Source organism: Amphiura filiformis, chromosome 1 (genome assembly GCF_039555335.1).
Source record: "Amphiura filiformis chromosome 1, Afil_fr2py, whole genome shotgun sequence".
Taxonomy (NCBI): domain Eukaryota; kingdom Metazoa; phylum Echinodermata; class Ophiuroidea; order Amphilepidida; family Amphiuridae; genus Amphiura; species Amphiura filiformis.
This window is the reverse complement of record NC_092628.1, coordinates 20,759,124-20,880,170: the sequence shown is the minus strand read 5'-3', so window position 1 is coordinate 20,880,170 and position 121,047 is coordinate 20,759,124. Positions and strand designations below refer to the sequence as shown.

Genomic DNA, 121,047 nt, shown 5'->3' with positions numbered 1-121,047 from the left:
TCCACAAAATCATACTCTAACATAATAAACTTAATGAACAGCAAGTTTCTCTTTATAATCAGAGACAGAATTAAAAATACTAGGTTGTGTCTGACAATCAAACTCCCCACGAGCCATGATTGCTTAGTAGCAGGTAAAAAGGAAGGTTGATTCACCTGGTGCCTTCATCGAAGAAAAGCAATCGCAGAAAATTGTAAAAATTTATGGTACTTTTGCATTGCAAGGCAAAAACAACTTTCTAGCCATTGTTGATATTGTGCCTTCAGGAAAGAAAGTTTACCAAGACTTTTTGAGACAGTTTGTAATAATTGAAGGTGCAAAATTAGCCATAAGGCACATTGTTTTACCACCACATTCAATAACTCAATAGTCATGACACTTGTAAACAAACCATGCCTGCGTGCCCAAGTTTGATTGACAAATGACATCAGATGGCAACTAGTCTTTTAAATTCTGTCTTTGGTTATAGCAGTGCATCACAGGGGTTTAAAGACTAATTCCACACACTTGGAAAATGACTTTGAGGTAAGAAAATGTGATTTTTAGTAACATTTGTGTACATCTATATCAAAATGATGCACTTGTCGGCTGCTACATGTGTCTCATTTCAAATAATATCTAGGAATTAATACCAGACTCATCTCAAGTGGGGGTCAATTGAAATCATCCCCAAGTCACATGGTTAAAGAGGAAGCCCCGCCAGAGCATTTCTTCTGGGGTGAACCAAACCTGCCTGGTTATCAAATTAATCAGTGACAAGGTTATTTCTGAATTTGATAGATGCTAATTGATGTTTTAATGTTATTACATCAATTAGCATCTGTCAGATTCAGATAACCTTGTCACTGATTAATTTGATAACCAGACAGGTTTGGTTCACTCCAGAAGCGCTCTGGCGGGGCTTCCTCTTAAAGGAATGTTCTCTGTATTCCTTAACCATGTGACTTGGGATGATTTGAAGTGACCTCCACTTGTGTTGAGTCTGACATGTAGCAGCCGACAAGTGCATAGTTTTGATATGGATGTACACATTTTTGAAATTGAAGATGAGTGATTTGCTCATCAGGAGGATCATAAAAATCATTTTTAAATTAAAAAAATACCTTAGTTTTTAGGTAATTTATAAACAATTTTAATTTGTTTAAACCTTCACTGGGATCACTGGACAGGCAAGGTCATCATTAGCAAGGCATCCCTGTCAGCCATTAACTCTGATGGTTGTCTTTGTCTTAGACAGCCAAATTACTCTTGCCATGCTTACCAACAGAGACAAAAAAACAAACAAAAGGTTTGGTTTTTTTTGTATGCTCAACTCAAATAAAATAATAATAAAAGTCAGTATGCATTAGGCTATTCCAGTTGAAATCCATACACCCCCTATGGAAGACATGACCTTAATCTCCCATACAAGAAGTACATATTTAAAATTGAATTACCAGAAAATGGGTTACTCCATATGATGTCTATTGTACACCCTTGTGTGGGAGATTAAGGTCATGTCTACCATAGGGGGTGTATGGATTTCAAATGGGATAACCCATTGTGACGAATGTTGGTACATAAACCAAATCTACAACACTCAAGCTGCATAATTAATGCAAATTATCATTTCCTTTCAGGTCTTTGTCAAGAAATGTTCAAGATACACTATTTTGGCTACCATGCATGACATTCCAACAGCATATTTCATTACCGTAATGTTATGTACATGTAGGGCTACACTTTAAACGCTTTTTCTTACATCTAAATGATAAAATGTTTTAGGAAACAAAGCAAAATTGAATGATGTCCTATAAACGAAAGTGCTTTCGTTAGGAGGCCGACCCTGCACTCCCAGCCTCTCTGGAACATAAGTGTAAAATGTTGAAAATTTCAACCCGACAGGTCAACTTTGACCGAAATTTTAATTAGTTTTTTACAAAACTTTTTGACCTCCTCCTTCTCTAAACAAAAGAACTTTCATTCATAGGACATCATCAAACTTTTGGCCTGTTCCCTTGATTAGTGCACTTTTATAGGTGTCTCATGTTTGGGATTTCCAATTCATTTATCTCTGTGCTTCCTTTCACAATTGACTGGAGTTCTAAAATCACCATCACTTCAGTCTTTTGGGTCTTTGTTGAGAAAGACAAATGTATACCATTTTGGCCCCATCCATGACAATCAAATATGGTAGATTTCCTATAACACTTACATACAGGGTCAAAGCCGTCATAGTCTAATCCAACTAATTCAACTAAATGATGAAATGTTGTGTGCACTTTTAAAGGTGCCTCATGTTTGTGATTTGCAACCAATCACTGTATGTACTTCCACAGTTGACTGGCGTCCTAAAATCGCCATACTCTTTTTGTGATCTTTGTATCATAAGTCAAGCACGTCACACTATCTCTCAAGTTAGTGTCAACCTTGTCTACTCCAGTTGCGTCAATATTAACAAGCTTCCACGGTCCCAAGTCAACCTTTCCATCAGGGAAGCTGTTCACCTTCAAACCAGTTTTGTGGATGTAGCCACTCGCATTGACAAAGACGTCATCTGCAATGCGGAAAGCTCCTACCTTGTTTGGTGGAATGCCACTTTGGTCGATGGCTTTTCCCATCTTGGCAACGAATCGGCCCTCATCAATCTCTTGGATTAGTTCCTGGACTAGTGTGTCATTGCCGGGTACCTTTATCTTGTTATCTCCGCTACCGTTGTTCTTACCAGCACTACTCTGCGATGCTTTTTGAAAGATGACTCTGTAATACCGTCCTTCATGCTCCATGATGGCTGGTTTCACCTCCGTCCAAGAGCAATGTGCCTCTGTGAAACCTGCACCAAACCACTTCTTCATCTTTGTATCAAACACCTATTTTATGGAAAAAATAAATAAAATTTGGTTATATTTTTGTGATAAAAACCCCAAGTATTGTGCCATTTTAATAATTATTTGCCCAAGTAGCATGCAGATCTTTAAATTCATTGTGTATTTAAAGTGTGACAGTAGCCTATGTTCAGAAGATGAACCCCAACCGTTTGGACAGGGAAACTTTATTATTGTACTCAAATTGAAACCACAAGAACTCCTGATCCAGTTGCATTTAGCCAATGGTCTTGTATAAGATACATTTCAAGTGTGACCATATGTATGTTCAGACACATACATACACACTAGCGGTCACAGTGCCAAGTACCTAATTGGTCCCAGTCACATTCACACGAAGCACCTACTGGTTCCATCCATCACTTTGTGGCATTTGCAGTGGCTTAGTGGCTAAGAAGGAAGGCAGCAATTTCAAATGTATAATCATCTCCTTTCAGTTGGTTATTACAGTTGAAATACATACACTCTATGGAAGAGTGTATGACCTTAATCTCCCACACAGGGGGTGTAGATTTCAAATGGAGTTTCCAATTCAGGTATAACATCATTAGAAATTCACAATCCGTGAGTCGAAGATTAAGGTCATGTCTTCCATACATAAAGGGGGTGTATGGATTTCAACTGGAATAACCCATTTTGGAGCAGACGCCACTGAATGGGTGGCTCCATTTGAAATTCACACTCCCTGTGTAGAAGATTAAGGTCATGTCTTCCATAGGGGGTGATGGATTTCAAATGGAATAGCCCCTTGTTACCTGTATGGTGTACATCTCATCATCCTTTTCCCAAACTCGTGGCTTTACATGGCATCCATATACTATCAGCATGCTTTGCCAAACTACAACTGACATGTAATGGCATTTTTGCGGCAAAGGTGGCATAACCTCCCACCGGTAATCTGCGATGACAAACCTGCACATAAGAAAAACATTCACAGACATTCACAGACAAGGGGCACTGACGTTAGGAAGAAACACTAATACAGTTTGGTCTTTGCGGGTGAGGAGAGGGGGGATACCCCCATGAGTTGGTTTCCTACTCCCTCCCAAGTAAAAATGGCCCTGTAAACACAAAATAGTGAAAAATTAGAAATTGACCTGGTACAAAATTTCACCTTAATTTTGGGTCAATATACTGTACAATTGAACACATGGGAACAAGATTATGTAATGTTGTTGTCTTTGCCCCCTCAGACAACTGACTCTGATCCCCCCCCCCAAAAAAAGTTTTTATTTAACAAAGACCACACTGCACTGGTATATTATTTCTCTCTCCAAAAGCAACATACAAAAATGGCACAGCCATCAGCTTTCTCCAGTCCAATCATATGGGTTGATGCTTATCCGGTAAAATGTTTTTAAAATGACAGCATTTCCCTAAGGAAAAAACATGCACATAGCCAGCATTGTCAGTCCGGAAGAGCAAACGTCAGTATCGTCCCTATTTTTCCCCTCCCCTTCCTCTCCTTCCCCTTCTTTCTTTCTTTTCTCCACTTTTTCTTGTCCCCATTTTTCCGCTTCTCCGCCCCCATTTTAGGTGTCTGGAGGCAATCTGCCCCCTGCCTCCAAAAAAACATACATACCGTTCCACATTGTCGATCACTCCCTTATTGTTAAGCCCTCCGATGACATAGAGGTGTGGCTTGAGGTATGCCAACCCACACTTCCTTCTAGCCACAAGCATATTCGGTGGTAAGCGCCAACCAGCAATGTAAACATCAGGGTCCATGCTGAAAGTCCAGCACAATTCAGTGCACACACGTCTCACCTGAATGTCATGGGAAATAAATAGGGTATCATACATACATGCAACAAGGTAATTAACGATAGAGGGCCATGCTCACCAAACCGAAGTCGTCTGCTCGTTGCATGTTCCTAATTTAAATCAAACCCTGAATTGCGCATTATGAAATAAAACCTCGCTTGTATGAAACACAGCACCAAATATAACTAAACTTTAAAACATTCGGAAAAATTTTCCAAGAAATTGACTCTTTTGCAGAGGCGGATTTAGGGGCGGCAGCGCAAGCGCTCCTCTATTTTTTTATAGCAAAAGGCGCGGTAACTTAAAAATACAAAATTGTAAGAAATTTAAAAAAAAAGGAACAAATTCGGCCATGAACAGCAAACAATGGGCCAAAACCGTTGAGTTTTCGAGGGGGTAACCCCCTTTAACACATTTTTTTCGTCTTTGACCAAAAGGCGCCCCTTTATCAAAAATTCCTGGATCCGACCCTGTTTTGTGTTTAGAAAATACAATATTCCTTTATATAGTTGACTGCTCATTGATTTTCACAATATATGACGTGTCATGTCAAAAGGAGACACTTTTGGGCAGGATCGTAAATGGAGAAATAGCCACAAATCTGCCCGGGTGATTTTTCACAATTTGGGTTTGTTGCAAATTCGTGATGTTACTAATGTTTCAAATATTGTCTGATAGTTTCAGACCGGAATCTTGTATTTTTTGAGACATTTTTCTAGGTAATTCCTACTCTCAACATTGTCAATAATATTTTTAAAGGTCGATATCTCAATTTCCAATTTTATAATACCATAACTTAAGAACTCAATATTAGCCTACACTGGCTATCCAGGCTTGTGCATTTGTATGAGCTTGGAACGGTCCATGGTTTTCCATGGATTAGCATGTGTTCCTCACGGACCAACCTGGGTAAACAAATATCTTCGCTTAGGAATGTCCGATTTCATTGGGGAAAATGGCGTTGTGGAGCAAAATATCTCTATATTTAAGATATGTAAAAACCTCAAAATTGATAACCTGCCCAAAAGTGTCTCCTTTTGACATGACACGTCACATATGTGCATGATGATGTTACTCCTTGGATATACGTTAATGCTACATCTGTGCTTTTCAAATCTAAATAATTCATTTCTCGCATTTACGGCCATAGCTGCTATGGAATATTTGCAGGGAATAAATAAATATGGAGCAAGAGTGTCGTCCTACAGTACACCGGCCAGAATTTCGAAGAGGTTTGTTTCTCCATCAGGTGAAATCACTTTTGCCTTTGTCTTTGCATACATATTGCCAATGGCTTTAATATGCTCCTCATGATCTACTTATGTTCACCCAGACTAATTAAAGCCTGGGCTACCCATCATGCATGGAGGTGGGTTTTATCGGATGCTGACAGTTCCTGTTGGCTGCTAAATTTGATTGGTTTAATTACCTTCTCTACTACACTAGTACCTAACTAAACAAAGTTAACGACACCCTTGATTGTTGCCATGTACACCCCACAAGATTCTGTCACCCTAATCACACTTACTTTTGGCCAAGTTTTGATTGTTGTACCCCCAACAATGTATATCATCCCATTGACAACGATTGTAGTTTGGTCATGTACATTGTCTGGGTCATTCATTCGAGAGAACTTTGTGAACTCCTTCCAGCCTGGGTTCTTGCCATCCACAACAAAATAAGAAGCGCCACCTTTTTTGTTGGCCTTGCCTCCAGTAGATATCAATACCTGATTAAAAGAGTGGGGAAAAATGTGACATGATCAAGGGGGATGAGTCACATGTTGGCAATTTTCAATTAGAAGTTTATTACATCATTTTCTGGCAGTTTACGACTGCTACATTTTGATGCAATCCCCATCAAAATCGGACATCTGGTTAGAAGCAAGTTAGGAGCAGTTTATCAATGGCTGAAAACAATATAAAACAAAAGAATTTGAACACTATTTTTGCCAATATCTCAAAAACAATATTAGCGACATCCGACTCAATCCCCTCATCATGTCACAAATAGGAAAGTAATGTTGGAAACTTATAAACAATACAGAATGACTGACTATTTAATACCATATTATATTGTATGAAGGAACTGGCAGTGCAAATTCTCAAAATTTTCATGGGTTCTCTTCAAAATGCAAATTTTTTTTAATACCGCAAAAATATCATGCTTTACAGAAATTACAGTATTCCGCTGACTGGGCAGAGGTTTACCTCTGACTGGCAGACAAACAATGGGGTACATGGCTCCCCGCTCCTCCACCTTTGGAGACACATACTGCTTCTGTTGAACATACTTACAGTGATTGTAGTCCTTGAGGCACACATATCTGGGAATCTCTCCCGAAATGGTTGGTATAAACCAATCTGTCGGGCAAACCATGAACTTTTATGACTGTCTGGTACAGCATTGTAGTCGGTTTGTCGCTTTGCTTTCTCTTCATTGGCAAGTTCATCAATCCTGAAAGTAGTGATCAAGAGGTATAAAAGCAATTGGAGATTTAAAATTTAATGAATGAACTTCTGTAACTTTGTCAAGGACTTCACACAATTGACACTGAGGTTTAGTTTGTCATGTACTGGTACTTTCAAGTATTTGAGTGCACATTACTTCATGCATGTTGTCCCCACAGTACTTAACACAATTGAAACACAAATGTCCCCAATATTGGTGGGTTTTATGCTAGAACTGTGTGTCCCCAATGATATGTGTCAGGCATGTGTCCCCAATCGATACATAAAGAGGGTGCGCATTTCGTTTGTGGGTGTGGGGGTGTGTGGGTGGGGGTGTGTAACTGGATGTGTGTGTATCTGTGAAAAAGAAGATAATGGTGCCATTTTATTGAATGTTCCCATTTTTATAGTGTTGAACACATCCCCGTTTCCTACCATTTACAAGTTAAGGGGTGTGTGCATTGGTAAACGACTGCAACCAAGGATATTGACTAGAAAATATACTTCACATATAACAGCAACTGCAGATGTCCTCTGCTCCTTGGCCATCATATTATGAACAACGTAAAAATGCATGCAATACTATGTCTTGTTTGCTGATGTAGGGTCCGGGGGTGGGGTGGCACTCAACTTTGGAAGCGATGGTATGTGCCTGTCAATAGGCCCCTCTTTTGAAGTCGACTATACCCGATGACCCCCTTTTTTAAAAGTCATACCCGATGACCCCCCCCCTTTTTTTTAGTTGCAGCTACCCAATGACCCCTTTTTTTGGTTGGGGCTACCCAATGGTCCCTTTTTTTTCAAGATATTGTAGAATAGCATCATCAAAATGACAAAAATAATGCCAAAACTTTGAACTAAAATTTTTTCAAAATTATGCCGAAACTTTCAAAATTATGCTCTATTTTTTCAAAATTTTCTACCCGATGACCCTTTTTTTGAAATCTTATACTCAATGACACCCTTTTTTCAAAATATTATACCCAATGACCGACACCCTTTTTGATTTGGTTTGTACCCAATGACCCCTTTTAAAAATAATGCTTTAAGTACCGATAGGCCCCTACTCTCTGACGCCGGTAGGCACATACCCGTCACTTTTAAAGTTGAGTGTCCCCCGGTAGGGTCATGTATTGTAAAACTGTTTTCTGTAATGGTTGATTTGCATGTATACCTGAATAACAAAATAACTCATTTCTGTGTTAGATTCCTATGTCACAGCAAGTTTCAGCATTTTATATTAAGTCCCTACCTGAGAGCTTCCTTGAGCAGACAAAGACATTCTGGTATCTCCTTGATTTGGTCATCAATGATCAGTTGGTTCAAATCCTCGGCTTTCACAAGTCCAAGGCGGATTTTTTCAGAAGGTTGGCTGAGTAAACTTTACGTGACTCCCAATTGTGTTTGAGCCAAAGCACAACAGTCTTCAGCAGCTGTAGTGATAACATTAAAAGAATCTAGATTAGAACATGCAGGACATTAATTGTATAGTGCAAATTTTCTACATATTTACAGTTACACCAGGAACTGCAGACAGCACTTAAGACTGAATGAAATGGTAATCTTATGTTCTTTTCAAGCAAGCTAGCATGCAGTATTGTAAAAGTGGCAATTATAACACATGTTTGCAGATTTTGAACTACTTTTGCTTCATTTTTAAATTTGCTATTTTGAGTTTTGAGATATAAAAGAACATTCATTCACACATTATTGTATTTGTAGTAGTAGCTATGTTGTGTGTGAACATTAATGTTCCACAAAAAGGTCCACATTTATTCCGGTATTTTTTACAATCAAAAAGGCAAGCAAGCATCACTATGGACCACAATGGCCTCAACCAAATGGCATAGTCCAAAAACCTCAATTAAACAATCATAATGCAAAAAAGCTAGCATGCAGTATTGTAAAAGTGGCAATTATCACACATGTAATAGTTCATGGTTTGCAAATTTTGAACTACTTTTGTTTCATTTTTAAATTTGCTATTTTGAGTTTTCTTATATAATAGATATATGTAAAAGAACATTCATTCACACATTATTGTATTTTTTGTACTCAAGTTTTCAGAGGTCATTCAATGAATGTGCAAATGTATTGGGGTTAAAGAACTGTGCCCAGTTGAGCATGTTGTGGATCCTAGTGCATTGACAACTATAGAAGCTTTATTTATAACAGGATTTACCTTATCTTCTTTGTGCCTGGCAAAATTCCCAGAATCAAACACATCTTCAAGAAACTCTTCGGTCACATCCTGCAGGAAGCCATCCATCTTTGCAAACTTTATCCACCCCTTCCTGATCCTATCATTGCATAGTTCCTTAATGTCATTCAGACAATCATTCTTATAGCTCCCTCTCATCACTAGCATAGAAATCTGAAATGCCATGTCCAGCGGGAGACCCTTGCACACTGGATGTGTGAGAAATGAGTGAATCAGTGGGAATGTGTGGTTGAGCTGCATATAAAGAGCCATGTTGAAAGTCTCCAAGAGTGTGTTGAGACAAAGTGATAACTTTCCAGTATACACGGATGACAACAACTTTTCAAATATCTCACTCTTTCCATCAATTGTCACTTCATCCTGATCCTTTTCTCGGAATTCGGACGTAAACATGGTGCGAAAGTAACCACTGGTGGCTGCAAGGATTGCTTTGTGCGCTTCAAATGTCTTATCACCCACTTTGATTGTGATATCACAGAGTATGCTTTCATCTCGAAGGTTATTCAATGAAGACATGAGAGTGGTTGGATACTTTGTGTTGGTATCAATAATGACGGTTTCATCCCGTTCATCAGGTGTGTCACTGTCACTGTCATAGTCACAATTACTATCCGAATAAATCTCTTCTTCTTCTTCATCGTCCAGACAGTATCTTCTTCTTCTCCTACGTTCACGTTCATCTTCACTGTCTGAACTTACTTCATCACTGATATTGTTTGACGAGTATCTTTCTTCATCACTGTCATACTCATCACTGTATTCACCAAGTCGGAGTCCCCCGAGGTCTCCATATCTGAACATCGCAAGACTTGGATATTTGCCTATGATCTTTTGGACTCCTCACTCAAATTGAACAGCCTGACAGAAAGAAACAGAAAACAAAAAGAACAAAAAAACTGAAAATTAATTAAAAGAGCAGCTGCCTCAAATTTAAACAAATTGCAGGGTTCGGTTTTTGCCGACAAAAACCTGCAAAAATGGCTAAATCTGGCAAAAACTTACATATAGTCTCTCAAATATTAAAAAGCGACACAGAAAGCTCATAAAAAGTAACATACAACTTTTAATGAATTATTCAACATATTTTTGTCGCTTCAAGTCCTTCATATGAAAAAGTTTTGAATTTGATATGCTACATTTCGGTTAATGCACCCGAGCTGTGAAAATGCATGCCTTTAATTTCTTAATTGCTTATAATTACAAAATCTAGCCTTGTTACATTCAGGAAATTATTTTTGTAACTTAATAATTTGTTTTGAGATGAAAAAAACTAAAATCACTTTTTTAGTTTTTGCCATTTTTGCCGGCAAAAACTGTTTTTGCCAAGCGGTTAAAACCGCGGATAAAACCATGTTTTTTTCACCTGCTGCAAAAACCTGCGAAACCTGACAAATTGTAAAAAAACAGCCCAAGTTGGCAAAACCCGCACATTTAATTTTTATGTAATTTGCCGAAATCCCGAGGGGGGGGGGCACTGCCATCACAAGGTGGACACCATGCTCATGTATGGTCGAAGGTCAGTGACTTTACAGAATGCGTAGTCACGGTCAAGCTTAAATATTACATTATTTTATCAATAAAAAGTGAACAAGGAAAGCCAGAAAAGGTAGAGAGACGCCCGTAGGCCAGGGCATTTCAATATTCAACGCAGTTTGACTAGCGAAGTGCCGATGTGATGATGACAGCACAATTCAACTAGCCAATCAGAACCCCACAACCGTATACGCCATAAACTGCGCCAAATTGCAGACCGCTAAAGTACTGTGCTGAAACCTATACAGAAAGAAGAAGAATTATATACTTTTATTTAAGGTTATTAATTATTTTAAGGGGGGTACTACACCCATGTGGTAAATGTGTGACTATTTTTACATTTTTCTCAAAAAATAATTACACACTGGTAACAAAAGTTATGTATATTTTTGGGGCAAGGAATCCAATTAATACACTGAAATTTCAGTGACTCAAGCGGTTCAGTATTTATGATAGGAAACGAGGTACATCCTAGCGGTACCTTATTTCTGATCATAAATAACAAACCGCTTGTCTTGGGTCACTGAAATTCCAGTGTAGTAATTGGATTCCTTGCCCTATAATATACATAACTTTTGTTACCACTGTGTTATTAGTTTTGAGAAAATGCAAAAAATAGACACAAATTTATCGAGGGGTGTAGTACCCCTTAAACTGTTGTGATTTGGTAGTTAACAGCATCATACGAATGGTAGTGAGCTTTTTTAGCTTTGGCAAAAACTGCACAAGCTTATACTGGACTCACAATGTAAAGCTTACACATAGCTTTTCTTTTTTCAAAAATTTAAATTGGAATTTTGTAGTCCGGGATCCAAGAGCATGTGCAGGACCATTATTCTCTGCTTGGAATAGCTTTGCAGTCTGATAAATAGTAGTAAACTGACAAAACTGGAGTCTTACAAATTTCTCAAGTCTGACAGCAACTCGCGCCACGAGTTTTATACACAGCATGTAACCACTCATTTTTGCAGCCTGTAGTATTTACTTGAGAAGAGAAGGAGAAATTTGTGAAAACAACCATATTAAAACGATGTTTACCAACTATTGTTCAACAGAATTTTTATCATCTGAGAAGTATTTAATTGTTTCATCTTTGAAAACTAATTTTATTTTCAAATTTAAGACTAGAACTCATAATATTTGCATTGGCAGCAATTTCTTGGTTTGAATTGAGTATAAAATTCAAAGCAAAACCCGGGAAAAACTTTCAGAAAATAGAAAAGATTATTTTAGAAATGTTAATATTTACTGTTCACCTCACATACTCGCGAGTTTGTTGACAACGCAAAAACGCATAGAGTGAATGCAGGTATTTTTCTTGGTGATTTTGTGACTGTTTTAAACCAAAGATGGCTGGTGAATTTACCGTACAAACGCAGAGCATTGTTAATGTTCAGATTACGAGTTCAATCAGTGACTTTCCGTCAGAGAAGCGTTTTCAGAAGGATCTTACAATCGGGCAATTGAAAGTAAGTCTAAAATAATCAGAATCATGAGAATCTAATTTTAATTTTTAATCTTCTCATATTGATGATGTTCTTAACAACATGCTAAATCAGTAAGGGGCTGTGCAATAATTATGAGCCTTGGTGGGAGGGTGAAATTGGGGGGAAATTTTGTCGAGCTGGGGGTGGGGGTCAAGCGATTTTTGGCACACATTCATGTGATGGGGCGCCTTTTTAAATAAAACGCTCTATAAAGGCTTAGGAAAACAGTACGGAAACACTTAGCAAATTACCTGCTCAAGGTGCCGGTTCGCAAATTGGGATCCCAAAAATTTGGAACAAGGGGGGCACACCGACATCGCCTGGCTAATAATTATTTGGTGCAGCAGAGACACTAAAATGAATACACGGGATCGATACACATGAATTGCTATGCACGATTTTGATATCAGACGAAAATTTTCGGATACCGGGTTAGAAAATGATGAATATCTCCCGTAAATGATTTCGTATAAATTAACCAGATGTGGTTCCTTGCACATGGATATTCAGATTCAGATTCAGATTTTATTGACAATTATACCAAATATAAAGGTGTAGTCAATCACAAAGAACAAAAACATATACAATACATATCAAGATTAACTGTGTACACTATTTGAACAGATATGATAGTCGTTAGCTTGCGCTTTGAGACAGTAGCTTGCGTCTTGAGTCAAAAACTGACAATAATTCCGCAATAATTCTGATTTATATGTGCCGAATTATATAGCGCAGTGTATAGGCCAATCGTGAAGGTTGTCTAAAAGAATATGACCTATGGCATACCATGCTTGACTGACACACAGCGAGGTGAGTCACCGAGCTAATCGGGCTATTGTCAGTAGCCTTAGTCAGATGTCCTTCGCCTATTATATTTAACAGGTCGATATGTATAATGGCCATGTGTGGCGGTGGATTCAATCTACCATGGCGATTTCTGCCATGAAGATATCGGGGCGATGACACTGTGGGGGGGGGGCAAAGATTTTTTGGCGAGCTGTTTGGAAATTTTACCCTCGGGGGCTCATAATTATTGCACAGCCCCTAAATTGCAAATGCATGCCAGAGTGGCTATATTAAAGGCGTTACTCTGTCGGCTGGGAGAATACAGCATTAAATGTATAGGAAGAAGAAGAACTCAAGAAGCATGAATGATAATCAGGCTTGTAGCTGACAGTCAAGTCAAACCCCAGCTCAGCAAGTCTGATACTGATCATGGATTCTGAGACTGAGGGAAGTGTGGGTCGGGGGTGGGGGCTTGGGTACTCAAGTTTGATTTTGGTAGGGGTGTGCTGCTGAGAATTTGAAAGTGGACCCATAAATATGTACAATGTATGTACCAAATTTTCAAGAAATTTGGGCCCATTGATATACCGGCAATCTTTTCCTTTAGACCACTATATAGGGACTAAATTATTACTTTTGCATCAAGGTTTACTTTTGCATTAAGGTTAAACAGTTGTCAAACACTTTGAAGTCTGGAGGGCAGGGCTTCGATAAATGAGGGAAATTATGGGGTAATTTGAAAACAAGTGAAAACAGCTATTCTGCTAGGTAGTTTGTCTCAAAAAACAATTTTAAAATGATTGAAAAAGCAAAAAACACACCTTCGTAAAATCAGCACCACTTCGTCACATATTAAAAAGGATGATCAGATGAGTGGAAAGTGGCAAAGAATTTGTGAAATGAGGGAATTTTTAAAAGAAAAATACATCACATTTTTCGAGAAATTCGCCATCTTGAATAAATGCAGAATTGCGTCACGCAGTAAAAACCTGCCAAAAGTGCTTGAAAATACTTGTAACGTGAGTGTAAATCATTGTCAAAACGAGCGTACATCAAAAGCTTGTGCTACGCGAAGAGTTGGAGTTTGCATCACCGGTTTTGCATTCAGCTCTTATAATGTCAAAAATTGCAATAAAAACATGGATTTTGGAACAAAATAAAACTTGTTTGAAGAACCTTGATGCGAAAGTTTAATTTGATAAATTCGTAATTTTAACCTTATATAGCTCGGGTGGTCTAAAAGAAAAGATCATCGATATACCAAAGTTCAAATTTTTGGGCCAAATTTAACCCATATTGTCTTGGTTTTTGCAAATTTCCCAAATTTTTTCAGACAATTTCAAAATGTTTGCTAGATTGATGCAAAATTGGGCTATTTTTGAGAAAATTGAAAAAATTTTGAAAAAAGGACACAGTCATACCAAAATTGGCTTAGAAAAAGTGGTCATTGATATACCATACCAAAAGGCCGAAAATGCTACCCATATAATTTGCGGTACGTACCCCTATGGTCATTTGTACTAAGTACCGGAGTGGATGTACAACCTCTTACTTTCCTATTCGGCGAAAATTACAATTTTGACATCCTTGTCTGTTTACAAATAGAGAGGTAGACAAAAGACCTGTCAAAACTGTTCCAGTTGTCCAAACACTCTACTGGTATCAGAAGGATGATCCATTAAGCATGAATAGGGGATTAAAAAGCTTTTTCAACTTTCCTGGTAGAACCATGTGCTTCTATTCTATTGTCCAGTTTGCCATCAACAATTTTATTCATGAAATGAGGTTATGAATGTCTGACAGTGGATACAAAGATACATGTTGAGTTCAAATAGATGGAAATTGAGTACAAATCGATGATGTGTGACACTGTGCAATGATGGAAACAAGTGTTTATAAGGCCTACAAATACAATGTGATATATTTTCTTTCTCAATTTTCAGAGCAAACTAGAAGTAATAGTAGGATCTGCGGCACCAGCTATGGAGTTACAACTGTTTAGTCGAGATAACCAGCTGATCGTAGTGATGAGCGATGACTCTGCATTACTAGGTTCATATCCTGTAGAGGATGGAATGAGAATACATGTAAGTAGTTGGTCACTTTGTAGGGTTAATAGGCTATTCCAATTAAAATCCATACACCCCCATATGGAAGACATGACCTTGATCTTTTACACAGGGAGTGTCAATTTCAAATGGGGTTACCTGAATGGGTGACTCCATTTGAAATCAACACCCTTTGTGTGGGAGATTAAGGTCATGTCTTCCATAGGGGGTGTATGGGTTTCAACAGGAATAGCCCAATTAGGCGGGAATCTGATAATCCATTCTCGCAAAGATTTTCCACTGAACAAATGTTATCGTAACATTCTTTGGCTTGGATGGATTCTGGCAGTATGTAATGAAAATTCTGAACCTACCCTGATAATGTTACAATAATGGAAGTCATGTGATAATAATATTCTCTTCTGAGGACATAAAGTGTATTATTGAAAATGGCTTGCAATCTTGATGGGTAAGCTCCACAAGCCTGCCAGGGCATATAAAAAATGCTTTCTTAGAACTTGGACTGCCATATAAAAAAAGTGCCAAGCATGGGCCCTTACAATGTAGAAGTTTGGTCCATTGGCCTACCTTAGGGCCCATGATGGGGTCCAGGGGCAATGTTGTGGTTGGGGGCTGGGGGCAGTATAGACAGTGTCCGAAATAAGGAAAATATGGAGGTTGTCCCGAGGATAACTAAAGCATAAATTCTGCTTGTTGTCAAAACATTTTGGTTGTCCACAAAATGTGTCATATTTTTGAGTGCAAAAAAATCAAATTTGTTTGATGTCTTTTGTTTTGGAAATTCCGTAGCCACAAATTGCTAAACCTGTGCAAGCTTCAAAATTCATCATTCTGATCTCAAGCACTGCCACCATTGGGTAACTCACTGAAATGGTTAATTAAAAATATTCAGAACTGGACATGCTGAACAAGTGGACATCACATCATGTTATAATACTACATGTGGTGTATAGATCTCGCAAAGGATACAAATTACAATCAAACATGAAGTAAAAAGTCAAAATTTAATGTAAAGTTTTATATTTTATCAATCATGATTTTCGAGGTAAATATAGTGGTTGTCCAGGGGATAAGTACATAGCTCAATATGGTTGTCCCCAGTGATTTTTGGACAAGAGGATAAGTGCTTATTTCGAACACTGGCAGTAGATTATACATTAAATATTCTGGTATATGCAATACCAGCTAAATTAAGCTGTGATTGTAGCTGCATCAGAATCACTTTGATATTATTGGAGTTGAGACAGTGAAGAGTTCCATTAAATATTTTCAGTAATTGATACCTATTATTTTTTCAAATTTAAAACAGGTGATTGACAGAGACCCATCGGTGTCAGTAGGAGAATACACCGATGTATCCAAAGTAGAGAAATTTGAATTGTCCACAGATGATTATGCCAAAAGGGCAGGTAAGAGTACTTATAGGTGGTACTGCACCCTTGATAAATGTGTGACTATTTTTGAATTTTCTCAAAAATAATGACACACTGCTAACAAAGTTATGTATATTATAGGGGCAAGGAATCCAGTTACTACACTGGAATTTCAGTGACTCAAGACAAGCGATGCGTTATTTATGATAAGAAAAGAGGTATGGCTAGAATGTACCTCATTTCTTAACATATATAATGAACCACTTGTCTTGAATCACTGAAATTTCAGTGAAGTAATTGGATTCCTTGCCCCTATAATATACATAACTTTTGTTACCAGTGCTTAGATATTTGTGAGAAAAATGTAAAATTAGTCACAAAATTTATCAGGGGGTGTAATACCACCTTAAAACATCATAGATTGATGTAACTATCCAAAATATGTATGAAGCTCTATGTGCTCCTGTTACATTATGGGGGAGAAAGGGTCTTGCAGTCATATGAAATTAGCAATTGAAATTTTGATTGCATAAGAAGCTTCAATTGCATAGTCGAACTGAATGTAAGGTAAGAAAGAGTTGGTCAGTTTGGATTTTTATGGACCCTAAAATTTCACCAAAAGCATTAAAATCTGGCACAAATTTGATGATTTTTTGCAAATATATTTTTGAAACTGTTCTGAATTTGTTTAAAAAAAATTCAGTCCAGATCAATCAATTTTGGCCATAAAATGACTGATTTTACATGATTTTAGCAAAATATAAAAAGACTCCCAAAATGCACAATTTTTTTTGTTACCTAATGCACAATAATTTATTTTCGTATAAACACAGACACAGTAAGAGAATTCAAGAAGAAACACAAAATGGGACAGTTCCGTGAGATCACTCCAGAAGAACAAGAAAGAGAAGCGGCAGAAAAGAAACAAAAGGAAGAGGAGGAGGAGAAGAAAGCACAAAGTATCAAAGTTGGGGAAAGATGTGAGGTTAATAATCCTAAATTGCCTCCTGTCAAGAGAGGATTGGTTATGTATGTAGGTAAGTTCACTATTATTAGACCAAATTATATAGTATGTCTCGGAGCTTGCAAAGATGTTTAAATCTAATGCGGAATGCAGTTTTCTTTCCCTCTTTTTCCTTGACACAACTCGGTAAAATAAGCTCAAGATGCTTGTATTGTAATGTGTTCATTGATCTTACTTTTGATTGCTTCCACATAAACTCTTATTATCCTGTTATGGTAAGATAAGATAAGATGGCGCTGCACAAATTATGTCTTTTGAACTTGCCGGGTTATACCCACTTGAAATACTCCCCTCCTTTTTTCAAAATGTATGCCATACATCAAAAAGAGGCCCTGAAGCAAAGGTAAGATCACTGGTAAGTCTTTGTGAAATGGACCAGTGAAGGATCAACCACATCAGTGGACCAGCTGCCATCTCCTAAAGGATAGAGAATATCTTATCATAAGTATAATGTTGCAAGTGGTAATGATGACAGAACTATTATAAATGAATTGTAGAGTATTCATTCTGTGTTCTTCTCCTTTTTTCAGGTAAAACTGACTTCCAAGCAGGGTATTGGGTAGGAGTGAAATATGATGAACCAGTAGGCAAAAATGATGGCAGGTGAGTAAGATTGGGATGGTGAGATACTATTATATTCCAGTTGAAATCCATATACCCCCTATGGAAGACATGACCTTAATCACTAACACAGAGGGTGTAGATTGGCCATTAGGTAATCCCATTTGATATTCATACTCCCTGTGGGGTCAGGTCTTCCATAGGGGTGATAGATTTCAACTGGAATACCCCATTATCTGTTTGATTGATTGTTTGTTTGTTTGTTTGTTTGTTTAAACTGTCTTTTTTGCCTAATATCTTGCAAGCACATTTTAAGTGCACACTAGGGCAATGCATACAGACTGTATCAAAATGATTGATACTCATCAGTTTGAATCTTTATTAAAAAAGCTGCTTCTCCTGAATGTAACATTTTATATCTTGAAATGGCCACAATTTCTAGTTGTATAACCATTTATAACATTTACCTGCCAATTAGGTGGACCATATGTCGTATTTTGATATGGCAGTTTTGTTAAATAATCAGTGGAAAATCTTGGGTACCAATCATGTTGATACAGTCTGCATTTTTATACAGTCTGTATAATAAGCAGTGCATAAGCTTAGCCAAGTAAAATAAATAACAGGTATATCGTCCCCGCCCTCACCAATTTTTGGAGATTTTCAAATATTTTTGTTATTTTTCTGATTTGCTCCCTTCCTTTGTTTCTAAAATTGTTGTGATGAAAAGACATGTTAAGAAGTTCTTGGTTATCATTAATAAACACATTGCAAACACTTTATTCAAGCTAGAGGTAGGGCTTTGGGGAAATAACCAAATATATTTATGATGTGTTGACAAAGCCTTTGCCAAATTTTGAGAAAGTCCGGACGATATACATGGTATTTATTTTACTTGGCCTTACACAGCTTGATGGTCACATTTCAATGTCACCGGATGGAGAAATATATGCATATGAGTGACATGAATTGTATATTTTTTTTCACAGTGTTAAAGGAAAGAGATACTTTGAATGTGAACCCAAGTATGGCGGCTTTAACAAACCAGAATACATCACCACAGGAGACTTCCCTGAGGAAGATCTAGACATGGATTTGGACGAAATGTAATCAGACCAAATTATATCGTTGTGAACTCTACATAGTGACAAATCAGATATGGAATATAAAAGGAATGAAGCTTGAAATTGATTTAAAAACTTGAGCATCAGAGGGCAGCATTTCAGTTGAGAGCAAAATGTATTTCTTCAGTGTTGATAGTGAGCTGTAGAGGGCGGTATGCATTTTTGATGATGGTACTGCCTTCTTCTTTAATTTATGGCTCAACATTTCAGGTGGAGAAAGGCGAGTCTGGAACCCTGATCTGTAGGAAAATATTTGAATAATATTGATTTTCACATGCAGAAAAATATCTGTTTGTCACTATGTTCATGACAATATGTAAACAAGTCTCAAGTACTTACTGTAAGGCCAGGGATTGTGCTTTTAATTGATGTCTTTTATGAAATGCCTTACCATGCTTCCTCCTGTAGGGAAGGGATAGAATTTTTGTTTGATATGCCGCATTTTCCAGAAAGAGTATCACTCTTTGAGCCAGCCTCTTCAAGGCATATCATACTACAGTAGGAATTTCAATTGAATGAACACAGCTTTCAACTGCTGTACTCGATCCAACGGCGATTGTATTTCGCAATATAGTCACTACAAAGCGAACACATGACCTTGGATACAATACTAACCAATCAAAAGTGAGTTGGTGTGGGTAGATTCACTTCTACGTTATGCATCGCACCCGCTGGCGTACATCGCGCAGTGTACGCAAAAAATCGTCATGCTATGTCAGGCTGTGTTCATTCAGTTGAAATTTCTACTGTAGGCAATCACTAGGACATCGCATTTTTTCTGATATAACATCCGTCGCTTATCATGAAAGTACTTGCCTATATCTGATCAATAAATCGCTGGAATGCCCTAGCAGTTGACTAGAGGCAACTTTGTGGCTACTTTGCTAGCCACGACTGGACGCTGACCAGTAGCGATTGTGACACCGCTATACCAGTGTTTGATTACTATTCATTGCTGATATGCCCTTTAGAGCTAACAAATGGTTGGTGTAAAGACCCCTGGTACAGTCTGAACACTCTTTGAAAAGAGAAATTACAAATCTTATCGGATAAACAGGTACTGCTTGTCATCCTGTGGCACAGATGCAGGAGATAAAATCATAAAACTCTATGCATCACATAAATTCTAGCTGATTATAATCCTATCAAACACAAGATGTTTTCCACATTATTCACAAAATGTTATTCACAAAAGGTTAGAAAAGGTTGCTAGAAAATGTTTAAATGTCCGGTTATATGAAGGATATATAAAGGGTGTAAAACATTTTCATAACATTCAAAAACATTTTTGAAAACTTACTGCAAAATAATTCTAACATAATGTTATTTAAGTGTGTGCAAAAACTATTTAGAACAACATTTTGGCGACACTTTACAAATGTTGTTGTAGTATGTTTTCATACAAACATTCTAAAAATGTTTTCATGACCTTTATATAACCCCATATTTAATGTTATTAAAATGTTTTTACCAAAACCAAACCCAGAATATAAACAGTTTAAAACGTTTTGAAAATGTTTTGTGTTTGCTGGGTATATAATTAGTTGTAATAGATGAGGCTGGTGGAACTAATTTTTCCTTTGTGTAATTGTGAAATTACTCAAATCAATACTTTGCTTCCATCGTATACTATTACATTGAAGAATAACAAAGTGATATGTGTTATTACGTAGCATATATATATGATTTTTATACCTTTTGTAATGAAATTGAGTTGGTTTGCTTTTCATTGGCATGATAAATACACCACAACCAATCACAGTGGAGACAGCACTTTCGATGAGCATGTAGCATGGTAGGATTGTTCACACCAATCATGTATCATGTTATTTGACATAGCGTATCGAATATGGTATCCGCAGCATTGTCAAATACGCATTCAAATCGCCATACATTGATTGGTTGAATATGTGTTGGCGTGTGACATCTTTCTGAACTAATTTCCAAAGATATCTGATCAGCTACTGAACATCCAGTGTTTTGTATGGTGGTTATGTTTTTGTCACAATCATTACACAAATAATTTTAATTTAGTGGGTTATTAAATAACATTACTTTCTATGTCCTTGTTAATACAATGTACTTCTTTCATTATTGTATTGAAACATTCCATGTATGAATTAAAGGAACTTTCAAAGATCAATCAAGGATCCAAAATATCTGGAAAAAATTTGGATTCACTTAATAATGGTTGATAAATTGGGAGAATAAATACCCTCAAAGCAATAGTGTGCGATGTAATTTAAAAAAATTCCCAAACATTGTTGGTTTTCACCATCAGAAATATATGTCCTATTTTAATTTGGAGTTGAACAAATGAGGTAAAACAGAAAATTGCTAATTCATTCCAGCACACATATCGTCCACTGTGTGTATCAATGCATTGGCGAATAAAACCAGGGTCCCTGTGTTCTTATAAAAACTTAAAGCATCAAGCTTAGTCTTTCATATGGTATTTAAGTACATCATTGGGATTACAATTGTGTAAAGGTAGCAATTTCAAGAGAAAAACTGAGGGCATCATAGTGAACAAATCACATTATGGCTTAAAACCATATTTCTTTTCAGAAATATCGACAAAATATGAAGAAAACAGAAGTGTTATCCATCTTTGATAGCACATCCCCTATTATATTCCCATGGCATTGCTTATGCCTGGGCATATTAGAATTTAGATTTGCCTCACTTGGCATGAAATCGTAGTGTTTAGCACTCCCAAACCAAACTACACTGTTCCCCACACATGATTTATACTGAACTGAACTTCTTTTTTTTTTTAATTACTAATGTACTAACTAAGCCATACAGTGAATAATATTCACCATGCAGTGAATATGCCAAAGGTGAAAAAAAATTATGTGTGAGGAAGGGAGTGACGGATCTCTGAATAATCCCTATGGGCCGGTCTCTCGAAGCATGGCTAGTGATCAGGCTTCCTAAGCCAACAGGCTTATGCCCAATTAGTCCTATACACCAGTGCTTACAATTTCACTTCATACATCACCAAGAAAGATAAATTAGTAAAATAGATCCACTTTGGTAGGGCTAGCCTACTGGCTTAGGAAGCCTGACCACTAGCCAAGCTTCAGGAAATCGGACCTATAAGTCTCAAATAACACTAGCAGCAAAGAAAATAACAATTGTATGCAAACAAGTATAGGGCTATTCCAATTGAAATCTTCAATACCCATGTGAAAGATTTAAGAAACATCTTCTCTTTCACAAAGGGGGTATGTTTTTTCAAATGAAATTTGCTAGAGTTAATTGTTTTGAAACCCATACTCCCTCTGTATATGGTTTTACCTATATCTTCCACAACTGTAGTAGGTATTCTAATGGAAGTTGCCCAATTATCTATTCTATTTGATACCCATACTCCCTCTGTGGTAGATGTTAGCTATATCTTCCACAGGGGGAGTATGAATTTCAAATGGAATAGCCTCTAAACTTAAAGAGTTGTTATAAAAATGGATATGAACAATGCTGATTCACAATTCCACGGTTCCGCCATATGCAAGGAGAGCCTCAATAGGAAGAATTACGTAACTGTACACAATGTTATATGACTGGTTCAATTCCCATTCATGTACGAGGGGGTATCAAAAAGTTTTAGAAATCGCCCAGAAGTGAAAGAGCTATATCACTGAAATTTTGTCAGTGCAATCACTGGTCCTTATGTACACTATGGTGCAAAAATGGTCTCATAAGTATGTTTAGTTTTTTTTAAAGGAACTAAATGTCACTACCTGCCTATGTAACCGCATAACCAGCAAAATGGAGAAAATTGAGACATGCAGCATGATTAAGTTCAATTTAAGGGGTACAGTGCCCAGAAAATCTGTGATGAAATAAAATTCCTTTTCCAAAAGCGACAGTGACATATCACAATCACCACCGAAGATAACTTTCATTTCATCATCAATTTTCTAGGCACTGCAACCCTTCAAAAGCAGGATCTTAATAATGCAGCTTGCCTCAATTTTGTCAATCTTGCAGTTTATGTGTAGTAACTGGGGCAGCGGGGTATTGGCATCTAGTGCCACCTGTAAAAAAGTAAACATACTTATGAGACCATTTTTGCACCATAATGTACATAATGACCAGTGATAGCACTGACAAAATTTCTTTGATATAGCTCTTTCACTTCTGGGCGATTCCTAAAACTTTTTGATACCCCCTCGTATGCTGCCAGATTGAGGCTCTCCTCACATATATATGGTGGAGCCGTGCAATGGATGAATACAGACACCACCTGGGCGGATCCATATAGTAAAAAATCCCCTAAAATTCTGCAAAATATAGGAAATTCAGCTAAAACAAAAAAATCATGCCAAATCCAATTACAGCCATTTGTAGCCTCTGCACCCCCATGACAATCATGGATCCGCCCCTAGCTACTACACATAGTTAAGAGAAATAGAAATACACTCAACGCAGACAGAGAAAATTTAATTATGCTGCTTTGTTTATTATGTAATAAAAATATTGCAACTGAAAGTTAATAATGTAGTTGTTGTGATTTATTCTACAAAGAGTTTACTTTATTAAAAATGGTACAATCCAGACCAAAATGATGTTGTATTTGAAGATTTACTTTTTATTTTTTCACTGAAATTTAGAGAGAAAAGAAAGTAAACAAAATGAGATGCGGTATTTGGCCAAGAAATTTGAGTTGATGGGTCTTGTTGTCCAGTGGGGTGGTGTTGGTCAGATTGTAGATTGTTACATCATAAACACGGTATATGTATATTATATCCTATCAATAACACTGGATCCAAATATGCAACCGGGATTTTGTTCGTTAAGTTCCCTCCAGTAAAACCAGTTTAGAAACTTTCATTTTCCCCTCTCCCCCAACCAAGAACGCTGGCAACGCCCCACATCAAACCCAATTGAGAAATTTTTATTTCCCCCCTCCCCCATCTAAGAAAGCTGACTACGCCCCTGTGCTACGGGTTTTCGTAAATTGGCTCTATACAATTATTTTCGTAGAGTGTCAATCAAATTGCATTAAAAAAAAAAATTCTGTTTATTAAGGTTTAAGGTCAGTAACTTTCAATATCGTTGATTTAATTATGCAATTGTGTTTTTTGAACAAAGTGAGTTTCATTTATGTGGTTAGTTTGGCCTATATTTTCCCAATTTAATTTGACTTTCACGCACCATTGAATTCCAATATGTAACCCGTGAAAATTGGAACTCGGACATTTTGATTTTTCAAAAAGAAATAAAATAACACTAAGCATAATAGAATTGAATACATGAATACAAAAGCCACCTAAGTCCATGCGAAGTTATTTTGAGAGAAAAACCGGTGTATCATTTTAATTCCTTCAGTTAGATTTACCTGGTCAATATGGTAAGTTTTACGTGCAAATGAGTGGATTAACCTGTATTAGGTATGACGATTAGCATTTCGAGGACTTCGTGGGGTTCATTTTAAATTTTGGACTTAGGTGGTTTTTTATTTATATTCAAAGACAACAATGTTAGAATGAGATTACCACTAGTAAGATAATACAAAATAAAGCACATAGGTATGTATAATGTTGATAAGCATTCTGCCATGTAATATAAACCACACACTTTCCTTTATTAAACCCATTTTTTGTTCAAAAGTCATTCTCTAGCAATGAATGTGTTACAAGTGGACTTTTATACATACTGGATTTCAATCAATGTGTTACAAGACTCAAATCATGGAATTGGGTGATTCTTTCATACATGCTATTTTTCACATGCCCAATAGACACAGAGGATGAATTTGAGTTGTTCTTTCATGCATATGACAGGCCTATGTATAGCAACAATTTCCCATGCTTAACTCAATTTGGCCAAAGTATGGACTTAGGTGGCTTTTGTATTCATATATTCAATTGCATGTTTGTATTCTTATGAAGCTTTGTTAAAACGAAGAATTCAAATTTCAACATTTAAATGGGATTTGGATTTTATTTCGATTTATCCTTGAAAAGTTAAAAAATTCAGAGGATAGCACGCAAAGCGAAAAACATGCAAAATAATAATGTTCCAAAAAACATTGCCTAACACGCGTTCTAGATGAGGATTCAGTACGCAAAATCACGGGGCAAAACGAATGCAAAGCTGTAAAGTAATGTTGAAATGACAAAGCTGACCAAAATTTAAAACGGCACTTATATAGCAGAGATTATCATGAACATGATGAGAAAAAATAAGAAACAACTATGCAAAACATGGCTGGTATTTAAAAAAATGATGATGATTCACTACGGCAGAAATTACCTTTTTTCTTATATACACCCGCCGTAATTGCTATGTTCAGTGGATATTTAAAATAATAATCATTAAAAAACATTAAAAACAAAAAAAAAAAAATAGAGGTACTAATTATTTTCTTTGTAGGCCCTAAATGCTATCTTCAGCAGATAGCAAAGCAAAAACATGCAAAATAATAATGTTGCAGAAAAACATTGCCTAACACACGTTCTAGATGAGGATTCAGTACGCAAAATTACGGAGCAAATAGGCCGAATGCAAAGCTGTAAAGAAATGTTAAAATGACGAAGCTGACCGAAATTTAAAACGGCACTTTATAGCAGAGATTATTTAAAAAATTTATAAAAAAAAATGATGCAAAACATGGCTGGTATTTTTAAAAAAATGATGATGATTCAGTACGGCAGAAATTGCCATTTGTCTTATATAAACCCGCCGTAATTGCTATCTTCAGTAGATAGTCAAAATAATAATCATTCAAAAAACATTAAACATAAAGAAAAAATAGAGGTATTAATTATTTTCTTTGTAGGCCCTAAATGCTATCTTCAGTAGATGGCAAGCAAAGCAAAAAACATGCAAAATAATAATGTTGCAGAAAAACATTGCCTAACACACGTTCTTGATGAGGATTCAGTACGCAAAATCACGGAGCAAATAGGCAAAAATTGACCGCGCGCTTAGAAAAAATAGCCAATAGGCCGAATGCAAAGCTATAAAAAAATGTTAGAATGACGAAGCTAACTGAAATTTAAAACGGCACTTTAAAGCAGAGATTATCGTGAACATGAAAGAAAAAGATAAGAAACAAAAATGCAAAACATGGCTGGTATTTAAAAAAAAATGATGATGATTCAGTACGGTGGAAATTACCTTTTGTCTTATATAAACCCGCCGGTATTGCTATATTCAGTAATAATCTTTAAAAATAAAGAAAACATAAAGAAAACAATAGAGGTATTAATTATTTTCTTTGTAGGCCCTAAATGCTATCTTCAGAAGATAGCAAGCAAAAGCAAAAAACTAGATGAGGATTCAGTACGCAGAGATTATCATGAATATGAAATAGAAAAATAAGAAACAAAAATGCAAAACATGTCTGGTATTTAAAAAAAATGATGATGATTCAGTACGGCAGAAATTACCTTTTGTCTTATATAAACCCGCCGTAATTGTGCTATCTTCAGTGGATCTTTAAAATAATAATCATTAAAAATCATTAAATAAAAAAAATAGAGGTATTAATTATTTTCTTTGTAGGCCCCAAATGCTATCTTCAGAAGATAACAAGCAAAACAAAAAACAAGCAAAATAATAATGTTCCAAACAAACATTGCCTTCTAGATGAGGATTCCGTACGCAAAATCACGGGGCAAAACGGCTATAATTGACCACGCGCTTCTGTAGATATCAAGCAAAGCAAAAAACATGCAAAATAATAAAGTTGCAGAAAAACATTGCCTAACACACGTTCTAGATGAGGATTCAGTACGCAAAATCACGGGGCAAAACGGCAAAAATTGATCGCGCGCTTAGAAAAAAAATAGCCAATAGGCCGAATGCAAAGCTATAAAGAAATGTTAAAATGACGAAGCTGACCGAAATTTAAAACGACACTCATACAGCATGTAGAGCAAAGATTATCTTGAACATGAAGAGAAAATTAAAGAAAAAAAAATGCAAAACATGGCTGGTATTTTAAAAAAAAATGATGATTCAGTACGGCAGAAATTATACCTTTTGCCTTATATAAACCTGTCGTAATTGCTATCATCAGTGGTTATTTAAAATAATAATCATTACAAAATTCATTAAATAAATATAGAGAAAAATAGAGGTATTAATTATTTTCTTTGTAGTCCCTAGATGCTATCTTCAGAAGATTGCAAGCAAAGCAAAAAACATGCAAAATAATAATGTTCCAAACAAACATTGCCTAACACGCGTTGTAGATGAGGATTCAGTGCGCAAAATCACGGGGCAAAACGGCTATAATTGACGCGCGCTTCTGTAGATATCAAGCAAAGCAAAAAAACATGCAAAATAATAAAGTTGCAGAAAAACATTGCCTAACACACGTTCTAGATGAGGATTCAGGTGCGCAAAATCACTCGGCAAAACTGCTATAATTGACCGCGCGCTTCTGTAGATATCAAGCAAAGCAAAACAACATGCAAAATTATAATAAAGTTGCAGAAAAACATTGCCCTAACACACGTTCTAGATTAGGATTCAGTGCGCAAAATCACGGGACAAAACGGCTATAATTGACCGCGCGCTTAGAAAAAAAATTGCCAATAGGCCGATGCAAAGCTCTAAAGAAATGTTAAAATGACGAAGCTGACCGAAATTTAAAACGGTACTTTAAAGCAGAGATTATCATGAACATGAAGAGATAAAATAAGAAACAAAAATGCAAAACATGGCTGGTATTAAAAAAAAGAAATGATGATGATTCAGTACGGCAAAATTAGCTTTTGTCTCATATAAACCCACCGTAATTGCTCTCTTCCGTGGATATTTAAAGTAATAATCTTTAAAAAAAAACCATTAAACATAAAGAAAAATAGAGCTATTAATTATTTTCTTTGCAGGCCCTAAATGCTATCTTCAGTAGCTAGCAAGCAAAGCAAAAAACATGCAAAATAATAATGTTCCAAACAAACATTTAACACGCGTTGTAGATGAGGATTCAGTGCGTAAAATCACGGGGCAAAACGGCTATAATTGACCGCGCTTAGAACAAAAAATAGCAAATAGGTCGAATGCAAAGCAATAAAAAATATTAAAATGGCGAAGCTGACCAAAATTTAAAACAGCACTTATATAGCAGAGATTATCATGAGCATGAAGGAATAAAAAAAAAAAAAAAAATTAAAAACATAGCTGGCATTAAAAAAAAACAATGATTCAGTACGCAAGAAATTTATATAAACCCACCCGCCGCAATTGCTATCTTCAGTAGATAGTCAAAATAATAATCATTAAAAAAACATTAAACACAAAGAAAAGATAGAGGTATTAATTATTTTCTTTTTAGGCCTTAAATGCTATCTTCAGTAGATGTCAAGCAAAGCAAAAAACATGCAAAATAATAATGTTGCAAAAAACATTGTCTAACACACGTTCTAGATGAGGATTCAGTACGCAAAATCACGGTTTATATAAATTTCTTGCGTACTGAATCATTGTTTTTTTTAATGCCAGCTATGTTTTTAATTTTTGTTTCTTATTTTATCTCTTCATGTTCATGATAATCTCTGCTATATAAGTGCCGTTTTAAATTTTGATCAGCTTCGTCATTTTAACATTTCTTTATAGCTTTGCATTCGGCCTATTGGCTATATTTTTTCTAAGCGCGCGGTCAATTTTTGCCATTTTGCCCCGTGTTGCGTACTGAATCCTCATCTAGAACGCGTGTTAGGCAATGTTTGTTTGGAACATTATTATTTTGCATGTTTGTTGGTTTGCTTGCTGTCTTCTGTAGATAGCATTTAGTGCCTACAAAGAAAATAATTAATACCGCTATTTTTTTTAAAATTATTTTAAATATCTTCTGAACATAGCAATTACGGCGGGTTTATAAAAGACAAAAGGTAATTTCTGCCGTACTGAATCATCATCATTTTTTTAAATACCAGCCATGTTTTGCATAGTTGTTTCTCATTTTTTCTCTTCATGTTCATGATAATCTCTGCTCTATAAGTGCTGTTTTAAATTTCGGTCAGCTTCGTCATTTTAACATTTCTTTATAGCTTTGCATTCGACCTATTTGCTTTTTTTTTTTTTTTTCTAAGCGCGTGGTCAATTTTGCCGTTTTGTCCCGTGATTTTGCGCACTGAATCCTCATCTAGAACGTGTGTTAGGCAATGCTTTTTGCAACATTACTATTTTGCATGTGTTTTGCTTTGCTTGATATCTTCTGCAGATAGCATTTATATGACCTGCAAAGAAAATAATGCCTCTATTTTTTCTCTATTTTTAATGAATTTTTCAATGATTATTATTTCAAAATATCCACTGAAGATAGCAATTGGCAATAAACCTACAGCGGGTTTATATAAGAAAAAAGGTAATTTCTGCCGTATTGAATAATCATAATTTTTTTTTTAAATGCCAGCCATGTTTTGCATTTTTGTTTCTTATTTTTCTCTTTCATGTTCATTATAATCTCTGCTATATAAGTGCCGTTTTAAATTTTGGTCAGCTTCGTCATTTTAACATTTCTTTATAGCTTTGCATTCGGCCTATTGGCAATTTTTTTCTGAGCGTGCGGTTGCCGTTTTGCCCCGTGATTTTGCGTACTGAATCCCAACGCGTGTTAGGCAATGTTTTTTGCAACATTATTATTTGTTTTTTGCTTTGCTTGATATCTACTGAAGATAGCATTTAGGGCCTACAAATAAAATAATATTTTTTTTCTTTATGTTTAATGTTTTTTATGATTATTATTTTTACTATCTACTGAAGATAGCAATTACGGCGGGCGGAAATTACCTTTTGTCTTATATGAACCCACCGTAATTGCTATCTTCAGTGGATATTTAAAGTAATAATCTTTACAAAATTCATTAAACATACAGAAAAAAAATAAAGGTATTAATTATTTTCTTTGCAGGCCCTAAATGCTATCTTCAGAAGATAGCAAGCAAAGCAAAAAACTAGCCTGAGGATTCAGTACGCAGAATCACAAACAGCAACTAGAAGGCTATATATTTGTACACAAATACGGCTATACCCGCATGTTATCGGTGTACCCAAACTTACAGTCCTTATTTGCTGAGGACTTATAAAGAAAAATAAAGAAATTGTAAAAAGTCGCCCAATTGGGCAGAAAATGTGTAAAGAGTGAAAGTCCAAGTCACAAGCTTTAATTGAATGTAGTTTGCACTGTCATAGCACTTAAAATAAAGAAATTGTAAAAAGTCCCCTCCCAGGGGAGTCGTCTCTCTTACTCTACTCTCCATAGGTTGCTGTTGTCAGTATCTCTTACTCACAGTGAGGTTATGCAATATGATTAGGGAAACTATTCCAGAGGGAGTATGTAAATTAAATGGAACAGCCATTTCAGAGGGAGTATGTAAATTATACGGAACAGCCTTTTGGGGACATTTCAGAGGGAGTATGTAAATTAAATGGAACAGCCAATGGGTATGTAATTTAACTGGAACAGCCTTAACGCTTCACGCTGGTATTTCCAATTATGATATAATACGATCTGTCTGTTTAGTCCTACGTGTGTGGAGTGGGTGGGTGTTAGTAACAATATAATTCTCAGGTGCTATCTGTGTACAAATTCTGAGCCCGGAAGCTACTTTCTTTTATGAGAAACGGCCTGCCCTTTGTTTTAAAATTTGGGGCCCTGGGGCCCATAATATTTGACATATGAGGCCTATGTACATAATTATGTTGAAGTATAATTCTCTAGTGCTATCAGTAGACTCAAGCTTTTTTTTTTTTATCTTTCAATATTTATTGATTTTTATTCAGAAACAAGACGGAATTAACAACAAATCACATATAAAAAAAACAAAAGAAAAAAAAAGTAGCAAAAATGGTTAGTATTTGGTTACAGTAGACTCAAGCTGGCCACTGTAGCTACTTTATTTACTTAGTAACGGCCGGCCCTATGTTTTAGCGTTTGGGGCGCTGGGGCCAATATTATGTGATATATGGGGCTCATATGTACATATAACAATGTAATTCTCAGGTGCAATCTGTGTACAAATTCTGAGCCATATAGCTGCTTTATATGATGAGAAACGGTCGGCCCTTTGTTTTAACATTTGGGGCCCTGGGGCCCCAATATATAAGACTTATGGAGCTCATGTACATATGTTGAAATATGATTCTCAAGTGCTATCAGTAGACTCAAGCTAGGCATTGTAGCTGCTTTAATTACTGAGTAACGGCCGGCCCTATATTTTAGCGTTTGGGGCCCTGGGGCCCATATCATGTGACATATGGGAGTTATATATACATATGACAATATAATACTAAAGACATATCTGTGTACCAAATCTGAACCCTGTAGCTACTTTATTTGCTTAGAAATGGCCGGCCCTTTGTTTTAACATTTGGGCCCCTGGGGCCCCTAGCCTTGTAAATCTGGGGCCACAATGGGCAAAAGGCACATCTACAACTTAGGGCCCATACATGTGCCACATATGAGCCCTAGTGATCTTGTACTTTTAGAACTAGGCTTGTCAATCTGTTGCACCATATTTTGACATTTGGGCCCCTGGGGCCCATAATATATAACATATGGGGCTCTTGTATATTTGTAAATATAGAGTACCCCTATGGCTATCAGTGTACCAACTCTGGGCTCTGAGGCTCCTTCATTTGATGAGAAATGGCGTGCTTTGTATTTTCACATTTGGGCCCCAGGGCCCGTGACCTTGACCTCTGGGGCCAAGATGGGCAAAAGGCACTTCTACAGGGTAGGGCCCATAAGTGTACCAAATATGGGCCCAAGGGCCTTTGTAGTTTTAGTGCTAGCCTTGACAGAATGATGTGTTTGATGGAGAAGAAGGAGGAGGAGAAGAAACCACAGAATAAGAATATACCCGTCCATGCTTCGCATGCGGGTATAAAAATTGACCGTGCGCTTAGAAGAAAGTAGCCTAATAGGCCGACTGCTTAGCTAAAGTTAAAATGACGAAGCTGACCAAAATTTAAAACGACACTCATATATAGCAGAGATTATCTTGAACATGAAGAGAAAATCAAGAAACAAAAATGCAAAACATGGCTGTATATTTAAAAAACATGATGATAATTCAGTACGGCAGAAATTACCTTTTGTCTTATATAAACCCGCCGTAATTGCTATCTTCAGTTTATCTTTAAAATAATAATCATTAAAAAAATCATTAAATATAAAAAAAATAGAGGTATTAATTATTTTCTTTGTAGGCCCCAAAGCCTATCTTCAGAAGATAGCAAGCAAAGCAAAAATCAAACAAAATAATAATGTTCCAAACAAACATTGCCTTCTAGATGAGGATTCAGTACGCAAAATCACAGGGCAAAACGGCTATAATTGATCGCGAGCTTAGCAAAAAAAAAAAGCAAATAGGCCGAATGCAAAGCTATAAAGAAATATTAAAATGACGAAACTGACCAAAATTTAAAACGGCACTAGTAGAGATTATCATGAACACGAAGGGAAAATAATAAGAAACATAAATTCAAAACTTGGCTTGTATTCCGGGCTTGTATTAAAAGAAAAAAAAAGATTCAGTACGCAAGAAATTACCTTTTGTCTTATATAAAGAAAATGCATATTCAATACAACAACAGCTGCTAGCACCGCGTTAAGTCTTTGAAGCCGGTTGACCGTAAGATGTTGGGACTATTTTAACGTGTCTGGCACGTTTGTGCAGTGAGATAATATATCTGTGCAGTGAGAATCAAAAATCTGTGTTTAAAATAGTTCTGTATTTTTCAAGTGTCAACCCAACAATTACTAAGAAATTAGAAACAATTCACCCGCAGGTAAGACTGATCGAGTCGCAAATAATGTATAGTATGTGGTAATCAGTCTAATATTTATTTTACGATAAAAAAATCAATACTAGTATTTCTTTACAACGGCTCTGGCAACGCCCTTTTCCCCCAGTTGTACAGTCACTCATCAGGGAAGACCTCGGAACAAGCTGTTGCGTAAGAACGGGGTGGCCCAGACGGCTTTATCGAGCTAGCCACCTCCATATACCGGGCAAAACGTGTCAGAATTGCCCTGAAATAAACACTTTTATTTTAGGCAAAAATAGTGTAATATTTCAACTTGTTCATGTATTAACACACATTTACCTTGATTTTGGGCATATAAACTGGAAAGTTTTTTTTCGCGCGAAGTGCGCAATTGTTCCAGTAAAACGGGCCAAAAATTATGACCACCGGGACTATCGCTGCCCACCCGTTTTTTGTGAGGAGTTGTTTTGTTGTAGTATAGGTGTATTGAGGCGTGTGGGGCGCACCGCTAAGGTAAACCGTCTGTGCAGTGACAATAAACTGCTTTTATGTAATGATTTTGCATTTAGATAATATCACAATGTTTAAAAAATGTAATGTGCTAACCTAAAATCTCCAAAAGCTACAATAATCTGCTGCGTATGAAAAAGACATTATTTTAAGATTGTCAAGCTTTGCATGTGGGTGGGAATGGTGGCTGAGCAGTCTTATGTAATAAGATATAGAAAAGTCTTATACTAACCATGCTAACCATAAAACAATAATGTCCTTGATTGAATTCGTTTTGGCGAATCTGGATTGTTACTCATCTGAGTCATCTCAGTGGTTCAAAATATCGGATGGACATGAAATAAGGTCTGATTGGTCGGCTGCAATCCATGTAAGGCATATAACTAAGAGTATAACCAGTCATGATGCTTCACGTGACACACTCAAAATTGGACACTGACAATCGACATGCTCTATGATTGTTGGTTCTCCAAAATAAAATCATTTTGATTCCCGCGGGCAGCGATTGACACATGTATCGTATGCGAACGCTCTAATAAATGCAAAATCAGGCAGCCTGGTGTAAAGTAACGATTTTATTTTTGCGAGAAAGGTACTAGAATGCAGAGCGTTATTGTATAACGCATGTGACGACGGCAAATTATAACATTTGATTCAGTTCAGCTGTTGTCAAAGCAAAGATTTTCTTCAACGTTGAGATAGAAACTAAGATAGTAACCACATGAACTAGTAAATTTGTTTGGCAGAATCTTTATCAAAAACTGATTAACCTTAAATGTACGGGTAAAGGTTTTCGTGTCTCCTCAAAATCAGACGAAAAGATATCACTGCTTTGGGTGGGTGAAACATTGTATCAGTCATTATCATCATCCGCAAGAAAGTTAGTCAACATACGTTAGTAATCGTTTACCAAAAACCGGCATCGTGAGACAGATCGAAAGGTAGAACGGTGTCTGAAACAGTCATTATGGATGCAGTGGATATTTCGACACAGTGCCAGGCGTACTTGCCAATAAACATCTCCGTGTACTACGCAACTTCGCCAGGACAAGCTTTCTTTTTCTCAACCATATTTCCTATTGTTACCACCATCGGTGTTTTGGTAAATTTCTCGTTTTTCTTCGTCATCTATCGAATCAAAGAAATGCAAACTGTGACAAACTTTTATCTTGGTAACCTAGCCGCTGCTGATGTCGCTCTCTTAGTTACCGGAGGAGTCCAGTTTATCGTCACGGGTATAAACTCTCCGCGATTCACGATTAATTACTCATTTCGAGCCTCGGCTAGCTGTATTATTACGACCGTATTCGGGTATGGATCGTATTTCGCATCGGTGTTTTTCGTCACCACCGTAATGTTTGAGCGATATATGGCGATATGTCACCCCTTAAAGCATCGCATGATTCGGGGCAAGGGTAGAGCTCTTAAGACGACCGTATTGACTTGGTTGATGTCTTTAGCTATGGGATCATTTGGAGCTTTCAACTCCAATCTCACGACATACTGTGCAGAATGGCTCGACGATACGGGTAACATCCAAGTTGATGTCATCCCAGTTTGTGACGCGTATCCCATTGCTTATATCATGAATCGCGTCATTATTTTCATGGATTTTGTTCAATTCATCGTAGCTCTTGTGTTAGGCGGATACATGATGCTTCGTATCATACAGACTTTAAGCAACCGAAACGTCGCAGGGGAGATAGCAAAGATGCAGCCGCCGCTTCAATTGAAAAAGCTCGAAACCAAGTCGCAAGAATGCTCATTATCAACGCAGTAATATTTTTCATATGTTTAGTTCCATTTGAAGTCTATAACGTTGACTTCTTCTATCAATTATTCACGGCAGATCAAACCAATCTCATTCAAAACCCAACTGTGTATTTGATTATTGGATGGGGTGGTCGTACAACAATGCTGTTGAATTCGACCATCAACCCGATTCTGTATAATATGACGAATAGCCGATATAGAGAATCATCGAAGAGGGCTTTCGGTTGTGGGAGCGCGACGATTAAAAAAAGCAACATACAAACTGTAGCGACAATAAAAACTGATGTAAAATGAGCACCATTAAGATACACGATACCCTTTATATTTTTATCACTAGAATTAATAATTCTTGTAGTATATGGCAAAGAAACATTGAAGAAAAGCTAAGGAGCCAGAAAACGGATATGAATATTTTTATTTCGTGATATAGGCCCTAGGAGGTAGGTCTGAGATTGAAAGATTTAGTAGGTAACTACGTAGTAAGTCATACTGTTTTAAAAAAGTAAATCTGTTTGCAATTCCATTCAAAGTGCTTGGTAGCGAATGTAAGCGTTCGGCAAATAAATTGTCTTAATAACTTTATATTGTAGGCCTATATTAGAATTACCAAATTATTTGGACGTCTTTTTCGTTAATTGCGTAACACACACCCTCCATGTTATTGACTGCCCTTGAAGTGTACTCACGAATTGTTAATATACACACACACCCCACCCAGGCGACCCCACACAAACACCCCCCATGCACTCATCCCACACCCAGCTGCATCCCTGCTTGTCAAAATATCATAAATATCGACAAAACCAGGCGGCGGATGACATGATCGAGCCGGCAACTTGTGAAACCGCCCGGCCGTATGGCATTTTCCAATATACTCTGAGTTTTGTGGGGTTCATTATCGAACCATACACTTCTAGTGCCCGTTTCTATTCATCGTTATGTATTCTTCTCCCGTGCATTATTTTCGCGAACTACCCTTCCCAGCCCAAATTATATAAAACCTGCACGCTAAACAATGCATTATCTAAAACCTGCACGCTAAACAATAGATTCTAGATAATACGTGCACGCTCAAATACTAGAAATACTACTTTCACATAACCATATAGTAGAGTTAGGTGACGCTTTCGACACAGAGGTCACATAACTATATAATTGTCTGTTCGATATATATACCATCAAAAAAGTACGAATATACATTCTGTGGTGTTAAAATGGTATAGTTACAAACGTGTTCTATAATAGGGTACAATTACCGAATAGGGTGCAACTCGCTAGACTTGAGTCCAGTCCTCGTTTACGGAGTTTAGGGTTAGGGTTTATCATTGTCATAAATTATGATTAATGACCTCATATAAATCAAACATCAAATGAGAATAATCGAGCTTCTATTAATTAAAAAGGGCCAAAAACAGGTGGATCATAATTATACAAGATGACACCATTGCAAAATATTCAGCATTTTACAAATGAAATACATGTAGGCCTATATATTATCTAAAATAACATAGCCGGGCCCGGGAAACACACACTAGCGCATAATATCATGATCATGCTTTATAATACCATAGGCCTTCAAACACATGTGTTTGAAGGCCTATGATAATACTGAACAAATTGTTAAATCCCAATGTCGTGTGTTTAATATAAGTAGATTTTAAAGTTCAAATTATTAAAGAGCTATAAAGTCCAGTTGATATTCACCGTAGTACAAGTCGGACATCTAAATCGATCGTTTCCAGGTGAACGAACTGGTTCAGTGCTCTAAATGATCACAACATAAAAGTCAATTGGTTACAAACCGTGCGTGAATAAGTTACTAAAGTATGACGTATGGCGCAATCGATACCATTGATAGCAAACTTATACAGGGATTGATTTTCTTTACCAGTTAAATGCTACGTAGCTGGTCAATGTCCTGACGGTGTTTTTAAAATGTAAGATATTTTCCTAATATTAAAACTAATATAATGAATGCAGCAATTAATATTGCCTATTGTTTTAATAGGCCTACACTCAAAGTGTATGACGGATAATGTACTCGTGCAAATGCATTCGTCAAGATAATTGCACTTGCCATGGAGTTATTGCATTTAGCTCTTGAGCCTATCGGCTCTCGAGCTAAATGCAATAACTCCACGGCGCGTGCGATTATCTTGACGAATGCATTGCACTCAGTTCATTATCCTTATCCTAACGGTTTTAGCTTGTATTTATATTATTTATCAACATAGGCCTATTTGTTTGTGATATTTCAAGCGTTTTAAAATTTCAAAAAAATCCCATTCAATTACACGGTTGACGATGAAAATTTACTGAATTTAGAAAATGCAATGCGGCCACCACCTGGACAAAACATACACCCATCTCCAACACCCACGCAGCCCAGCCACTTCATAACACACACACAAAGAGTACGTAAGGTTGCAAGCAATGTTGCAAGTAATGAAGACTTTCCACGCTCCGGATCGCCTGCTTATCAAAATATCGTAGAAATCACCGAAGTACAGTTGCCCTAAAAGTCTCGCTACATTGTACCATTTCTTACGCTTAGAACGATTGCAGTTAACAATAAACAAGAAAGATAAAGATATTTGTATTTTGTTCAATTATTGACATATTAACCCTAGCTCTCGTTATTTTCTAAAATTAACATTTCTGTGGAAAGTAAATTATTAGTATCTTTTAGTATCTTAGTAATGTTTTTAATTTGTCAAAACCAAGCGTAGAAATTTATTGGTTTCTAACTTTCTTGCTGACAGTTTCGTCAAAGTGACTTACTTCATTCAAATCAATCTTAAAGCTTCTTACGTAATTTTACTTGTAACAGCAATCATTTCAAGTGGTCACTACATCCCTTGATAAATTTGTGACTATTTTTGAATTTTTCTCAAAAATAATAACACACTGGTAACAAAAGTTATGTATATTATAGGGGCAAGGAATCCAGTTTTAGAGACAAATGCAAAATTAGTCACAAAATTTATCAGGGATACAGTACCACCTTAATGTAGAGTATACCTTAAAATTATAACATTCTGTATGATGTTCTTGTTCAAAGTTGATAAGCATCATAAGCAACATTTTCTGGTATATAACTAAACACGCACAAAGTCAACATCACTTTCACTTCAGGAAAAGAGCAAAACACCCGAAGACGGGTAACATAATTCTGACCTTGGTGTTGTCTGTCTTTATGGTATTTTAAAAGTATTAAGGGTAGACGAGGTATTGTTGGTCGAAGCAACCTAAAAATCGATTTTCATTATCTAAATCAATATATTATTGAAAATTAACATCTTGATGTTTTGCAAAAGTTCATTCTACAAATCGTATGCTTTGCAAACTTGCTTAATTTATTGTTGTTAATGAGTTATGTACGTTTTACAAAAGTGTTGTTGTTTCAGCCCTCTTCACAACGTAACTCAAGAACCGCAGCACCTATATAAGTATATCTGTGATATTTTAATTCTTGTACACGCTCGCTATGAATTGAGCAATGCAGTTTTTGCCAAAGCTCACTACCATTCGTTAAATGCTGTGAACTACCAAATCACAACAGTTTAAAATAATTAATAACCTTAATAACATAAATTATACAGGACTCAACACTTAAAAAGCACATTTTATTCAATTGTTTTTTTTTCTTCTTCAAACAACACAAATGAGATGCAGTACGTGACGTATCAACGGTACGTTGGATTTGACAGAGCAGGATAAAAGCTCTTCCATTTGTCATAGAACGTGAAACTTAAACTTAATTAGTCTGAATTCAAAAACAGTTTTAACATGTTTGATCGATACAGATGTAATTCGCCTCTAGCCTAGACCGAAGATGGATGGTAGATAACGGAATTAAGTTTACGTGCAAAAAGAAATTAAGAACATTCGATGCAAAAATGAGATATAAACTTGGTGTCATAAAGTAATCTCTTTTACTTTTAAGTATATATCAAATTTAAAACAAATTTGGCTGCATGGTGCCCACAACTCAGTAAGGAATTATTATGATTATAATTTATATCATGTCCCGTTTTTAATTTCTCAGTTTTCAAAAGTTTCCAACATAAGAAAATTGTAAAAGTGTTTAAAAACTAGGTCAGTCAATTCAAATTACTTACATAACTTATAAAACAAGACTGATGTGGTCTCATATAGAAATGTAAACTAGAAATACTTTCAATATCAAAGGATTGTTTTTTTTAATTCTATGTGAAAGTCACCAACTATATTCATTAGAGAGTTTGCGGAATGAAGTTACTGGAACTTTAACGGCAACTTCAAAAATATTGATTGGATTTATTGCTCAAATTCACTTCAACGCGAACGTCAGATTGGTTTCTGTACCAACAGCGTCTTGTTGCTTAAACTCGGGACATGTGTATCAATGTGCGTTCAAAAGAAGGGCATGTGTAAGAGCTTGTTACCAACTACATCCAAATGTCTCTCTTTTGTTTAGTCAAATGGTTATTAGTCCCAACGCACTGAAGGGTCTATTGTTCTATTGTTTCCGATTTGAGCGCTGACATATTGGAAAATGTTGCCAATCAATATTCATGAAGTCGTGCGATCAACACCTACAGCTGTTCAATTGGGCGACTTTATTGACAGGTGCTTTTATTAATACATTGGGCGTATCGAGCTGCATCGGTTGATCCGCAATTATATTTAATATAGTATTATAGGCCTACAAGTATGATTTGCTTTGCTTTATTGATTCATTCAGAAATAGTATGGCTATATGCTTCAGCAAATGTATCACATTTGAGGTCCAGGGTAGACTCCTATATACGCGATGCTCATGTAAAATACTATGTTAGGCCTATACATAATAAAACACGAAGTGGACCGCGGCTAATGTCTTGAAAAATACTACAGTAGGAGTGATATCATAATTACTTCAAATCCTTATATGTAGACCTATTGGCAAACAATGTAGACAACTTACTTGTGTAGATTCTTATATCCGCCATACAGAGCGCACACTTTGCCTATGCTGCTGAACTGCCCGTAGCGAAATGGTAGAGCAAAGCGTGTTCACTGAGTATAATCAAATGAGCGCCCAAACCAATTTGGGCGCTGCAATAGGTTTTTATTGTAGGTGAACCTCTGTTTTGTGTGCATGCGACAACTCACGCACACCCTTGGGATGGGACTAGTACAAAAGGTACCTCTCATACGTATAGGCGCTTTTACGTGACTTTCGTTTCATCACTTATAGACAGTAGCCTGCCTATTATAGCGTTAATACGCTGGTCAGGTCAGTTACCGATTTAATGGCGGAAGCCCTTTATCTCGAACAAAAGGTACCTCTCGATGAATAGCGTGTCGGGAACTCCAATTGGCACAAAGGAACAATAAGCGTTACATAATCTATTTCTTCTCCTTCCTATATAAACTCCTTGATTAGTCCCACTTCAACACAAAAGACTCTACCTTAAGAGCTTCGTTTGAGTAAACATGAATGAACTCGCGATACCACTCAACATGGATTATGTCGGGACCCAGCGTTAATCTCCTTATCATATTATTTTGAAACTAGCTAGGCCCTATACGTTTCAATTAATATTCTTACGATAGTTATAGGCCTATATATATATAATATTATTTAATAAAGGCTCGTCAGCTTTGTCAATTCCATATTCCAATTTACTTCGCAAAGCCTAATGAAATACATATTCTTTATTTCTTTCCCCTCCTTCTGAATCTCTCTCCCCCTTCCCCTCCTGCTTCCCCTTCCCTACATTCTCCTTATTTTCCCCTCCTTCTCCCCTCTATCTGTACTCGCTCTCTCAAACTTGACCCTCCTATAATTACCCACTCGCACACCTGTTTCCCCCTCCCCAGTGATTTTGTCAGGGTTTTTCTGTTATGAGGGCGTGGGCCGATTCTCAAAGGGAAACGTTTTTACAAAAATGGGCTAATGGCAGAAAAAGGCCTAAAAGCGTAAAATATCACGGCGGCCAGCATCCAAAAGGGAAGGGTCAAGAAGGAAGAGAAGATGTCCCACGGGGAGCCCCCCCCCCCCCTTGGCTACCAGCAAAGCACCTCCCTGTCCACTTCCAATGCCCTCCCTCTCCTCCTCCCTACCCCCCTCTCTCTCTCTCTCTTACCAGGCACAACCTATGACATGTTATATAAATGTTATGCACCTGCTTTACTCTTCCAGAAGTATCGTACACTGCTGGCTCAAGTAAAACCAGACCATTTTACGGGAACTTAATCCCCTTGGCGTTGAAGTCAAGCCAAAAACTTGGTTCCGCAAGCTGATTTGGTGTACGTCATGAGCACACACAAAATTATATATCAAGTGTGACGGTTGGAACAAAATTTATTTTGATTTAATTCAATCAGTAATTTTCAGCAACATGTAGCATGTTTTTTACCCAAACCAAATTAAATTTCCAATAATTGGTCTTTTAACTAGATAATACATAAGTGGTAATTATGTAGTCTGTGAGGAAATAGGCAAACTATTGTTCTAAAGTATGACGTATTTCATCATAATTTACGGCACACTATAGATTCTCGCGTTAACTTTAACTTCAAGCGGCTTTAATGGCATAGTGGTTTTGAATACATAATCCTCTATAATCCTCTAGACGTTAAAGTTAAAGTTAAAGTAACTTCATTCCGCAAGGTCTCTATTGTTTAAAATTGCCAAACAGGTTGCAGTAGTGTTCATGAGGCTAATTCTGAAAAAATAAGTGAAGTTTTGATTTTTGATCATTTTAGTGGAAAAAATACCCCACGCCAAATGTAATCACTTTTGAATAAGGTTTAGAGGGTGCTACAAGTCTTTGTAACCGATTCAGTCAGGGTGCACCATTATGAACTTTATAAAGAAATTGACCCCAGAGATGGATTTTAGTTTTATATTGAGCTGCAGTAAGGTATCAAGAACCCTTTAAAGTCTCATTTAAATGTGTTTGGTATTCCTTTTCGGTACATCAGAACACATTTTCCCCGTTGCCAAGATAGAATTGCGATTTTTAATTTCTTGTATTTCACACATGGGGTCTGGGGGAAACAAAGCCGACGATGGAGTCTGAAGACACCTTTCGATAATTGTTTTGATTTGATTTGTTCGGGTTCTGACAACTCTGGATAACCCAAGAAAGCCTCTATTGAAGCTTATTTCCATTGGGGTCCATTTGAACACCGGGACGGGAACGGTCAGGGATTAACACCCTACTCTTTTCAAAACTGGCTGCGAAATACATGTACAGGTATGGCTCTCTGCACACGGTACCAACGGCTTAACGTCCCCTCCGAAGGACGGAGTACTTTCACGATTCATGTACCCAATTCTAAATGAACCATGGGGAGAACGGAAGTCTGAATTTAATCTACAGAAGTTGCCAATTAATTTCAGACTTTTTTTTCCAAGTCAATATCCCAGCAAATCGCCACCGCCGGGAATTGAACCCGGGACCTCATGCACTAAAGGCAAGTACCCTATTAACCATTGCGCCACGCTCTCCCTGCATACTTTAAAAGGTCATACATTTTCATTTTAGGGAACTTGGAACACAACTGGACTATGGCCGAAAGAAAATAAAACATTTGGTCAAATTTGACCCACACTATTGTATAGTAATAAAAACCCATTGAGGACACCCTGGGTTGGAAAAAAAGCACCATAGCCATGATAGCATCGTTCTTGTGTCATAGAAAACAAGTATCTTGTCGCCGAGTCAGGAAGGCATACACTTGTGTCATCCTCATAGTCATACCATTATTATTTACAAAATGGCGTGAGGCTGCGGATGCCCCGGGGGGGGGGGGGGCACTTCAATTTGAAATGGATATAGGTGTAGGGCTGGCGCTTTCGCACTAAGGGGCATTCGGTGAGAGCAACATGTAAAAAATATGGGGTCATTGGGTGAGAGCATGATTTTTGGCATTCGGTGAGAGCAAATGTAACAAATATGGGGTCATTGGGTGAGTATGACCTTTTTTTTTTTTTAATGGAATAGTGGGTGAGAACCAAAACAGTGCCACAAAAACCTCGAAAATCGCATTTCTAGTTCTAAATAGCTTCAAAATTCTTTATTTTTTCAAAATAAGTAACAAAATCAGTGATAAATGAAAGTTGCTGTCAAATTGAACTTGTAAGGGTCTTTGGGTGACAGATCAAATGGAAAAATAGGGGGTCTTCGGATGACAGAGCGCGGAGCGAGCATGTGTTCGTAAAAAAATGTGGGGTCTTTGGGTGACAGCGATGCTGAAAAAGGGGTCTTAACAGCCCTACATACGCGTCACCTCCAAAGTTGAGTGCCCCCAGGGCGGATGCATTACCCTCAACGTGAAGGCTATTATTATATCGCCTAATAATAATACAGCTCAAGGTTTTACGATTCAAGTTATTAAATATGGAACCATGATGGTACGTTTCTATAGTTCTTTCATCATTTGTCCCTAGTTCAATAGGGGCGTCACTGCATGATGCGCTCAAGAAGTATAATAAATGTATTATTATATTATTAAATTTTAATTTCAACAATGTTCTTATTATTATTAAATTTCAATTTCAATCTTTTTATTATTATTATGAAACTCTACAAATAGATGGAGTGAAGATTTATCGTTATCTTTAGTTTGTTCTAAGTTATAAATTAAGCCCGATTAGCCGTTAACGTTCATACTAAAGGGAGTCTCCGGCAATCACAACATTACGCCTTATATGAGAGAAAAATAATTATCAAGTACGAATCATGTGGTTTTATTTAAAACAAAATTATAGTGACCATAAAAACGAATAAAAACATCCATCTCTCAACAGGCGATATTCAAAATTCCCGGGCGCGGGAATTTTGAATATCGCGTGTTGAGAGCCGGCTGTTTTTATTCGTTTTTGTGATCAATATGAGTTTGTTTTAAATAAAACCATGTGATTCATGCTTGACAACTATTTGTCCGATGATAATAAATAACCTAAGGCATAATGTTATGACTGCCGGAGACTCCCTTTAAGGGGACAATGTTGAAGAATGGAGGTTGACGCTGAGCTGAGTCAGATTTTCATTATCTAAATCAATAAATTATTGAAAAATAACACTTTGATGTTTTTCAAAAGTTCTTTCTATAAATCATATAGGCCTACTTTGAAAACTTGCTTGATTTATTGTTGTACGTTAATGAGTTATACGTTTTACAAAAGTGTTATTGTTTCAGCCCTCTTTACAACATAACTCAAGAACCACAGGACCTACAAAAGTATATCTGTGATATTTGACCGAATCGCAACAGTTTAAAATAGACAATAGTGGCTAACCTTAAGGTGACACTGAAGAATGGAGGTTGGTGTTGAGTCAGCGTCACCTTAATTTCACGCCTGTATACACATCAGGTATGCTAAAACTCAATTCAAATGTCATTGCCACTGGGCCATAACCACTATTTTGTAGCGTTTTGAATAACGAGACCTTTCTATTTTACTTTTTGACCTTCATTCTTTTGACAATAAATGCTATTGCACGGGCCAATAGTCAGATTGAACAACAACTACATAGCAAAAGCAGTGTAACAACTACTACGTAAATAGTTCACAATACGTGCGGTCTCACCATGTACAAAGTTGAATAGAACTTTGAATTGTTTTAATGATAAAATATCAAGACTATTCAAGAACCGGTGAGACATTACAATGTATGTTTGTATTCGTCAAACGTGTTTTCATACAATTATGATGGTCATAATGTGAAGTTTAAATAGATAATCTAAGACTTTATACGTTCATTAATAGTGGACTAAGTAGTTGTGGTTGAAGTAGTCACGGACATTGAATCGCCATGGAACCATTTCAGAGTTGCATCTCCGCTGGCGTGGTATTTTGTCTACTCGGTGTCTTCTGGATTTTACAGAATTCTTTCAACACCGCAAGACAATTCTATGACAATCGTGGAATAGTCTGGACACCGCCAAGACTTGTCAGGACCTTTAATAAACTTCCCGTGGAAGGTGTTGTGATTATACTTTTTACATTATGTGCATTTTGCACCGAGCAGGTGTATCCAAATTGGAAATGGAAAATGTTTAATGAAGATTCAGAACTAGTGAACCAATCGGAATGGTTGCATTGCACTATCTATGTCGCCTTCTTGATCTATGGAATCTGTAAAGCACTCGCAACTAAATCAATCCAAGGAGTTTGGTATTATGTTCCACTGTACAGATGCTTCGCCTTTGCAATTGAAGCATTGCTGTTAATATTCCAGTTGGTAGATTCTGAAGATGATCGAACTTATTTGGATTATAGATTGCATCTTTTACATGTATTGACTGTGGTTCCTGTTGTACTAACTGGTATGATGGAAGGATGGTGGGATGATCCTCTTTTAGTTCGATTGAGATGTTTTTCGACCTTTCTACAGGTAAGAACATTATCAATATAAAGAACAGAGCAAATGTTCTTCGTGGATGATAATTTAAGGTGGCACTACACTCCGTGATAAATTTGTGACTATTTTTGCATTTTTCTCAAAAAATAATAACACACTGGTAACAAAAGTTATGTATATTATAGCGGCAAGGAATCCAGTCACTACACTGGAATTTCAGTGACTCAAGACAAGCGGTACGTTATTTATGATAAGTAAAGAGGTACCGCTAGAATGTACCTCATTTCACCGAAGTAATTGGATTCCTTGGCCCTATAATATACATAACTTTTGTTACCAGTGTGTAGTTATTTTTTGAGAAAAATGCAACATTAGTCACAAAATTTATCAGGGATGTAGTACCACCTTTAAAGTGTCCAAATTATTTTAATGTAAATACGATCTCATGATCAGTATAAAATTTCAATAAAGTTTAAACCGATGATGAAAGAAGTCCGTTAATGACCGTTACTTTGTGGACCTTCGGGTTTCAAGTCAGGTGTTCTTCCATTATAAGATAGATAGAAATCTTTCTTAACGCCCACTTTTCTGTACTTTTCTCTACAGGGCACCTGGTTATTTCAAATGGCATTTACCTTATACCAACCCGAGACTGCACCAAAACAGCCAGTGGCGTCAGAAACTTCCGACTTCGTTGTTGTCCAGTACACATTTGATGTCAACAACAATAATTATTCAACTCCAGGCGTCACCAGGGATGGTGATAACCAAGGGATGGCAAATTTTTACTCCATGGTATTTGCTTGGCATTGTATAGTTTCAGTGATAGTGATAACATTTTGCCATGCCATGATGAGGGCCGTTGCCGTGTGTATTTACAGGAGAGTGTTACATCAGAAAGTAACGAAAGGCGAGGATATTGGTATGCTTAGTCCAATAGCCAATGAAGTTTAAGCACAATTGTAGATGTACATTAAGGGATCTAAAATGAGCGTTTATTGCGTTTCGACAGTATTTTTGTGGGACATGAGAGCACCTCAGACCTATCGAATTGCATTCTGAATACGAAGCATGACTTTCTGATATCAAATAATTTACACTTTTGAAAATCACAATATAATACAAATTTTATGACAAATTATAAAAATTTGATATTTTTCAAATTTTTGATATATAACAGTCCTCGAAGTAAATTATTTAAATCTAATGACATATTCTTAAAGTGTATGTAGCAGGGAAGAAAAGCCGACGGTCAATTGAAAATGTTGACCTTTCATATTGAAGATATGGATTTTTTTCCCAAAAAGACCTAATTTTTTTTGGTGTTTTGGGAAAAAAAATCCATATCTTCAATACGAAAGGTCAAAATTTTCAATTGATCGTCGGCTTTTCATCCCACCTACATACACTTTAAGTATAAATCATCAGATTTATAAAGTTTACTTCAAGTACTGTTAAATATCAAAAATATCAATTTTAATGATTTGCCATAAAATGTGTATTAAATTGCGAATTTCAAAAATCAAAATTATTTGATATCAGAATGACATTCTTCGTATTATGCAATTCGATATGTCTGTTTTGCTCTAATGTCCCACAATAAATACTGTCCAAACGTTCATACCCCAGCCCTTAATGTCGCACTATCACAATACTATCTGAAATATATCTGTTACGGTACCGAGAGCTTAGAATAATTCCGAGAACAATTATAGCTATTTCCCTAATTGAGGTTTTAATAGAAATTACGAATTCAAACGATTGAAGAAAAAAACTTGGAAGGCTGTCAAAAAGCTCCATAACAAACACTCGACAATCTTTCCTTTTGACATAAATAAAGATCAATTTTGAAACAGGTTAATTAGGTTTGGTAATTGAAGACAATAAAGAGTTTAATTCGTCAAAACCAAGATAAAAGCTTTTCATGCTTTTTGTAACAGTTTAGTCAATAAACCAATAAACCACTATCAAAGCGGCATGTGTTGTTGTGATGACCCAATAGCTGATCTTAGCGTGGTTTTGACGAAATTGTTAGCAAGTTCAAAAGTCATTCTGATCATTCGCTGGTGTTCTCTGTAACTAATGCAAAGTAAATCATTACTCCCATAGAAATATCTCACAGAAGGAAGAGTCTTAAAGAGCAGAGGGTATCAATCCACAACCTTTGTTTTAGCGTGATTTTCAACTTTTTTTGACAGATATGCAGCAAATGAAATTATTGGAAAATCAACAAAAGAATCAACAATGGAATCTGTAGAGTAATGGTTTTGTAATTTTTCCATTTACCTTGCATGGAAAGCAACTATCAGTGACTATTGCTTATGCGTTGTAAAATATTAAAAACACTGAATCAAGTTGATCTAACTTGTTTGTTACTAATTTCAAGAATCATGATCGTAGTGTTGGTTGCATTTTCAAAACAATAAATTACCTCGAATTCAACTATTATGTCCTTGCAGTATGTAACATAGACTTGCAGTCATCTCTTCAAGCAGCTTCTATGTATATATTCATATTTATATATTATTTTGTTGATATAATGATTCATCAATAAGTGGAAGTAGTTTTAAGCAAAACCCGTTCTATTTTGTACTAGATAGATGGTCGTGAATAACAAAAAGTAATTAGGCTTGTTTGAAAAAACAAAAATTCCATTTGCTTCGATCGAAAGATATCAAAATTTAATAAAAGTAGCCATAAAAGGATCACATTAAGTTGTTTTCGTGAAAATATTTACATTCCTATTTTTATTGTTGTGAAGAGACCATTTTATATCACATTTATATTGTATGATGTGGGTCTGATCCTCGGGTCTGACCTCGGTTTTATATGAAATAAATGAAGCAGAATAAGAAAAGATGTTATTCATTCTTTTGATTGTACTCGTAATCATCCAGTCTTACGTTTTTGTAATATTTTATTAAGCCAAGCTTCAACATCGCTTTTCGCATTGATGTCAGAAATGGTAAGAGCACGATTTGGGTGGTTGATGTTTGATCTGATGTACGTATGATAAGAACCATTATCCTTGGCGTCTTCAAAAAAAGGTCAATAATTGAGATGACATAGAATTATGACAATTGCTCTAAGTATCAAGAATGATTTGTCATTGTATGTCAATCGCTAATGTTCACTATGTCGATGGGGAGGGTATTTCGTATACCATGATGAGTACCATAATTTCCCTGGACGAGCCCCCACAACCATAATCTGAATCAGATACACTATCCAGTTTTATATAACTCATTCAAAGATTGTTATCATTTGATTGGTCAATTACTATTGAATGTTTTTGCTATTTATCAGTCCCAGAACAACGCCAAATATGGATTAAAAGACCTTTGACCTTGGATGTACAACAGCATGTTATGATCTAATGGGAAACTGTGCACATCAACAAACACCATTTCTATCAAAAGGCAACGTCTGATATAATTTGAAACCACATAAATTACTAGAGTTGGTTCTTCTCTTGGATTTGGACCAAGCTTTAGAATATCGAATGTTGCGTTTTGAAATAAAACAAACCAGAAATTTATCACCCATTGTAAAAGATATGGCACATGTACCGAATACATGTACATACATTGGCTGACCTTGTGGATTTCCTGGCTCAGCCATGCTAACCACATAAGGAGATTATACGATTAACCTAGTGCAGCTATTGTCATAGCAGGGTATTATTATGTAATACTCCTGATCCATATTTGGCGTTCTCTTGGACTGTTTATAGAAACAGACTATTGCACTCCTTGTCTAGGTCCCAGCCGGTTTGTGTTCCTCCGTCACTAAACAAACCGTCTGGCGACAACCCCGAAATAACGATCCGCTGATTGGTTAATGCATTTCCAATTATTTCCAAATAAAACTGTTTTCAATTGGCTATAGGACGTGACTTGTGTAAGTGACACTAAACAGCGTAGGCCCCTCACTGTTTGTAGATACCGCAAACGCAAAATATACGCTAGCTCATTGGCCACTGAGGCGCCAATCGTCTGATATCGCCTTTCATGTCAGCGACTCACAGCGCGTATTCCCGCGCGTACTCTCGTACGTTGTGTGGATTTATGTAACCGCATAGCTGTCACTCAACCGTTGCATGCTTTGAAGCCCGGCACTGATTGACAGCAATTCTCAACCAGAAGATTTTCTTCTGATGATGATTGGCCAATCAGAAAAGACGTACTATGAGGTTGTCGCCAGACGGTTTGTTTAGTGACGAAGGAGCACAAACCGGCTGGGGTTTGTTTAGTGACGAAGGAGCACAAACCGGCTGGGACCGAGACTATTGCACTCCGCGCCAGTGCAATAGTCCATTTTTACATTGAACGGCGGCAGCTACCATGGCAACGCTGACAGACGCGGGTGTATATCGCGAACGGTGACCAACTCGAATCACCAATTATAGGTGATGGTGTCGCTTCTAAAATAAATACAGTTTGTAATAATTTTGTAATTTATTTAGTTTTCTTGGTGATTTATAAAATTAAGTGGAAGATAAAGAATTTTATATGAGTATAAAACAAATATTGAATGTTTTTATTCGTTCAATGGAAAGAATATTTTCATGAGGTGAAATATGGACTGTTCCTCGTTGAATGGAAATGTTCATATTTCAATGAAATTACCATTGTACTCATAACACGGTTGTTTGATGTGATCATTTATTTATTTTTCTAACAAAACATTATAATGTTTAATTCTAGACCTGAATAATACCAACAGCTATCACACTGATTATCTGTATATACATATCATATTTTATAGCAATTTTCAACATAAATTTTCATTACTATATCAAATTATTAATCTTTTTCTGTTTTTTTGTGCTAATTTTTATTCTATAAACTGTATATTTGTGGGCAAATTGAGGGCGCTATTTACATATATTTTAAATTTAAATTAAGCCAAATTAAATGAGTTATACCTTACATTTCATGATAAAACGTTTTTTAAAAATTCCCTTGTCATTTATTTGTCCTTTTGCTGATGTTCTAATACTATTATGCAAGTGTTTACCCCTTGTAAAGATGCAAACAAGATTTAAGATAAATAGCGCCATCATTGTTCAACTTTTCTTAAAAATGACTCCGTTTTAAGTGTGGTTTTACATGCCATCAAATTCAATCTTGAGAATAATTTAGGACGCGCATCGATATTGGGCTATTTCATTTGAAATCCTGTGAAAGATTTAGCTAGTCTTCCACAGAGGGAGTATCATGGGTTTCAAAATAGAATCGCCGACAATTGGGGTAACTTTCAATTTGAAAAACTCACTCCTCCAGTTGTGGAAAATATCGGAAAAGCCATACAGGGAGAGCATGGGTTTCAGATTAATTAGCCCTAGCCAATTACATTTGAAACAAAAATAACCTCTATGGAAGACTGTTAAATCTTCGACAGGTATCAGTGTAGATTTTAAATAGATTAGACCATTATGTTATAGGTATATCTGGCCGTAGATATAAAGATATAGATATAAAGAGCGCGTAGAATTTATGAAAAGTGTTCCCCCCCCCCCCGGGTTTTCCCCTTATCGATCCCGTACGCGTATTTATTTTCTGCAGCCATAATGGGCCGCAATATGCGCTAACCCTATAACCCTAAACCCTAACCCTAAAGGTTAGGGTATTACGGCCCATTATGGTTGCAGAAAGAAATTAAGCATCCCGTTATACTATAATGACCATTACCATTGGTCGACTTTCATGATACACATCCGCCCAGAACCCATTTGGGTAAATGAACATCCACATTACACAGATAATGACACGAGATTTGCTCTTACTAACTTACTATAGCCTTCTAGTTAGCGCATGGCTCCAAACATGGTTGGTAATCATGGTAATGTGAAGATACGGGCAGTCACTTGGCTGTTTTTGAGATAACAATTTTAATGGTACAATTTAATCTTAATTGTCGGACATTTAAAAATGTCATAAAGTTTTGTGATTTATGTTTTAATGGACCCTTGGTTGCTTTTTTCGGGTGGTTTTCCCGAACCACGACAGCTTTCCATATCCTCCTGTCCTGCATCGCTGATGATGCTTCCAGTCCTGTGTCTTGCTTGAGTACATCTACATCTGACATAATTATGTAAGGAGGGGTCTACCAGGGTTTCTTGTTACATGTTTGGGTGGCCAGTTTTATCAGGTTGGCGACAGGTTCACACTTGCTCCTGAAGCAGCCTGCCCAGCAAAGCGTGTTCTCCTTTCTCTGATCTTTTCTGAGAGTCTTGGAAGGTCTTCATACAGCTCTTTGTTGCTTATGTGCTGCTTCCAATGGATGTTGTACACTGTCCTAAGCATTCTCTTTAGATAGTTTGGGAGTTACGGGCCAGGCTTCACATCCATATGTTAGCATGGACTCCATTGTTGTACTCGAGACCCGCTGTTTGAATTTCTTTGGTAGAGCAGACTTCCAGATCTTGCTTAGGCTGTTACATGCTCCCCAAGCAGCTGCCTTACGTGTTTTGACATCATGCTCTGTGCTAGTCATCCACGCTCCGAGATATTTGAAGTCTTTCACTTCATCTAGCTTTGTGTCATTATTTGTGCTGATGTTAACCTGCTGATCTTGGTTAAAAGACATGAACTTTGTCTTGGTGGCATTCATCTTGAAGCCGACTCTCCCGACTGATGTTTCGACCCTTTGCAGCAGTTCCTGAGCTTGTTCAATTTCTTCTGACAGGAGGGCGATGTCATCCGCGAAGTCCACTTCTGGCCCAACTCGTCTGCTCTTTCTCCTTACAAGGTGAAATTCAAGTGCTTCTTCCTTGCCATCTATAGCCTAGACTTCTCCGTAGTCCACTTGCCCATTTTACTCTGGCTATTACATTTAAGCATAAAACGCTGATTTGTATTAATTTGTGTGCAATTGATAGATTTTCACATCTGATATTTTCAGTCACCGCACTCCCTCTGTTTGTTAGCTTCCCAAGTGGACTACTTACTTTGACTTGCGGTTAAATTTAACACGGAACTCTATGGAGAGTTCGGCCAATTTGTGGCCTAACTAAAATTGGCCATGATGTAATGCATCTTTAAATGGATCTGGCCTTTGATTGGTCGCCCAGATCTCGCTATGGTTTAAATCCTTCGTGCACGTGCTATTACCATTAACTACATCGTACACAGCAATCTATGGAATTTGCGGCACGTTTGATCTGGCGCGAAAGTTAAACTCTCAGTGGTGTGTATGGACGTACATTTAGGGCGTCTTACTACCATGCTTGGTACTTGCGGTAATTTGGATTGATTGGGGGTGTGGGGGTGTGTGTGTGTGACGTGTTTGGTGTGTGGTTGTGAGGTGAGGAAAGTCAATCTCTTTGCATATATTGTTTGTTGTAGTACTAATTTTGGTAGTTGTAGGTCAATTATTTATTGGTGATATTTGGTGAGTGTGATGGGTGTAAGTGGGTGGGGTGGGTGTGAATGTGTGTTGCAGTTGTGTAAATGTGAGTGGCAGTTTGTATGAGCGAGCAAGGAAGGTTATTTGCATTTTAAGTGTCTTTGTTTAAATTTGTCAATTTATATTTATATGCCATTTATTATTTAGCTTATGTATTTTTATATGTGCAACGTATAGGTAATTCAGCCTTTGGCTGCGAAGTGCATTTCTTCTAATAAACCTTGAATAAAAAAAAAAATAATAATAAACAAGTATGATTGCCAGTGTGTTTTAGAGACCAAAGTCCCGGGGTAAAGTTCTGCTTAAAAGTCAAAATACATAGTCGGATTTTTTACTCGGGCTTTTGCGATCAATAAACTGGTAGATTCCAAAATCAGAATTGTTCAATATTAAGTGAGCAATTAAAATTATGCAAGTTGCATTCAATATAACTTTTATTGTCACTAATCATCTAATTATATAAACTCTTTATGACCATTTTACTATTGAACACTTTAATTCAAATAAACATCAGTATAATTTTGAGTTCAACGGAATGCGTTCATCATTATTAATAATAACATATATTTTTATCAATATTCGACTATAGCATAGTCTATCTATAGCCATTCTCAAAGCATAGTCGAGCACTATCACAAACAGATAGGGGGCAAGGGTATCGCCCTGTAGAACTCCGGCTAGGATGTCAAACAGCTCAGTTTCTCCATCAGGGGAGCTCACTTTGGCTCTGGTTTTCTTTTATGTCCTTCCAATAGCATTCACAATCTGTTTTGGTATCCCATAGGCTATGACGATATGTAGCATCTTGCCTCGGTGAATAGTATCGAAGGCTTTGCTGAAGTCAATGAATGTTATTATAGCTGGTAGATTTTTGGCCTTTGCTCCTTCCATTATCCTTCTACTAGAGCCAGTATGTGGCTGACAGTTGTTCTTCCCACTCTGAAACCATTCTGGTTATTTCTCAAAAGTCTATCAACTTCGGGTCTTATCCTGTTGAGTATCTTCCTATTGAAGGTTTGGCTACTATTGAGGATAGGCTGATGCCACGGTAGTTACCTCCTTGACTTAGGTTTCCTGACTTCGGTATTTGGATTATATTTAGAATAGACCATTGATCAGACATTCCTTCTTTCAGCAATGCATCATTGCAAAATCCTAGCACCAGGTCATCCAGGTCACATCTCTTTAAGACTTTGGTGGGATGCCGTCTTCTCCACTACTCTTTCCTTCTGCTATTGCTGTCTTCGCCTTTGTATATTCTTCATGGCTAAAAGGACCAACCTCAATCGTGAAATCATCTGTGATGGGCTCTATTATATCATCTTCCCCCTCTATATCTGGGGAACTTCCTAGCAGATCTTTGAAATGATGATACCAGTTGTTAACCCTTTCCATCTGAGTAGGCCTATCTCCTTTCAGCTGGCCTCTCATTGACGATTTTCTTCCTGTTATGTCATTAATCAGTCTCCAATAGATCATCCTCTATTGCCTGATTATAGGCTCCTGCTAATTCAGACTTTGCCTGATTATAACTGAGCCTGTTGTCTTCGGTTGTGCTTATATATAGATAAATATAAATATATAGATATAAAGAACGCGTTATGTTTCCCTCGGGTTTTCCCTTATCGATGCCGTATGTGTATTTATATTCTGGGCCGCAAACGCTATCCCTATAACCATGATAACCCTAACCCTAAAGGTATTAGGGTATTGAGGCCCATTATGGTTGCAGAAAGAAATTAAGCATCCCGTTATACTATAATGACCATTGCCAGGCCCGTACGCAGGGGGGGGGGGTGCGACCGCACCTCCCCAAATTTGCAAAAGTATACAAAAAGTCCAAAAATTTAAGAATTTGCGAGCGTAGCGAGCAAAAAAATCAGGTTTTTTACGGTTTTTTGGTCAAAAAAGGTCCAAATTTTGGGGGAAAAGTCCACTTTTTACAAAATCGCCCCCCCTTTGGAAAAAAGTCCACTTTTTCAAAATCAGCACCCCCAAAAAAAAATCCTGCGCACGGGCCTGACCATTGCCCTTGGTCGACTTTCATGATACACATCCGCCCAGAACCCATTTGTGTTATTGAACACCTACATTACACAGATAAATGAGACAAGATTTCCTTTTACTAGGCATAGTTAGCGCACCACAATTCCAGTAATCATGGTTGGTAATGTAATGTGAAGATACAGGCAGTCACGATGGCCGTTTTTGAGACAACAATTTAATTTAAAATTTTAGACATTTAAAATGTTACAAATGTCATAAAGTTTTGTGATTTACTTTATTTATTTATTTATTTATTTATTTATTTATTTATTTATTTATTTATTTATTTATTTATTTATTTATTTATTTATTTATTTATTGACCCTTAAGGGATCTAAAATGAGCGTTTATTGCGTTTCGACAGTATTTTTGTGGGACATGAGAGCACCTCGGACCTATCGAATTGCATTCTGAATACGAAGCATGTCTTTCTGATATCAAATAATTTTCATTTTTGAAAATCACTATATAATACAAATTTTATGACAAATTATAAAAATTTGATATTTTTCAAATTTTGATATATAACAGTCCTCGAAGTAAATTATATAAATCTAATGATATATTCTTAAAGTGTATGTAGCAGGGAGGAAAAGCCGACGGTCAATTGAAAATTTTGACCTTTCATATTGAAGATATGGATTTTTTCCCCAAAAGACCTAATTTTTGTTGGTGTTCTGGGGAAAAAAATCCATATCTTCAATACGAAAGGTCAAAATTTTCAATTGATCGTCGGCTTTTCATCCCACCTATATACACTTTAAGTATAAATCATCAGATTTATAAAGTTTACTTCAAGTACTGTTAAATATCAAAAATATCAATTTTAATGATTTGCCATAAAATGTGTATTAAATTGCGAATTTCAAAAATCAAAATTATTTGATATCAGAATGACATTCTTCGTATTCAGAATGCAATTCGATATGTCTGATGTGCTCTGATGTCCCAAAATAAATACTGTCCAAACGTACCCCAGCCCTTAAGGGAGCAACAAGATGAGTCTTTATACATTTCAGGTCAAATGTCAGTCAGGGGTTATAATTTGAGCCCGGGATATCAGAGGTGCTGAAATTCTACCGAAACAGATGGGTATCGCACACCGGGGGGTCACTCCCATTGTGGCCTGTACACCATCCGCGATAATGAAAACGCGTAAAAGGGTAGTTTTTGTGGGTAGGCACGATACGCGCGTATCGTGTTTAGGGTGTCAAAAACATGAACAATTGGGGAAAAGGGTAGCAAAATTGCAATATTGCTGTTACGCGGAAATGAAATTTAGGGTATGAAATTCAAGTTGATGCAAGGAGTAAAATCCCTGTTTAGGGTGTGAAAACAGGCACGTGTTACCTGTTTAGGGTATCGTTTTAGCAAAGGGTTAAATGCTTGTTTAGGGTGCTTTTCAAAGGTTGATTATCGCGGATGGTGTGCAGGCCACAATGGGAGTGACCCCCCGGGATCGCACAACAGTTGCGCAGTATAAATGTTTAGAAGAGCCCCGAAGTCCTGGCTGACCATTCCAGTATCAAGGGTCAAAGGTCTATTACAGGAAAAGACCACTCCATCAAATAATAAAAATCCCTTTAAAAAGGGATGCGTCTGGTCCAGAGAAAAGATTGGATGCGTTGTGGTCATGGAAACAGACTTGACGAATCAGGATCCAAGTACTAGTATATTCTCATGACTTTTTATTAATCGACATAAATATAAAAATGAATATAGTTGGTGGTATTTAAATAATTTTTGAGAATTATTACTTTTTATTGTTGATGGTATTGGACATATGTACTCAAGTGATATGTACTCATGATAGCGACACTGTTTCATCTCGTTGACCCCATATAACCTGACCCCGAATGACCTCTGTTGATGACATTGATTAATTAATTATTTATTTAACTGACTACTCTTTCTTCTTTAAAAGGTTAATATTATAATGCAACCCTGGCACAAAATGGTATAATCCTAGTTGCGGCATGATAGTGGTACTGTAAATTCTGTTTCACCCCGTTGACCTCCATATGACCTTTGACCCCGGATGACTTATGATTGATAACCTTTGACCTCGGATGGAATTAATTAATTTATTAATTATTAATTAATTAATTAATTATTTAATTAATTTTTTAATTAATTAATTTTTGTAATATAATTAGAGAACAAAAATAGTTTCAAATTATACTATTTCATATCATTCCCGGGATATCATTAAGTTTGGAGGAACATTATTACAAAAATTACAGCAATATATTGTAATACATTAATATTATGGCAACACACGACTATGTTCATATAATCTTCTCATTTATTATATTGTACTTTCTAGCGTTGACCTATGAACCTATTATGGCCACAATTCTTCCTACTAAATTTATGACACCATAAGCCGCCTTACCCTAAAGAGTCATAAAAGGCTGGTCGGTCAAATCCCATCTCTGCCTCAGTCTCTGTCTTAGTATCAATGATCACATCTTCAGCTGAGTTATAACAGATAACTTCTAGAATGTGTCACTGGAACTCCTTGGGGATTTAATCCCGACACTAAATGCATCTGGCCCCTTGGGGCCAGACGCGAAAAGATGGCGAAAAAAACCGGGAGAAAACTATAAATGACACTACTTGGGAATCGGCGGATCGTTTTATATTATTTACATTATAAAGCTGTGTATACAAGTCGACCTGTTCTACATCTACCAGGATACTCAGTAAAGTTGCCAAAAGGCAATATCTGACTGAGAAAACAATACTGACACCGGTCATCAGACACGGATCAAAAACTGACAAATAATAAAATTACACTTAAGGCGATTTAATACCCTGATTTTCATCAGTACCCATCTTCTTTTTTTTGTTGCAAATTTATGAAGTATATAAATATGTTCATCATCTCATGTCCTGAACTTATAAAATATCTCTACATACAAAGTGGTTTTAAACCATTTTAGAAAATCATTTTAGCCCTATATATTTTTTTTGTTTACTGTATCCTGGTAACTGAGATGTGTGTTTCATAACAAACCATAATTTATTCTATTGAACATGTCCAAGTAGAATACATGAATAGAATACATTAAATCCTTTGTTATACTATCTATAGAAATGTACTCACTGATTATAACACTGAATAAATTAAATCCCCCCTAATCTCTTCCACATAGACAATTCAATACTACACTATGTATGTATCTTCTATAATATGTTGTTGTTAGGAAAAGAGATTAAAAAAGGCTATAAGGTCATCAAAGGTCATGTTATAGGTCAATTGGTTCAGGTCAAATTCAGGCATCCATTTTGAATACATGTGATAGTCTGTGGATATCATACATGTCATAATGAGGCATCAATTTTGATATTTTGTCTGTTACTGGATATATAATGGAAATGTGTGAGGTGGATATACTAAAATACCTTGGGATGTAAATGGTGACTACAATTTAGATTGCCTAGTTGAGTTGGATTGGGCAAATAAATATAAAATAGTTACCAAAATCACAAAAATGAAGCTTACGGAAAACTACCTAATATGGTGGTATAGGTGACAAAAAATACAATCTTTTCCAAGATTGCTGTAGTGTGGTTGTGGTAACCTGTTACCTATGGCTTAATTAAGTTTCAGTGACATAGTGTCGCAAGTTCAAAATACAAAATATAGCTCGACATTGAAAATAGAAGCATTTTAACCGGTTCGTTTTTTGATAGTTGTGGAGCACCAAGTTCATAAATTCATAAAAGAAATCAGGGACCACTTATTCCCATTTTACATATCAATATTATTTCCCTAATGTGTTAGCAACACATATCCAAAATTTTACGAAATCCGTTGATAGTAAGCTTTCCAAAATGAAGTGAATTTAAATCATCAGTGATGTACCTCCTTTTGGCTTCTATCTTCAAAAGCATGTAAGCTAAATTGATCCCGATGCCACCAATAAAACGAGAAGATTTGCCCCTTCATTTTGCATACCACTTTGTCCAATTTTTTTTTGTAATTTCTTCACAAAATGCAAAAAAATGCAAAAAAAAATAAATGGGTGTAGTACCCCCTTAAAGCTACTTAAACTTACAAAAAGAACCGCACTACTTAAGGGCTGGGGTATGAACGTTTGGACAGTATTTATTTTGGGACATTAGAGCACATCAGACATATCGAATTGCATTCTGAATATGAAGAATGTCATTCTGATATCAAATAATTTTGATTTTTGAAATTGCAATTAAATACACATTTTATGGCAAATCATTAAAAATTGATATTTTTGATATTTAACAGTACTTGAAGTAAACTTTATAAATCTGATGATTTATACTTAAAGTGTATGTAGGTGGGATGAAAAGCCGACGATCAATTGAAAATTTTGACCTTTCGTATTGAAGATATGGATTTTTTCCCAAAACACCACACAAAAAAAAGGTCTTTTGGGAAAAAATCCATATCTTCAATATGAAAGGTCAAAATTTTCAATTGACCGTCGGCTTTTCCTCCCTGCTACATACACTTTAAGAATATATCATTAGATGTATATATACTTCGAGGACTGTTATATATCAAAAATTTGAAAAATATCAATTTTTATAATTTGTCATAAAATTTGTATTATATTGTGATTTAAAAAAATGAAAATTATTTGATATCAGAAAGACATGCTTCGTATTCAGAATGCAATGCGATAGGTCTGAGGTGCTCTCATGTCCCACAAAAAATACTGTCGAAACGCAATAAACGCTCATTTTGGATCCCTTAATCAATACTTTTGATTTTAAGACCAGATGTAAACGATTCCAGTTTGTTACAATCGAGTAATGATGAGGGTAATGAATTCCAGTCCAGTGTGGTGCGCGGGAAGAAGCTGAACTTATATACGTCTGTTAAAATATGTTAGAAATGTAGATATAAACGGAATGAGATATGAAGTAAAAGGAAGCATTACGACAAGGAGATGCAACAATTCTGCCAAAAGCAACCATATAATTGAGCTAAGTAATATATAGCAATATATATACATCAAATTTGATGTATAAACTATTCTTTAACCCTAGAAATGTAGAGCTACTGAGCTATATTTTGTAACACGAACTACGAAGAGGGAGTTGTTGCGACCCCCCTTAATTTGAATTATAAACGTCATATACCATTATATTTGGTACTAATGTACGTATAGCTATGGGTCTCCTCTATCCAGTGATACCAAAATAAATACAAACATTCCCCACATAATGATAATGTCGCTATGACGTCATAATGTGAGTGCGCCCGTGCAATTTTGGAAAATTCTGGCAATGTACAAAAGTATAGGCAAAATTGATTTTCGGCTACAAATTCTACAAAAATGCTATTTTCATCGAATTTTCTCCAAATATAAAAGGAAACTAATATTTTCACTTAAACTAACAAGTAAAAAAGCTTAAAAAGTCAGTAGCTCATGAAATAATTTAACAAGAGCGAAATGAAAATCATTGGGGCCTCACCAACCCCTCTCTATGGTCATTTTGATGACCGGTCCTACCCCGGGTAAGGTGCTGGGATGAAAATATATCACCAAAATGAGCGCAAAGGTATCTAAGATTAGCTTAGGTCGTTTGGGCGTACACGGATAAAAACTCTTAGAGGGGTGGTACAACCATGCAATCTTCGTTTGGTAAAGAAATCGACATGTTGACTGGATTGGCATGCTCCAGGTGTATATTAATAATATAATACTAATAATAGATTGTCATACAACAGATACATATGTAATTAATAACGTGGGTGCACTACAGCTTCGAAGTGTTATCATATTTTCGATGTTAGTCACGGGAAAGTGTGCATCCTTGCCGCCTTGTGGCCTATTTTATGGTTCAATGACTATTGGTGTATCTCTTAGGCCAAAAAAAAAAAAAAAACAAGTTTGTTTCCTGTAGCGCGCATTTCGTTTTTGACGGCTTTTTGCGTGTTTTTTAAGATTTTTTTCACTTTTGAAAAAAAACCGGGAAAAAAAAATCGCAAAAAATAATATAAAACACTGGAGTAAACATCACACATTTTTTTAATACTTTTTTAATCTGCAGGTTGAAAGGGGATCATAAATATTCTTGAACATGAAGAAATATGATTTTTTTGTGTGTCGGAGAGACCCACTGTAAATTTCTATTCCCATTTTCAGCAAAAAAGGTTTTTTTTTTTTTCATTTGAAGACATGGATTATAAAAATAAAATAAAATACCGCATTTCGCATTTGACTTTTTTGACCTGCTACAGGAAACAAACATTTTTTTGGCCTTATCGGTAAAATAATTGTTCAATAAGTATCCGTTATTCAATCTATTTCAATTTATATTTAATTTTATAACGGCTGTTTGTTGACGGAAAATCAATTATATTTGATGTCGAATGTCTGGTGGAATATTGATTTTGCGTCATCAAACATTTATTAGAAATTATTACAAAAAATAATATGACTGGAAATAGAATGTGAATTAATTAAATAACGAAATAGACGGGGAGCCAACACCACTGCCTTCGGCTTCGCATCCCCCACAACTAACCAAAACCAAATTTCAAGATGCTCCCATTAACAGTGGCCTTAAGTTCATAGATGTCAATCAAAGGTCAACACAAGGGTCAAATGTCAAACTTATTCAAATTGTTCGCAATGTAAGATAAAGTCCCGGGGATAAGTCCAATAGGGAAGAAGATACTTCGTAATCGTTACTGACTAAATCCGATCATGTGAGGTCAACCCACATAATGAAGCCTATAGGCCTATTTAACCATAGACGTATTTTGCGGTGTTTCCTATAGGTAACGAAACATTAGGCCCTACTTGATTGTTTTTACATGCCGAACAATTTGAGGCCATTTCCCGGAGGCCATTTTCGTTGAAATCGGAGTAATTTTAGTTTCTAACCCCTGTGTGGAAAAAAAATTAAGCACCTTTTTGCTTAGTAACTCGAGAACGGTATGTCGCAGCTGTTCTGATGATCCTTTAGATCACAGAGGAATACTTTCAAACATTTGAGCAAGTTTGAAGTTTGCCCATGTGTTGAAGTTAGATTGACCCTATGCGCTTAGCGCACTTTTAATTTGGGATCATCTTGAAGGAACCAGATTGGAACCTGAAACAGTTGGTTTGGGTTACGGTCTTGGTCAGTGATGCTGGCTCCCTGACTAAGATGTTGCATCGAACTTGAACATCGAATAAAGTATGAAGCAGGCCTTATAGTCGTTTCATGATCACGGAGTGAGATTACTTATCAGTGAAATATGTATTGGTATTTGCAATTATTGGTTTTAGATTGGTTTTAGATAGACTGACTTGTTCACGTACGTGTGGAATATCATTGTTATATTTGTCTTATACACTTGATCATCATTACATAAGATTGTGCAATTTGTGCTTATATCAACATTGACGATTAATGCAAACAGTCGGACCCACAGTGTCTGTTTCGTTATTGTCTTACACTATGGGAAGAGACCACCATCATTTTGATTCAATTGGAACGATATTTCAGTGATGATTTCAGCCAATTTTTTCAATAAGTCGTGGCGCTACATTAAGCAAGACAAGTCAATACATTGGGGCAAAGATCTCTCGTAAATATCATGTAATCTTTTGGATGATATAATTACTATTGAATAAAGAACTAACAGCAGGAGTAAAAAAATGGCGAGCTGGCAAATGATCTTGTCTCTCTTTATAATATTTCAAATATACCTGACCATCGGCATGATTGGATTTCACTATCTGGAGAACGACAATGAAGGTGAAGTACGAAAAGACACTAAAAATTTGAAGGAGCAAATTCTAGCTAATTTTACTTGCTTGACAAGTGAGGATCTGGAGACACTTATTTCTTCTATTTCGAATGCACTTAGTAATGGAATAGACCCGTCCAATAATGTGAGTAGTCCGTCTAATTGGGGATACGAGAGTGCCTATTTTTTCTCCGGGACAGTTATTACGACAATAGGTGAGTTCATTTTCGGTACTCATTTCAGATTCATTAAAGGGGTACTACACCCCTGGCCAATTTTGTGCCTATGTTTTGCATTTTTCTCAAAAAATTATAGCGCATAGGTGAAAAATAAGATAGGCCTATATATCAGTATTATAGGGGCAAGTACTACAACTACTGCACTGAAAATTCAGCACCTCAAGGCAAGATGTTATAGATTAATTGTTCAAATATTGGTTTTCCCTCATTTTTGACTGTAACTCCACAACTGTTGTCTGTGCTGAAATAAAATATCCAGTGCAGTAGTTGTAGTCCTTGCCCCTATAATATACATATCTTACTTGCCACCAATGCACTATAATTTTCGAGAAAAATGCAAAATTAGGCACAAAATTGGACAGGGTGTAGTACCCCCTTAACTTAATACTAATGTTTTATCACACATCACAAATGATAATCATAAAATAAAACTCCGTCGATTTTATATAGGGTCTGTTTTCCCCTCTCATTATTAGTATCTATAAAAGTCTTATAAAATCACGTTAAGGGATATATGCCTTAAGGTGGTACTTCCCTTCCGAGTTTTCAAAATAATTTATATAAACTATAGCTGTTTCTATACATGTATTCCGTTCAATAGTGTGACCAGAGACTATACAAATCTAGAGCTCCACTGAACCTTAATGAATAAACCAACCATAGATAAACTATAGTCTGATCAGTACTTAAAGCCCGGAACAAGTTGTTCAGTTTATTTTCCAAAATTAAAAGAACCACTTTTTAGCGGGTAGTAGGCCTACATTACTATACTATACACCCCCTGAGAAAATGACCTATCGATGGCCCTGATTGTATGTTCCAAAGAGACAACTCCGATCTTGCAATATTTTGACATTGTTATGCAAATTAGGAATGGCACTGTTGATCATAATTCCTGCAGTAATTTTTCAAGCTTTAGAAGGATGGACGTACTCATGAAGCCTTAGTATTGCAGCTGAATTTGTTAAAGTATTGAAATACATTATGGCACAATCAAGAATAATGTTCTTTTGGTCATTGTCCGTACAGTAAGTAACCAGAAATTTCCATTTAACATGTTTCTTATTCCAGGATATGGTCACATATCACCGAACACAAAATATGGTCGTTCTTTCTGCATCGTATACGCCCTCATCGGTATCCCCATATGTGGAATCCTACTCTCAGCACTTGGTGAACAACTCAACAAATTGAAAAACAAAGTCATGGCCAAAATTTACAAACAATTTGAGAAGATATGGCAACGTAAGGCAGTCAGTATTTTGACACTGTTTTGTACAGGAATGGCACTATTTATCGTAATTCCTGCATTAATTTTCCAAGCTGTAGAAGGATGGACGTACCACGAAGCCTGGTATTACTGCTTTATAACGTTAACCACTATTGGATTTGGAGACTTCGTTCCAGGTAAGTTTAAATTAGTACGCACTCCACGCAGTGATCGTTACACTGTGTCGACACCAGGTAAATAATAATTTTGTACAGGCGTGAAACTAACCAATAGAAATACGCCCTGCAGCGAATCACGTGGAATTATAATCACACCGTCAATTGCCAATTAATAAAATAAGCTGAATTTATAGGCCCTACTCCGTCGCTGAGCGATGAGCGATTGGTATTTGACCAATAGGGTAGCTCGTTTTTTTACAACGCAACAAAAGGAGTTTTATCTCATTGGCCGACCAATCGATATCACTCGGCGAGGTAGTATAGAGTTGTCTTTCCTATTGCCAATATCATTTCATCATACCCGCATTGAGAAAGGTGCATAGAACCTACTACATGCCGTCAGCTAATATCGAACGAAATCTAACACTTACTACTAAAAACACGTTTTTTTTTCATTACGTCAACACATGACGCAATTCAAACAAAGATATCGATAATGACGTCAGTCAAGAGCCTAGGCAGGATGATAGGAAACCACGTGACCAAATCCAATACTAAATCGCAATATTTGAAACGACCGAATGTTAATATTTGGATATGGGTAGAAAACCATAAATATATCCTGTTATTTTTGATCTCTATAAAAAGCTTTTGTTAGGCTTGCACTTGAATATATGTGTTAAAAGAATATGTAAGCTTTAGTATGATGCAATGTAGCTGAATGTATCGATCAATAAAATAATACAAAGTAACAACCCCGGGGAACAAAAATCACAAGGCAAGGTTATTGTCCCATTTATTAATAGGATTTGACTATGTTAGTGCCAATTGGAACGACAAGTCTATACTACATCGCCGAGTGATATCGAGTGGTCGGCCAATGAGATGGATCTCCTTTTGTTGCGTTGTCAAAAGCGAGCTACCTTATTGTTCAAATACTAATCGCTCGTTGCTCAGCGACGGAGTAGGGCTTATACTAATTGGCAATTGACGGTGTGATTACAATTCCACGTGATTCGCTGCAGGGCGTATTTCTATTGGTTAGTTTCATGCCTGTACAAAATAATAATTTACCTGGTGTTGACACAGTGCACTGTATATACCAGAGCTGAGAATATAGACGAATCTAAATTCACGCATTCCTACACCTGACTAGCAGCCTTTAGTTGGGTAGCCGTCGGCTACAATGCACCCAAAATGTGAAATGATTCGGCCTTGGCGGAAATTTTAAACTGCATTTCATCACCCGTTTTACACTTTAATACATTATAATCGGATTAACTACACGCGGTATCTATGCATTGATGTACTTGCGAACAACAGGACTATGTATGAATAGATGCGATGGGATTACCTGCGGAATTATCTGTACTATATATATTATTCTATTAACCCTCCTCGTCCTTGCATCTTCTCTAGGTGTTAGGCGGCTTTTATTTGCATAATTGGACGCTCAAAACACCAGGTTGGTGCTAGCGGCTACCCAAAGATGTCCGACCAAATCCTGACCATGACTTGGCTCGTTGGATTCGTCTATACCTATCCCACATCAATATTATATCATTATTGATTGAGATGTATAATGCACCATTTTTGCCACCATTGGCAATTACTGTCACACTTGGTCACCATGGTCACAGCCTGAGTACAAAACAAACCTTGAACCAGTTGACACGATGGACAATACGTCACCAACGGCTTTTAGTTGTTAAAACTATGAATTCAGTACATGACTTGATTTTACTTCATTTTTTTTGCTATAAACAAAAAGTGAAGCGGCAAATAAAACCAAAGCCTCATTATACCCTATTTTCTTGACATTAAGTTTTTATCTCTTGTCTTTTTACTTCAGGTCAAAACCCAGACATAGTATATCCAGCTATTTACAAGATTATGACTTACTATTGGATTATCCTTGGGCTAGTATATCTTGCGATGATAATTCAAGACATATCAGACGCCCTGACGTCACAAGTTGAAAAGACGCAACCGAAAGGCGAGGATGAGACAAAGGTTAATGGGCACTCCAACGTAACTGTCCAGAACGAAGTGTTAACAGGATATGATGAGACTGTACTGGATGAGAAACCCATACTTTATGTAAAGAATGCAGACGCCAAATCATGACCACAGCCAGTATACTGAAAAGGATAGGAACTCTGTAGATAAATATCATCAAATTTAAGTATTAATTTAATTGCAAAATTATTACACATGTTGCAATTCCGAATTTGTAATATGTTATCAAAAACAACATTTTGAAAGACGACGGGAAAAAAATTCAACGACGGAAACGTTTATAATATAATCACAAAGTTGAACAAAATAGAAAATTGTGCTGCACAGCAGTCTCATGTTGTTCTGCCTTTGCATTGAAATGTATAGGAAGACCACTCGCTATGTAGAAGGTCACTTCGAGACTTACTGTCTATAAGCTGTTATGGCAGCGCGCGTATTTATAAAAGGGCATTTATAAATATAACCGAAGTACGCTGACAGCTATATGGCGACGACGAATGCCACGCGATTATGATGATGACGAATCACGAAGATGATGACGACGATGACAATGACAATGATGATGATCACTGTGAAAACGACGATAATGAAGACAACGAAGATGACGCTGACGATGACAATGACGATGATGATGATGATGATAAAATAATATCGAAAATTGTGTAAAGTGATAGAAACAGCTGCTTCACTCCAACAAAATATGTTGTTTTTTCGCAAAGAAACGATAAGAGCAGAGAAGAATTGTAATGAAATGCAGAAAACTTGAAGGGATAACTGGAAGCATTTTAGACCTGCTGTGACCGGTAACTGAACACCAAGAAAACTGATTGCAAATAGCAAGTGACAAAAAGTGGTTGGGTGTCTTTAATTTTCAGCTCTGAGACAGAACTTAAAAGTCATTTTATACAAACAGATTCTCATGCTCTGAAAGACCATCTGGATGCTGGTTTTAAATTTTTTTAAAGTTAAAATGCATTGGGTTGCTAAGTTTATAGGAGATGAGGTAGAACTTATTGAATGACCCTCGTATACGAAGAATATCCATTGAAGATAATACGCATACACTTTCATTACAGTAGAATAGGAATCTGAAAAGGTTTTTGTCAGAAAACTTGGTTTTGTTGTTAGCATGGTTACCAAGGCCATCTTTTGTTAGAATTAATTAAGTATAGGATGGAACTCCAATTGAAACTGATCGCTTTATGAAATTTCGAAATATTTGTAAAGATATGAAATGGAAAACTTAAGGGCTGGGGTATGAACGTTTGGACAGTATTTATTGTGGGACATTAGAGCACATCAGACATATCGAATTGCATTCTGAATACGAAGAATGTCATTCTGATATCAAATAATTTTGATTTTTGAAATTCGCAATTTAATACACATTTTATGGCAAATCATTAAAATTGATATTTTTGATATTTAACAGTACTTGAAGTAAACTTTATAAATCTGATGATTTATACTTAAAGTGTATGTAGGTGGGATGAAAAGCCGACGATCAATTGAAAATTTTGACATTTCGTATTGAAGATTTTTACCCAAAACACCAAAAAAAATTAGGTCTTTTTGGGAAAAAAATCCATATCTTCAATATGAAAGGTCAAAATTTTCAATTGACCGTCGGCTTTTCCTTCCTGCTACATACACTTTAAGAATATGTCATTAGATTTATATAATTTACTTCAAGGACTGTTATATATCAAAAAAATTTATAATTTGTCAAATTTTTATAATTTGTCATAAAATTTGTATTATATTGTGATTTTCAAAAAATGAAAATTATTTGATATCAGAAATACATGCTTTGTATTCAGAATGCAATTCGATAGGTCTGAGGTGCTCTCATATCCCACAAAAAAATACTGTCGAAACGCAATAAACGCTCATTTTGGAACCCTTAAAGCGAATATTAAAATGTTCATTGTTTATGTGGAATAGTAACACTATTATGTCTATAAACGATATCTCATTACTAGTATGATCTCGTTATTATTTCAGTTTGTCACATTGTGACCCTTTAAAGGGTATTTTAGCCCAAGTATATCTTCCTCTGCATTATATAATGCCGTGATATATAATTTCACTTGCTGAAATTTCTGTTAATACCAGTTGCACGACTAACCTTTTGAACTTTGCACACGCTTCCAGTTGTCCAAACATAAAACCCGGAAAATTAAAGTACCGTACTACTATACTGAAAAGTGAGAGTACATTATATTACAAACTGCATTGGTATAATGGTATGATAGTTCCGGGAAGCTCCTACATAGCAACATGGCGGGCTGGAAAACAATCCTTATTCTCTTCGTCGTCTTTCATATTTATCTAATCATCGGCATGCTCGCTTTTCATTCTTTGGAAACAACAAATGAGGACAACGTAAGGGAAGATACCAGGAATCTAAAGGAAGAAATTTTGACAAATTTTACGTGTTTGACAAGCGCAGATTTGGAGTTGATAGCCACTGTAACCAAAGCTATCGACAACGGCGTAGACCCGTCCTATAATGTGACAAGTCCGTCTAACTGGGAATATCATAGTGCCTATTTCTTTTCTGGAACCGTTATTACAACAATTGGTGAGTAGGCATGTTATTTTAAATATCTTGATTTGATAAAGGGTCATTTTTATTGATTCGGAAGTAATTTTTTTACTTATTCAAGCAGCCATGCTCAATCGGTAAGACGCTTTCCCGGGCGCGAGTTCGAGCCCCCGGTATTATAAAAATGTTAAATAAATGTTGGTATTTTATACAGTGCTCATACCTTTGGGCGGCGCTCAATGGACAGTATTCATAACAGCTCCCCATTTCACACTTGGGTGGAGAGGAGTAATCGAGATAAAGTGCCTTACTCATGGGCTCAACACGATGGCGTCGCCAGGGCTCGAACCCGCGCTCGGCCACCGTGCTCCCTGTTTTTTCTCGTAGACAAATTGAGCTGAATTGCAATTCTTTTGGGCAAGGACCGGAACTCAACTGCTATTATTCTCGGCGAGTACCCGCTAGTCCGAAGGTCCGCTAGTCCGAAGATTCGCTAGTCCGAAGGTTCGCTAGTCCGAACACGTATTTCAATGGAGGACGTGACGGTCGCTAATCCGAATTGGCAGAAAGGTTCGCTAGTCCGAAAAAAAGGTTCGCTAGTCCGAAGGTTCGCTAGTCCGAAGGTTCGCTAGTCCGAATTTATTAAAAGGTTCGCTAGTCCGAATTGTTAATCAGGTTCGCTAATCCGAATCAAAAAAGGTGCTCTAGTCCGAATTTTAAATAAGGTCCGCTAGTCCGAATTTTATATAAGGTTCGCTAGTCCGAATGATAAATAAGGCCCGCTAGTCCGAATTCTAAAAAAGGTCCGCTAGTCCGAATTTTCTTTAAAGAACCTGATCAGCGCCACCATACACCGGTCTCAAAATGTATTGGAGGTGTTTGATCAAATATAGCGTGTTACCTGATAGGTGCATACAGGTTCACAACATTGTTCATGTTTTGCATTGTTTCTTTAAAAGTAATGATGGCAAGTACATAAAGTATACATTTTCAGAAAGGAAACAATGCAAGTAACCCAATAAGTTTCTATATAAATCGATGAAAACTGTATATTTATGTTCTAAAGACACAAAAAATATACATGGTATAGATGTTGCCATTTTTCTAAAGTATTTGAATATTTATTCCTTTTAAAAATAACTGATGTAGGTTTTGCAGAATGAATGAAATTGCAATCAAATATACGGCGAGTACCCGCTAGTCCGAAGGACCGCTAGTCCGAAAGTTCGCTAGTCCGAAGGTTCGCTAATCCGAACACGTATTTCAATGGAGGACGTGACGGTCGCTAGTCCGAATTTGCAAAAAGGTTCGCTAGTCCGAAAAAAAGGTTCACTAGTCCGAAGGTTCGCTAGTCCGAAGGTTCGCTAGTCCGAATTTATTAAAAGGTTCGCTAGTCCGAATTGTTAATCAGGTTCGCTAATTCGAATAAAAAAAAAGGTGCTCTAGTCCGAATTTTAAATAAGGTCCGCTAGTCCGAATTTTATATAAGGTTCGCTAGTCCGAATGATAAATAAGGCCCGCTAGTCCTAATTCTAAATAAGGTCCGCTAGTCCGAATTTTCTTTAAAGAACCTGATCAGCGCCACCATACACCGGTCTCAAAATGTATTGGAGGTGTTTGATCAAATATAGCGTGTTACCTGAGTAGGTGCACACAGGTTCACAACATTGTTCATGTTTTGCATTGTTTCTTTAAAAGTAATGATGGCAAGTACATAAAAGTATACATTTTCAGAAAGGAAACAATGCAAGTAACCCAATAAGTTTCCAAATCGATGAAAACTGTATATTTAGGTTCTAAAGACACAAAAAGTATACATGGTATAGATGCTGTTTTTCTAAAGTATTTGAATATTTATTCCTTTTAAAAATTACTGATGTAGGTTTTGCAGAATGAATGAAATTGCAATCAAATATACACCATCGCCTCAATGGTAATGGAAATAATTCAAAACAACAACGAGAGCTAGGCCTATTATGAATGTCTAAAATACAAACTTTTCTATTTATTTTATTTCTTCATTGATTACTTTCTCTATAAATCCTTCTTCCTTTAATTATTTCTTTCTTTCTTTCCTTCTTTCTTTCTTTCTTTCTTTCTTTCTTTCTTTCTTCCTTCCTTCTTTCCTTCGTTTGTTTGTTTCTTTCTTTCTTTCTTTCTTAAATTCGGACTAGCGGACCTTATTTAAAATTCGGACTAGCGAACCTTATTTATAATTCGGACTAGCGAACCCTAAATCAAATTCGGAATAGCGGACATGATTTTAAATTCGGACTAGCGAACCTTATAATATAATTCGGACGAGCGAGCCTTATTTAAAATTCGGACTAGCGGACCTTATTTAGAATTCGGAATAGAGAACCTTCGGACTAGCGGACCTTCGGACTAGCGAACCTTCGGACTAGCGAACCTTCGGACTGGCGGGCCTTCGGACTAGCGGGCTGTAACCAAATATACACCATCGCCTCAATGGTAATGGAAATAATTCAAAACAACAACGAGAGCTAGGCCTATTATGAATGTGTAAAATACAAACTTTTCTATTTATTTTATTTCTTCATTGATTACTTTCTCTATAAATCCTTCTTCCTTTAATTCATTCATTCTTTCTTTCTTTCTTTCTTTCTTTATTTCTTTCTTTTTTCTTTCTTTCTTTCTTTCTTTCTTTCTTTCTTAAATTTGGACAAGCGGACCTTATTTAAAATTCGGACTAGCGAACCTTATTTATAATTCGGACTAGCGAACCCTAAATCAAATTCGAATTAGCGGACATGATTTTAAATTCGGACTAGCGAACCTTGTTAAAAATTCGGACTAGCGGACCTTATTTAGAATTCGGAATAAAGAGCCTTCGGACTAGCGGACCTTCGGACTAGCGAACCTTCGGACTAGCGAACCTTCGGACTAGCGAACCTTCGGACTGGCGGGCCTTCGGACTAGCGGGCTGTAACCTTATTCTCTTGGTTACCCGTACGAGAACCCGGGGTGCTGATACTGGTATGGTTTGTTGTGATATGAATAGCCCGTATGAATAGGGTCTGCGCTTCCAGTAGTGGCAATTCCCTGATTGCAGCTCAAATTTGGCAAGCAGTCAAGTTAGCTCAGTAGATACACAAAGAGTTATACACATAGTGCATTGGTGTATGACCCAGTCTCTGTTTGCAAAACATTTCTTTCCCTAACTTGACATACATTTTTGATTTGAAAAATTTAAAAGCCTGTGAATAGAGGAATCTTTCTCTTTTTTCTACCCTCCCTTCTCAAAAACATTTTTCTTTGGTCAAAAATAAACACATTTTCCAAAATATAATTTTTTTTGCACTTTTCAACATGTTAAGGGCGTACTACACCCATATACTGGTTTGATTGGTCTAAATAAATATTTTTTCATTTATAGCTAGGCGATATATGCACGGATCATGTGAAATAAAAAAAATATGAAAAAAAGAAGAAAAAAAGTGCTTTTAAACAATTGTAGTAAGTCATTTTAGCCCTATATATATTTTGTTTACTGTATCCTAGTTACTCAGATGCGTGTTTCATAACAAACCATGATTTATTCTATTCAGCATGTTCAAGTAGGGTACATGAATAGAATACATTAAATCCTTTGTTATACTCGAGTGGTGCATGCAAAATATATAAACACTTACACAATGGATGTATAGTCATTAGTCAATAATATTATAATGTGTTGTTAGGAGAAGAAAAGGCTATTAGGTCACCGTATGTCAGGTTATAGGTCAATTGGTTCAGGTCAAATTTAAGCATCAATTTTGAATACACATATGTGAGAGTTTGTGATATCATGAGGAATAATTTTGATATTCTGTCTTTAACTGGATATATATCGAGAAGTGCAAGGTGGATATACTAATATACCTTGGGATGTAAATGGTGAGTACAATTTAGAATGCCTAGTTGAGATGGATTTCACAAATAAATATAAAATAGTTACCAAAATCACAAACGTTAAGCTTACGGAAAACTACCCAATATGGTGGTATAGGTGACAAGAAATACAATTTTTTTCAACATTGCTGTAGTATGGTTGTGGTAACCTGTTACCTGTGGCTTAATTAAGTTTCAGGGAAATAATGTCGCAAGTTAAAAATACAAAATATAGCTCAACATTGAAAATAGAAGCATTTTAACCAGTGCCTTTTTTGATAGTTGTGGAGCACCAAGTTCATGAAGTCATAAAAGAAATCAGGAACCACTTATTCCCATTTTACATATCAACTTTATTTCCCTAACGTGTTAGCAACACATATCCAAAATTTTAACGAAATCCGTTGATAGTAAGCTTTCCAAAATGAAGTGAATTTAAATCATCAGTGATGTACCACCTTTTGGCTTCTACTTTTAAAAGCATGTAAGCTACGTTGATACCGATGCCACCAATAAAACGAGAAGATTTGCCCCTTCATTTTGCATACCACTTTGTCCAATTTTTATTTGTAATTTCTTCACAAAATGCAAAAAAAATCAATGGGTGTAGTACCCCCTTAAATACATACATTAATACAAAAACGTTCTCGATATGAGCGTGATCAATGTTTTTATTGATTAAATTGTTATGTAAATTTTATATGTCTTGTAACTCGGTCAGCCATGCAATCATCTTTCAATATAAAACAATGATTCATTGCCATGAATTTTGTCATGAATGGGGGTTTCTATATTAAACCGGTTACCGGTGTTTCAAAAATGGTAAAATCACTATGTGTGATGCTCTAGTAGTTCTTTAGTTGCCAAGAAGAGATATGGCCAGCATCAGAGATTGATTGATTGAATTACGGTCAGCATCCAGCCTCTTAATAATCTATTGTGGCCACATCAAATCATGATCAAATCAATCATACCAGACCGTTTTGTACATTACCTGTATGGGATGTTGATCATTTTTGGAATTTGTGATTATTTTTGACCAAGGAAATTGGTTTTGGCAATGGAACAACTTTGGGAGGGTAGAAAAACAACTCCTATATTCTCAGAATTTTGATTTTTTCAAATCAACAAAATAAATGTCAAGTTATGCAGAGAAATGTTTTGTAATTTTCTTTTGAACCCCGTATCATTATGCTGCATTATGTTTTTCAGTAGTGGCACCATCATTTCGTTTGGAAGGGGTGGAAAGAGGAGAGATTTTGAAGGGCGAAATTCGAAAGTTTTCCTAAAATGTGGTATTCTTTGCCACAAAAGTGGACATTCCCCGAATTTATATTTCACCAGGGGCACCCTCCCGTCAAAACGAACAGGGCCGGATTTACCATTGGGCCAGATGGGCCCGGGCCCCCAATATCACCCTCTGCATCCTTTTTAGCCCGAAAAACACCATGTTTTGGGCCAAAATAAGGTAAAATTGCACAATTCTGCGCGCTTCGCGCGTACCAGCACAGTATATAGCAAAATTCATCTTTATTGTGGCTAAAATAGTCTGATATTGATTTTTTTGCACGCTTCGCGCGAAAATGTCCTGGTAAAATCTATGCTCGTCTGCCTCTAAATTGTAATGCTCCCGCTGCCACTGTCGATCTTATACCTAAACCAAAACTTGGCCACTTGTGTGCACATGCCTTCCTCACAGTGAGTTTGGGGGCCTCCAAATTTTGGCCTGGCCCAGGGCCCCCAAAAAGGTAAATCCGGCCCTGAAAACGAAGATCTTTGTATCAATTTTTAGCTTCTTTTGTCTTCCCAGGTTATGGTCACATTTCTCCAAGCACAAGAACTGGACAATCATTTTGCATCGTCTATGCTCTCATCGGCATACCAATATGTGGCTTTCTGCTATCAGCTCTTGCAGTCCAATTCAATAAACTAAAGAAGAACGCCATGGATAAAGTTTATAGCCAATTTCACATAATTGAGAAGAATTCACAGCGGAAAGCAATCAGTGTTTTTGTCCTGATCGTGGTACAACTTGCATTATTCATTGTAATTCCTGCGATAATTTTCAAAGCTATTGAAGGATGGACGTATCATGAAGCCTGGTACTATTGTTTCATATCGCTGACGACTATTGGGTTCGGAGACTTCGTTGCAGGTAAAGTTGCGTCTAGGCATGGTCCTCTCTTCAAGAAGGTGTGAATATTATGGTACTCACCCGTGGTTCAATTCCTGGCGGCTGCAACTGCAGCTGGAGATTGGAAAAAAATCTGAATTTAATTGGCAGAATATGTAGATTAAATCCAAACTTGGTGCATATAGAAACATGATTCATGGTGCATAGCGTAACATGATTCAACAAATATGAAAGTAACCCGTCCTTCGGAGGGGACGTTATGCCGTCTGTTTCGTGCACAGAGAGCCATAAAAGCGCATGCAACAAGCTCACAATAAGCATGATAAGTATCGAGAGTAGGGTATTAGCCACTGACTGTCTCAATCAGGTAACTGTCACGAGAACTGTAGGTTGCTGTCATGACAATGCCGGAGCTCGAAGGCAGTTATCTGATTCTGTCAATTGCCATTAGCCTTTTAGAGAAATGGCGGACACAATAGGATGGCGCTGCACGAAGTGGGTCAAGTCTTTTTAATTTGCCTGGTTTTACCCAGATTGAAGACTGCCCTCCTTTTGTGTACGCCATACTAAAACCGAAAAGGCTAATGGTCCCCAATTGAAATAAGCCGCCCTTTGGAGGAATCGATGACTTATTTAGTGCAAGAAGGCTGCATTATTATTATTATGTTTGTTGCTGGAAATGTTGAATGGTAGTTTTGATATTAATATTGAAATTTGAAAGTATAGTAAGAATAATATCGATCATAATCATAGTTTCTTCTTTATTCCACTCTTTAAGATTAAAACCAATTTCAGCATTTCCTGACTTAATACGTCCATAATATCCTGCAGCCGTTTTTCATAGCGAGGCATTGAAAATATTAATTAGAAAAACGACTTACCTTGACTAATTAATAGTTAATGATAAATTGAAAATTCATCGTCCAAGAAAATAATTAAAAATGCTGTAAAATGACCGAAAAAATAATCATTGATTGATGTCTTATATGTCACGGATGTAGTGAACAATGGTCGTGACAATTCGAAAAAGGCGACTTTGTCATGTATTGTAACGCACATAACAAATTGTTGTTTCATCGTAAAAACAATTTGTTACACAACTAATTTGCATGACAAGCTCATCTGTGATAGTGAAAAAAGGTGTTATATTCCCGACAGCTAACAATATATTACTATGTTGCTTAGTTTTATTAACGTGGAAAATTACTTTTTTTCAGCATTTTATTAAATTAAGACACTTTTCATGACTAATTAATATTTTCTATGTATAGGATATAATATGATCAATTCTGATTTTATTTAAATGAAATTATCTGTCACCAATATTAATTGACCTTTGCGGTAAATCCCATTAGCCTTTGCGAGTACACCTGAGATGTCGTTATTTGACGTCATGCCGACTTGCAATGCGTAACGATGTTCGATAAACGATGTACGTATCGGCGCAGATCGGCGTGACGTCAAATGACGACCTCTTAGGTGTACTCGCAAAGGCTTATAGGATTTACCGAAAAGGTCAGTTACTAGATTTCAATACTTATGGACACATTTGTCAACAGCTTCTACTTACATCCAAGAACGCCTTGTGATTCTTGGATTAAGATATTTGTTATGCTTATCCAAACGACACAAGAGATACTTCCCAAATGCTGCTGCTAGTTTTGAAGTAATCTTTGCAACTGAAATGTTAGAAATTATTTATGACACAAATGATAAAATGATAACACCCGATTACCTTCACCGTTTCTTGTTCTTTTTTCTTCTTCTAAAACATTTTACAGGCCAAAATCCAGACATAAACTACCCAAAGATCTACAAGATCATAATATTTTATTGGATCATCCTAGGGCTAGTGTTTCTTGCCATTATTATTGAAGATATCTCAGACGCAATGTCTTCGCATGTAGAGAAAATACAAGGGAAACTCAGTAAAACAAAGCTTCAAGGAAAATATCTGATAATGTGCTCGGCCTCAAGAAACCAAAGCCACAAAAGCCTATCATTATTAATATCATTATTGTATTACATCTGTATCTTTCTAATTGATTGATGATTGACAAAATAAAATATGAATGAATGAATGAATGAATATGAATGAATGAATGAATGAATGAATGAATGAATGAATGAATGAAAAGCCTTGGCTTACAGATGGGCTTACAGATTGGCTTACAAATGTACTCAAATAAATTATGTGATGAAAAGAGAGAGATTAAGCAACAAAAGGTTACAGACAACTCCAAAAACAGATACAACTTCCTGCATAGAGAGATCGAAAGGCAGTCAAAACAGTGTAAGGACATCTGGATCAATAATTTATGCAAGGAAGTAGATGCTACCAAGCCTCCTAAACGGACGAAAAGTGTAAAAGACAAAGCAGGAAATGTTCTCACCGATGAGGAAATAATCAAGGATAGGTGGGGAGAAAATTATTCTGACTTATATAACATGCAAGGTCCAACTGACTCAAGTGTTCTTCAGACATTACCCAGCACTCAATCCAGCGATCCAAAATCCAGACATCAACTACCCAAAGATCTACAAGATCATAATATTTTGTTGGATCATCCTAGGACTAGTGTTTCTAGCCATTATTATTGAAGATATCTCAGACGCAATGTCTTCGCATGTAGAGAAAATACAAGGGAAACCGAAGATGGAGATCAAAGATCTTGAAGACAAAGAACGCTCGGAGGAGGCACATCATGTACATGGTGAAAAAACCAAATCTGCTAAAAATTACGGTACAATTGGTGACGAAACAAAGACAGAAGATATGGCGAATCTGACCAGTTAAACTGTGGTTTTTAAATTATTTATTCACAGGACAAGCAAGTCACTTGTCAGTATACATTCTTATTCTGATTAACTTAAAAGAACCAGCGTAGGCCGTCGATCTAAATATGGACTATTATAATATATCGCATTGTGAAAAGAAGTTGAGTTTTGGATATCCTTGGTTTTTTGTATATAATAAGAAAATGGTTTACTTACCCCAAACTTTCCACGTAGTCTTGACTCAATGTTCGTTGATATTACTCCAATTTGGCGATTTTAGGGAGTGTTCATAAATACTTTGGTGGGGGGGTGGAAAATATTGGGGGATCAAAAATATTTTGGGTCCTAAAAAGGGGGGGGATCAAAAAAAAATTCAGACCTTAATAGGGGGATCAAAAAAATTTGAGGGTAAAATTCCGGAGTAAAATGTACGAGATGGCATGTACATTCCACAATTTTTGCCCGCTTCGCGCGCATGAATGTTAAGTATTCAATTTTGTAATCTCAAGCTACAAATCAACAAAATGTGTGCACTTTATAATTAGGGTTATAACTCCAATAAGTAATAACTCCAAACGGTAATTTTAGCTAATGAGTTAATGACCATAGGGGTAGATCCCGGGGATGGGATAAATCCCCCAATATTTTGATAGGGGATGGTCCATACAATCATCCCCCAAAGTTGATGCCTGTATGGGTTTCTAACCAAAATTAACCCCATATTTGGTCATTTTAAAATAAAAAGTGCCAATTTTTTTGCGCTTCGTGCAAATTAATTCCAGTTTTGTACTATATTTCACCAGTTTAGCTTCAAAATAAATTTGTGCGGTTCGCGCGCATTTGTACCATAAACTTATTTTGTCGCCAAAAGGTGCTGGATTCACTGGACTTCAAGAAATTTTCTCCAACCCCAATGTCAAAAATAAATCTATGCTGGGGACTGTTAATAATGATGTATATTTTTGGTTTCTTTTTTAGGACATGAAAGGGGGGGGGGATCAAAAAAATTTTAGACCATAAAAAGGGGGGATCAAAAAAAATCCACCCTTTTTTAGGGGGGATCAAAATAATTTTGACGTCCGACGTTCAAACTTTTCCAACCACCCCCACCAAAGTATTTATGAACACTCCCTTAGTTCATTACTTACATTTGACCACAATGTTTGCCCACCGAATTGTGCATATATTCCAGAATATGGCGACCTGTTCACGTTAAACACAACATCACATCGTAGAGGGGTGACACTAAATTCACAGGTTTTCTTCTAGCAATTCAAACTTATATGACAAATTTGGTTTGCGAAATAGAATTTGAGGCAAGATATTAGATGACTATGAAACCTCGAACTCACCTCTCGATAAAGGTTGGCAAATAACAGTTACCATAGGGTATTAAATAAAAGGCACTAAATTCAATGCCAACGTGACCCATGGGTGCCGCCATACCAAGACCACCAAGTGATCAGTAGATGTGCTACAATGCTAAGAGGTAGGAATTTTTCAGACAAATATCATCAAAATTGCTGAAAATTTAATGTGCAACTTAATTAAAAATTGGGAGATTCTGTTTTTTAGTATGTTTTCAAGAACTAAATTTGGAAAGTTTTGGTCGACGGAAAAAAGTTATCGACGGAAACTCTTACAATACCGTATTCACTCGATAGTTAGCACATGTGCTTACTATCGAGGGCTTTTGAAAACGTGCAAAAACGAAAAAAAATGAACAGCGCCATCCACAAAAGTGACAAAAGTGTAAAGGGTTTTGAGCAAATCATCGATACACATAGCTATATACGAACAATTAAACCTACAAATTTGTGTGTTAACTACATTAGCTCAGTTGGTAAAGCGACAGAATTTGAATCATCTTAAGAAGAGCGAACTGAGTTCGAGGCTCGTTATAAACTTTTCCGTTGCTTTATTTTTATTTTGGGGTTTGAGCTTTTCTTGATAAATTTAATCTTTGTTTTTCATTGTTTTTTATTTGCTTTATTTTGTTTTGTTTTTTCTTTTCTTTTCCTTTTCTCCTTTTTTGTTCTATTCATACTGGGGTCATGGGTTATTTATTCAAAACATACCTATATACGAACAATTCAACCTGCAAATGTATGTCTTAACCCCATTAGCTCAGTTTGGAAAACGCCGGACTTCGAGACTCGGTGAAGTTCAAATCTGTTCAGTATTTCACTATTTAGATTTTTTTCTCTGCCATGTTTGTTTTACAGGTCTTTTTTTAACTACGAATATAGGCCTACATTTGACAATTCTTGAAGGTTTTTGTGGGCTTTTTATTTATTTATTTATTTATTTTTACCAAAGGAACAATTAGAGATCAGTTGGATTAAAAGTGGAGTGGTTACATAACTCCTTGGTAACTTAATCACGCACCTTTTTGAAGGCAAATAAATACGCTCATTTCGTTCTAATAGACAAAGTGATAATCGGATTAAACGTAACACTTCGCTGGCGAATAATTGGATCAACTTTAAAATTTCACCCCTACATTCATGCATTCCTACACCCATGCTACACCTCAATGGCAGACATAGCTGCTGGGACACAATAAAACAATAAATGGCGTTGAATGCCATAGACTTTGTGTTGCAATCATATCGATCGTGGTGCAGAACTCAAAAGCGTGATCCAGCTGACAGTGATAATCGGATTACACGTAACATTTCCCTTGCGAATTTAATGTTACGCATAGTCGTGCTAAAAGTCGGTCGATACATGTTAAACTCAGCACAATTCAGAAATACGCGTTTTTGCTTTGAAAATTCTCGGTCAAATAAAAAACTTTTTTTATTTCAGTAATGTTAAATAAAAAATGTTGAATAAAAACATAGTTCTTGGATATACATTTGAAAAAAATCCCGGTGTTAAAATTAGGCACGAAATTGTTTCCTGTTTGATTTTGATAGGACTCAGCTTCACCTAGACTGCGGAACTTAGTCCTCAATGATAGTCAGTCATTTATCTTTTGGTCATTATATGACTATCATTTGAGGAGTATGATACATCTCCGAGGAGCAATTTCAGACAATTGCTTTGGATTACTGGGGCAGAGGTTAATTGAATCCTTTCATGACCACTGATGCATAGTCAAGTCTGACAAGGACACTCGGCACGAATTGAAAGACCATGTCACTCTCGACAAAAGAATGCATGCATGTCAAAGGTCATACGACACCAATTGCTGTTTGTTATGCTCCTCGAAATATGTACAGTAGGTCTATATGTCTGGTTCCCTTCATTGTAATGTCCTTCCATACTTCTCCAACCCACTTGGTGATCAGAATTCGTCTTTGGCTTGCTGTTATGTCATTGTTGGCGTATTTTTGGCCATTCAATCAGGGACTGGAAACAGATGTTGATAGCTATTGTCAAGCTATTGTTATCAGATTATCTTCTCGACCTTCGATTGTATGCGAGTTGCGCCGAGTGCGCTATGTTTGAATTTTATTATTTACCACGGAATAGGCCTGGAAGCGGCACTAGACATTAGCATGAAGCCGCATTCATATGTAAATAGCGTATTGTTATTTAAATTTGCGCCCAGACGTATTGAGGGCGACAGTCATGTTATCCAGACAGAGAATGTCTTGATGCGCCAGGCATGTCAAATTGCTGAGTGAATGTGTATAAATCCCCTTTCTGTATAGGTAATAAGCTAGTACATTTCGTGTTCCAGTTTGTTATAACAAAAAAATAAGTATTATATTAAATATATTAAGTGTATAAAATTTGAAATTGACGTGAATTTGAAGTGCAGAGCTCCAAATCTAGCTAAATCGTGTAGTGTGAAATTATGCTGTGTGACCCCCTCTGCGTGGTAGAATTATATTCATAAAACATTGAATTTAACATACAATATGGGCAGCCAACCACGATTTATCAGCATTTAAAAGATATATTAATTAACAAAGATAAATAATCAACAGTACAAATGACAATTTAACTAGTAAACAAGTCTGAAATCTTAAAATGTTGCCACGTGATTTCCCGAACACATGATATGTCTACATGTGACCATTATTCAGATTTACCGAAGTATTTGGAGTATGGTGCACGGCTTGCAGGCAACTGTGTATTTCTTTACCTCCGTATAAAATCAATAATTCATGCTGGGAGCCAAGTAACATTCTGTCTGCTTAGTGCATATTGGTATTTTATTTTACTTGAGAGCATATAGAAATACATAAAGACGAATAAGGCGCCATGATGGAAAGCTATGGAAGGTCAGGTCGGGTATCAAAGGTTATTTTAACTTCAAATACTACTTGTGTTTCACACCTTGCCTCTGTCACGTATTTCCTTCATGTTATTGACCTCAAGTCCTAATTTTGACTTTGCTATTGCAAAATGTCATTTCATATCAAATTAGTAGACTTTCTTTGAAACAAACATATCACTGGTGCCTGATGGGAATATCCGTCCGCCATTTCATTAAACTGGATCGTTTTCGCCTGGTTTGCGCCCAGATGTATTGAGGGCGCGCTATACTCTCATTGAACAGGCAAAGTTCGCAAAACTAACAACGTTGTTATTTGCCAATAGCAATTAACATGATCCAAGGGTCGAACATGAATTATTCATAACGGATCGATAACTGGCCTCACTTTCTAGCTAGTAAACCAGCGGAATTTTTCATAGGTTTTGCGTTGCTAATAGAACAACCGTGAATTTAGTGTCACCCCCTTGTATTTACTCATGTTGCCCTACTAAATATTAAAAAAAACATCAAAATATTCCAATATCTTTTTTAAGTTATGTAAAATTGTATAAAATGTCTATCCTTTGTCGAACACAATTTCTGTGTAGCATGGAAAATCATTTACATAGGATTTTGAAGACAAAATGTGATAATTTTGTGGAGATACAGAATGCTAGAACAAACAAAATAATATTTTTTCTGGAATGTGTACACCGTACGCTTGGTATTCCTACTGATTTCGATAGTGAAATAATTCTTAAGATGATGTCAGGAGGGTGAAAGTGCATATAGGAACAATGCCAAAAACTACGTCACGCCGGTCACGCTATTGTTCGACTTAAACTACATCATTCGCCATTTTGTAAATATTAACGCATGATCGTTGCTTTGAAGTTTCCACCGGATAGTCTGTGGATAGCTCAAGAGCATGCTTTGACCATGCGCAAAAAAATGAATATCATGAAGATGTTTAAGATTGATTCTTAGATGTTTCAAAAATTACCGTCATATTGCATAGATTCATCAAAGAATGGTTTGAAGTACTAACCTTATTTAGTAATTTTAAAAAATCGGGAGAATTTTACAAAATCAATGTTTTTACCTGTCGGTATTACAACTCGTGAAACACATTAGTGATGTGCCTGGGTGACCTAATCTACTAACCTTTAACGTTTCCTCTATGAACTCTAACCCTCCTGCAATATGGCGCCTATTGTCTAGAGTTAAACTACATCTTTCGGTGTGTTACGTAATACTACGATGCCTATCCCATTATATCGATCCCTGATGATGTTCTTTGAAGATTTATGTTGGCATTTCTAGAGTATGTCATTAAACATGTAGGCTCATTTCGCAATGTACAAGACAAGCCACGCGTTGTGTTGTAACTGTGCTTGGATTCGTACCAGGGTCTATTGATCAACGTATTATTCATGCTTGCTCAACTGAGGATAATTTGTAAACCAGCAACTCGCATGGTACAATGGGTGGAAGCCGTTTACAGTCCCTCCATATAGAGGCCTTGCATGTGACGTATCATCCCGTAAATATGGCGGACTACTCAAATGCATTCAATAAAAGCATGATTGTAATCTACCGTGACAGTTCGTCTCACACACATAACCCTGCACTACGATCAAATAGGTTGATGACAACATTTGATTGAATGGACTGCACTCCGCTATAACTACGGTGAAGGACACCGGTTCAAATCCTTTGTCTGGAGCCAATCGATAATTTCATGCAGGGCCTCTATACAAGGTCCCTGATTCAATAAAGCACACAATGTAACAGGCGCAATTGAATCGGAGCGGGATTTTACATGTTACACAATGAGCGTGTTTATAGTGAGACAATCTTTCCGTTATTTAGCTAAACTACCGCGTAGTCTAGATTTGCAATGGTTAGTAAAACATAAACAAATATAAATACCGCATAATCTGGCTCACTATAAACACGCTCTTTGTTTTTTTATTTTTCGTATTGCACAAAATCATAAAAGTATAATGGATAAGGTTAAAATGATAAAATGCAAAAGATTTCTTTGCGGTTAAAAAGCATGTCCATATCACGTTTAAGTCGCAGTTATTGTGTCCTTCTTGATGTAAAACGAAGTCAGTATTTTGAAATAGACTGCGGAACTCAGTCTTCAATGATAGTCATTTGATAGAAGGAACCATCATCAGAGCCTTTGAAAAATATGGAATTTCTGTAGCGTGTAATGGCAAAGAGGACCATGACCACCTCATTTTAACATTGAGGGCATACCCATGGCATACCCAACTACATTGTTGAATAAATAGCCCATGACCCCAGTATGAATAGAACAAAAAAGAAAGAAGAAAAAGAAAAGAAAAGAAAAAACAAAACAAAATAAAGCAAAAAAGAAACAATAAAGAAACAAAATGAAAAACAAAGCAAAAAAAGATTAAATTTATCAAGAAAAGCTCAAACCCCAAAATAAAAATTAAACAACGGAAAAGTTTATAACGAGCCTCGAACTCCTGCTCAGTTCGCTCTTCTTAAGATGATTCAAATTCTGTCGCTTTACCAACTGAGCTAATGTAGTTAACACAAAAATTTGTAGGTTTAATTGTTCGTATATAGCTATGTGTATCGATGATTTGCTCAAAACCCTTTACACTTTTGTCACTTTTGTGGATGGCGCTGTTCATTTTTTTTCGGTTTTTGCACGTTTTCAAAAGCCCTCGATAGTAAGCACATGTGCTAACTATCGAGTGAATACGGTAATACTACAAAGTTGCAAAAAAATGACAAATTTGCTAGAAAATTTGGACATGCATCCCGCGTTTCAAATTGAAATACACAGGAAGACCCCCGCTGTGCCAAAGGTCACTATTCCAGACATCCTGTCTAGACGCTGTAATGTCTGCGCCCATGTGGTCACGTGGGCATTAAATTAAGTGCTTTTATTTAAATGCCCTTTAAAGACGACTGAATAAAGCAGGCGTTAGTTTAGCCATGGAAATAGTATATACTATTTCCATGGTTTTGCGAACTGCCTGTTTAATGCGAGTGCAAGCATATCGAATACGGGTTCTATCATGGCCTCTGATTTGTTTTTTGGAAAAAAATCTAATCAATTGAGAAGGAAATAGCTTTTCTTAAATAATATCGTAATTTCATTTGATTAAAAACATTTGCAGGTCTGATATTCCACATGTAGCGCCACATTAGATTGTGTATTTTTCCTCGTGTGATAATAAATAATATTAAATATACTACAACACATTTCAACTAATATTTTACAATATGATATGATACAATTTCAATTTTACCAAATAATAGTTACGATTACATTAAAATACAATCATAAGTACAGTATGATAAAAGCAAGCATACCAACATGGTAAAGTGTGACCGAACTAACCGGCACATAAACGCGTAATAACCCAAGAAATCCCTTAAGAACCAGAGTGTTCACGGGATTTACAAGTTTAAAATCATTTCGAGGCAATCTGTTTTTTAAAAACATGAATGCATTTTGAGATCGGCAGTACGAATTCCTCGGAAAGCTCGTTGTACGCTGATAAGGTGTAATAGCTGTTGGCTTCTTTTAATTCAATTGATGAAGTTCAACTGTTGATATTGATGTTTTTTATTTCATTCGGCGTTTTCCGGCAACCAAAAGCCCTCTTCTAGATATCGACTATTTATCATATTATACTGAATCGGACTGATCAGTGAATTTAACAGCATTGCAGTACGACTACTCCATTCAAGAATCAAGTAAAAAGATGTTTTTTAATCATATTTGTTCCTAATACCCTACGTATACGATGGATGTTATCGACAATAACAATCTGACTTGGAACCAAGGAAATTAAAAATACCACTGCATTAATAATGAGCATTCTCACGGGACTTGATTTCGCGCTTTTGTAATGGAAATATCATTGTTATCAACGTTTCGGTTGTTTAAAGCGCTGATGCTACGTATCATTATGTACGCGCAACTTTGAGAAACAACAGCGATGGCGAATTGAGCAAACCCATCACAATAATGACGCGATATTATAGCAATGGGATATGTATCGCACATTTGCAAAACATCAACTTGGATGCTCCCGACATCATCGAGATGATTCTGCACAGTACGTCGTTAGATTGAAGCTGAAATCCCATAGCTAAAGACACCAACCAAGTCACTATGGTCATCTTAAGAGCCCTTCCCTTGCCCCGAATCATACGATGCTTTAAGGGGTTACATATCGCCATGTATCGCTCAAACATGACTATGGTGACGAAACACACAGCAGCGAAATAAGTTGCGTAACTGAAAAGTATCGCGATGATACAGCTGACTTCAGTTTGATCAGAACATCTATAGTCTGATCAGTACGAACAGTCCAGTGTGATATTTAGAACCACTTTTAGCGGGAATTTATGTAAGTTACACAGCTGAAGTTATGAAAGTGTTAAAAGACTACAATATTATGTTAAAAAAGAAAAATATTTTGGTCATTATTTTTTACAGTATCAACATCTTAAGAACCAAACTGTGTTCACGGGATTTAAGGTTTGACATCATTTGTTTTACAAACATGACGGCATTTTGAGATCGTCAGTACCGTTCTGAGAATTCCAACACAATAGAATGCGCTGATGTGATATATAGCTGGTAGCTACTTAAAAACCGAATGACGAAGTTCAACTGTTGATACTGATGTTTTTATTTCATTCGGCGTTTTCCGGCAACCAAAAGCCCTCTTTGATGCTTCTCGATATCGGCTATTTATCATATTATACAGAATCGGATTGATCAGTGAATTTAACAGCATTGCAATACGACTACTCCATCAGGTATTGAAAGCGACTGCTATCTGTGCAGTACCGCGTGCGGTACTGCACACTTCCGCTCACAGTCCCGCATGCGGAACTGCACCTTCCGTCACGCACTTCCGCATGCGGGACTGCACATCCCGACGTGCATTCCCGCATGCGGTGATGCAGGTCGGGATGTGCAGTACCGCATGGGGAACTGCAATATTTTGGTGCATTTCCGTTGGGGATGTGCAATATTTTGGTGTTTATCCGCATGGGGATGTGCAATATTTCTGGTGCATTTCCGTTAGGGTATGTGCAATATTTTTGGATTTTTTCCGCATGGGGAACTGCAATATTTTTGTTGCATTTCCGTTAGGGGATGGCAATATTTTTGGGATGTGCAATATTTTTGGGTTTTTTCCGCATGGGGAACTGCAATATTTTTGGTGCATTTCCGTTTGGGGATGTGCAATATTTTTGGTGTTTATCCGCATGGGGATGTGCAATATTTTTTGGTGTTTTTCCGCATGGGGAACTGCAATATTTTTGGTGCATTTCCGTTAGGGGATGTGCAATATTTTGGTGTATTATCCGCATGGGGAACTGCAATATTTTTGGTGTATTTCCGCATGGGGTACTGCAACATTTTTGGTGTAGTTCCGCATAATGAACGGTTTTTGTTCGAATGTCCGCGTGCGGAAATGCAATATATTTCGTGCAGCCCTGCATGTGGGGTGAACATGTTTTTCGCATGTCCTCATGAGAGAATCCGGGAGGGAATGCAAGACGAGTTGTATGCCCTACAGTTCCGCGTGTGCGGCGGCGAAAAGGTTTTTGTTGTTGTAGTTGTTGTTGTTTGTTTTTGGTTTTATTTGTTTTGTTTTTTATTTGTAGGCCCTGCGGCGTAGAAAATATTATCACATGCATATATAAATTTCTTTAATATTACTATCGTTTTACTTTGACTATTGTGAGTTTTGCTTCATTTGCTGTAATTAAAAGAAAGTGTTATAAACTTTAAAGTCTATAGTATTTTATTATATTAAAAATATTATCGCACGTCGCTTAATGATAAGTGGCTATTGTGATGAATCTATTTAGTGGCCATTGTAATAAACTTGACATTGTGTGCATTTTATTCATGTTAGAAGCTGTCCAAGGGACATTTCTCAAGTGGATCAATTTACGCAGATATCAAACGATGCCCATGAATAGTAGCGGCGAGATCAGAGAAGGGTTTTTTGATGTTTACGAAAAGGACATCTAAAGCTATCTAAAACTGAGACGAAATAGGTATTTTCGTCTCGGATCTAAAATAGCTAAATTAAGATAAACCTAACAGGGGTCGTACAGGCGTCAACATTTGGGGGTGGGGTTGTATGGAACCTTCTGCTTCTGCTTCTGCTTCGATACTCCTCAATGCTACATTTGTAACCAGGCGAGGAGAACTCTGGAACCTAGAGTTAATGATTGTATTTTTGAAGTACAGTCAACAGTACTTTAACGTGCACACTACATTAATGTGAGAAAATATGCATGTACACGGGACCGACAGCTTAAAGTGCCCTCCGAAGCACTAAGCAAGTAGAGTGAAGTGCCTTGCTCAAGGACACAAAGAGCCGGACCTGGGATTCGAACCCTTGACCCTCGGATTCGCAGTCCTACGCCTTAACCACTAGGCCACGCTCTCCCCTGGCAAAATATTAGGGGATTTAGCCTTAGCCCCTCATCCCTCGGGATCTACGCTTATGGCAAAAGCTGTTTTTGTTCGCATGTCCGCATGGGGAACTGCAATATATTTGGTGCAGCTTTACATGCGATATCATGATATAGTAAGCTATATTAAACAAATCATACACCGGAACATGGAAACATTACAAACATGTCAAATTATTAAATGATGCTTAATCGTTATTCTTTATATAATATACAGGGCAAAGAAGAATTATGCATCGCACACTAGCACATTTACAAATGGAAACATAACATGCATAGGCAGACATACCAGACTAAAAACTATAACCCCTCATTAAAGCTCTCATAATCATATAGGCCTAATGGTATAAATTATAATATGCACACATTAATAGACAAGCGGCTAGGGGACGCAGTCAATCAAATACTTCATCTATTGTGTCCAATACTTAATCCGATAAGTGATCGATGTATATCGATAAAAATAGGATCAAGATCATGGAATTAAGCTGTGGCGGCGCGCTTTAATACTTTACGAGGTGAATATTCAAAAACATTTTTTGAGGACTGTTATATATCAAAAATTATATGAAACATATCAAATTTTAATAATTTGTCATAAAATTTGAATTATATCGTGAATTTCAAAAAATGGAAATTATTTGATATCAGAAAGACATGCTTCGTATTCAGAATGCAATTCGATACGTCCGAGGTGCTCTTATGTCCGTTTCATTATTTGTATTTAAAAGAGAGTCTTGAAAAAAGTCTTGTCCGAAAGGTCGGCATAGTATAGAAACCTAGCTAATAGTTATTGTATTAAATTAATTTTATTAGAATCAATTTCACACGCCTCTTTAATGATTGACTATTATATATTCAACTTGACGTTGTGACCACTTTCTATTAAAGTTCCAACGGGGAATTTCTCAAGTGGATCGATTATCAATTTACGGAGGATAATAATTTAATTTAGCATGATGAAATGTAGGCCTATACACTATTATATAATCAACTATTAAATAATTGTATTTAGCATGATGAAATGTATATATTTACCAGGTATTAAAAGCGACTGTTACCGCATGCGGAACTGCACCAAATATTTTGTAGTTCCGCATGCGGGCATGCGAAAATAAATTTTCACTAGTATAACCATAGATACTAATGCGTAACTGTACCAAATATTCCGCGTGCCTCCATATTGTCTTGATTATAATAATATGACCGCTCGTATATTGTATACATTTTATGCACACACACAAAAAAAATTAAAAGGTTTTTTTTTAATCTTAAAAATTCTTCAGGTAGACCAGACAGACCTCCCGGGGGGGCAGGGGGGCACTCCCACTTTGGAGGTGACGCGTATGTAGGGCTGTTAAGACCCCCTTTTCAGCGTCGCTGTCACCCAAAGACCCCATATTTTTTTACGAACACATGCTCTGTCACCCGAAGACCCCCTATTTTTCCCATTTGATCTGTCACCCAAAGACCCTTACAAGTTCAATTTGAACAGCATTTTTCATTTATCACTGATTTTGTTACTTACCGTATTTTGAAGAAAAAAACAATGAAATTTGAAGCCATTTAGACCCGGCATTTAGAACTAGAAATTCGAATTTCGAGGTTTTTGAGGCGCTGTTTTGGCTCTCACCCAAAGATTCCATTCTATAAAAAGGTCATGTTCTCACCCAATGACCCCATATTTTTTTACACTTTGCTCTCACCGAATGCCAAAAATCACCTACGTATCCGGAACTGTGCATCTCGTCTTGCATTCCCTCATCATGCGGACATGCGAAAAAAACATGTACATCCCGCATGCGGACATGAACCAAATATATTACATTCCCGCACGCGGACATTCACATTAAATGCATGCGGAACTACACCAAATATTTGGCAGTTCCGCACGCGGGCATGCGAAAAGATATGTTCATTACCGCATTCGGAACTGCACCAAATATTTTGCAGTTCCGCATGCGGACATGCAACAAAATAGGCATGACAAAAATTTAGTAGGCCTTCATTCGTGGTGAAAAATACGTCAGGCTCTTAGGTGTTTTTACCTTTTTTAGTAATTAGTTTTAGACAATCAATGATCGTCGCATGTAATTAATGTCGCATTTTTGTATTTAAAAGAGAGTCTTGGAAAGTCTTGTCCGAAAGGTCGGCATAGTATAGAAACCTATAGTTATTGTATAAAATTAATTTTATTAAAATCAATTTCACACGCCTCTTTAATGATGACTATTATATATTCAACTTGACATTGTGACCACTTTCTATTAAAGTTCCAACGGAGAATTTCCTCAAGTGGATCGATTATCAATCAATTTACGGAGGATAGTAATTTAATATAATTTAAATATTGCACATCCCCATGCGGAAAAACACCAAAAATATTGCAAATCCCCTAGCGGAAATGCACCAAAAATATTGCAGTTCCCCACGCGGAAATACACCAAAAATATTGCACATCCCCATGCGGAAAAAACACCAGAAATATTGCACATCCCCTGCCGGAAATGCACCAAAAATATTGCAGTTCCCCACGCGGAAATACACCAAAAATATTGCACATCCCCTAGCGGAAATGCACCAAAAATGTTGCAGTTCCCCACGCGGAAATACACCAAAATATTGCACATCCCCATGCGGAAAAACACCAAAAATATTGCACATCCCCTGGCGGAAATACACCAAAAATATTGCATATCCCCATGCGGAAAAACACCAAAAATGTTGCAGTTCCCCTAACGGAAATGCCCTAGCACATCCCCTAACGGAAATGCACCAAAAATATTGCACATCCCCTAACGGAAATGCACCGAAAATATTGCACATCCCCATGCGGAAAAACACCAAAAATATTGCACATCCCCTGGCGGAAATACACCAAAAATATTGCACATCCCCATGCGGAAAAACACCAAAAATGTTGCAGTTCCCCTAACGGAAATGCACCAAAAATATTGCACATCCCCTGGCGGAAATACACCAAAAATATTGCACATCCCCATGCGGAAAAACACCAAAAAAATTGCACATCCCCTAGCGGCGGCACGAAAAAAATATTGCAGTTCCCCACGCGGAAATACACCGAAAATATTGCACATCCGCATGCGGTTCTACACATCCCGACCTGCATTCCCGCATGCGGGAATGCAGGTCGGGATGTGCAGTTCCGCATGCGGGACTGTAAACGGAAGTGTGCAGTACCGCACGCGGTACTGCACAATTCCGCGTCCCAAAAAATAGTTCACTCCATCCAAGAATCAAGTAAAAAGATTGGTTTTTTATTAAACTTATTCCAAATACCCTACGGTAGGTGTTGTCGACATTAAGGATCTGAATTGGAACCAGACAAATTAAAAATACCACTGCATTTATAATGAGCATTCTTGCGACCTGATTTCGCGCTTTTTCAATAGAAATAGTATTGTTATCAACATTTCGGTTGCTTAAAGCGCTGATGATACGTATCATCATGTACGCGCCAGAAACAACCGCGATGGCGAATTGAGCGAACCCCATCACAATAATGACCCGGTATATGATAGGCATAGCAATGGGATATGTATCGCACATTTGCAAAACATCAACTTGGATGCTCCCGACATCATTGAGCCATTCTGCACAGTACGTCGTTAGTTTGAAGCTGTAAGCACAACAGGATCCCATAGCTAAAGACACCAACCAAGTCACTATGGTCATCTTAAGAGCTCTTCCCTGGCCCTGAATCATTCGATGCTGTAAGGGGTGACATATCGCCATGTATCGCTCAAACATTACTGTGGTGACGAAAAACACAGCAGCGAAATAAGTTGCGTAACTGAAAAGTATCGCGATGATACAGCTGGCTTCAGTTTGATCAGAACATCTATAATCCGATCAGTTCGAACAGTCCAGTGTGATATTTAGAACCAAACTGTGTTCACGGGATTTAAGGTTTGACATCATTTGTTTTCTACAAACATGACGGCATTTTGAAATCGTCAGTACCGTTCCGAGAATTCCAACACAATAGAATACTTTGATGTTATATAGCTGGTAGCTACTTAAAAACCGAATGACGAAGTTCAACTGTTGATATTGATGTTTTTATTTCATTCGGCGTTTTCCGGCAACCAAAAGCCCTCTTTGACGCTTCTCGATATCGGCTATTTATCATATTATACAGAATCGGATTGATAAATGAATTTAACAGCATTGCAATACGACTACTCCATCCAAGAATCAAGTAAAAAGATTGGTTTTAATTAAACTTATTCCAAATACCCTACGGTAGGTGTTGTCGACATTAAGGATCTGAATTGGAACCAGACAAATTAAAAATACCACTGCATTTATAATGAGCATTCTTGCGACCTGATTTCAGCGCTTTTCAATAGAAATAGTATTGTTATCAACATTTCGGTTGCTTAAAGCGCTGATGATACGATATCATCATGTATGCGCCAGAAACAACCGCGATGGCGAATTGAGCGAACCCCATCACAATAAGGCCCCATGTCACAAGGGAAAACGCGGGAATTCGCCTAAAATCGCAGACTCGCATAAAAACGCCAAATGTTTTGTTAAATCACCTAAATATTTCTAAAATCACCCAATTTTTTGTAAAAAATCGCCAAACTTTTTGTAAAATCACCATAATTTTTGTAAAATCGACGAAATTTTGGTAAAATCGCCAAATTTTTTGTAAAATCGCCAAACTTTTTGTAAAATCGCCGTAACTTTTTGTAAAATCGCCGTAATTTTTGTAAAATCGCCATAATTTTGGTAAAATCGCCGTTATTTTTATAAAATCGCCAAAATTTTAGTAAATTTGCCAAATTTTTTGTAAAATCGTCATAATTTTTGTATAATCGCCAAAATTTTTGTAAAATCGCCAACATTTTGGTAAAATCATAAAAATTTTGTGAAATCGTCAAAATTTTGGTAAAATCACCAAAATTTGGCTAACATCGCCTATATTTTGTCAAAATCACCAAGTTTTTAGATAAAATAGTCAACAATTCTATAAAACTGCCAAATATTATTGTCAAAACATGTGTTAATAACAATAAGAAATACAAGTCCGGTCCGAGTCCTGTCCAATTAAATCCATGTAAAATGATTATCGAAAAATGTCAAAATAGATCTCAAATTTGTTGACTTATTTGGCCATTTTCCAAATTAATTGGGGGCTCTCAAATCAGTGATCTGTCATATAATCCTAAATATCCACCAAATAATTGAGATTTATCTGTCACTGAGCAGAATCATATTATTGTAAACTATTGTAAATCATTAATGAAATAATTGATAATTAATTAAATGTATAATTTTATAAAATATTTGGGCATATAATAATATCTTGGAGTTCTGGAACTTTCCAATCCATTAAATACTCTTGAAAGAGAGAAACATGCACACTGGACCATACATATCAGCTCCCACTCAGTAAACTGGTACTCTTCCATAGGGCTATAAGGTGTCTGTAGTTTGTGTGTGCACACTACTAAGTGCACATTGTGTGGGACAATTTTGAAAAGATAGAATTAAAGGTGAATTTCTGTTAGTATTATCATTATTATGACGATGATGATGATTGATGATGATGTTATTTTTCTATAATGTACGTAGGTATTTGAATATATTGCAATTCATTATCCTGTATGCTGCACGCAGCCTACAGACTGTCCACATAGAAGTTCAAAGTAAATAGACCTCGGAAACTGGAGGTATGAGAATAATTATTTCAGTGCAATGCTTCTTTGGCGCGCCAACTGCTGCGCGAGTTGTTAACCACGCTTTACGCATCACGCTCGCGTGTGACGCAAAGCATCGACCCCCAATGCCACAGATTTGGTTTGTACTTCTAAGCGGACAGACTATAGTGACACTTCTCCAGTCCCTGGGCGCAAGTTAACTGTGAGTTTACATGTAGTGTGCCACACCATAGACTCTGAAGACATGGCCACACACACAAATACCCCCACATGACTGCTGTCTGATACAAATGGTCTGATACATCCCTGTACATACAGTTTTCACCTTCAGGAGTTACCTGTTCATGGGTATGATCTTTGTGTACGGTTGGTCAGTGGTTGAGTTGAGTTGAGTCTTTGAAATGCCCCCGTTAACTTTTCCCATCATAAAAATACACCCACCCACTGAGCCACACAAACTGTATCAAAAATGCACCTTACTTCTCATTGCCTGCATGGAGCCTTCGCTCAGCGCCTTGCCCCTTCACACATTGGTGAAAAATTAATTATAAGCACACAGTAGACTCACAATTATATACACATCACAATTAAACCAACTGTATTCATGGTATTATGTGGTGCACATCAAGCAATAACACAAAAAGTCACAAGCAAAATGTCAAATAAAGCAAAATATTTTTGAGGATATACATGTACATGTAGGAACAAACTTAGCTGCTGAATTACATGTGAATGAATGCCCTCCCATAGCACTAGCAGGGGTATCATCATTGTATCTTTCTGACAATTTTTGTCTGATGAGCAATCAGTTTTCACCAGTGAGCAGAACATTAATATTAATATTTTGTTCCCAGATGGCATTTTCTGTAAAATATTGAATTTCAATCACTTTATTTAATAACTTCCCAGGAAAGCCGTGTGACGTAACATGGGCTATCCTATTGGTAGGAGAGCACCAACCATGGGGGAGGGCACAGGCTATTTTTCTGACATTTTTCTATGGGATTTTCTAAATTTTCAAATCGATGGGGGCATGTTAGCTGGTGCTGATGTTGGTTCACCTTTGTTTCGTAAACATTGAGTATGGAACATTTAGGTTTTGATGATACACCTGGCTTTCTGAACTGTAGCTACTCTGCTGCCAGCAGCCTTGTAGTATTGGGACCCGTCATGAGTACGGGCACGGTCCCAAACCATGAGTACGGGTACGGGCCCCAGACCATGGAGTGCAGGTACAGGTCCCAGGCCATGGGTACAGGTACGGGTCCCAAGCCATGAGTACAGGTGCACGGGTGCGGGTCGAACCCAAAATAGGGTGCCAATGGGTACGGGTCCGGAGCCATGAGTACGGGTACGGAAATTGGGACTTGAGTATGGTACGGGTCCCAGTAAGGGTACAGGTAGGGCCATGCGTCACGGGTACTTGTTATTGGTGTAAACATTAATTTATTAGCAATACCATGCTGTAAATACACTCCTTGATGTCATTTATGCCACAACAAATGAATAAAACTACAGAAAAAAACAAAAAAATTACAGAAATTTATTACGTCATAATCATACAACATACATTTTAAGTTGTATGTGTGCCATGAGTTGCCGAGACATTTTTATTTGCAAAGAAGTACTCTCATTTACAGAAAGTTGCAGAACTGGTTTTTAGGAATTAATCAAGTACAAAAACAGATGTAATATTAATGGTGTTAGTGAATCTAGCTTAAAGGTGGCATATTTTGGGATGCAAATTTCATGCAAATGAAAAAACTATGTTTTTGTATGGACACACACACTGTGCAATACTAATTTCAACATACATTTAGTAGTGATATAGCATTCAAGTTATTATTTATCTCAAAACATCAATTGGATCTCAAATTTGATCCAATTTTGGTAGACTTTTAAAAATTAATTGTCAATTTTCCAAATAAGTGGAGCCTAGCTTTCATGCACATCCACACATCCTGCCACACATACCAGATTATCCAATTAGCTTAATATAATCATTATCATTAATTATGTACATCGGGATAATTATATCCAAGATTTATTAATACTTTGCCTATAAGCTACTATAAATCATAAATTTCTCAAGTGTTTACAGGTAAAGGAACTCTCTATTCAGATACACTACCACACTCCAACACAGAACCTATGATCCCAAGTACATGGCGGAAAGTGTTCACTGCTCACACCAGTCATAATGTACCCTGGTAGTTCTTCATGTGTGCACTTGTTCATGTGGGCCTATAGGAGAGTGTATTCAGATGGGGAATATTAAAATGATGAATAAAAGCTATGAACACGATAACTTGAAATTCACCACAAAAACACAATTTCTTGAAATGTTTGTCCAGTTTGCTGCTTTTTTCTGTATCAGTCAGAAGCTGTCAGAGTGTGAATGCGACTGTAATTTGTATGTATATGGGTAGCATAAAGTGTGCACATCAGTCTGGAGGCTGTCACAATGTAGGAATCTACACTGTAATATGTAGCATACACATTTTGTGTAGCCAGGGCCATATTTACCTTTTTCATGGCCCTGGGCCAGGCTAAAATTTAGGGCACTGGCTATCTGGCTTAATGTGTTACTCCCCACCTAACCCCATCCCATCCCATGCAACCTAGATTTGTTTTAACATATATGTGGGGCTCACAGTGCAGTGGGATTCATGGGTGGGAAGTAAGAGTAGAGCTAGCTCTGACTCTCACTTTCCTGCATGCATTTAGCCATGTACTGTATGGTACCCGCACCCATGGGTACAGGTGCTGGTCCCAGGCCATGAGTGCGGGCACGGGTCCCATTCCATGCGTCTGGCACGGGTCCGAAGCCACGGGTATGGGTCCTAAGCCAAAATAAGGTGTGAGTACTGGCCCGAGTACGGGTACCAGCAATGGTACGGAGTCATGGGTGCGGGTATGGGTACAGAGCCATGGGTACAGGTGCATCGGTACGAAAATTGGGACTCGAGCACGGGTACTACAAGTCTGGCTGTCAGCTGTGCAACATTTGATAACAGAACTGTACGCTCAAGTTAAACAGTGATTGTATCCATTGAATAGACTTCCATATATAAAACATCTTTAAAATAAGAATCCCTTATGATTTCATATGATTTGTACCAAATGCTTTTTTACACTTGTACTAAATGCTTTTTTTAATGTTAAGATCTGTTATTGAATATTTCAATAGTAAGTGTTCATCCTATGAATCAAAAATGTCCTCTCTGATTGAAAGTCACATTTGGCTATCTTCAGTAGATAGCACTAAAGCACTACTTGTCAAGTTGGGTTTATTTTAAAAAAATAGCATGACATGATTGGTAAAGGTTCTCTCACAACAAGTCACAAGCCATACATATCTTCAGTAGATAGCACTGCATGTCAGTTTGGTATAATTAATGTAACCAAACAATATGGGGCCATTCTTCAGAAAATGAAACTAATTTGAAAAAAAATCAAATTGTAGGTATCACTTATTTTAAAACTTTTTTGCGACAAGTACAGTTCAAAGTTTTAAGAACTGTAATTTTCATGAACAATTAATCGCCGAACACCCTAATTTGCATAAATTAACATAATTGTTAGTTTTGGGTCTAAAAGTAAGGTTTTTGGGCCATTTTAACACTTACTGTAGTTTTAACATTTTATATTTCTGTTTTTTTAATTTCCTAAAAAATATGCTGTTATGACGCCACTAAAACAAATCAGAACTGTTGAAAATTTTTTCAAACCACAACAATCGCGTAATTAATAAAACATATTACCGGTAATTGGTTTTGTATGTCACACACGTGACCAAAAACATGCAATTGTTTTTACCATCAGAAAAGATTTTATTAACTGAACTTCATATTTTATGTCAAAAGGTAGACTGATTATACCCTCCATTCCAGCTTCCTAAATGGAAATTATTATTGTTAGTTTTACGTAATTCATGATAATTAACAAGTCACACACGTGACCGGGGACACGTGTGTGACAAGTTTGGTAACGTGTGTGACGTACAAACTCCGCCATGGAATTCCATTAAGAGCACCCTATGATGTTGAATTTTGGTATCAATGTATAGCTATGGGTCTCCTCTATCCACTGACACCAAAATAAGTACCAACATTTTTGATACCTTGCTGCTATGGTATCATTTTGTGGTTGTGTCCTCACAAATGTGATAAAACCTTGATTGTACACACAAATAGGCTAAAAATGGAATTTATGGAAGAAAAAAAACCCAAACATGTAATTTTTACCTGATTTGTAGTTGCCATATAAAAGTAAATCACAAAATGAACCTAAACACAAAGTTTTAGCTCAACATCACCTGAAATATTCTTAAAAGAGCAAAAACTGACCCAAGTTTTACCCCTACCCCTAAGAATATGGATTTCTGTGTCACCATCCGGTTATTTTAGTTTTAATGGAAAGTTTGGATGAAGTGATTGTTGACATGACACCACTGTTTTTCCCTAAACAATACATTTAGTTGGTTATAGGGCATATAATAAATAAATTTGGAAACAAATTTGCTTTTATAAAATACTTTAATTGTTCACCAAAAGTTTGGTAGCGTGTGTGACATTCAGACGACCAAGACCAAATGTCACACACGTTACCAAACGCTTAGTATCAAACCCTCAATTAACACAGCCAGGCACAAATGTTTCTTGTCAATGTTGGTGTTATTGTAATTGCAAGATATCAATGCTTTACTACATTTGGTATGAATATGTAGGTCCTTTAATATTCACAGAAATTTAGAAATTTTAAAATCCAAAAACTTGCATCCGTCTGATGTCACACACGTGACCGACCCTTTGTTGACCCCTGACACGAAAATAACACAACGTAAAAAATTTCAAAATATTTTTGAAAAGTATAGACATTAGTGTAACTATCATGCAAAAGATATGGTGTTATCTGTTTTATTTACAAAGCAGGCACAGGAGCATTGGTGTGAAATACCCCTAGTTATGTCACACACGTGACCGAAGAATGGCCCTATATGACATATATACTTATAATTTTGAGGGTCTTTCATAGCAAGTCATGTAGCCAGTCACTTAATTGCTGTCTTCAGAAGATAGTTTTCCGAGCACTGAATGTCCAGCTTGGTTTAAGCAACCTCGCATGAAAGTCAAAAGCATACATTGCTGTTTCTTTATTAGATAGACATGTCTGTAGGCCTATGCCTATAGTTCTCTATATCAAGTCACAAGTCATTATACGCCGAGTGCATGCCCCCGCCCTGCATGTATAGCATTATATGTCTGTTAATATATAATTATGTCTAGGTTCTCTCATAGGCCTATCAAGTTACAAGTCACCCATATTGCTATCTTCAGTAGAAAGCTTCTAAACATTGCACTCACATCACATCCGTCAGTCCGAAACACCATCAGTCGAACCACCGCTAGTCCGAATTTTTAGGGTTACGTTTAGGGGAAAGGTTAGGGTTAGGTTTAGGGTTAGCGTTGGTTCAGACTGACGGGGGTTTTGGACTGACAGGGTGTACCTGTAATTCTGAGCCATCACTAGGCCTACATGTATAAGTAAGTTTGTCCAGATGACTTAAATTAACAAACCCCTTCTCAAGTCGATTCGTCATTCTCGCCTCTACTTATACAATGTTCTGAAGCCTGACCAGTAGAATGGGAACTGATGTTGTTTGAGACCCCGATGAACCCAAGGGTTTAGCTAAAAAATTGACAGCAGACTGCGTGAACACATTTATGACAAGATATAGCCATAGAATTTGTCTACATAAAAAGATGAATGAAATTTCCCAGAAATCAGGTGAGTAGCCTATACAATGAAGTACAACTTCAATGGATTAAAAGGAGCATGTATTTTAGCTTATTCAGTTGTTTTGTTTTACTCATGATGTAGGTATAAGCTTATGAAGTATAGGTAAGCTTACATGAGCAAAACAAAACAACTAAAGCTCAATACATGCTCTTTAATCCACATAACATTTAATATTATTTGTACTTACTTTATAATCACCTGAGTCTTTTTGAATCATTTGCCTTAATCATGTTAATCAGAGATAGTACTGGGGTCATTCTTTGGTAAGGTGCCTATTTGCAGCCCCCCCACTTTCAGGGTTATAAGCCCCCGCATAACTCTGAAAGCCCCCATGAGCCCCCCGCAGGAAAAGATCCTGGACACGCCGGTGCATACAGGTGGGTACCTTTATCTCTGAACGCTTCTGATCACTAAAATTTTCGCATTATTTATATTGCTTTTTTCAAAATTACAGTTTAAGTTTATTTCTACTCGCCTCTTCTATTGATCATGTATGCGTTACAGTTTTACTACTAGGGTCATAGGTTTGTTTATTTCAGTAATATATAATACTATCACATCATATCCATCACAATTTTGTGACAGCTATGACGTGCAAAGATGAATTCAGTAATGAGAGTATCATTTCTGTCACATGAATGAGATGATAAAGCAGCATCTCCATTATTGACATCATCTCCGTCACTCTACAGAAAATGCCCGGTTTTGACCTTAAAAATAGTCAAATGGAATTGTAATGATATGTTGCATAATCTTGGTTATATACTCCTTTCCTCTATCGAAGGTAAAAAGAAATGTTCAATGTGCGACACATTTTTGCTATAGTTGATCTTCGTGACAATTGTGACACAGATGATGACCGTGATGGAGATGATATCAGCTGCAGAATAAGCCAAAAAATATATGAAGTTGCTGAAAAAGATATCAATTGAACAAACACTTTTTCATTGGAGACATATCTCACATTCTTAATCTGTAAAAATAAATAGAAAATTCATTTTGAAATGTCTATTTTTCAAACCTTCAAATAAGCAACTTACCAAGAATGACCCACTAATTTTAAAATGTGCTGACTGAGTGAGATGTTGTAATAAGCTCTTGTCAAAATTGACACTAGTTCGACTAACCTAATTCCCTAGTTAAGCAACATCCAAATTAGTCAAGTTCCTGCTTGACTAGTGTATCCACCTGGTTTGACTAGCTATCTGACTACCTGGTAACCAGTCAAGCTGTATACAAATTCATTGTATACTTGACTTGTATCATGTGTATATTCACCAAACTTGATTACCTGGCAACTTAGACCAGCAATGAAGACCATTGTGTTTAAAATTATTGTCAGAATTGGCACCATTATTATTTCAGGTAACACTTTACCTGGGACTTTACCACCCCCACTGAAAATCAGTGGCGTAGCATGGGCCATCTTATTTGGGGCACTGTCTGATTGGGGGAAGCCGTTTTTCTGCTATTTTCCTATGGGATTTTTTCAATTTTGCCCCCCATGCCCCTATGACACTACACCACTGCTAAAAATGCACAGAAAAAAGGGATTGAAAGGTTTTGACCAGTAATTTGGGATCAATTCGAGGACTGACTGATAAATATGCATGTCTTTCCAATTGTAATATCCATTGCAAGTCACTGGGCAAAAAGGAGGGAGCTTTCAAAGTTACATACAATGTCTGCTTATAACTGCTTACATTAGACCGAGTTTTAACCACCATTTATCAGTGGGAGGTGGTAGCCTAATGGATAGAGATAAGATTATCAAGTTATTTTGTGATGAAAATAGGGACTATTTTTCATTATTGAAAATTTTTAATGTAATATAATCAATAATAATAAAGACAAATTTAATATAGCGCCTAATCGAAGTGAGTTCCTCAAGTGTGTGTGGTTGGTCAATATGTGTAACAGAATACAGCGAAAAACTCCCACCCTGCTGCCTGCCAGGTGATTTTACATGTATAAATTCACACACATATTTCAAGTAAGAACTCCTCAATGAGTAAAAACTGACAATTGCCGAAATGAGGGGTGGGGGAGGTGCATGGTGGGTTGGTTTTTCGGAGGGGGTGACAAAATAACATGTTCAAATCGGCCATATTTCTTATTTTGATTTTTGGAATCGAATAACATATTACTTTTGGACTTGGAGATAATAAAAAAGCGATAAAATTCAAATTGAAGTGAGTTCCTCAAGTGCGTGTGGTCGGTCAATATGTCAATATGTGTACATCCATATCAAAAGGATGCACTTGTCGGCTGCTACATGCGTCTCATTTCACATAATAGCTAGGAATGAATACCAGACTCATTTCAAGTGGAGGTCACTTCAAATCTTCCCCAAGTCACATGGTTTAAGAATACAGAGAACATTCCTTAACCATGTCACTTGGGGATGATTTGAAGTGACCTTCACTTGAATTGAGTCTGTTCTGTATTCCTAGCTATTATGTGAAATGAGACACATGTATAAACTATCATCCGACAAGTGCATCGCTTTTGATATGGATGTACACATATGTGTAACAGATACAGCAAAAAACACCCACCCTGCCTGCCAGGTGATTTTACATGTAAATTCATACACATATTTATCCTCAATTAGCAAAAATTGAAAAATTGCCTAAATGATGGGGGGGGGGAGGGGGGGTGCATGGTGGGTGGGTTTTTCAAGGGGGGTGAAAAAATAATATGTTGAAATCGCCATATTTTTACACCCATGAATTCAAAGCACTGAAAATTAAGAAAAGTGCCTATTTTGGGCTTCTACTTTATACTTTTGTACACATTTCAATGGAGAATGAATAATTCACATTCGTTTTTCTGGAAACATCCTTTGAGAAAAAAAATTAAAATCTTTCTCATTTTGATTTTTGGCATCGGAATAACATATTACTTTTGGACTTGGAGATAAAAAAAGGGATAAAATTCAAATTGAAGTGGATTCCTCAAGCGTGTGTGGTTGGTCAATATGTCAATATGTGTAACAGAATACAGCAAAAAACTCCCACCCTGCCTGCCAGGTGATTTTATTTGTAAATTCACATGCATAAGCAAGAGATCCTCAATGAGCAAAAATTGAGAATTGCCCAAATGAGAAGGGGGGTACATGGGGGGGGGGGGTGAAAAAATAATATGTTCAAAATCAGCTATATTTTTACCCCCATAAATTTTAAAGCACTGAAAATTAATGAAAGTGCCTATTTTGTACTTTAACTTTTCACTTTTGTACACATTAACTATAGAATTTTTGTAGTCAGACCAGACCTGTATTGTGTTTCGATATATTTCGTTGAGTTCCATAATATGTACTGTGTTCATGGTTTGGTGGGAAATTTGCCTCAAAAAGGGGTCTATTGACAGGTCTAATGATGTGTACCAATATATGGGAGAGCCCCCGGCCTCCTTTTGGTTAAATTCCAATTACCTGTATTGTGTTTTTCTTTTTGAGGGAGGTTGGCCAAAGATTTGGTGTAAATTTCTATACAAATACAGAGGGTCATTAGGTGTAAGCTGATTTGCCTCAAAAAAGGGGGTCCATTGACAGGTCTATTGATGTGTACCAGTATATGGGAGTACCCCCGGCATCCTTTTGGTTAAATTCCATTTACTTGAATATTTGACAGTCAGACCTGTATTGTGTTTGTTTTTGGTTGTGTTCCATAATACTTCTGTAGGCCTAATGTGTTTGGTGAAGTTGAATGGGAAATTTGCCTCAAAAAAGGGGGTCTATTGACATATCAGGTACATGACGTGTACCAATAATATGTGGGATGGGAGTGCCCCCCTGTGTCTCCTTTTGTTTAAGTTCCATTACTAGAATTTTTGTACAGTCAGTCCTGTATTGTGTTTCTATTTGGTTGCTGCTCCATTATAATAGACCTACTTCTGTACTGTGTTCATGTTTGGTGAACTTGGGTGGGATATTCTATGATTTCTTCTCTTGGATGAGCCATGAGTCAGATCTGCTGTACTGTGTGTGTTCCTGTTAAGTGAAGGTCTGTATTACTCCTGTTTGATGAGTAGGCCTAGGGATGCACCATTAGATTTTTTTTGGGGGTGGGGGGTGGGGCAGGGAGGTTGGACAAAGATTTGGTGTAAATTTCTATACAAATACAGAGGGTCATTAGGTGTAAGCTGATTTGCCTCAAAAAAGGGGGTCCATTGACAGGTCTATTGATGTGTACCAGTATATGGGAGTACCCCCGGCATCCTTTTGGTTAAATTCCATTTACTTGAATATTTGACAGTCAGACCTGTATTGTGTTTGTTTTTGGTTGTGTTCCATAATACTTCTGTAGGCCTAATGTGTTTGGTGAAGTTGGAAGGGAGATTTGCCTCATAAAAGGGGGTCTGTTGACATAATCAGGTTCATGACGTGTACCGGTACCAATATATGGGAGTGCCCCCTGTGCCTCATTTTGTTAAAGTTCCATTTACTAGAATTGTTGTACAGTCAGTCTTGTATTGTGTTTCTATTTGGCTGAGTTTCATAATATGTACTGTGTTCATGTTTGGTGGGAAATTTGCATCAGAAAAGTGGTCTATTGCCAGGTATAATGATGTGTACCAATATATGGGAGTGATCCCCCCCAGCCTCCTTTTGGTTAAATTCCATTTACTAGAATTTTTGTACAGTTAGACCTGTATTGAGTCTCTTTTTTGTTCTGTTCCATAATACTTATGTACTGTGTTTGGTGAAGTTGGGTGGTAGATTTGCCTCAAAAAAGGGGGTCTATTGACATGTCAGCCTCAGGTAGGCCTACATGACGTGTACCAATATATGGGATGGGAGTGCCCCCTGCACAGTGACATCGCCCCGATATCTTCATCATAGTATAGAAATCGCCATGGTAGGTTGAATCCACAGCCACACATGGCTATTTTATTCGGACCTTATGAGATGCATATTATTAGCGAAGTGACCTGACTAAGGCTATGACAATAGACGGGTAATTGATTTCTCGCTGTGTGACATGCTTGTATACGACATTGCGGTCAATGGTTAATATACTGTCTCCACTTGAGTGAGTGCCGCTATAGCCTGCTGCGCGCTGTAGTCCATAGGCCTACAGGACCAACGCAATATAAAATTGAGAGTTTTGGTCAAATTTTGAGTTCAAAGCGCACGGCCAATTTTCAAAGCGCACGCTAACGACTATAATATCTGTTCAACACATATTTTCAAGTGTATGAGACCACATCTGGTTTCTTGAGAAAAATTCATTTACGGGAGATATTCATCATTTTCTAACTCAGTATCCGAAGATTTTCGTCTGATATCAAAATTGTGCATAGCAATTCACGTGTATCGATCCCGTGTATTCATTTTAATGTCTCTGCTGCACCAAATAATTATTAGCCAGGCGATGTCGGTGTGCCCTGTGCCTCCTTTTGTTTAAGTTCCATTACTAGAATTTTTGTACAGTCAGTCCTGTTTTGTGTTTCTATTTGGTTGCGCTCCATAATAATAGACCTACTTCTGTACTGTGTTCATGTTTGGTGAACTTGGGTGGGATATATTCTATGATTTCTTCTGTTGGATGAGCCAAGAGTCAGATCTGCTGTACTGTGTGTGTTCCTGTTAAGTGAAGGTCTGTATTACTCCTGTTTGATGAGTAGGCCTAGGGGATGCACCATTAGATTTTTTTTTTTGGGGGGGCAGGGAGGTTGGACAAAGATTTGATGTAAATTTCTATACAAATACAGAGGGTCATTAGGTGTAAGCTGATTTGCCTCAAAAAAGGGGGTCCATTGACAGGTCCAATGATGTGTACCAGTATATGGGAGTGCCCCCCTCCCCGGGCCTCCTTTTGGTTAAGTTCCATCATCAGTTAGTCCTGTATTGTGTTTCTTTGGTTGTGTTCCATAATACTTACATTGTATATACTGTGTTTGGTGAAGTTGGGTGGGAGATTTGCCTAAAAAAAAGGGGGTCTATATTGACATATCAGCCTCAGGTACATGACGTGTACCAATATATGGGATGGGAGTGCCATTTCCCCCTGTGCCTCCTTTTGTTTAAGATCCATTACTAGAATTTTTGTACAGTCAGTCCTGTATTGTGTTTCTATTTGGTTTGCGTTCCATAATAACAGACCTACTTCTGTACTGTGTTCATGTTTGGTGAACTTGGGTGGGATATTCTATGATTTCTTCTGTTGAATGAGCCAGGAGTCATATCTGCTGAACTGTGTGTGTTCCTGTTAAGTGAAGGTCTGTATTACTCCTGTTTGATGAGTAGGCCTAGGGGATGCACTATCTGATTTTTTTTTTGGGGGGGCAGGGAGGTTGGACAAAGATTTGGTGTAAATTTCTATACAAATACAGAGGGTCATTAGGTGTAAGCTGATTTGCCTCAAAAAGGGGTCCATTGACAGGTCTAATGATGTGTACCAGTATATGGGAGTGCCCCCTCGGGCATCCTTTTGGTTAAATTCCATTTACTTGAATATTTGACAGTCAGACCTGTATTGTGTTTCTTTTTGGTTGTGTTCCATAATACTTCTGTAGGCCTAATGTGTTTGGTGAAGTTGGAAGGAGTTTTGCCTCAAAAAGGGGTCTATTGACATATCAGGTTCATGACGTGTACCGGTACCAATATATGGGAGAGCCCCCCTGTGCCTCAATTTGTTAAAGTTCCATTTACTAGTATTTTTGTACAGTAAGTCCTGTATTGTGTTTCTATTTGGCTGAGTTTCATAATATGTACTGTGTTCATGTTTGGTGGGAAATTTGCATCAGAAAACGGGTCTATTGCCAGGTCTAATGATGTGTACCAATATATGGGAGTGACCCCGGCCTCCTTTTGGTTAAGGGAGTGATCCCCCCGGCCTCCTTTTGGTTAAGATCCATTTACTAGAATTTTTGTACAGTTAGACCTGTATTGAGTCTCTTTTTGGTTGTGTTCCATAATACTTATATACTGTGTTTGGTGAAGTTGGGTGGGAGATTTGCCTCAAAAAAGGGGGTCTATTCAGCCTCAGGTACATGACGGTGTACCAATATATGGGATGGGAGTGCCCCCCTGTGCCTCCTTTTGTTTAAGTTTCATTCAGACCTGTATTGTGTTTGTTTTTGGTTGTGTTCCATAATACTTCTGTATAGGCCTAATGTGTTTGGTGAAGTTGGATGGGATATTTGCCTCAAAAAGGGGTATATTGACATATCAGGTTCATGGACGTGTACCGGTACCAATATATGGGAGTGCCCCCTGTGCCTCATTTTGTTAAAGTTCCATTTACTAGAATTTTGTACAGTCAGTCCTGTATTGTGTTTTTATTTGGCTGAGTTCCATACTATGTACTGTGTTCATGTTTGGTGGAAAATTTGCATCAGAAAACGGGTCTATTGCCAGGTAATGATGTGTAGGGATATTACTATGATTTCTTCTGTTGGATGAGCCATGAGTCAGATCTGCTGTACTGTGTGTGCTCCTGTTAAGTGAAGGTCTGTATTACTCCAGTTTGACGAGTAGGCCTAGGGGATGTACCATTAGATTTTTTTTTTTTTGGGGGGACCCTCTATACAAATACAGAGGATTTTTTTTTTGGGGGGGACCCTCAGAGGGTCATTAGGTGTAAGCTGATTTGCCTCAAAAAAGGGGGTCCATTGACAGGTCTAATGATGTGTACCAGTATATAGGAGTGCCCCCGACCTCCTTTTGGTTAAGTTCCATTTACTAGAATTTTGTACAGTTAGACCTGTATTGAGTCTCTTTTTGGTTGTGTTCCATAATACTTATATACTGTGTTTGGTGAAGTTGGGTGGGAGATTTGCCTAAAAAAAGGGGGTCTATTGACATATCAGCCTCAGGTACATGACGTGTACCAATATATGGGATGGGAGTGCCATTTCCCCCTGTGCCTCCTTTTGTTTAAGATCCATTACTAGAATTTTTGTACAGTCAGTCCTGTATTGTGTTTCTATTTGGTTGCGTTCCATTATAATAGACCTACTTCTGTACTGTGTTCATGTTTGGTGAACTTGGGATATTCTATGATTTCTTCTGTTGGATGAGCCAAGAGTCAGATCTGCTGTACTGTGTGTGTTCCTGTTAAGTGAAGGTCTGTATTACTCCTGTTTGATGAGTAGGCCTAGGGATGCACCATTTGATTTGGGGGGGGCAGGGAGGTTGGGCAAAGATTTGGTGTAAATTTCTATACAAATACAGAGGGTCATTAGGTGTAATCTGATTTGCCTCAAAAAAGTGGGTCCATTGACAGGTCCAATGATGTGTACCAGTATATGGGAGTGCCCCCCCCTCCCCGGCCTCCTTTTGGTTAAGTTCCATTTACTAGAATTTTTGTACAGTCAGACTTGTATTGTGTTTCTTTTTGGTTGTGTTCCATAATACTTCTGTACTGTGGAAGGATTATGGGCGCTAGCGCCCTAAAAGCCCTAAAACGTAGGAGTAAAAAAAAAATTTTGACGAAATTTTATTAATGAGTAACTACTGTAACATTAACCATAGCTATATTACATAACAACAGCACAATTAATATTTTAGATGACTCTTGCAATCTGTCGACAATCATACATAGCTTTGACTACATTTGCTGACAATCACATGGTTTTGACGACAAAAGTCAATTTTTGCCTACAAAATTGTGTATGGGGTGTCACACCCCATACACCCCCGCTAGCGTCGCCCCTGCCTTGATTGACCCCTCCCCGGAATGCCCGGAAGTTTCAGGAGGTGAGCCCAAGCTAAATTGATTCAGAATCAATCAAAGATCACAAAATAACATTCAAATCTTTGTTCTATGAGTTGGTCACAGGCTGGTCTTCTACTTTGTGGACTTGTGGATGAAGAGGAATGGGTTTTTGGCATTGAGAAAACTAAGGGGGTGGGGTTACAAGATTTTGGTATTTGTGACGTGTCATGTCAAAAGGAGACACTTTTGGGCAGGTTATCAATTTTGAGGTTTTTACATATCTTAAATAAAGAGATATTTTGCTCCATAATGCCTTATCCCCCAATGAAATTGGACATTCCTAAGCGAAGATATTGAGTTCGTAAGCTATGGTATTATAAAATTGGAAATTAAGATATCGGCCTTTACAAATATCATTGACAATGTTGAGAGTAGGAATTACCTTGACAAAATGTCTCAAAAGATACAAGATGCCAGTTATATTCTGGTCTGAAACTATCAGACAATATTTTTAACATTAATAACATCACAAATCAAGCAACAAACCCAAAAAAAAAATCACCTGGGCAGATTTTTGGCTTTTTCTCCATTTAAGATCCTGCCCAAAAGTGTCTCCTTTTGACATGACATGTCACATTTGTTCATAGAGCATTAATGTGTTACATTATCCAGAGATGGAACTGAACCGAGACTGTGGGTCAATCTAGGTTGGTGCAAATTACATCTCAGACAATATAAAATCAACATTCTTTAATAGTATTTTGATTGTGACCTAAGGGCATTTTGTGATCCACAGCATCATCCCCCTACTTTTCTCAAAAAAGTTGAGATTTTTATATCACTGGAAACCTCTGGCTTTATACATAAATGTATAGGCTATACAAAAAATTTCTTGCAGATTAATTCGTTTAGCAAAGATATTAGAAATTTGAATTTCGTTCTGGTATACCAGTACTGAAATTATAACACATTGTCTATAATATGGTGTCTGGCTTTTGTACACATGTGGTACAGTTGACCTACAGTTGTGTGCAAATATCTGGTGTTTTCATCCTTTTATTTAAATTAACATTCAAAACATTGTGACTTTATGAATAAAATTAATGCAGTGGGACAATATGAAAGTTTCCTGTAAGAAAGTCAAATATAAGTTATAAGTCTCAACTATTGAGCTCATTGGTTGCGGTTTTAAAATTACCATTTTGTGTGTGTGGCAATTATGGGGACTTTGTCTTTAAAATTAGGTTATATTGATCAAAATTCCCAATCATAGTGCATTGTAGGAATGCCTTTAAAGCCTCCTCTGTAATCATGCAGAACTCGCAAACGCAAAATCAGAATCAACTGTAATTTTGGGAATAAGCTTATTTCATGGATATCTACTGAAAATGAAGATGCTAGGATCACAAAATACTCCTTTAATGTACATTGTAAGGCGCATGAAAGTCGATTCCGAGTTTATCGTCCCCCGCCCGCGTCACTTTTTGGAAACCAAAAATACCCGCGTCCAATTTTCAAAACTGCCAAAATAATTCATTATTTTCAAATTATCAGTGTTTTCACCAGTTTTAGCAATTGGAAACATATATTTTTGTTTGTAAAACATATAAATTCATAACTTGGAAGCAAAACCAGGCTCTTTTCTAACTTTTCTAGTCCCTGTCCATATAAAAACATGTTTATAACTCACAGGTATGAGTTTGGCTTCAACATGCATTTTAGGTCAATAATGAAATCTGATGAAATAATGAAAAATGAAAAAGTCACCTCACCAACATGGGGTAAAAAAGGGACGATAAACTCGGAATTGACTTTCATTGGCCTAATGGGTTTTTTTTTATGAAATGCAATTTCATGTCAATGCAATAGTATCTGAAAATAGTCTTTGTTCAAATTATTTTAGCATGCCATACCATATTTTTAAGGTGGCAAGCTCTGCACAGAATATTGCTCGGGATATTGCTTTACTGAAAATGATTATAATTATGTGTAGGCCTATATTTATGATCAGAAAAGGTTAGATTTTGACATAAGCAATTTGAATTATTACAGGGATAGGTTTTTAATTGCCAATATCACAAAATAAGAAAATTTCATTTTATTTTTAAATATAGCCTATATTTCTCTTCTTAAATTATCCATGCCTAGGGGATAACAAAAGTGGCCTCATTTTTTGCCATCCTATAATTCATCACTTTTTAGAATTGCTGATTTATAAAATAATTTTTAATAATAAAATAATAGTTCCACTGGGTTTTTTATTTGGGTAATAATCTCAAAAGGAAATAAAAAACACTGGAAAGTGGTGCAAATTCCTGTCTTTTGCTCATAAAATAATATAAAACATAATTCCTTACTTTTTCCTCATAAAATATTATATAATGTACAAGTAAACAAAAATTTGCTAAGCGATGAAAAAAATCCTCACCTTTTTCCTCACAAAATAATAAAAAGCACAATAAAAAATGGTTGCAGAGTGTTGAAAAAAATCCTCACTTTTTTCCTCACAAAATAATTTTTTTTAAACCATAAGAAATCTAAAATGTAACATGATCTGGTCCATGGAGGCCAAAGGTGGCAAATTTGAAACTGAGATAAAGGCAAAAATATGGAGTAAAAACAATAAAATAGATAAGAAAATGCACATCACAAAACCTCATAACTTTAGAACCAAGTATACAAGACTTTTGGTGTTTTCAGTATAATGATAGCCTAATGTTACTACATTGTACAAGGTAAATAATTTAATATAGTAACTCAATTTTCAAAAATGCCTCCTTGGCTTTTGGCCCTGTCACAAATTGATGTGATGAAAAAAATTCATCACTTAGCAAATTTGTCATCAAAAATAATATCAAACATACTAAATAAAAAAAGTAGGGATATATTTCTTGCTTCCCTTAAATTGTTATGCAGCTGTATGCAGGTGGATTTTGTTTCATAAAAAATAAAAACACTTTTAGGCTCTTCACAATCAATTCTTAGTTTATTGTGAACCGCCCACGTTCAAAATTGAAAATTGCAAAATATTTAATTTTTTTGTCCTTTAAAATTGCTTTTAATGACTTTTACATGAATCATATCAACAATAATGATGAATAAACAAACAACATAACTGCACCTTATACTACAGTGTATGTGTAAAAGTAAGCATAGTAATAAAATAATTAAATGCGGCTCCAGGCAAAACGGGCTGATAATTGGTTGTGATAACTAATACTAAATAAAGAAAATAATAGATAATTAATAATTAATAATTAAAAGTCACCTCGTCCTATATTTAAAATCTTGAACAGTAAACTCAGAATCAATTGTAAAGGGCCTTATCTAAATAAATCCACACTTTTCTATTTAGTATGTCTCTTGTTTTTTGACTTTTTGTGTGTAGGCCTATAATTTTTTGTAAGCCTCATGGTTTCTTCTGGTGAAAATGAAAAAAATATCTGAAAAATCTGGCAAATTTTTAAGCTGCCAAAAATATTGTTGACTTGCCCAGGACATGGAAGTACTCCAGTGAAACTTTATAAGGTAGGTGCTGGTCTGTCAGTGTCATTCAGCAACTAACTTAATTCATTTTACCAATTAATCTATGATTTTAATACTTCAATAATTATATTTCAATGGAGCTATCTCAGCATGTTGAGTCCAGTGAGTGGACAAGTGAATGATTGTGATGTGCATGACTGCATAAAATTACCACTGTGTATATAACCCACTGATAAATCAGCATATCATTATGTGCATGGTGATTTGGTTAAAATTGTGAGCACAAGGCCAGGTATTATGTAATAATATACGTCTAGCCCTTTTCTATTCACAGATTATCCATTGTATTTCTTTTGTTTAAGGTTCGCTGCCCACACCATTACCTAGAGTAATGGAGGTGGCTAGCTGCCCAGAGACCATTATCAACACAATAGCTCAAGATAACGGTCTCGGGCTGCGAGCTAAACAAAAGGAATACCATGAACATTCTAGAAACACTATGGAAAGGATCACAACATACATGTAGAATCTGAGTTCGTTACTAGTCTCAGGTAGACTTAGAAAACAAATGCATTTACAGCTCAATTTAAATGCAAATGTTACATGGCAAGAGAAAATTATAGAGGGCTACTGCAGTCCGTATAACATTAACAATACTGTTTTATAGAACACCACTGGTGCTCAATTAATAAAGATAGTTAAATTTATGCAAATTAAAATTTGATTAGCATAACGAGGTAATACTCATAAATGAAAAGTAACCGTTTCGTTGAATGTATACTCAGTACATGTATATAAAATTAGTTTCTTGTCTTTATCCTTGCCCAACCCAAAAACGCTCAACGGTCCATGCTAATTAGCTACTAGGCAAGAACCCCGGGATACTACCCGACCAGGGGAGCTTCGCAACTAACCTGCGGTACTCATTACAAGTCAAGAGGCTGGGAGTGCAAAGCCTTACTGTGACCTACCCATAATGGGGAGCACCATTGGACACACGTTACCACGGGGGGGACACTAAATTCACGGTTGTTCTATTAGCAACGCAAAATCTATGAAAAATTCAGCTGGTTTACTAGCTAGAAAGTGAGGCCAGTTATCGATCCGTTATAGCTCGTTATGAATAATTCATGTTCGACCCCTTGGATCATGTTAATTGAGTTTGGCAAATAACAACGTTGTTAGTTTTGCGAACTTTGCCTGTTCAATGAGAGTATAGCACGCCCCCAATACATCTGGGCGCAAACCAGGCGAAAACGATCCAGTTTAATGAAATGGCGGACGGGTATTCCCATCAGGCACCAGTGATATGTTTTTTCAAAGAAAGTCTACTAATTTGATATGAAATGACATTTTGCAGTAGCAAAGTCAAAATTAGGACTTGCTGTCAATAATATGAAGGAAATATGTGACAGAGGCAAGGTGGGAAATACAAGTAGTATTTAAGTTATAATAACCTTTGATACCCGACCTGACCTTCCATCATGGCGCCATGATTCGTTTATTTATGTATTTCTATTATGCTCTCAAGTAAAATAAAATACCAATCTGCGCTGAGCAGACAATGTTACTTGGCTCCCAGCATGAATTATTGATTTTATACTGAGGTAAAGAAATGCACAGTGTATGTGCATGATGTGCAAGCATACTCCAAATATTTACGGTAAATCTGAATAGTGGTCACATGGTGACATATCATGTGTTCGGGAAAACACGTGGCAACATTTTAAGATTTCAGGCTTGTTTACTAGTTAATTGCCATTTGTACTCTTTATTATTTATCTTTGTTAATTAACATATATTTTAAATGCTGATAAATCGTGGTTGGCTGCCCATGATATCTGTTAAATTCAATGTTTTATGAATATAATTCTACCACGCAGAGGGGGTCACGCAGCAGAATTTCACATCACTTGACTTAGCTAGATTTCGAAGCTCTGCTCTTCAAATTCATGTAACTTTCAAAGTTTATACATTTAATATATTTAATAAGATACTATTTTTGTTATAACCAACTGGTACACGAAATATACTAGCTTATCACCTACAGAAAGGTGATTATCAGCCTTCACTCAGCAAATTCACATGCCCGGCATATATGCAGCCATTCTCCGTCTGGATAACATGACTGTCGCCCTCAATACGTCTGGGCGCAAATTTAAATAACAATACGCTATTTACATATCAATGTGGCCTCATGCTAATTTCTAGCGCCGCTTCCAGGCCTATTCCGTGACGTTACTAGGTGTTTCAAAAATCTGGTTACTCACATTTTTCTAAAATATAAATTTCATGGTGTTGAAACCCTAGAACAAACGTTGACAACTCTTTGCATTATTCACTAATCATTTGAATAACAACGGTCACGGGGTGAATACACTCCAGCGGATTAATAACCTACCAAACCACTTCAAATACAAATGTGAATTGAGATCAATAACTATTATTGATTTGATAATGCTGGCGTCTGAGGTGTTAGTGTTTTTAATTCAAGAAAGTACAGTTTGGCATTAAACTTATTTTTAAACAATTATATATACATATTTTGATGCAAACAATTTAATTTTGCTCGCCGTATATGTAAGATAAACGGTTCAAAACAGACCATTACCAGAAATAATGGGTGTGTTGTTCATGACTGGCTCAATGTTAGTTGGTTTGAGGTTTCGACCCCTATCGGGGTCTCAACCTCAAACCAACTAACATCTCACCAGTCATGAACAACACACCCATTATTTCTGATAATGGTCTGTTTCTCACCCTTTATCTACTACGTAATGTTATTCAAGTTTGTCTGATTATTTAAAGTTTCAGACATGTAAATGTTTGTGGCAGTATATTTTTCGCAAATTGCAGAAAGTACACAGCATCATCTGGCTGGGCAAAAGTTTATTCTTAGTCAGTGGGTCTAGTTTGTAGACTCTATAGTGTTATTATTAAAACTGGACCCATTGAGTGATCCCAGCGAACCTGTAAACAAATTAAAAATTATAATGCTTAGAAGTGAATGATTATGATAAGTCATTCAAATTGTCATGGTATTTTTGAAATGAGAAATTTGGCAAAAAAACAACAACAAAGAAAACAGCACTCAGCAGCGGCAAGTCTATTTTGCATAACAGATTGTGCATAAAACTGCATAAACCTGCATACCAAAATGCCAAAGATTCTCAGGCTAACTGAGTAAAATTATGTATAGAGCTATGTAGAGCTTTATGCCTTAAAGGGGCATTGAGAGATATCGCGCACAGAACGCCCTCAATTTCGGTCAAACTAGCTCAAAGTCTGGTTTTTTACATATACGTAATGGTTATACATATACAAATCTTAATCTGAAATAGTTAAGCGAAATTCGGCGTCTTTCGGGTAAAATTTCATGATTTTCTAATATTTTGTATAGATCTATACATAAAATTCCCGTTGATTTTAGGTTAATGCGTGCATTGCATCATGGGAATGAGCCATAACATTTACGTTACGTTGTTGATGTTGATGTTGGCAGATGATGAGTTGGCGAGCGAGTGAAACAGTCATAACAGTGTTGTTGTACATGGTGCGATACACCCAGGACGATATGTAACTATTCGTTTCTTTAGCTTCAAGGGTCAGTTTGCTTGCGCTTCAGTTTAGTCATCCTCAGGAACCAACTGAAGTTGGAAAACTTTACATTTCAACCGTTGCGTGTGATGACGATGTATGTACTGTGTTCAGTCGAATATACCGGTACCTACGCACGAGTGCAGAATTCGACAGCATGCACTTCTTCTCTCTGTTCAGCAACTGGATGCATGTTCAATATGCATTGCAATTTCATTATTTGCAACATCAACTACTAGTACCATGTATGTATAATGTAGCCGATCCTGTGTAAGTGAGGACGCGATAAACATTCTGATGAGCCTAATGGTGAAGTACATCAATACTAGACTAGTCAGTGCTATAACTATTGCACATGAATTAATAGTAGTGATCAAAGCATTACTTCACATGCTGGGCATATAGGTGCAAATGCATGAATGGGGTGCAAATGTACATGATAAAAACATGAAAAGGGGGGAACATCATGGAAAATCAACGGAGCATTCAAGAATGATTTACTCGAGTCTAACTCTAGCTTCCATGGCATGGCATGGGATGGCGATAAACTGGAAATGACTTGATGGCAGCTGCCAGCCATGCCAGCAGGGACTCAATTCAAGAAGAAATGCCATCGCATGATCGATAGCTCTTTTTGCGATGTGACCCCGGGATGTGACACCTGATATGAGACCTTTGACTGCCATTCATAGTTGACGAAATGTCATCGTATTGTTATGTAGTTGATCATGTACTGCATACAACAAGTAGTAAATGGTGTTCATTAAGGTGGTACTACACACCCTGATAAATTTTGTGACTAATTTTGCATTTTTCTCAAAAAATAGCTATGCATTGGTATCAAAAAATAGCTATGCATTGGTAACAAAAGTTATGTATATCATAGGGCAAAGAATCCAATTATTTCATTGAAATTTCAGTGATTCAAGACAAGTGGTTCAGTTACATTAAGAAATTAGGTACATTCTAGCGGTACCTCTTTTCTTATCATAAATAACGTGCCGTTTGTCTAGAGTCAATGAAATAATTATTCCAGTGTAGTAACTGGATTCCTTGCCCCTATAATATACATAAATTTTGTTACCAGTGTCAGTGTGTTATTATTTTTTGAGAAAAATAGTCACAAATTTATCTAGTGGTGTAGTACCACCTTAAGCCATGGATTTTCAGGTAATAAATTTGTGCCCGAGTACCCGACTCATTTTTCGGGCTGGTAATATGGTACCCAAAAATTTTTAACAAATATTTTATTCCTTTTTCGGTTGTCTCTGGACCTACACATAGAGCTATTTTTTATAAATGCTAGGATCATTCATGGTCGACTTACAAAAAAAAGGTTTATGTTTTTAATATACAAATTGATAATTTGTATTCATGTTCCATTGTTCATACTCTATTAAGGGGGTACTACACCCCTGTAGTAAATTTGTGACCATTTTGCATTTTTCTCAAAAAATAATAACACACTGGTAACAAAAGTTATGTATATTATTGGGGCAAGGAATCCAATTACTACACTGAAATTTAATTGACTCAAGACCGGGCTCAAGACAAGTGGTTCAGTATATATGATCGGATATGAGGTACATCCTAGCAGTACCTCATTTCTTATCCTAAATAACGAACGCTTGGCTTGTGTCACTGAAATTCCAGTGTAGGAACTGGATTCATTGCCCCTATATTATACATTAACTTTTTTTACCAGTGTGTTATAAGTTTTTGAGAAAAGCAAAAATAGTCTAAATTTACCACAGGGTGTAGTCTATAATGATTTCAAAATGCATTGAATTTGTATATATATATATTGAAATCGAGTACTGGTATAACATGAACACAAATATCACTTTGCATTAAAAAAACACAACAACCATGAATGATCCCAGCATTTAGCTCTAGGTCCAGGGACACACTCCAATACTGGAAAAATAATTTTTGTTGAAATTTGGTACCTGGGCAGGGAATTTCCTGCCGGGTAATGTAATCTTAGGCGGGAACCCGTGAGCAGTGTTCATAAGCATAAAGTTTTAAATTATGAAAAGTTTAACATAAGTTATTATTTGTAGGCCTATTCATGTCATTAGTCTATTGACATATTTCAAAATGGATACAAATCCAATGCATTTTGAAGTGCCAATTATAACTTTGCATATTGAAAACACAAAATGTAACTTTTTAATTTTTTGAAAAGTCAACCATGGCTGATCCTAGCATTTAGCTCTTTGGTCCAGGGACACTCCAAATCCAAAAATAAAATCCAATTTTTGGACAATTTGTGGAATTTGTCAAAAAACTAGGGGTGGAACTTTACTCAAACATGGGACTTTACTATACTATACTATACTATACTATACTATAATACTATACCCATGTTCTGGGAAAAGTGAGGTGTTTTTGTATAATTATTGTAATTTACAATGTTATATATTAAAAGAAAAGGAGCAGAATAAAATAAAAGAGTAATTAAATTTATTTCCATAAAAGACTTCAATTTCTTCAACACTGTGTCCACTTTCCATGTTCTTATATGTTTGTAGCTGTACCAGTGGTTTGATCCTGGATCATCAACACATAGTGTTCATACAGTACATGGCCCATTCACTCTGTGAGTGGTCCAAGAGAGAAATTATTTTGGCATACACATGCCCTGTGTCTTACATGTAGTTGTACGCATTGACTGACTGGCTATATAATATGGGGATATTATATAGTGTGCATTCAGTGAAGGGCCTGTGGGGCTATTTTCTTTGGAAAGGAATGGGGGGGGGGGCTATCAGTGACCAGATTGCATTGTTTTTTGTCACCTACATGTATCTGAAGTAAACAAGGTTTTTAAGCATTGGATAGGTTGGAGGGCCATGATGATACCTCATTTACAATCTTTTTCATTTTTCAATTTCAATTGTAAAAAAACCCCTCCATGTTCCACACATTTAGTGGAAAACAATTTGACCCCTTTAGTAGCCTATGCCAAACCTATCATTATTTTTCAATTTCAATTGTAAAAAACCCTCCATGTTCCACACATTTAGTGGAAAACAATTTGACCCCTTTAGTAGCCTATGCCAAACCTATCATGATCCTCCACTTATTTGGGACCCCTCCTAAGAACTGGCAGCACCCTGATGACATTGTTGAGTTCAAAAAGCTTACCCAAGCACTGAATACCAGTATGAATGTTGAGTCCACCCCAGACCCCAGTTATAACAAGTCACCAAAAATTCAGGGCAAGTCAAGTCATTTCAAGTCACTTGATATCACAAGTGGTTGAAGCGTAAATGTAAAAAGCAAAAGTCAGAAGTGTAAAAAGCATGTCAGAATTTTAGAAAATTATATTTGCAAGTGATTTATGGATACTTTTGTGTGTGGGTATGCACTTGTGTTTCTAGGTGTTTGTGCTTTGTGAAATTGTTTAACCCATAAATGCAATTTGTATAAGTTGAAACAAAATTCTGACTTAGTTTACACTTCTGGCTTTTGATTGTGTTTATTGGTTAGGGTTAGGATGTGGGTTTGAATACAGTATCTGTGGTTTGCATAAAGGGTCAATGTGATCCTGATTGGATTTTCTCAAGGGTTTTCTGATATCGTATGACCCCGCATTAGGGAGCTGTCACTTTCTTGGAAGGGGGTCCCAAATATACTGGGGGTCATAAATTTCGGACAAAGAAAAAATAAGGGGTCATAAAATTTTTGATGACCAAAATGTAGGAAGTTGCAAGATGTCCACAGATAGTGTATTTATGTTATTCAAAAGACAGATTTCAATACAATTTTAGCCTGCCGGGGTAAGGTGTATTGGTGGTGGACTGTGGTGGTGGGGAGGGGTGTTTGGGTCATAAAATTGTTGTCGAAATAAGGGGTCGAAATTTTATTGATGCTGACTTTTGTAAATTTGGGACTGGGGGGCAAGGGGTATTTCTCTTCCCATTTTTTAGGCAACTTGACTCCCAAAAAAAAAAAAATCACACACATTTCCAATTTTTGCTGCAACTTTTGCTACAAAATTGGTTGACCCCCCCACCCCTGAGATACACTTCTCCCCAAGTCCCCCTCCCGAAAAAAATCCTGGGTCTGCCACTGATTACACGTAATCGTCATGCACTGGGGGAAATTGTATACATAAGCTTACTGGAATACTTCCTTTACATGTACGTGCATGGTTCTTCATGTATAAGCTGTTCTTATTTGAATTTTATAGTGGGAAATTAAACACGATAGTGGACAATATATTGCCGGGATATATTGACATGAAATCATTTATCTTTTCAAAAGAAAATGAATATAATTAGTACGGCGTAATTTGCTGTTTACATAGTTTGTACACATGTCCATGTGCCCGATCGACGGTCAATTGTTTACGTATCGCGAGTTGTCACCACAGCTGTCAAATCGTTACCGAATTGCCTTGGTTCAATCCCATAATGCAACGCGAGTGCAAAACTCAAGATCTAGGCACGCTAAACGAAACGCTCATAAAATGTCGTTTATTTTACTATTTACTGTTTTTTTTCTTGAAATTACCACTGTGGTAGGTTTTTCTGGATCCCTTTATCAATATAAAGTGAAATGTTCTCATTCAATTTTCCTGCGAAATCTCTCACTGCCCCTTTAATATACTTCCAAAATCATGGTGATGGTGATCCTGGTAGTAGACTTTTTCTTCGATAAGCGTTAGACTTGTTTCAAGTCTTTGGAAGCAAACTAGCCTCATTTCCAATGACATAGTTCAATAGCCTCATACAACAGTATAGTGCTTAAAATGCAAACTCAAGTTGTGGAGTATGAGTTTCTGTATACCCAAGGATGTGAGATCCTGCAGGCAAGGTCTTATTTATGGGCTTGGCAAATAGGATAGGTATAGGTAGGTGCCAATAATATAAAACAAAACATAATTTCCATGATCCCGAATGATTTCCAAGCATTCAGCATGTTCAGAATTTTCATTGTACTGTTTAGCATTAAACAAAAATGAACACATAGCAAGTTCATGCTAATTTATGTGGGACATTGTGTGGTATGGTTTAATGTTTGTCATCTTAGTATATCTGTATAACATGAATGTTATACAAAAAATGTTGTCAAGTAAACTTAATGTCAATAATATCATTTCCAGATTAAATTAAAATGAGAGGTTCAGAACTCCAGAACATTCCAAGCAATGATGTAGCTGGAAGTAGTACCTCACAGGATTTGTGTTGTTTCCAATTGTTTTTGTGGATTAATATGGGCAGTGGAAAGTCGAAATCATGGACACAGAAAAGCTAATCCATGCACATTT

At 36.8% G+C, this 121,047-nt stretch overlaps 7 protein-coding genes across 7 annotated transcripts; 4 read left to right on the top strand and 3 right to left on the bottom strand.

Moving 5' to 3' along the window:
- Positions 1-1,237: 1,237 nt before the first annotated feature.
- On the bottom strand, positions 1,238-7,627 carry LOC140157031 (uncharacterized). The gene is made up of 6 exons (XM_072180096.1): positions 7,521-7,627; positions 6,926-7,085; positions 6,157-6,357; positions 4,447-4,631; positions 3,620-3,776; positions 1,238-2,849 (listed from the first exon to the last, which is right to left on the bottom strand). The coding sequence occupies exons 1-6, from the start codon at positions 7,625-7,627 to the stop codon at positions 2,331-2,333; spliced, it is 1,329 nt and encodes a 442-aa protein (XP_072036197.1). The 3' UTR covers positions 1,238-2,330.
- A 715-nt stretch (positions 7,628-8,342) lies between these two features.
- LOC140157021 (kelch-like protein 15) lies at positions 8,343-10,100 on the bottom strand. The gene is made up of 2 exons (XM_072180084.1): positions 9,261-10,100; positions 8,343-8,511 (listed from the first exon to the last, which is right to left on the bottom strand). Exons 1-2 carry the CDS (start codon positions 10,098-10,100, stop codon positions 8,416-8,418), a joined length of 936 nt encoding a protein of 311 aa, XP_072036185.1. The 3' UTR covers positions 8,343-8,415.
- Positions 10,101-12,075: 1,975 nt separating this feature from the next.
- On the top strand, positions 12,076-22,460 carry LOC140167932 (tubulin-folding cofactor B-like). Its single transcript, XM_072191254.1, has 6 exons — positions 12,076-12,301; positions 15,049-15,192; positions 16,484-16,583; positions 17,381-17,584; positions 18,102-18,174; positions 19,122-22,460. The coding sequence occupies exons 1-6, from the start codon at positions 12,182-12,184 to the stop codon at positions 19,240-19,242; spliced, it is 762 nt and encodes a 253-aa protein (XP_072047355.1). The 5' UTR covers positions 12,076-12,181; the 3' UTR covers positions 19,243-22,460.
- Positions 22,461-44,808: 22,348 nt separating this feature from the next.
- LOC140165744 (transmembrane protein 45B-like) lies at positions 44,809-46,626 on the top strand. Its single transcript, XM_072189065.1, has 2 exons — positions 44,809-45,652; positions 46,226-46,626. Exons 1-2 carry the CDS (start codon positions 45,071-45,073, stop codon positions 46,571-46,573), a joined length of 930 nt encoding a protein of 309 aa, XP_072045166.1. The 5' UTR covers positions 44,809-45,070; the 3' UTR covers positions 46,574-46,626.
- Positions 46,627-51,919: 5,293 nt separating this feature from the next.
- Positions 51,920-52,234, bottom strand: LOC140157012 (uncharacterized). Its single transcript, XM_072180071.1, has one exon. It carries the CDS (start codon positions 52,232-52,234, stop codon positions 51,920-51,922), a length of 315 nt encoding a protein of 104 aa, XP_072036172.1.
- Positions 52,235-62,618: 10,384 nt separating this feature from the next.
- On the top strand, positions 62,619-66,603 carry LOC140157003 (potassium channel subfamily K member 10-like). The gene is made up of 3 exons (XM_072180060.1): positions 62,619-63,025; positions 64,121-64,456; positions 66,291-66,603. The coding sequence occupies exons 1-3, from the start codon at positions 62,719-62,721 to the stop codon at positions 66,563-66,565; spliced, it is 918 nt and encodes a 305-aa protein (XP_072036161.1). The 5' UTR covers positions 62,619-62,718; the 3' UTR covers positions 66,566-66,603.
- Positions 66,604-68,672: 2,069 nt separating this feature from the next.
- Positions 68,673-77,827, top strand: LOC140156986 (potassium channel subfamily K member 10-like). Its single transcript, XM_072180038.1, has 4 exons — positions 68,673-69,041; positions 74,707-75,051; positions 76,812-76,958; positions 77,604-77,827. Exons 1-4 carry the CDS (start codon positions 68,738-68,740, stop codon positions 77,825-77,827), a joined length of 1,020 nt encoding a protein of 339 aa, XP_072036139.1. The 5' UTR covers positions 68,673-68,737.
- Positions 77,828-121,047: the final 43,220 nt, after the last annotated feature.

What these genes read in the sequence shown, in the direction of transcription:
- LOC140157031 (XM_072180096.1), bottom strand. Translation starts at nt 7,627, where the DNA reads ATGGCCAAGGAGCAGAGGACATCTGCAGTTGCTGTTATATGTGAAGTA. An exon ending in ATGCACACACCCCTTAACTT is followed by an intron (nt 7,086 to 7,520) that starts GTAAATGGTAGG and finishes CACTACTTTCAG; the next exon opens with GATTGATGAACTTGCCAATG. An exon ending in CAATCAAAACTTGGCCAAAA is followed by an intron (nt 4,632 to 6,156) that starts GTAAGTGTGATT and finishes CATGACATTCAG; the next exon opens with GTGAGACGTGTGTGCACTGA.
- LOC140157021 (XM_072180084.1), bottom strand. Translation starts at nt 10,100, where the DNA reads ATGTTCAGATATGGAGACCTCGGGGGACTCCGACTTGGTGAATACAGT. An exon ending in CCAGGCACAAAGAAGATAAG is followed by an intron (nt 8,512 to 9,260) that starts GTAAATCCTGTT and finishes TTATCACTACAG; the next exon opens with CTGCTGAAGACTGTTGTGCT.
- LOC140167932 (XM_072191254.1), top strand. Translation starts at nt 12,182, where the DNA reads ATGGCTGGTGAATTTACCGTACAAACGCAGAGCATTGTTAATGTTCAG. An exon ending in TTACAATCGGGCAATTGAAA is followed by an intron (nt 12,302 to 15,048) that starts GTAAGTCTAAAA and finishes CTCAATTTTCAG; the next exon opens with AGCAAACTAGAAGTAATAGT. An exon ending in AGGATTGGTTATGTATGTAG is followed by an intron (nt 17,585 to 18,101) that starts GTAAGTTCACTA and finishes TCCTTTTTTCAG; the next exon opens with GTAAAACTGACTTCCAAGCA.
- LOC140165744 (XM_072189065.1), top strand. Translation starts at nt 45,071, where the DNA reads ATGGAACCATTTCAGAGTTGCATCTCCGCTGGCGTGGTATTTTGTCTA. An exon ending in GTTTTTCGACCTTTCTACAG is followed by an intron (nt 45,653 to 46,225) that starts GTAAGAACATTA and finishes TTTTCTCTACAG; the next exon opens with GGCACCTGGTTATTTCAAAT.
- LOC140157012 (XM_072180071.1), bottom strand. Translation starts at nt 52,234, where the DNA reads ATGAATGCCACCAAGACAAAGTTCATGTCTTTTAACCAAGATCAGCAG.
- LOC140157003 (XM_072180060.1), top strand. Translation starts at nt 62,719, where the DNA reads ATGGCGAGCTGGCAAATGATCTTGTCTCTCTTTATAATATTTCAAATA. An exon ending in GACAGTTATTACGACAATAG is followed by an intron (nt 63,026 to 64,120) that starts GTGAGTTCATTT and finishes TTCTTATTCCAG; the next exon opens with GATATGGTCACATATCACCG. An exon ending in ATTTGGAGACTTCGTTCCAG is followed by an intron (nt 64,457 to 66,290) that starts GTAAGTTTAAAT and finishes TTTTTACTTCAG; the next exon opens with GTCAAAACCCAGACATAGTA.
- LOC140156986 (XM_072180038.1), top strand. Translation starts at nt 68,738, where the DNA reads ATGGCGGGCTGGAAAACAATCCTTATTCTCTTCGTCGTCTTTCATATT. An exon ending in AACCGTTATTACAACAATTG is followed by an intron (nt 69,042 to 74,706) that starts GTGAGTAGGCAT and finishes TTGTCTTCCCAG; the next exon opens with GTTATGGTCACATTTCTCCA. An exon ending in GTTCGGAGACTTCGTTGCAG is followed by an intron (nt 75,052 to 76,811) that starts GTAAAGTTGCGT and finishes AACATTTTACAG; the next exon opens with GCCAAAATCCAGACATAAAC.